The sequence below is a fragment of the Miniopterus schreibersii genome (genome assembly GCF_964146895.1).
Source record: "Miniopterus schreibersii genome assembly, chromosome: 15".
In the NCBI taxonomy this organism is placed as follows: Eukaryota; Metazoa; Chordata; class Mammalia; order Chiroptera; family Miniopteridae; genus Miniopterus; species Miniopterus schreibersii.
The window spans coordinates 44,919,120-45,022,646 of NC_138115.1; the positions used below are offsets into that span (position 1 = coordinate 44,919,120).

At 39.4% G+C, this 103,527-nt stretch overlaps 1 protein-coding gene across 8 annotated transcripts; it reads left to right on the forward strand.

Moving 5' to 3' along the window:
• Positions 1-5,477: 5,477 nt before the first annotated feature.
• GOLGA4 (golgin A4) lies at positions 5,478-84,253 on the forward strand. 8 transcript variants are annotated; one of them, XM_081160156.1, is made up of 27 exons: positions 5,643-5,860; positions 13,168-13,257; positions 19,475-19,573; positions 22,292-22,357; positions 26,182-26,496; positions 28,931-28,978; positions 31,879-31,935; positions 37,196-37,294; positions 37,645-37,777; positions 38,703-38,890; positions 39,181-39,264; positions 40,130-40,168; positions 41,327-41,474; positions 52,527-52,705; positions 54,881-55,009; positions 57,847-58,002; positions 59,248-63,485; positions 63,944-64,065; positions 64,450-64,580; positions 67,020-67,121; positions 68,487-68,507; positions 68,683-68,751; positions 70,861-70,936; positions 73,959-74,062; positions 79,201-79,287; positions 81,142-81,203; positions 83,584-84,252. In XM_081160156.1, the coding sequence occupies exons 1-26, from the start codon at positions 5,789-5,791 to the stop codon at positions 81,169-81,171; spliced, it is 6,882 nt and encodes a 2,293-aa protein (XP_081016282.1). In that variant the 5' UTR covers positions 5,643-5,788; the 3' UTR covers positions 81,172-81,203; positions 83,584-84,252. The 8 variants fall into 8 exon arrangements, with proteins under 8 accessions (XP_081016279.1, XP_081016276.1, XP_081016277.1 ...); XM_081160150.1 differs by lacking the exon at positions 40,130-40,168 and having other exon boundaries at positions 5,480-5,860; XM_081160151.1 differs by lacking the exon at positions 19,475-19,573 and having other exon boundaries at positions 5,504-5,860.
• Positions 84,254-103,527: the final 19,274 nt, after the last annotated feature.

Sequence of the window (103,527 nt, forward strand, 5' to 3'; positions counted from 1 at the left end):
GAGGCATCTAACAGTGCTTTCCTTTGAAAGCTAATGTCCTCCACCCTGAGGGGGCTGGGGGAATGGGAAAGTTTTATAAATAGAGAAAAGGGCAGGTTACAGAGGACAATCCAGCTCCCTGCACAGGAAGGATTCTCTCTGGTTGTTGTCAGTGAGTCACAAATAAATCAGTGCTGTGTAGTTGCCTAGGGTAGGGGTCAGAGGAGTTGTCCCGCCACAGAAACCTCTTCTTTTGGGAACAGTTGGTTTTTTTCAAATATATCTTTATTGATTTCAGAGAGAGGAAGGGAGAGAGAGAGAGACAGAAAAAGAGAGAGAAAGAGAGACATCAATGATGAGAGTCATTGATTGGTTGCCTCCCGCACACCCCCTACTGGGGATGGAGCCCACTACCCAGGCAAAATGTCCTGACCAGAATCGAACCCTGATATCCCAGATCATAGGTCAATGGTCAACTGCTGAGCCACATCCAGCCAGGCGGGAACCAGTTCTTTTGGCTGCATCCATAGCCTGTCTGGGTTGGGGCAGCTGCTGAACTATCACAGCTGGCGGTTGGGGCCTATTGTCAAATGTCAATATTTTCGAAGTCATCCCACCGCTGAGCTATAGCTCACCCTGGCGTCTGTCCCTTGGCCCTGGGAGGACAGGCAATTCTTTCATACACAGTGGGAAAAGATACAAGAGAGACTGTCTTTTTCCCTCAAAGACTGTTCAAGTAGAAGGCCAATGTACTCTGAATAATGCCCTTTCAAATGGAGAAAGAACAGAATTCTAGAATCACACTTCTGGGACAGTTTACCAAGTATGATTTTTGCATGTTGATTCTGCAGTGAAATGTAAGCCTCAACATCCAAAATAAACAATATGTATTCATTCAGAATATCTCATGAGTGTTTGTTAAAATCCATCACCCTTCAGCTGTCTGGTGATCAAGAGAGGCGATGAGAATTATACTGTGCCTCCAGTGCAGACAGTCCTGGGACTGAGAGTGCAGGGCAGGCGTCTCTCTGGTTTCTCAAGAGGTTGAATCTGGAACTGGGGTGGAGCTGCTGATCTGGTGTTGGGGGCGTGGTCCCAGGTGAGAGCACTCTCCAGAGAGGAATGTTTCTCCACCTTTCAAAGCTGCTGGAGGTGGGGTGGGTGGGGTTTTTCCGCTGAGACTAGAGGCCCTACTTGTTTGCCCAGTGTGAGGAGAGAGTGACCCAACACTCCTGGCTGCCATGGGAACCGTGGAGGGCAGCTGTGGGTAATTACTCCTGGTACAAGGTGGGCACACAAGCTCATTCTCTGAGGGTCTAAAAGATGCAGCCACGAACATCCCAGACCCTCACAAACGTGGAACACTTGTCCTGTTGTCCCTGGGTTGAGAAGTGAAGTCTGATTCTTTTAATATGCCTTATTGACTTTAATTTTCTTCATCTATTTCTATAGGAACCTGGTGCCTGGAAACTCTTATTTAGATAAAGATCCTTAGCTTATGTGTTGAAACAAATGTCCATGTGGAGTGCAAAGCGAGGATATAGCCTAACTCCCCCTCCCAGTCAGTGGAAAGGTGTCTGCCTGGCCAGTGGCCACAGGGAGCAGAGAAGCCCAGATATGAGTGTTTCCCATGTCCTTGATGGCTAACTAGCTTCACCAGACTCTGTTTGGCCTTGGTATGCAGGCCATTCCCAGCATGGCCCCCTCCCCCTCTCCTCTGCTAGCTGCTAGATAATCCCTTGCTTGACCCTGGCTGGGGGTGGAAACTCACCCGACCTGCCACCATCGGGCCTTCCCCACTATGTAAGTAATAAAGGCTGTCTTTTCCCTCTGGTCCCCTGCGTATTTTTTTTAGAGTAGCAAAGAACAGAATGGTGCTCCTGGGGTTGGAATTCCCACAGTATACCACAGTTAGGAAAATGTCAGGAAAAGGCTTTATTTTCCAGCTCTAATGTTCTTAAATTACAAGTGTGATCCTTTAAATAATGATTGATGCTAGAAGACTTACTGTTTACTTTTCCTTCCCTTCCTCCTAAGGAGGCCGTGCCTAGTAACCAGAGGATCTTTGTTTTGCTGAGTGCAAAAGCAGCTTCTCTGTAACAATTGCCTCTCCTGCCCAGGAGGACAGGAGTTTAAGAGGTAGACATGGGAATGCAAGATTGGAGAGGCCCGCAGAGGAGGCTGTGCTTCAGCAAACGAGAGGCAGAGATGCCAGAGGCTCGGGAGCACCCTGGACCAACTGCAAGAGGCTGAGCCAAACAAGGCTGACACCTGCATGGGAGACTGACAGCGACCCAGGGGTCAGTGAGTAGGGTGGTTTGGGGGAAAAGGTAGGTTAAACCATATGAAACTGCCATTTTTGAACTTTAAAAGAATCAGCATTTTTATTTTTAATCACACTAATGGTAGCATGCCATATACACTGTGCACTTTGATTTCTCACTTAACAAAAAATCTTGAGATTTTTCCTATATCCATGTGTATAGAGTTGCCTATTTATTTGTTTTCATGGCAAACTATTATTTTAATATTTATATACCGTAAAAATGAATCTTCCGATGTACAGTTCTGTGAGTTTTAACACATGTATAGATCTATATATCTACCGTCACAATCAGGAAACAAATATTTCAAACATATCCTTATAATCACCACCAATGACAAAGACAGAATACTACCTACTGGCAGGGACCCCCTCCCTGTTTCTATGCCTTTCCTATACCTCAAGACAATATTTTCCTTGACTTCTAACACCTAGATTAGTTTTGTCTATGTGAAATCACGTGGTGTATATTCTTTTGCTGGCCATCTTTTGCTCCCAGATTTATTCCTTTTGTCATGTGATTACAGTAAAGCAATGAATTGCACAATCTTTCATTATATTATAGCATTTTTGACATGCAGAATTGAAAATCTTTTAGATAGGTTGATAAATTGAATTACGGTCTTTTTTTGGTAATGGTTTCTGGGTTTTGCATTATACTTAGAAAGGCCTTGAGCACTCTAAGATTATAAAGTAAATAAACCCTCCCATGCTTTCTTCTGGTACTTTAATTTTTTGGGTGTGAGGAATGAATCCAACTTCTTTTTTCTTCATGATACCAGTGTGTCATCCAAATACTCGTAATCCTCACAGGAAGTTTAAGATGGATACAACAACATCTCTTCTTTTTTGCAGATAAAGAAACTGACATATACAGAAGTTAAGCAATTTTCCCCATCGTAGAATAAATGGCAAAGCTGGGATCTGAGCCCAGCCAGCTGTGCTTAATGTCTGTGTGCTTACTCATTACACTATCCAGCCTGTCCACGTTGGAGGAACCCACCCACACATCTTGAATATGAGGCATGTGTTCTTTTTCTTCCCAACACAAACACTGTATTAAAATGTTTGTTTCCTTAGGAGTCTGATTATCAATTGGTTACCTAGTAAGGAGGAAGGCATTTCACACCTTTTGCCTCCATTTCATCAACCCTTTTGCTTCCAAGAGGCCTCATTCCTGAAATAAGATTTTTTTCCCCCCTCAGCGCAGTGTTGGGTTTTCCCTTCAAATGATTCTTCTCATTAAATTGTTTTCATGAGCTGTGTAAACAGCCCGATGACACGTCATGTAAACAATCATAAAACTGTTAAAAATTAAATTGATCTACTTAAAAAAAATTGAGCAGGGTGTGTCTCAGAGACCACAGAGCTGTTAAACACATTACAGTTGGAGACCAGGACAAAGGGCAAGAAGGCCTGAGGTCGGCTTCACATTCTGTCACTGAGATCAGATGACTCTGGGAAAGTTTTTTTTTTTTTTTGGCTCTTTTTTGTGCCTATTTGTCAAACATGAGCAATAGCAATAATAATATAGCTCCTCACTGTCCCCTTTTTACTTTCTGCCTACAAGGGGAATTAAAGAGAAAATAAAAATATGAAAAAAATTCTTCAAAGAAAAGGCTTCAGGCTGAAAAGTTGGCTAAATTCCTGGGAGAGTCATAGTCTAAGTTTAGGCACTGATGTGTAGACCTTTCTTTCATGAGATGTTTTCCAACTGTTTTATAACTTTAATTTATATAGCCATAGTGTGTTCTTTTGCAAAAGTAAATATAAAAACATAATATGTTTCAAAGTGTTCTAATGAAGTACATTAAAACAGTGTATGTAGTAATACAAATATTCCTATCTTCTCTGGATCTGTGGCGGCACTTGCTACCACCAAAGTGTGTGTGTGTGTGTGTGTGTGTGTGTGTGTGTATTCTGCCTCACCCCCCAATACAAATGTTGGCAAATCTGGCATGTGAAGAACAACGCAGCTGTAGCACTTTCACATTTGAGGATAATCCTTTGATTATATGTATGAAATAAAATATGTATGTTTTTCAATCAAGAAAAATTATATGCTAGTGAGGACACGAGTATCAATCGGTAGATCATTTGGGAGCAGAGAGTTGAACATAGAGAAAATGTCAATGGGGGCAGCTGAAGGCCTGCTCAAGTTTATAGTCTTGAGAGAGAAAGACTTCTTTAAAGTCTCTTGGTAATTATAGCATAGGTGTTCACTATGAGATAGGACAGGTCTTAGCCCAGCTGTCAACTCAGTGTTCAGCCCAGGCCCTGCTCTGGCTCTAGTACATTTAGGGATCAGGCTATGGAACCTTAGAGAACAACTTGCTCCTATAATTGCTAGTAAATAAAATTTGCTAAAATGTGATCAGCATATACTCTGACAGGTTCTGATACTTGAGCCAATGTGAAGCAATTTGGTATAGCATATGGACGAAGGTGGAGGAGATGGATTTGCGGGTTCCACCCTGGCAGATGCAGGGTGTTGGATGAATCAGGCAGATACACATTAGGCAGAATGATTGCACGGGCCAGGCTTAAATGTGTATCCTTAGGAATCGGTGTCTTCCGCCAGGCTGTGAATTCTTTTAACACCCCCCCCTAGTACCTGGCACTTAGAATGATACAAGTTTTTGAATGAGATGTGTGGTAATATTTTGTTGTACAACAAATAAAGGCAGGGGTCCAAATGATTGAGATCTTACGATATAGTTCTGAAATATCTGGACCCTGGCCTCAGCCTAGTGTCAGGCACCCCTCGGGGGGGGGGGGAATTAGGGGTACTAGGCACTGAAGGTACAAATTCCTAACTGTAAAGACGGAGCAAAAGTACACGGTCCTGCAGAGCCCATGGCAGGTTCTCCGATGGCCGCTTCTCCCACCTCGACGCTCACACACGTGGTTCTTCGCAGCGGGCCCGCCAGCCCTGCGATGCTCAGTAGAAGCAGCACCCCCTTCCTCCCCTTCCCCCTCCCCCCGCCTAACCTCGCAGCGCCGATGCGCGGGTGCGCGCCAGGGCAGGGCAGAGCTCAGGTCCGACTGCAGCGAGTGTGCAATCGCGCTGCTCGCTCAGCGCTCGGGAGCGACCCCGGAGCGCGCCCGGGCCGCCCGACTTCGCGCTTGTCCCCTACGGCGCGCCGTAGAAGCTCCCTCGGCCGGCGAGCTCCACGTAGACCGCGCAGGCGCCTTAGGCACGCAGTTCACCTGCCGCCGCTGTCGCCGCCGCCGCCGCCGCCGCCGCCGGGGCTGGATGGGGGGCCGAGGCCAGCCAGTGGCACCCGGAAGAAAGAGACGCGGCGGCGGCGACGCTGACATCCGCAGGACTAGAGTCCCCAGCCGCCCGCGAGCCCAAGCAGTAGGCGGCGAGGCCCGGCCCCCGCGGCCCCTGGTGTAGAGAAGCCGCCGTCGCCGCTGCGGCTGGGTCTCCTTGGGCTCTCGCCCCTCAGGTCTCATTCACACTCAGGACTCCCGCGCTGCGCCATGTTCAAGAAACTGAAGCAGAAGATCAGCGAGGAGCAGCAGCAGCTCCAGCAGGCGCTGGCCTCTCCTCAGGTACCATGGCTGCCGCGCTCCCCTGGTTCCAACACCCCCTGACGCCGGCTCCCGGGCACAGGGGAGGGGGGAGTGTCCCTGTGATCCTTGACCTCTAACCCGAGGATACTCTCCGAACCCCGGACTGGGAATGAGTCCTGACCCGGGTGCCCCATCCCGGAACTCCGTCCCGGAGAGCGGGCGGGGGTGGCCAGGTCCGTCGTGATAGCCGGTCTCTGTTAGTTTTCCCCTGATGCCCGGCCTGAGAGTAAGCGAGAGGGGCTCTGCTCTTGCGTGACTTTTGACCCTTGTAGAAGGTGTCGTCCCCTCCCTTAGCCGAGAGATGGGCGGCATGGGAGAAACCTGGGTCCCCTGCAGTATCTGACCTCTTGACTCGAGTCCCCGCTCCGAGGGGCCAGGGTCCCGCAGGACTCCTGGCCCGTGACGGAAGCCTACTCCCAAAACCCTGGGCCGGGGGCGAGGGCCAGGGGTGCGCCTTTCCCTCCAGGCCCGGCTGCTGGCGGGAGCGGGCACCCGAGAGCGGCGGCGAGGTGGCGGGCGGGCGTCCAGCGCCCGCGGCTGTCACGAGGGAGTCACTTCGCATAACTCCGCTGATCCCGGGCGGGCGGAGGGGCTGAGGCTGCGAGGCCCCGCCGGGCTCGCGCCCGGCCGCGACCCGGCTTCTCCTTCTTTAAGAGCCTCGTTACGCGTTTATTTTTCACGAATGCTGTGGCGTCAGGAAATGACAGTTTCCAGGAAAAAGGGGGGCGTGTTAATAACGTTAAAGAAACAGCCGCCTAAGCACCCCCTTGAAAGTGTGTTTTGGCCCCGGCTGCACGTGGGCTCTGCCGGGAAGATGGGGCTTCTGCTGAATTTCTTCCCAGCCTTTCCGAATCGCAACACATTGAGCCAACCTCTCACTTGATTTTAGTTTTCACAAGGAAGGCTGAGTTTGGACTACTCTGGCGTTTCTGATACGTTTTAAACAAAACATTTATATAATTAGCAATTATTAAATCTAACAGCGACGGCATCGAGTTTGTTCTAAACTGTTAAATTGAAGGTGTTCTGTTAAATTTGAATCTCGTGTAGAGTAAAACAGTAAACAGTGTTTGAAATACATTGGAAGGTGACAGTGAAGGCTTGTTTATTCTCCCATGCAAAGGGTAAATAGTGACTAAAATTTAAATAGTAAATCTTTTACTTTTCATACCGTTTTCTTCAGGCTTTTCTGACTCTACAAAACATAGTCGTTTAAGAAACAAGAATGTGGGGACGTGATCGTGTGTTAGTGAATGTGAGGCGTTTACATTTGGGGATGTGTGAAATATTGAGCCAAGATTCCATCTCTGGAAATTGAGTCTAAGAAAATTCAGGACGTGCTAAAGATTTAGCCACATGGATTTTCGTTTCAGTGTTTTTTAATTGATAAAAACTGTTCAACAGTAGAAATAGGAAGTTGTATCAGGTAGTCTGTTATTATGCAGCCTTTAAAAATGCCAGAATTTCTTGGGTTCTTCCTGTGTGCCAAGCATTTTGTTTACTGTTTTACATAGTTTATTTTATTTAATTGTGCATAAACCTACATGGTGGATAATCTATAGATGAAGGAATGAGGCTCAAAGAGGTAAGTTGCCTAATATCACATAGCTAGTGTGAGAGCCTACAAAAAAGTATTATTAACATGCAAAGATACTTGTTTTAAGAGACATATTAAAAAGCAGCATGTGATCCCTATTTTGTGGGGGGAAAAATATATATATAAGTATATTTATACACAGTGAAAATAGCTTAAGAAGGATATGCTCTAAGATGCTGGTGAGATGAGTATTCTTTTACTTATTTGTAATGTTTTGTTTTTCTTGATGAGAATTAATTGCTTTTATGCGTTAGCAAAGAGAGGTTGTGTTGAGCAGTAGAAAAGCTAGTTACAAGCTAACACATTAGAGTTCCCAGTTTGGATAGATTAGTGCCTCTGATGAGACAGTGCATCTGGATCAAATAAAATCACTTTGTGGCGGGGCAGGGGTGGCCGGGTGGCTCAGAGGTTGAGCATCGACCTATGATCCTGATCACTGTTGATTCCCCTTCTGGGCACATGTCCGCTGGATCCCCAGTAGGGGGCGTGCAGGAGGCAGCAGATCAATGAATCTCTCTCTTCATTGATGTTTCTCTCTCTCTCTCTCCCTCTCCCTGAAATCAATAAAGTCGTGTTTAAAAAAAAAATCACTTTGTGTACAAAAGATCTAAAACATTCCCATTTGATGATATGTATATTTATCCAGAATGCAAAAGGAAATCGTTAGTAATTAACTACTGATAGAACTCAGAACCTTTCAGGATGAGTACTTCTGGATTATTTTTTTCAGAGTTTAGGATTTATTTCATGCATGAATTAAAAAACAAAAAACTTTTTTGATGGCAATCCTTTTGCAACAGATTACACAAATTCTTGTTTTCTTAAGCAAAGGGTTTTGAATTTGTATATTATCATTTCTTCATTTTTGAGTATAAATTATTTTGTGTTAAAGGCACCATGCCATCAAGAATTTAATGGGGTGTAAAAGGCCTTTTTCCCCACTCAAAGAGGATTTGTTTGTTATTGGTCTAGGTTGAAAATTTCCTCTCAGATGGTTGAATGTATTTCTCCCATCTGTGTTGCAGATGGGAAGTCTGATTCTAAACCTGTTCTTTCTTCATTGTTAGTTAACCTGATCTTTGCATATTCTCTTTTCCCCCTGATTTTAGAAAATTTCTAGTTTTTCTGTTTTTATCCTTTGCTTTAAAAAAAAAAAAAAAATTCTTAATTCGTCTTTTTGGATAAATTTTTTGGTATATCCTAAGTTTTTTTTTAGTTTTTTTAATGGTGAAAGTAGTTCAAGTGGGTTGGTTCAGCTTTTTTCTGTTTTAAGGAAAGACTAAATTAGGTCAGAAAATATGGCATCTTATGTCATGAAGATTAAGGTTCTGTAAAACTTTTGTTTTAGAGGTGTCTGTGTGTGAAATGGGTTCTTTTTAATTTTTCAAAAATTTTAACTGTGAATCCCAGTGGGGGAAAAAATTGAGAAACAGTGATCTAAAGAATATTGGGGAGGTGGACGAGGGTATCAGAAGACTTGTGTGCTAACCCAGATCTTGCAGTATGCAACCTGGACAAGCCACATAAGCATTCCAAGCTTCTTGTTTTCTCATCAGGAAATTCGGGAATGATACTATCTACCCTGCTTACCTTTCAGATTGCTTGTGAGGATCAAAAGAGATAAAGTATTTGGAAGCATTCGTAATTATAGAGCACTTATTTATTTAACAGAGCCTGCTAAGGTGCTATGCTGGGTGTTGCATTTGCCTGGAAGGGTAGATGTAGTCTCTGTATCATGGGGTTGAGAGACAAGTACTTCCTAGCATGGTGGTAGTGTGCACAGGCTGTTGTGGCGGCATATAAGAAGGGTTTCTAGAGAGGGTCAGTCAGAGTGACATCATAGTAGTCTTGATGGATAATGAAAAGTCATGGTATATACGGACAAGGCATTCAAGCCTTATTATTTCTAAAGGTGACTGTATTAGTTTTCTAATGTTGCCTAACAAATTACCACAACCTTAGTGCCTAATAACCCAGTTATTATTTCACAGCCTGTATGTCAAAAGCCTGGCATGGTGTGACCGGGTTCTCTGCTCAGGATCTCACAGGGCTAAGATCAAGGTGTCATCCAGACTATTATCATCTGGAGTTTAGGGTCCTCTTCCATGCTCACATGGTTGTGGTAGAATTTAGTCCTTTGTGGTTGTAGGACTGATGTCCTTATTTCTTTCTGGTTGTTGAAGGGGACCACTTTCAGCTCCTAAGAGGTGCCAAAGTCCCTTGCCACTTGGCCCCCATACACACTGTGCTTTCTTTAGGACAGCATGAGTGCATCTCTCTGCTTTCTGCCTCTGCTCTCTCGACTCATATTTGAAGGGCTTGTGTGATGAGGTTGGACCCATTTAGATAATCTCTTCTTGATTAATTCAAAGTCAACTGATTAATAACCTTAAATATAATTATAAAATCCCTTTTGCTATGTAAGGTGAGATAATCAGAGGAGTGATATCAGATTCACAAGGCAAGGGTCATTGGGGATCATCTTAGAATTCTACATACTGCAGTTACTAAAATGGTTTTTCTTATACTGAAGTTGGGGCCTTTGGTATAATAATAATAAGGGGGCTTTGAAGTAATAATAATAACAACAATAATAACACAACAATCAGTTGGCAATAAAAATATTAATTGTGAGCTTGTATATAACCATCAGGTTTCTTGACAAATCGCTTAGAAATCTGTCTTCAGATTTCTCATGGCTATGAAAACTAATTAGACCAAGTTTATTTTGAAGTAATCTGAATCCTTTTATGTTTTGAAGTGAGGATAGCCCATTAGAGATCCAGGATGTTGGGATAAATGCTCAAGTACAGTTAGTGTTTCATGCATGTTTTATACTTGGTAGTCACATCCATTCCTTCATGTGAACTGTATACTCTTGCAACTCCAGAGGAAGACTTACAAGCTATCAGGCCAAACCTTGCCAGGTGGTACTACTTTTCTGAGGACAGTGTGTTTTAGAACCTAGACTTCAAATTTATAAACCCCAACATTTGATTTTGCTGGTTTATCCAGAGCTGAAGAGGCTCTCAATTACTGATTAGGCTCACATGAGGCCAAGGTAAAAAGACAGTACCAGTTTTTATAATTCACATTGGGGGTATACTTTTCAAGTGATTGGAAGGTCAGTGTCTAGAGTAGCCCTTTCTGGCACCTGGGCAATTGGAAAGCTGAATTATTAACCCAAAGATTACTTGGAGATGATGGAATCACAGCAGAGAGGGTCGGTCAAGAGCTATTCCTTTTAGCCTAGTAGTACTTTTCTAGTTACTTTCCTGTCTTTTTGCCCTTCTCAGTGGGCCTTAAGTTATAGGAGCTATTACATATAACCATTTAAAAGTGGGTAGAAGTGGAGCTCCTCCCTCTCATAGTGGTAGCCTTTGAAGCATCTATAGCCTTTGAAGCTGTCATGGTTTGAAATTTATGGCTCTGGGTATAGGAAAGGTTGATTGACTTTCTCTCAACCTCAGCGAAAGCTGTTTCTGAAGTGCTCTGAACATTTGCATTTTAGTCTCAGTCCTGGATAAACTGTCCAGTGACTGCTTTCCGTTCCCATTTTCTAAGCACAATATTGGCTTCTAGTCATACATTTTCTAGACATTTAAGACACTGATAAGGCTTTAGCTTTATTTCACATTCAACTATTTCCTTGTTCAAAATTTTAAGATCTTACTGTTTCTGTTTTTATCCTGGGAAAGGATATCTTATTCCTTAAGGTGACTTTTGCATGTAACTAATTTCGTATATCACTTGTTGATTTTTTTTGGTTCATCTTTTAGAAGGTGTATGTGTGTGTGTGTGCGTGTTGGAATTCTTAGTTGTGAGCAACAGAACTCAGTCTAGCTAGTTAAGCAGAAAATGAATTTATTGAAGAATATTTGGTAGCTTACAGAATTTCCAGGCCTGAAAGTCCGGGCTGATTGCTTGCCCAGCCATACTGGGGGGACTGCACTAAGAAGATTGTTGCAGCTATCTCAGCTGGGCACCAGCATTGGGTCTTCCACTGCACAGCTCCTGTGCGTGACTGTGGGAAGCCGTCTCCGTGCTCTTCAGCTGATGAACTTTAGTTTTGCATGTTTATTTCCTCACATCACTCACTTATGACTCAGAGTATCCTGTGGGTGTGTTCTTTGGTGGAGCCCAGCCCAGGTCACCTGACCTAGGTGCAAAGAAGACTGGGTCAGTAAGTTTTCTGAGTTTTAACTTAGGGACTTATAAGAGCTGTTTAGGAAAAAAAAGAATATTAAACTTTTGCCATATTTTGTTGATATTTTCCCCCTCCTCCCAATTAAGCTGTTCCTTTTGATTTCTGCTTTTCACATAAAAATATTTGTCCTATTCAGAGATTATAGAAATACTAATTTTTTTATATTTCAATTTTTAAAGATCATTTAAATCTTTAATATAGCTTAATATTTCATAGATGAGGACACATAGCCCTCAAAAATATAGTGAGGGTCTGATTGGTGTTCCTTTCCCCTCATATAGATGGCCATTTGTCCCAACACCATTTATTGAACATCTCTCTTTAAAAAAAATTACTTATTTTTAAAATTTTATTTTTTAATTACAGTTTACATGCAGTGTTATTTTGCATTAGTTTCGGAGAAAGGTCCTGAAGTTTTGGCTCTATACTTTTAGGACTGTTTATAACTGTTTAAACACTATTAAATTTATTGGAGTGACATTGGTTAAAGTGAACATTAGGTTTCAGGTGTGAGTTTCTATGTCACAAGATCTGTATATTGCTCTGTGTGCCCATTACCCAAAGTCATATCTTCTCCCATCACTTATAATTCACCTTAAGTAGGCCTCAAACTCCTAGTTTAAATTTTAGGCCCTTCCTCCTGAAGTTTTTTGTGCTGAGGATTTTAGGAGTCAGGCTGTATGTCCTTTATAGAACTAAATGAACTGGCTTCTCAGTATCTAGCTGTGGGTGTAAGGTAGGCTCAAAGCAAGGCCTTTTACAAGAGAGATGTTTACCTGTGCATTTCATAGTATTGAGTATTAGAGCTGGGAGGCCCTTTAAAGATTGAATTGACAACCATGTTTTTTTAAATGAACTTTTTTTTTTGGTTTAGAAAAAGAATAGTTTTATTCATTTTTAGAGAGAGAGGGAAAAGGAGAGGGAGAGAGAAAGAAACATTGGCTGCCTCCTGCATGCCCCCCATCCCACACTGGGGTTGGAACCTGTAACAACTGGGCGTGTGCTTTGACTGGGAATTGAACTGGCAACTTCCTGGTGCAGGGGATAGATAGGATGACACCCAGCCAGCTGAGCCACATGGACCAAAAAATGAACTTTTTGTTTTGGAATAATTTTGACTGACAGGAAGGTAGCAAAGATAATACAGAGAGTGTTCATATACTCCTCGCCTGGTTTTAGTTTCCCCTAATACTACCATCTTATTTTACCATCACAACCCTATTTTATAGATGAGGATACATAGCCCTCAAAAAGTTAACTTAGCTAAAATCATAATTCTAGTTGGTAGCAGAGTCAGACCAAGGATCTAGTAGGCAGCCTCGGTCCTGGTCAATTACGTTTTATTCATCCTTTTCGGTTTTCATGTGTTAGCTCTTCTCCTTTCTCTGGGTTCGTTGGTCATGGATTGAGAGAATGACTGCCCAGCACATAGTGTACTTGTCAATGTATCTTTCTAATTCGTGCAATCATTTTTAAATCTAGGCTTCCTCCAATTCTTCAACACCAACAGGAACAAGGAGCAGGACATCTTCATTTACAGAGCAATTCGATGAAGGTACACCCAATAAAGAGGTAGGTCTGGAATTTCTTTAATAAATCTTTCACAAGAAGTTTATTGATCTAAAATGTAATGCTGCTGTTGATAACAAAATGGGAAATTCTTTTAACAGGTCAATTATTTAATTCTTAAATATTGTTTTTATTAGTAACATAATTCTTTTTTTTGCAAATAGTTTTATGTTTTTTGTAGATTGTTTCTTTTAGTAAAATGTGAGAGTTTAACTCAAAATATAAATATTTGTCCACCTCTTCAGTAGATACAGTAAAGTCTATGTTATCTAGAATATGTTTATTTTCCAGTGTTAGTAAATATTATATGTAAATCTAAATAAGTCTCTTTGGTTGCAGTGCCTCAGACCTTCTTATAGGGTTATAGAAATCATCTATATGATTGTGTACATTGAAGGCACAGGGGAGTAGACTGAATTTGCACTTACCCTGAGGGCAACAGACATCTGACACTCTCTCATCATGCACAGGTGTCGTATCTGTCCAGTGGATGACAGTATCCTTTCTTGGTGATACTGGGCATAGTCTCATTATCTTCAGTATAGAGCTTCCTTCCTTTCCTGTTGCTTGAAGTGAATCTTTTTTGCTTCTCTAGAGTTGGGTGCTTTGGAGCAATATAGAGTGTAAGGTCATGTAAAGGACTAACTAGGGCAAATGAAACTACCATATCCTCCTGCCCTTTGCCCTATTCTGATTTTTTAAAAAATTGAGATAAAATTCATATTCTGACATAAATTTTACCATTTTAAAGTGAGCAATTAGGTGGTGTTTAGTATATTCACAATGATACGCATTCATTACCCATATGTAGTTCCATGACATTTTCATTACCCCAAAAGGAAGCTCCATACTCATTAAGCAATCATTCCCAGTTCTCAGCCAACCCTTGGAAACCTCTAATTTGCTTACCATCTCTATGGGTTTTTAGTAGATTCCTTTTATCATGTGGAGGAAGTTTCCTTCCATTCCTAGTTTGTTGAGTGTTTTTATCACGAAGAAGCGTTTAATTTTGTCAGACACTTTCTTTGTGTGTATTAAGGGCTTTCACCTTTATCCTATTGATACAGTATATTGTATTAATTAGTTTTTTGGATGTTAAACCAACCTTTCATTCCTGGGATAAATTTCACTTGTTCGTGATGTATAATCTTATATTACTGGATTTGATTTGCTAGTATTTTTTGTTTTGTTTTGTTTTTTGTTAATCCTCACCTGAGGACATTTTTTCCATTGCTTTTCAGAGAGAGTGGAAAGGAGGAAGGGAGGGGGAGAGAGAAAGAGAGAGAAACATTGATGTGAGAGACACATCGATTGGTTGCGTCCTGCAAATGCCCCAACCGGGGAGCGAACCTGCAACCTAGGTATGTGTCCTGACTGGGAATCGAACTTGAGACCTTTTGATATATGGAGCAGTGCTCTAACTAACTGAGCCATCCAGCTAAGACTGATTAGCCAGTCTTCCTTTGAGTATTTTCATGTTTATGTTCATAAGAGATGTTTGTCTGCAGTTTTCTTTTTTTCGTAATGTCTGATTTGGGTACCAGGAAAATATTGGCCTCATAAATAAGTTGTGAAGAGCTCCCTCCACTTACAGTTTTTGGGAAGAGTTTGTGAAGATTAGTATTAATTCCTTAAATGTTCAGTTTAATTTGCCAATGAAGCCATCTGATCCTGGGCTTTTCCTTATGGGAAGTGTTTTAATTCATAATTCATTCTCTTTACTTTTTATAACTCTATTGAGATTTTCTATTTCTTCCTGAGTTCTGGCAATTTGTGTCTTTCTAGGAATTTGTATATGTCATTCAGGTTATCCAATTTGTTGGCAAACAGTTGTTCATAGTATTGCCTTAAAATTATAATAGTAATTTCCCCTCTTTTCATTCCTGATGTTAGTAATATGAGTCTTCTCTCTTTTAATTTCTTTCCCCTGTCAGTTAAGCTAAAGATTTGTACATCATTTTGAGGTACCAACTTTTGGTTCCACTTTTTTGTTGAATGTTCTGAGCATTCTCAGAATTGGAGTGGCAAGTTGATCTTTGATGACTTATTTCTTTCAAGTCTCAGGTGCTCTGGGACTTAGCAAAAACTCCTTGAATCTGTATGGCCACTTTCCTGGTTCTCTGCACTGATACATGTTTTTTCCCATCTTTAATACCCTTGGCCTTTTCAGTGGTGCTTAGGGCTAGAGAAAGTTAGACACCTTGTCCTTTTTTACCAGCTTTGTTTGTTTGTTTAAAGACTCAATATGAAGCCTGACCGGGCATGGCTCAGCAGTTGAGCATCGACCTAGGATCCAGGAGATCGTGGTTTGATTCCTAGTCAGGGCACATGCCTGGGTTGGGGGCTCAATCCCCATAGGGAGTGTGCAGGAGGCAGCCGATCAATGACTCTCTCATCATTGATGTTTCTCTCTCTCTCTGTCCCTCTCCCTTCCTCTCTCTGAAATCAATAAAGATACACTTAAAAAAAAGACTCAATATGAAATAGAAATATCCATATAGACAAAATAGGGGCTTAAGTTGTGGTCTAGAATTTGATCAAAAGTTTACCCACAGTCTGTACTTCATATTTCCTTACCTGCTACTACTGTAGACAATTTTATTCTTGTATCTTCTGCAGAGTGTATTATCACAAGTACTTAAGGTATACGTTGTTGTAAAAGAATGGAATGAGTTTGATTGACTCAGAATAGTAAGTGTTCCTAGTAGCAGCTATATATAACAGTGTCTGGGAAGACAGAAACAGGACCTCCTCTCCTTAGGTCAGAGAGAGATATACTTCCTGAGGTACTACATTTTTTAGGGTCCCTTCCCTCATAGGAGACACATTAATTCATTACATACAGTGGATGTTAGTAGGTGCCTTAAAGTAGGCATTAGGACTTAATTTTCTCTTTGAGCTCTGGTGAAGAAGGACGGGAGGGTTCTGTGCTCTGGAGGTAGATTTAGGACTACATGCTAGCGGCTAAATTGGGGCTCCCAGCACTGGTGAAAGGAGGTTGAAAAAGCTTTTGCTAACTGCTGCCTAGAGCTCTCTGTGGCCCATTATAAGAAGCTTCTGTCCCTAGGGGAGGCCTCACGATCAAGAACTGAACCAAATCTCACATTGGCTTAGTGATTGAGTCTGTGATAACCTGTGTATTGCCATAGGTCAGGAAACCCAAACTGGGGCCCAGGGAATCAGATTGACTGGATAAGGAAGGCTGAGCACAGAAGGAAGGAGAAAGATAATACCTTCTCAAAATGAGCCTGTAAATGAAAATTCTAAAACAAATGCTAGGAGGGCAATGAAGAGAAACAAGAATTAGGATATAAATTTACTCCAGGTGAAGTTAAAATAATAGAGCAATTTGGAAAAGACTTTAAACAAGTATCTTTAGTGAGATAAATGAAATAATACTTTCCATAGAAGAACAGAAAATTGTGGGGATGAAACAGGCCAAAACAAAACTAGACTAGGTAGATATGAAAAAGAACCAAATAGAAATGCTACAAATGAAAGAAAAAATTATACAAAAATGTAAATGAAAAATAAAACTCAGTTCAAGAGAAAATTAGGGAATTCTAAGAGAATACTGAGTAATCCCACTCAAAACACAGAGAGATAGAGATTAAGAAAAATTTTTTTTCCAAGAGTAAGAGACGTGGAGGATAGATTGAAAGCTTTCGACACACATCTAAGGTGAGTTTTAAGGTAGCTGCATGAATGTTGTGATACATACAACTTCAGTCAGTGTTAATTCAACTGATGGCTTCAGTGAGGAACCACACAGAAGAGGTGAGTGAAATTTTTAGCACATTAGATTAGAATTTGAACAGTTTGAAAAAGATCAAATTGAGATTGAATTTATTGGGAGGAATATTGGAGAATTGATGCTGGTGAGACTTTCACATACATAGAAGCAATTGACAAGGACAAGTGGGGGAAAAAGCTCCTTGGGCTTTGAAGTAGGTCTCAGTGGAAACTAATTTTGATATACTTTGCTTTTCTATGGGCCAGAGTGCAAATTGCTTGGCAGCACCTTTTGAAATGTTTGGTCAATATGTTTGTCTATACTGGGTATGAATTAGCTTTTGTGTTTTTCTCTTAAAATTTCAAGTATACTCTTAAGTGGGCAATTTTAAGTTATTTCCTTGTGTGGGCAAGAGTGACTTTATTTTAAAAATTAACTTTGAAAGCCTAGAAAACTGAATTTATATAATCTTTAACTTAAAATAACATTCATTTGAAGCTTGACCTGAGTTCCCAGGAGTAGATTTTCAGCAAGAGTAGAAACTTGATTGGATGATTCCCTAGAGCCAAACAGGCATATAGAATATTTTAGTACTAATACTGAATTTTAGGATTTAGTATGAAGTCAATTCTTGAATCCTACCCAAGGAGTACCAGTTAACATAAAACCAAAAAAACCAAAACATGACTTAAAAACCTTTGCTCTAGCTGTTAGACAGTCTCTATTATAGGACCAGGTGAAGGGTTAGTGAAGGCTCTAGTCAGTTTCCATAACTCTACAGTACTGCGATGAAAAGCGTAAGCTCTTAAACTTTTGCAGATATTTAGTTTTTTCCTTTTGTATATTTTATTTTATTTTTTAAAATTTATTGTTGAAAATATTACAAATGTCCCCTGTTTTTCCCCCATTGGCCCCCCCCACCCTGCTGCAGATACTTATTTTCTGATATAAGTTATTTATTATATATCACATATAATATAATATACATTGGCTGCTAAATTAATGTTTCAAAAGATTTTTTTAATGTATTTAAAAAATATATATCTCTTTTTTGATTTCAGAGAGAGGAAAGGAGAGAGAGAGGGAGAGAGAGAGATAGAAACATCAATGATGAGAGAGTCATTGAGCATGCCCCCCGACTGGGGATCAAGCCCGCAACCTGGGCATGTGCCCTGACCCGGAATCAAATTCTGATCGCCTGGATCCTAGGTCGATGCTCAACCCCTGAGCCACGCCCGGCAGGGCTAAATGTATTTTGAAGTAATCATGGATTCATAGGAGGTTACAAAAATTTTTTTAGGTAGACCCTGTGTACCCTTTACCCAGTTTCTCCCTAAGGTAACACCTTGTAAAATTATGGTACACTGTGAAAACAAGGAAGTCGACATTGGTATATTGTGTAACATCCACAGAGCTTATTCAGATTTCACTAGCTTTATATGTATCATTGTGTGTGTTTGTAGTTCTGTGCAGTTTGATCAAGGGTATATTTGTATAACCTCCACCATCAAGAAGTTTATTTTCATTATAATCTCTTATACATTTAATTTATGATTGTTAGTATTTTGGTGTGTAGTGTAGTTTCTGAAAGAAAAGTGAAGCACAGAAGAGAATCAAAAGAACTAGTATAATAGAATTTATCCTTAAAACTTATAAGTTTCAGTTTCAAAAGTTTCTTCTATACATATTGGAGAATACTTTTTTGATTTTAGAGAGGGAGAGAGGGAGAGGGGTAGAGAGAGGAAGGGGGAGAGAGAGAGACGTCAATTTGTTTCACTTGTTTATGCATTCATTGGTTGACATACAAAACTTTAAATAATCATTTATTTGTACTTCTATACAAAAATAGTTTTCTTCAAGCCCTGGCTGGGTAGGTAAGTTGGTTAGAGCATTGTCTCAGTACACCAAGGTTGTGGGTTCCATCCCCAGTCTGGGGTACATAAAAGAATTAACCAATGAATGCATGGAGGGGTGGAACAACAAATCAGTGTCTCTGCCTGTCTGTCTCTCTCCCCCCTTCCTCTCTCTAAAAAGAAAAATCAATAAAGTTTTATATGTCTTAGCCTCTCATAAATTTCCATGCTATCTTTTTAAATGTATAAAAATGAATGGCTCAGTATTTATTTTATGCTAAAGCTTTGTGTTCTTTATTGTGTATTGTTCCTATTGGTATAGACTCTTATACCAAACTATCAGGCACGTTTTGTGCTGTGGTGCCTGTTCCATATATTATTTATATGCCAATAAGCAAGTTGGTTAAAGTTGAGCTTTGAGATCCTAAACAATTCAACTCATCTCCATTCCTGACCTTTCCCAGCAACTTATTATTTTGGGGGTGGAATGATGGTGGCAGCAGTGGCGGTGCAAGGCCATTATATAGTGTTGTGCATGCTGTGTGGTGAGAACACTTTGCAACATGCCCTTATGATTTGTTTTCCATCATTTGTTTTATTTTTATACGTCTGCTTGTTACACTGAATGAGACAGCTACTAGCCGGGATGATAGCAGAGCCTGCTTTTCTCTCTGAGTATACTATCTTTGCTTTGGATTCCTCCAAACAGCCTAAAACACAGACTGACAGTGTGGTGAGTCCTTCCACCGCTTTCTGCATTCCCTTTGTGGGGAAGCAAAGTAATTTGGTAATTCTAGAAGCAAATCTCATGTTGCTTGTCACTTACCATCTCTCAAAGCATCTTCAGTGCCCTGTTGCTAACCCTGCTCTAAAAAATTAGAGAGTAAATTGCTGAATTCTGATGGCTGGTGTGTTTTTTGGTAGCTTCTTAACTGCTTAATAACACTTTTCATTAATGTAGTGAAGACTACCTTCACTTGGCCTAAACTTTCTTCCTAGGGAATGTTTGCTTATTGACTAAAAAAGGTATGCATTATTAGAAAGTTCTGTTTAGTAGGAGGCCAAGAATATTTTGAGATGGGACTCACATTTTTAGGGAAAAAAATGTATTTTGTGTAAATCTATAATTAAATGACATGGAGTAGGTAGGTTGATTTTACTGTAACAAATAATTGCGCCTCATTTTGGGAGAGTACCAGTTTTCTGTCTATTAAATATCTGAAATAATTATCTCATTATTTTGCAGCTGACTGAATTCATACAATTTTGAATCTTGTATATAATTTTGGGAAAGTGGACTTTTTCCCTAAAGTATCTAAGTTCTTAATTTAGCAAATTAAAATTTAGAGGTGTTTGCTCAGAAACGATAGCTTCTGATGTTAAATTGAACACTGAATTGGGATTGAGGTTTTTTTTTAAAACAATGAGAATTGGGTTTAATTTATTAAGTAGCGGGTGATGAAATTAGAACATTTCTGTATGTAATCCCCACAGTCAGTAAAGACTTGGTCTGTATATAGCCACTAGCAGTCTTAAACTACATTCTAACCTTGGTTTTAGAAAAGAAAGCAGCTCAGAGTTCTGGTGATGCTTGGCTTGGATCTCAGGGAAAGAGGCCTCTCCTTGGTTCTGGCTGCAAGTAACCCCTCACTATTTTCAAAACTGGTTTGAGAGGGACACAGGAATCCCAGTTAAAGATAACTTACCAACTTATTTAAAAAGAAAATGACACTGCTTTACACTTCATGTAGTAATAATAGAGATTTTTTTTTAAAAAAGAGCTTCCATAAGTACATAAAAGTAATCTGTATTGAGCTCTACCCTATTGTGAAAAAAATGCTAATTTTAAATGAAGGCTTTTAAAGTAATTTAAGTAGACTAAAAGTCTTTATAATATTATTTAAATTGAGTTTTGTGCATATAAAAACTTATTTTCCCCCACATAACAAAGGGGAACCATAGCATAACCTATAGTAGAATAAAAATTTAGTGAGGGCCTAATTCACTACATTAGTTTACCAGATGCTGACTTTTCCTTAATTTAGTTTTTTTTGAAAAATGCATATCTTTACCTGTAATTCTAAAAATTGCTGTATCCTTGGACTGATACAATTTGATAACTTTTTTTATATTAGAGAGAGAAAGTATTTAAATTTTTATTAGGAAAAAATTTAAACATATTACAAAAGTGGAAATAGTAGTAGTAATAGTGGTAGTAGTAATAGTAATTCTTCCCCCTCCTACAGTATCCATTTCCAGTGTCAACAATGAACTCATGTCCATCTTATTAGGATCCCTCCCCCACTTTCCTAACCATACCACTACCACCCTCCCCATACATGCAGCTTACCCCCACTCCATCCCCATTCCTGCTGGATTATTTGAAGCAAATTTCAGAAATATTATTGTATCTAAATATTTTGGTATGTATTTCTAAAAGATAGACTAAAAATGTATAACCACAATACATTTATCGTACCTAAAAATTAATAATTTCTTAGTATCAAGTACCTAATGAGAGCTCAAGAATTTGAAAACACTTTTGCAAAGCTGAGTGCCTTCACTTATATTTTAGAATAAGTAAGGTCAGATATTTGACCTTTTCTCGGTCAGTTGTAGAATTGTGGGGGAAATGTGCTATTTAAAGACCAAGTTACTGAAACATAGTGACTAGTATTTGGTCAAATGCTTTTGTTTAAAAAATAGAGGTTTTTTTTTTATCATGAGCTATTTCAAAAAGCTCTAATTTCAGTTACATACTTAGTGTAATATGAATGTAGTATAGAATTTTGAATCTCAAAGAATCTCATCCATTACCATGGAACCTATTCCAGCATGATGTAATCAGCAGAACGTTGCTTAATTTGGAGTGTTTGTCTTACCAACAGGACAAAATAAAAAACCTTCACATGTGGAATAAAATTATTTTTAAGTATAAGGTTTTCTGAAAGTTGTCATAACAATGTCATTTATATTACTGGCTTCAAATGAATGAGGCACTTGTATTTCTTGTTAGCAAGATATTTTTCAAAGCTTAGCCCAAATAACTTTAATTTGAATATTCTTTTATTGTAGGGAACTATTGATTTTACTTCTTTTTCTGGATAGATTTCTATTTGAATGAGTTTTGCTAATTGAAACCTTTAAGTTAATTTTGCTGTGGGGAAAAAACTGGGGACATTATAATGGGAAAGGTATGTGATTAGCTTGAAATAAATTTTGCTACATACTAATCTTTGCTATTTAGTTGCATATATTACAGCAAAATGAATTTTCAAAAATACTTACCATACTAGTTTTGCCTTGCATGAAGACATTCTAATAAATGAACAACTACTAATTTTGTTTGATAAATGTATCTAATAGGTCTTGGTACTTGGCCTTTGTTCTTAACAGTTTTAAAACTTTAGGTTTTTTGTTCCTTTTCTTTACAATGTTTCTTTCTTTTTAGAATATATCTATCCAAGCCACAAAATCTCCCGACAGTGTTAATGGAAGTGAACCAATGATTCCTCAGGTCTGTTATTAATTTTATTTTTAAAAATAGCATTTCACAGTGTTGGTCAATCTGTATTACTAGCATTTGACTTTACATTGGAACAGTGATGTGCAAACATTTGATACAATATGTATGGTAAATCCAGGTTTGTTGATGGTTTCTTGGAAAAAGTTTTAAATGAAAGTGGTTTTTGTATATACACCAGTCATGCAAGATTCCGTTATTACTCATTTAAAAAATTAATGGTGGTTAAGAGAAAACTTTTTGGAAAAAGGAATCTGACTTTATAGTTGTAAAAGAAAATAGAGGAAGTCATATTGAAAGACATGTTAAGTTACATAATTTGAAAGGGGGTTATGAAGGAAAGGTGATTCCTTTTAAAGTTTTCTCTTAAATGTGCTAATGCAGGGTATTTTTCTACTAGAGAATTTAGGTTATCTTTGAGATTCAAAAGTTTTTTGGAGCTTGGGGCTAAGTGACATTCTTTGACTCCTTCCAAAAGTGAAAAAAAATTCATTAAAAATATCATAATGATAGCAGTGTCTGAAATGAACATTTGCTTACTTTGGCTTTCGTGATGATGGTTATCATTAACCTGGCTATTCTCAGCAGTCTCTAATGTAGGGAAATAACATTCTAATTCTGTGAACCTGGAGTGTATGAATGTATACAATTTATGAGCTAAATGATTTATGAACTAAATTATGTAGACTAAACATTCTAAAGTATTGTCTAGCAAATGTATAAATTACAGCTTTCCAAACTCCACAGAAAGTTCACCTGTGAGCTGAGGCCCTCATCCCTTTGGGGAGGCCGATGAGGCTCTGGCCATAATCCGGGTCCTTGGGCCTGTTCACTCTGGCCTTGAGCAGCATCACCAATTAATCCCAAGTCTTCTACAAATACATCATTTTCTGTAAGTGGCATGAGGTAAGGGTAAAATATTGAGAGGCACCAGCCTAAATGGTACTGGACAGATCCAGTGATCTTTGAGGAATATTATTAAAGAATATTACTTAGAATGCTTTTCTCCTTCTCTTATAGAATAATCTAAAATGACCAAATGTAGTTATGAATGCAGAAACTAGAATGAATGATAACCAGCCTTATAACAAACTTGGGAGAGACTTAAGTTTTAATTAAGTTAGATAATGAACATGGGTGATACTCAGGAAGCAAGCTCACTAAAGGCTTTGAAATTTCTTTAAAGAAAGCAACAAATATTTTCCTAAAAAATAATAAGATAACATTTACTGAGTATTTACTCTGTGTTAGGCATTGTTAACCATTTTATATATATGATCTCATTTAAATCTTATGACAGGGAGATGCTTAAACAGATTTCTGACAAGTTGGGTGTTGGTTGTTAGCAAATTAGGAACAGTGTATGTCCATGGAGGGGGTAGAATGCTCACTCTGGCGGGGCATCTTGACAGCAGCAGGAAGTCAGAGTTGATACCAAGCTAGGTGAGGTGGTGAAAGCAAGCCCAGGAATTCATAAGGCACAGCTACCCGTGTGACCCCCTTATTGCTGGGGAGAACATCCTATGTAAGTCAGTGGTTTTGGCACACAGCGTAATGATGGTGGCAGGACGTCGTGATAAAGGGTTACTCATTGTCCTTACTTAAGAGGGCAGAAAAGTGTGCATTTCAGAAAAATTTCTGTTAAATACAGTTAACTTTTAAATTGCTCAGTGCAATTCATAATATTCAGCTAAGGAAAACGATTTTTCATTCACCTCTAAAAGAATGCAGAGAGGTGGCCTTTTTTATTCAGACAGACTTATAAAATTCAGATATTTGAAAATAATTAGTATATGTCACCACATAATAGAAAAAAATACATTTTTCAAAACAGTAGGTAATATTTGAGCATTTATCTGAGAAGCTGTAAAATGGTTTTTTTGAATCCTAGTGTTAGTACTTTAGCAGTTTAAGAGGCATCTTAGGGTTTAGTATTACTCTCTTACTATATAGAGGAGTTATCAGGCATGAAATCTTAAATTCCTTGCCCAAGTACCAGTGGCTGGTTACTGATAGTACTATGGGATTACTATAGATAGACACAAAACATCGCTCTATTTAGCTATAATTTTTTGCCATGTGTTGCCTCATTTGAATTTGTATGCTATTAAAACAAAATGAGAACTGAATTTATTAAATTCAATAGAGCAAAATACAGGGATTTAACTGGCAGTTCTCATATGCTGTTTTTTTAATTGTTGGGAAAATTCTTCTCTTGATAACCATGTGTGAATTTTTAAATATAAGATAAATTATAATATTAAAGTTTCATTTTGAATTTTTTGTTGCTGTTTTTTAAATATGGCTGTTTTAAAATTTTCAACAGTTTATTACAAAAATTTTCAAACATTAATAAGAGTGAAAGAACTTTAAAGTGAATAGCTATGTATACCCACCACCTAGATTTTATCATTGATACTTCAGTGTGCTTTTTGGTGTTTGTCCTTAATGACCTGGTTCTAAAGGTGTTTGTGTAAGCATACATATAAATTAAAAAGTACATGTAATTACTTTAAATCAGAATGGATTCACAGTAACCTGTTTTTTTCCATTTAATAGCGTGTCTCCTTCCATACATTGCAGTTTATGGAATGTATTGTCAAATGGTGAACATTTGGGTTGTTTCCAGTCTTTACTGTTTTAAACAACCTGAGAGAAATCTGTGCATAGAAAGAGAGTGAGGCAGGTTATCCGTCTTACTCCCACCTTGCTGAATACTATTATTAACCTCTAAAATTCATGAGTAAAGTATTTTCAAATCATGAAAATCAAAGAGAGTCTTTTTGTTTTCCTGTAATCTTTGCCTACACATGACCTCAGTCCCCCCTGAGCATTTCATTCCTGGCATTGTTGAGATCTTGTAGGGGACCTTGCTACATGCACTGATGAGAATGAGTTTCTAGGAAACGCTTGTTAAATATTGACTGCTCACCTGAAACTAATATAAAATAATATTGAATGCCACTGTAGTTAAAAAGAAAGAAAATGCATTTGAAAAATAGTCACCTGAACAGAATAATGTAGCTCAGAATGGTTTTTTGAATGGTTATATTGCTTTTCATTGTTAATGTGTTATTATTTAAATTAATTAAGAGAACAGCTCTTGCTTATCACTGCTTCTAACATCAGACTTACTGATCTGCGCAGAGGGACTCTAGCTCACACTTTTCACCTGTCCTTCATGATTTTTTAATGCTTATTTCTATTCCCAGTAGACAAGGTAAATAGAACATAGTTGGTTGTCACTGGTCCGTTCTGCCTGGCATTCTGTTAGAAACAAAATGGGCTCACTATATATAATTATGGTCCCCCTGCCCCCATTCCCTTCTTTGGTTGAGAAGAGTGATCAGGAGTTTGTGCCTCCATAAAGACTTCAGATAAAGTCCACTTGATTTCAGCCACAGCTTCACACTTCACAGTACATACCCGAGTTTTAGGCACTGGGTATATACTGGGGATACTGCCTCCAAGGATCTTACAGTTTAGTGGACGAATCCTCACAGCACACCTGTGAGGGCAGCGGGAAAAGTATGGCTTCCTTCAGTTTGTGAACTGAAAGGAGGTGACTTAGTGTGAAGGTCATTCCACTGCTCGGTGACGGACCTGGGACCTCCACCCCAATCCTCTGATTCCAAGTCCAGCACTTTTTCAGAAATAACCAGGTGTCTCTTATTTTTCAGAAAACAATATATTATGTTAAATGTCAGGAATATTACTGATTATGTTAGAGCTTTTAATAGGTTATTGCTGGTGATAGGGAACATTAGAAGTCTAAATGTGTATTTTAACCCACATATTCTGTTGGATTTTGGTTACAGTCAGGTGACACACAGACTTTCGCACAGAAACTCCAGCTCCGGGTGCCTTCCATGGAGTCTTTGTTTCGAAGCCCAATAAAGGAATCTCTATTCCGATCTTCTTCTAAAGAGTGTTTGGTACGAACATCTTCCAGAGAATCCCTGAATCGACTTGACCTGGACTTTTCTGCTGCCACCCTTGATCCACCCTCTGATATGGAGAGTGAGGCCGAAGACTCACTGGGGAATTTAGATGGCCTCAACAAAGAGCAGTTGGTTCTGAGGCTGCGAAGAATGGAACGGCGGTTGAATAGCTACAAAGGAAAGTGTTCTGAGGTAGGAGCATGACTTCTCTGCCGAAAGGAAAATTTCTTCCCTTTGTTCGCTAATTCATATTACTGTGTGGCTTTTACTCCTGGGTTGGCTGAACTCTCGATTCCTTAGATATGCTGGTTACAAATGATGGATAACCTGTAGCAGTATCTAGTTAAAGACTCTCAGTAGTACAGAGGCTTCGTGGCAAGACTCTTAGTAACATTTTGGAGATTTTCGTCCATAGCCTCCTGGTTCTCATATTCTGTGCCCTTCTGCTTAGACACCCAGGGCAGAGGTCACCATCTTCCCTCCTCACATCCTCTCCCTGATCATCCTCTGAGTGCTGTGGCTCCAACATGACCTCTTCTGCCAACCAGAGTTTCATTATTCTGGACCCCAATTATGTTTTAAGTATCCTGATTTTCTGACACATATGGTTCACTCTTATAGTACCTACATTTGAACTTTGCCTCAAATGAATCTTTTAACTTTTAATCCCCTTGAGGATGACACTGTTGGTCTGAGAGAGGAAGTCGTGCTGCTCCATCTGTCTTTCCTTCAGGAACACAGCACCTTCCCTTCAGGCTGAATTGTATTAGTTGTCCTCCCCATCCTGTGCAGTTGAAGCAATCCTTCCTAAGGAAAATCTTTCTGGAGCAAGTTGCCCATGACTTAATATATTTTTTACAGTGCCTAACAGTTTATTGTCTTAACAGTTTGTAAATCAGCATTGTAGTGAATTTTAAATAATGAATAATGAAGCTCAAGGTTAATATGTACAGTTAGCTATAACTTCTATTTCCAGTATGGCTATAATATGGGCAGTTTTACCCTACAGCCAAAAGAACAAAAAACCCTAAATGAAATACGTGAAGTATTTCTTTAAAACTATAGAATACTGGCAAACTAGGAAGGAATTGTTAGTCTGAAAGCTATTGGCTGGCTGGAACTCAGAGATGTAAACAGGGCGTTAAAGCCATGTATCTCAGGAGGCACTTGTGGAATCAGGCAACTTTTTCCTTTAAAATTTATTTTTATTTTTATTTTTTCTATCAAAGTTAATAATGGTCTTCATTTTTGTTTGTTGAGATTTATGTTATTTTCACTAGCTTATTCATGGCTTTTAGGTTTGAAGCTGGGGCAACAGTATAATTAGCATTCAAGTATGTAAGACACTGTGCATTTTATATTTATGGTGCCATTTAATTTTGCATCATCTCTGTGAAGTAGATATCAATTAAGCTCTTTTGTAGGATAGGGGTTAGAAACATAATCATAGAGATTAAGTAACTTGCTTAAGGTCACATAGGTAGCAGTTGACAGACTCTTTTGATTCTGTGCCTTCCTGGTTGTTTCTACTATTCTGTACTACCTCAGGTAGAATTATGCAGCTCATTAGGGAAAAGAGCCCATAGACTTTGTCTTTACCTTTCCTCGCCTATCTGGTCTTAAGGTAATAAGACAGGGAGGGTCCTGGTCTTAGGCAGAGTTTTGATGTGTGTTTTTTTGTATTCTTATCTCTATTGCTGATGCACCTTTCATTGCTTCCAGCCTCTTCTCTCAAGAATTCAGTAGAGGCATTTAGGGGCACAGAGCAGCCTTCCAAGGAAAATGGCAAGGCTCAGAATAGGGGAGTGCTTCCTCCTGAAGCTGCAGAGCTGCAACCTCTCTCTTCAGAGGCCACGAGCACTTCTAAAGCAAGGTCTAAATAATGAATTGGAGCCATGTGCTTTAGCCTTCAGATGAGTAATACTACATAATTTATGGGTTTAAAAGATTTGTTAATTCATAATTTCATCAAGTTGAGCTAGAATGTTTAAGTAGCCTAGTTAGCTTAAGTGGTTAAACATTTCTTTAGGACACCAGTTTTCATCTGTTGGTTGAATTCTTTTCCTCAGATTTTTATACAGCCATAGTCACAGATCCTGTAACAAGAAGGAACTTTTAGATCAGTTACACGGTCAGGCAAAAAACCACCTGGAGCTTGTTAAAACACACATTCCTATGTCTACCTCTCTTCTTACCCCAATTCTCATTCATTTAGTTTGGGGTGGGGCCCAAAAATTTCTGTTTCCAGCAAGCTCCCAGGTGATGCTGTTGCTGATGGTACTGGTCTATGAATACCCTTTGAGCTGTCTTCTGCCTTTAGGCGAGTTGACCCTAATTCCTACCTATGAATTAGGTACTGAAATTTAAAGAAGCACATGTCTAAGGTGAAGTCAAAAGGAGATTTAATATCTTTATAGAGTTGAGTTCTTTTTATTTTTTAGAAATATATTTCCTATGTTATTTAGTTTGGCCATATATGCCTCTAACTAGGTTGAATTGTCTTATATAAAAGGATTCTTATGATTTATTTTTTGACTTTCATAACAAGATGTTTTAGTGGAGTTTAGAATAATTAATTGCATTGATTTAGGAATGAATGTTATTGATGACTTTTTCTTTATTTTAGCTTGTAACAGCTTATCAGATTCTTCAAAAAGAGAAGAAAAAGCTACAAGTAAGTGATTTGTTGGCTGTGATATTGATTCATACATAATTTTAAAATTAGAAAGGATCTTATAGTTTTATTCTCACTTGTAATAATTCTCCATATGATTGAAGTATTTAACGTGCTTTACCATTACTGGGGTGTGATAAAGAGAAAGAGTGAGGGATCCCAGAGATTTTACATAGTAAGAATGGGCTTCCTTCCGTTTTGGATCCCTGCAAAACTGGTTTTGCTTTAAGGCATGTTTGCCTCTTTCAGGCGTTTCCTAGTATCTCAGTCGGCAGGTTGCATCTTTTTTTAAAAAATATGTTTTTTTTATTTTAGAGAGAGAGGAAAAGGGGGGAGAGAGAGAGAGAGAAGCAGCAAAGAGAGAGGAACATGGATCAGTTGCTTCCTGCATGCCCCCACTGGGGATCAAGCCTGAAACCCAGGCATGTGTCCTGACTGGGAATCAAACCAGTAACCTGTCAGTGAATGGGATGACACTCAACCAACTGAGCCACACTGGCCAGGGCTACAGGTTACATCTTTGTTTTAGTGGTAAAGAGACATACAGCCTTCATAGCTTTCCCTTCTGTTTTTTTAAATATCTGCAGACATACCTGTTTCTTATCATTGTATCAGGGTCTGAACCCAAGCATCCTCTCTTCCATTTCCTGAGGCTGCTGCTTGGAAAGCTCTTGGTTACATGTGGAAAGAGGAAGCTATTTTAGCTCTTCTGGGTGACCCACCCTGTCCCTACTATGTCATTCTGTTCATGGTCAGAAATTTTCCACCAGGTATCACATGTCAGATCTAAAGGGAAATATCCAGTCCACTTTAACCAGTGCTACCATTTTGCTATGTTATTTATAAAATATAGTCTTATTTATTTATTTTTAAGTATGTCTGTATTGATATCAGAGAGGGGAAAGGAGAAGGAGAGAGAGAGATAGAAACAGCTGCCTCCTGCACGTCCCCTACGGAGAATGGAGCCCACAACCCAGGCATGTGTCCTGACTGAGAATCGAACCAGCTTCTCCTGGATCATAGATCGATGCTCAACCTCTGAGCCACGCCAGCCAGGCAAATACAGTCTTTTTTTTTACAGAAGTTATTTAAAACAGTTTAGAATTTTGTGCCATTTAAAGACACTAACCAAAAGTTAGTTACATAACCAAGAGTTATTTGCAAAATGAGTTTTGGTAAAATTAATTTATCTATGTACATTATTTTAAAATATTTAATCTGCCATAAATATTAATCTCCATTAAGTACAACATTAAATTTTCTGGTTTTGGTATGAATATAATCAGAATGGCAGCATTAGTTATTTACTGCTGATTCAGTGTTCTAATTGTCTATAACAAATGTGTGAGTTAGATTATTACAAATAGAGTTTTTAAAAATATTTTCTTAAACATGAGTTATATTGAAGTGGGTGGAGTGGTTCTAATTTAATTTACTGTATTATTAATATACATAAATTTATTCTCAAAAGGTCATCTTATTCCTAAATTCTGTGGGTACCTTGCTTGTGTTTCTATGAATTGTCTATGGATTTTTATTTCTAGGTGTATGTATTTCTACCACTAAGTGGCGGTAGAGAATAGTGGTTGCATAGTCCCAGATATAAAGGGTGTTAGAGATAAAATTCAGTGATTTTTGCTTTTTTCTTTATCTCTGTACATGCCCATATTGGCATGCCTAGAAACCTCTTTATTAAATAGACAAACATGCTTTCAGTAGATCCAGTGAAATTAAAATTGTAAGTGCTGTTATCAGTGCTGTTCATACTACCTAACAGATGCTCAGCTCTTATTGGGTGTCAGGCATTATGGTGTATTTAGTCCTTAAACCTCTCCTGTGAAGGAATAGAGGAAGAGAGCCTTATTTATTGTTGCACAGCTTGTAAGAGGTGGAGGAGAGCTGGGATCCCTTCCTGGCAGTTAGACTGCAGCTCATGTGCTTGTAAATAATGCATTGCAGTTTTTCATCGTTCTCAGCAATGCATCTTCCTGCATTCAAAATTTGTATATTATACCAAGTAAAACCTGTGTTCATGGCTTTTGGGGAAAAAGCCTTTGTTTTTTTTTTTATTCACTTACAAGGGCCTGCAGATACAGCCCAGTCACACTCCCCTGGGCCATAAACAAACCATTTGCTACCCATATCTCTCTTTTTTGTTGTTAGTTTACACAGACCAGTGAAGCTCCAGATTACCCCATTTATTTACCTCTGTGCATTTATATTGTACAATAATATACAGTTACTTTGTGTCCATAGACCATAACTTTTCAGATTTAATTTCCTCACTAGTGAAAAGCACCCATCTTCTGTCCCCTGTCTGTCCATGTGTCCCCCCCTCTTCCCCCTCTTGCAGGAAAGGATGAATAATTTTACCTTTCACTCTTTCAGTATTACTCTTTTAGCTTCCTGATTTTTATATATGATTACTAATTTAGCAATCTATAGTTCTCTTTGCAGTTTTCTCCTGGGCTTTTTTTTTTTTAAATATAGAAAAGGACTTTTGTTTTTAAGTCACAAAAACAACCTTGTGAACAGGCTGGTGATTGACTTGTCCCACACTTATAGAGTACAATGAAATAAATTGCATTTGGAATTTGATATAACTTAAAATTTTTATTTTTAAAATTAATATACAGGAGAATTGACTTTTATGGTTTACATGTGATTTGTGTCACCTCTCCCACAGCTAGGATGCAGGACAGTTCTGTAACATCATGATTTAACTTTTAGCAGACTTTCATCATGGCTATATCCTTAAGATTTTCAGTCCTGTTCTCCATCCTCAGGTTATTTTTGGAAAAACAGTTGTAATATTGTAAAAATAATTCTTTTTGACTGGATTTGTATTACTATGTCATGCAGTTGTTTGACCCAACTTTATTTTTAATTTTTAATTAAAGGGTATATTAAGTCAGAGCCAGGATAAAGCACTTCGGAGAATTGCAGAATTAAGAGAGGTAAGTTGTAGTGATTCATACTTTGAGAATAATAATTAAATCTCTTATTTTTATCAGAACTGTTGTTCGTGCTGGGATAGGCTCTCATGTACTTCAATAGTTATAGCAATAACTAACCAGCCCAGCCTACAAGACCAGGGATCAATTCTTATAGTTTTTATTTGTGTGGTTTTCCGCAGATATATATTGTTGGTGGAATTAGTGAAATAGGAATGTCTTACTTAGCAATAAAATATCATTTGCCTGCATGAATAGTCAGTGGCAACTTCCAAGGCTAAACTGTCCTTTCTATGAGGTATTTCAGGCGTCTTTTTGTTTTTTCTAACCAACAATCTTTTTGGTAAAATAAAATAAAAATTTTGTTCATTGTAATTTTGGAGGATAATTTTTACAGTGAAGTATTAGAATTCAGGCAAATATTTATTATTTGAAATAGCACTCTACTGATCTTTGCTTCTGCCCCACCTTGAGAAGGATGGAGAAAATTGGCTTATGCTGGCTGGAGGACAGCGTTCCGCATTTCTGCCACATCACTTGTAGTGAACATTTTTAAATCCTTTAATTATAAAATAAAACAGATACAGAAAGTCATGCCCAAAAATATATAGCTTACATGTGTATGGTGAACACTATTGTAATCACCACCAAGGTCAAGAAATAGAACATTGCCAGTCACCCCAAAAGCCCCCTTTTGTTTCCCAACCTAATCAGTTTCCTCCCTTTCTCCAAAATTAACTACTCTCCTGACTTTTATTGTACCACCTAGTGTCTCTTTGTTTTATTACCTGAGTGTGCCTTCCAGACACTGCAGTCTTGTCCATGTAAAAATAGTTTTGAGCCCGGCCGGGCGTGGCTCAGCGGTTGAGCTTCGACCTAGAATCCAGGCGATCGGGGTTCAATTCCCGGTCAGGGCACATGCCCGGGTTGCGGGCTCAATCAATGACTCTCTCATCATTGATGTTTCTCTCTCTCTCTCTCCCTTGCCTTTCCTCTCTCTGACATCAATAAAGATATATTTAAAAAAATAATAATAGTTTTGATATATCTATTAAGTCTTTTTAAATCTACACATTCCTGCATCCCTTTGTTTTCTTTATTGTTTGTCTGTTGAAGAATCTGCTGACAGATTAGAACATCCAAAATTACTCATTTGCCTTCTCCTAACATTATTATAAACTAACAGTCTTGGAATAGTAATACTAATACTACCGCCATCAATTATGATTATTGAAATTAGTTAAATATATTTTTATATGCTATTTCCATTCTTCCATCATTTAAAAAATCTTTTTCCATATCTATACTGTTAGATCATAAGCCATTACATATATATTCTTTTCCTGTTAACCCCTGTGGTATATTTAATGTTTACCAAAAAAAAGAGGATGCCCTGTGTTATTCTCTTACTTCCCCCAACCTCTGCACACATGCCCCCAGAACAGGCATATTGAAATTCTTGGAGTGTACATTAGGTGTTAGGCATCAGGTTTTGAAGGTGTTTATAATAGTCTTAGGTCCCAGCTGGAGACAGAGGAATACCTGATTTTTTTTTCTCCTGCTGCTCAGTCCTCCACTAGGGGTCCCTGACTGAGGGAGCTGTTCTCAAACAAATACTGAGTGGGCCACAAACTTCTATTATATTAATAAAATAGATGGATAAGTACCCATTCGATATTCCTCATTGCTGGCTCTTAGCAAGTACAGGCCTCCTATTTGTTCTTTCTCTAATTTAGATTATAGAACCAGTATTCTTAGGCCTGTCAGTGGGAAAAGAGAAAGGGCCTGCTTTTCCAGCAGGCTTATCTAGGCTTATCTACTTGGTTGCTTTCGTTGAGAAACTTAGAAAATGATGAGAGAGACTTGACTAAAAGGCATAAACCCCTGCCAGGGTCTGTGGGAAGAAGTAGATGTGCTGACCCTTCAGAGAAGGTGGCCCTCTTTGAATAACCTGGATGCTGCCAATGAGATTTGCAGCTTTCCCTCCTCTTTCTGGGGTTTGGTGAGGGGTGGAGGGGACATGCAGAGGGAAGGTAATGTAGAACTAAAGGATATAGGGTAGTATAAATCACAGCTTTATTCAGTAACTTTATCTTCCTTTCCTAGGAAGTACTGATCGAGCCACAGGTTGAGTTTTAGTACTTTTTAATTATCTGCCTCCCTGTATTTGTTTTCTGTTGCTACTATAGCAAATTATCACAACTTAATGGCTTAAGACAACATAAATGTATTATATTTAAGTTTGACACAAGTCTCACTGGACTAAAATCAAGGTGTCAAGCTAATAAGAGAAAGGAGAAGAGGGATTCTAGAGCACATATAGTAAATTCTTCCTTGGTACATATCTAAACTATTTTTGTAGTAGCTAAGATATATTTCTGAACTGTAACCCTGCTTCCAGTTACATAAAGAAAAATGTACCCAGTAATTTATGTGTAAATACAAAGTAGGTAAGTGAGAGTTTTAGATACTTTTAATTTTGTTCCATGAAGAGAAAAATTTCCTTCAACAAGATAATATAACCCATAAAAACACGATTACAACTTAATTAAACATTTGGAGTGATATAAATCATAAATGTTTGGTTTCTTAGGGATTAAATTCTATAACTTTCTTTGCTTGATTTTAAATCTTATAACACAGATATTAAAGAGAAATATCATGCCTGCAGGAAGTGATAATTATGCTATGCAAATAATGAGCTCATCTAAGTAGATGGGGTTCTTTGATTCCATTTTAAGGCCGGTTAAATGGGGAATAAATGAAGATGATGTCTTAGATGTTCCCTCCTTTTTCTGTCTTCCTCTATGTGTATGGCATGTACTTTTTGTAGGCTCATCCAGATGGAATTTGTTATAAGCAGTCGCTGTTCTCAAAGCTGACTTCAGGGAGGGAGAGTTCATTTTTTTGTAGCTTGAAATTGCCTTGGAACATAATGGGCAACATAAGACTGAGATAAAAAATAGTGAAACAGTTAAAGGTATTTGATACATTACACTCATCGGAATTTCTCTGTAAGGAGGTAGTCAGGAAGACCTTGCAAAACTTATGCCTAAAAATGTTAATCCCAGAGTATGCGAAAGTTTGGAAACCATCTAAATGGTCAGCAGTAGTAGAGTTATTGAATTAGTTGTCATATTTAGTAGTATTATAGAGCCATTTATTATTTTGTTTAAAAGTTTACATTACACTTCAGTATCTTATTCTTGTGACTTGAACAGGTTAGTTTAAGCAGTTAACTGAAGGGAGCTTTATTGACTATTCATGGCAGATAAACTAAGTTGAAAATATTTTGAAAATCATTACTGATTTAAACTTAAACTGGAAATACAGTTTATTTAGATTTCTGAAAGACTTACTTTTCTTCTGTAGGCTTAGTCTTAACAAAATAGGTGGGGTAATTGAGGATGATATATAGACTGTCAGATGATAGTACATCTTGAATGTATTTTTTCATCTCTAAGTGGCTAACATGCAGATTTCCCCCCCTACTAAGATACTGGGTTTTAAGATTGGACTTTAGAATCAGTACTTGGCACCTTTTTTTTTTTTTTTTTTAAAGGGTTTAGTCAAGTTGTTAGAATGTTTAAAAAACAACAACATTCAAAACCTGAAAACTGTAGTATAAACTGAGGCATTTTTATGGGCTGTTAGGGATGCCGTGTAACAATCTAGTATGGTAGGATATAGAACAGTATTTAGAAGAAATGAATTTTAAAGAAAGTAAAGGACTGCATTGCTGTTGAGGAGATCTGTAGAGACTCCAGACTAAAGAATTGGCCTATGCAAAGTAGTGGAAGACAGTACTTTCCAGATTTGTGGATTTCATGGACTGGAAAATTATCTCCAGTTCCTTCCAGAAATGGGAGACAGGAGAATTGTCATAGGGCTGCTTTTATTTTTTCAAGCGTGGACATCAAGAATAAGGAACCAGGTTGTTCTGCTGTCATTATTTCATAAAAGAAAGGTGTTTTTTTAATAGCAAATAATTAGGAAGGACATATTCTCAGAATATAGTGTAGCTGTTTAAATGAAAGATTTGGATTTAAGAAAAAAACTCTACATTGACCTCTGTTTCATATTTCACATGGACCTATGAAAACTTCATTCTGGACATGTTCTAATCAGAAGACCAGCATTGGAAGACTACTGCTGTGAGGGGAAGTCAAGCCAGGAGTTTCTAGTGAAAAAAAACAAAACAGTAAATAATGTGCTTAGAGATCTTGGGCAGTGTGGGTGTGTTGGGGATTAGAGGACAGTTAGTGCCTCAATGTTTTGAGAATTAGTAAGTTTGAAACAATGTAAGAAGAGGGTGCTGCTTATAAGCCCTTGAAAATATCATTTGAGGAAAATTTTCTAGCAAATGTGTAAGGGATGGATCAAGTCAGAGGAAGACTTGAGGTAAGAAAAGTAGGAATCCCAGAAAAATAGAGGTGCTTTAAATGCAAATCTAGATTGATTATGTTTTTAAATTTTGAAAACTTTAAGTCTAAAATGTTCTAGAAGTTAGTCTTTAGCATGCCAATGGAATAAGTGTAAGGCAGAAGTACTAAAGACACAGGACTGAGCCCAGAGGAAGAGAGCCGATGGAATCAGAGTAGGGCGGAGGGAAACTGTAAGAGACAGGAATTTAGACAGGAGCCCTGAAGCCCTGGAAAGCAGGTACACTGAGGAGATCATTATTGGTGACTGCTGTGTAGCACAGAGGTAAAGACCATTGGAGTTAGTTAGGAAAGCTCATTAATGACCTAAAGAAAGCAGCTTTTTGAATAGTAATTTCAGGAACTTGAAATTTTACTGTTTGGTGATGAGCTAGTTGAACCTTTTATTTTACAGATGAGGAAGCTTCTGATTTTGGCTATCGAACTGTTTCATATATTGAGAGGAGGAAGTCTCTGTTGGCTGTCTGTTTGGTATATAACAATTCAATTTTAGATCAAGTGAATGTCAAGTAGAACAAGTAGTTAGATGTCTTAAAGTAGGATAAGTTTTATTTTTATCTTACGTAATTTTTTAATTCTCAGTTCAGCAGTCATTACAGCTATAAAATATTCTTCAAGGATCTTTATATTCTTTAAGGATCAAGATTATATGCTGGTGTAAATACTAACATTTTACGTGTTGATTGTCTTTTAGTTATTGTTGCGGATGCCTTAAGAAGAATGCAAATCTGGATTGATTATGTTTTTAAATTTTGAAAACTTCAATTCTTTATTTTTTTGTTTTATGCTGAAAACTACCTCTAAAATCCTTTATGTGTTAGGAGCTCCAGATGGACCAGCAAGCAAAGAAACATCTCCAAGAAGAGTTTGATGCATCTTTAGAGGAAAAAGATCAGTACATCAGTGTTCTCCAGACTCAGGTAAAAGATTAAAAATGTGGAATTTTTGGATAAAGCAAAATAAAGGGATTTTGATGAGATATGTAATAGGTTCTAGAAGTTTTAAAAAATGGTGTATATTTTTAAAACTCTGCTTTTCCTCAATTAATTTTAAGGATAATTATTGACTTACTGTCTTTCGGCTAACTATGATGCAATTGAAAATAACAAATACAGAAATAAACTGCATTGGGAGTAAACTTTTTATTTTAATTTTCCCCCTCAATATAGCAAAAAGGATATCATTTGCTCTATCCTGTCTATTTTAAGGAAAGTACTACTGCCATGTTTTCTTTTGAATAATTTTTTTTTAATAAAGCACATTTTTTAAGGTTTCTCTGCTGAAACAACGGTTACGAAATGGCCCGACGCACATTGATTTGACAAAACCATTCCCTCTGATGGAACCACAGGCTGAAGGCGTCACTGAAGAAAAAAACACAGAGAGTGATGTAGGGGCAGTAGGTAAGTTTCATCTTGTCAAAATGTTAATTTAAGAATTAGAGGAAGATGTCGAGAGATTCTAGGGTATGAACTAGTAGACATGGGCTGGGATAGAAGTAAAGTATCCTGATCCTAACATTTCCAGAAAGATGAGAGTTTTTGTTATTTTTTTGTTCTTTGTTGTTGTTCAGGAGAAAGTAAGTAATTGTTTTAAAACTTGACAGTCTGGGAGTGGTAGCACCACACTTTCATTGTAATTGAAGTCAGTTTATTATCTTATACAGTTTTATTGATAGCAGTAGTTTTCATATAACAGGATAGTTCTATCTACTCGAGATTAATGAATATGCCATTTGCAATTGTTTATAAGTTTTTAAGTAATATTACTTACATATTTCTGCATTCGAAGATATCTGTATTCGCCCTCTTATTTGCTACCTAACTGGAAAAGAATAGTTAAATCTTTTCTTAAAATCCATTTATAGTCCTCCCTACTCTTTGAGGCTTTGAGGTACATCTTCAGTGAAATTTCCACTTTTTATTTACCAGTTCTTTGTCTCCAAGAGATTTATGATAAACTTTTGGTCTAGTCAGAGCCAGAGTAAGGTGCTAAGCAGCTGCCTGTCTGAGTAACCAACCCATAAGGGGCCCTGAAATCCCCCTGAAGTGAGAAAACTTCACTAATAAATGTAAGGAGATGGAGAAAGGTGTACTTACCAGAACTCTTTTCAGGACGAGATTAGACTACATTGGAAGGAATATTTTAGTAATTCTTTTGGGGTGGGAGCTAAGACACAGGAAGGGTGCCCCTCTCTTGTTGATCTAGCTGAGTATAGCAGTGTTGCGATAAGAATACAGTCCTGTGCACTAACAGAATTAACTATTCCCAGGGATCCCTCATGTTCCTTACTGACTGCCCCTGCTTGTGCTGCTTTGTTGTTAATAGTTGGAGATGGAGCTTCTGCTGACACACTGGAAATGCTTCAGCAAAGAGTTAAGCGTCAAGAGAACCTACTGCAGCGTTGTAAGGAAACAATTCAGTCACGTAAGGAACAGTGTACACTATTAACCAGTGAAAAAGAAGCACTGCAGGAACAACTAGATGAAAGACTTCAAGAGCTAGAAAAGATGAAGGTAAAAGAGCAAATGAGTTTTGCTTAAGGTAGCCCCATAAAGCTAGATGCACAGGCCCCAGCGTGGCCTGCACCTTCTCTGCAAAGCCTTCTCCCTTCCTCCATAGACAGCATGGAGAGGGCACCCAAGTGCCTTGGGCTTCAAAGCAGTTACCATACTTTTCAGACATCCTGTGTACTTTTCTTCTAGATATGAGAAGTATCCAAATTAGATAAAATGTTTAGAGTTCTCAATGAGGAGCAGCTTTATTAGAGATGGAAATGAATTTTTAAAATTTTTAAAATTTTTAGGAGCTTCAAATGGCTGAGAAGACTAAACTTATCACTCAGTTACGTGATGCAAAGGACTTAATTGAACAGCTTGAACAAGATAAGGTAAAACAATACTTATGATACTAAAATTTGGCAGGGAGCCCCAGAATTCACTTTTGGAAGCAATCAGACCTCTGCTTTCCAAAATTATTGTAGCTGCTTCCATGAAAAATCTTTTTGTTTTAATTTTTAGATTTATATAACTGTTAGTATTAGTTTTGTATTATGGGAAGCTGATTCTCTGATTTCTGGAGCCCAGTCAGTATTTTGATTTATAGATTAGAATAATTGTTGCAAAGGAATCTGTTTATAGTACATAACATGTTTTAGAGAAGTTATTTAGAGTTAAAGCATTGCTACATGTGAATGATAAAAATATTGTCTTTCAAGTAATGGAAATAGAATGATCTTGAGATAAATTGCCTAAAAAAAAAAAGTGGTAATGTATAATTCTCATAAACAGAATGAGATTGGTAGTTTAGGTTTGGAGCTGCAGCTGTAGCTATGGCAGCAAAGACAACTGAAAAGTTCATGGGCAAATAGTTTTGACCTAAACTCTTTCAATCCTAAGTTCTTGGGCCCTTTTTAAAAAGCAGCTTCCAGTTGGTTACATACCATCCACCATTTTCTTTAATATGCTACTTTATAGCTATAGTAGCCATGTAATAAAGAACATGTCAGAGCTGTTCTATTGAAATGTACTGGCAGTCTTTTCATTCTACAATATCATTTTGCTAGATTCTATTCTATGAAATGCATGAAGGCCCACTTTAAAAAAGCCTTTTTATTATGAGAAACTTAAAACATTTACAAAAGTAGAAAGATTAATGATATGAATTCCTATAAACTCATCACCCAGCTTCAGCAGTTAACATGTCATGGCTAATCTTATTTCATTTGTACATTCCTAACCCCTCATCATCCTCAGCTCTTTAGAACAAATCCAAGAAATCTTACCATTTCTTCAGTAAGTATTTTAATGTATCTTTAAAATAAAGGACTCTATTTTTTATAAAAATATAACCACATAATCATGATCACGTCAAAAAATTTAATAATTTCTTAATACAATCAACTGTCTAATTAGCTTCGGATTTCCCCTTTGTCTCATAAATTATTTTTCCATTTTTATGAATCAGGATTCAAATAAAATTCTTTCATTGCAAGTGATTGGTATGACTTAAAACTTCCTTTAATCTATAGGTTTCACTGCCCTCTTTCTCTCTGTCCTGTCTCTGTTGCGATTTGGTTTTTGAAGAAACTGAAGGCCATGCTTTTGTTTTGAAATTTTATATAGTAATATCCCACTTACCTTGTTTTAATCTGTCCACTTAATATTAGCCATCTGGAAGAGTCATACCCTAAAACGGGTTTACAAACCCTGAAAGTAAGGTAATCTTTTTAAGACCATAAAATAATTGTCATAAAATCTTATTTTTCAAAGACAAGTTGAAGCACCTCATTTTTTGTTAGTCACGAATGACTGACTTAGTGACTTTCATTTCTTGTGTAGGTTATCTGAGAGTGGGAAGACAGTTGCAATTAGCAAATTGGAGGAATGGAGGTACCTCACTGACATAATAAGGATTAGTTGTGGGACCACAGACTGTCAAAAGTGGAAAGAGAAAAACCAGGAGGATCTGTACCATGGTCTTGGACCACTCAGTGTGGCAGCAGTAACCTTACACTCTCAGCAGCCTCTGAGTCTTTCTCTATGTTACAGCACAGGTTCACAATTACAGTTCATGATGGCTCTGAGCTACATAGAAAAAGCTGTATTTTGTTCATTATAAACTGTTTACTAAGATAGGAAAAATTATAGCAAACATTCGTAGTAAGATTATAAAATAAGTTTTTAAACTAAAATATATTTTTAATACTTAAAAGATTAAACTTACTATGAAAATAATTTATATATCAAAAATACCCTGATAAGTCAGGTAACCAAGGTTATTATAATAGGTAGGGTAGTGTATAGTGAAAAACACAGATTTCAGTTTGTGAAAAAATTTATGCTGTATTAGTAAGAAATACTTTGTTTCTGCCTCTTAAAGTAAGTTTGATGCGTGCTATTTATGACGCAGTTTTGTTATGCAAACGCTTTAGAGTCTGTGCTTCTGTTTAGGGAATGGTAATAGCAGAGACAAAACGGCAGATGCATGAAACTCTAGAGATGAAAGAAGAGGAAATTGCTCAACTTCGTAGTCGCATCAAACAGATGACTACCCAGGGAGAGGAATTACTGGAACAGAAAGAAAAGTCTGAAAGAGCTGGTAAGAACGCAGGGGTTACTTATTTTATGTTAGAGGTCAAAAGTCATGTAAAGCGCAACTTGACCAACCAGCATTTAGAAATATTAGTTAAATATTGATAGACATGCTTAACTGTGGAGACTGTGTAAGACACTGAATTGTTCCTTAGAGGAGGCTGGGGGTGGTAAACTATGGCCTATTTATGTAGGGCTCTCAGCTAGTAATGATTTTTACATTTTCAAGTAGTTAGACAAAAGAAGAATATGTATGTTTCAGAGACCACACGTGGTCTGCAAAGCCTAAAATATTTACTATCTGGCTCTTCATAGGAAGTGTTTGCTGACCACTGCCTTAGAGCATCAAAATTCAGGTTTATAATTTTGGAACTTCCCAAATAGGCACAACATAGTACATATTAAATAACTGCTACCTTATAGATGCTTTAGGGCAAACAAAGTATAAGACATAGTCTGCTTTTAAAAGAATAATAAATAATTCAGTGTTACACACAATAGCTTTATGTTTTGACATAATAAATGCTAGGCTGTAAAGTATAGAGACCAGCGTAGTAGTCGACAGCTACAATACTGAGTAGTGCTAGGAAAGAAAGGAGAGGTGTTAGAAAGTAGAGATGGCAGAATGAACTGGTGCCTTCAGGTTAGTGAGGATGTGTATTTGAGTTGAGCCTCAAATGAATAGAATGGGCCCAAACAAAGAGATGGGGTAGCACACATTTCAGATGCTACAAGACTATAAACAGGCATAGTGACCATAGTGGGTGTATGAATCAACCGAAAACCATTCTTGCTGAAGAGGGGAATGAAGTTGCATTGTGAAGGAACTGACTGTTAAAATCTTAAAAGGTGAGTAGCTGAGTTTAGATCTGGTGTACAAGGCAAAAGGAAACTTGTAGTGGAGTAGGAAAGTGTAATGTATGGAAGCTTGTGGTTTACGGAGAAAAGAAATGAAGGGGAAGTCAAACTTAGACACAAAGGTGGAAGTCAGGTTTGAGGGACTTAGTGCTGTGGCCGCCTCGACTAGGATTATGGATCTGGGAAGGAGGAAGAGCACAGTCTGCAGAATTTGGTATCATAAACTCAGAGGGGTGGAAGAAAAGGAGGGATCCAAGATGACTCCAAGGTTTTCAGCTTAGGAAACTGAATGAATGTTGTGAAGTCAGAAAATCTAAATGGGGAAATTGAGGAATGGGGTGAAATGATGAGTTTGCTTATTAAATACTTTGAATTTGAGCCAATCATGAGCTTTTCAAATGGAATTGACTTGTAGGAATTTGGAAATAAGAAAATGGAGATCTTTCAGGAGTCAGGAGCCAAAGGTTGAAGCCTATGGTTCAGTCTGTAGGAGAGGCTGATTTCTCAAAGATTAGGTTTTGCAGTTGTAGTAATGAAAGTGGTAGCAGTAGTATGTATGCACTGCTGCTGCTACTCCTACTGACAGCCAACACTTAGTTATTTTATGCAAAGCTCTGTTATAAATGCTTCACTTGTATTTACTTGTGTGTACACTTGTATTTAATCATCATAATCCCTATGAAGTAGGCACTGTTATTATCCTCATTTTACAAATAAGATAACCTAAGAACATAGAAGTTAAGTAACTTGCCTACATTCATGCACAGAGAGTAAGTGTACAGTCAGGATTTGAACCCAGGCATTTTGAGTCCAGAGTCTGCTCTTAACCAAAGAGATCTTGAGTTTGGCAGAGAGATAGCAATGAAAAATGTTACCCAAGAAGTCATAGGATTTGTGGAAAGCTATACTTTTTGGAGGGAATATCAGAGGCATTTCCAGAAGGGGGAAATAAGATGAAATTTTTAAAAAAGTCTTTAAATATGATGAGGATTTGATTCCCAGGGTGTGGTTTCAGAAACGTAGAAACCAGATTGTAAGGTCTAAAGAGGGGAATGAGCCTGGATGAGAGAGTAGTTGGTTGACACCAAATGTGTTCATAAGTATCTCCCATCTCCTTAAATTTTATTGCTAAGTGGCTGGGGACTTAAGTTAATGAATTTGTTCCCAGTAAACCTAAGAAAATTTCCCTTCAGAGAACATTAATAGACAACATCCCAGAATATAATCTCTGAAGATTTACTTGAAGCAGTTTGAGAGTTGTGAGACATTGTTAAACAGGTTTGCTCTCCATGAAAAGCAATTAGTGAGACTAAGGCGAAGGCTCATCTTCTCATATCAAGCCTTTCCATATTTAGAACTGCTTTTGTTTACTAATGTAGCCAGTCAAGAGAAAATAATGCTGGTTAAGGGATTAAATTTCCTTTAAAATTAGGGTGTATCTTGTCAGGAGCTAGAAACTCATGAATAAATACTAAGTTGAAAGGGATAAATGGTGAAAAGGTAGACAAAATATACAGTTAATTCATATGTCAGATAAAAATTTCCCAGCTAACTATTCTAGTCAGCTCTTTGATAATACAGCCTTCCTTCTCTCCTCCAAAATACAGATATACTTTTGTCTTTAAATATGATTTTCATAAAACTATATTTTTGTAAATAATTGAGAAACTTTTCTGTTAATAGTACTGTCAGAATATTAAAAATTAATAAATACTTAAAGAGAATTGTGACTTAAAGTTATTTAATATACATTCCCTTTGGAAAGTCTTTGGATCACAGTTATGAGTGCCTTTAAAGATATTTAAAATTTTATTTTAGGTCATAATTATTGAGAGCTGTGATAGAAGGTTGTAACAGACTGATTCCACATTGAAGATACTGCCTTTTAAGTCTATTGTGGAAACTAGTTTTGCACACCAACTGTGTTTCATCTAATCGTCTTAGTTGAGTCAAATATAAGGTGGATATGCCAGTTGACCGAAAAATTCCATCTTAGTACTAAAAGTAAGAAAAGGCCTTTGAAAGGAAGTAGAGTTTCCATAAATAGTTTGTGAACATTCTCTGGTTCTTGGAGAATTCAGTTGCTCTGTTAAATACTTGTTTCTTAGAGTTAAAATTCAAAGGCTAAATACATAAGAGCTGGCCATGTGAAGGAAACATGAACATCATTAAAGTTTGTAGTTCAGATTTTTAGAAGTAAATTGTGTCTACATAAAATAACTACCAAAGAATACAAACTCTCCTAATGTATTTTCAACTGTAAAATGTTTAACCGGGATATATTTAGTAAATTCTGACATGTAGATATTAGTAGACAGCCGATTTCTTTGGCTGGCTTATTCTGGAGGTCAAAATTGGTTCAATTGCATTCTCTACTACTTTTCATGGAAAGCGCTCTGTTGTACTGCTCTTAGTTTTTCTAGATGAACTGTGATGCCTCCCAGATGTTGGAGGACAAAGGAAATTTGAATGTTTATTATTTTTAAAGGAACAGTTTTATCATAAAATACTGAGACTATGTGAGCATGGTGACACGCTTACTTTAGGAAGCTAGATCAACCTGCGGTACTTCATTCTACTTTCTAGTGGAATTGTTAGGCATTTTTTTTTTTGTTAAAATTTTTTTAAAGTATGGTTTCATTGATGTTAGAGAAGGAGGAAGGGAGAGAGAGAAACATCAATGCATCAACATCAATCTGCTGCCTCCTGCATGCCCCCTGCTGGGGACTGAGCCCACAACTCAGGCATGTACCCTGACCTGGAATTGAACTGTGACCTCCTGGTGCATAGGTCAATGCTCCACCACGTAGCCACACTGGCCTGGCTGTTAGGCATATTTTTGAAGTATGATACTATATCACTCTTTTTTGTTTTTATTATTGGGGCGACAGTGGTTAATATGAACATACAGGTTTCAGGTATGGTTTTCTATATCACAAGATCTGTATATTGCTCTGTGTGCCCACCACTCAAGGTCATATCTTCTCCTGTCACTCTTGTCTTGTTAAAATTATTTATTTTATTGGATTAAAAAACATCAAAATAAGTATGTTTGTTACAAGCATTTTACTACAACTGTTGATAATATTCCTTTCTAGATGTTACGAACAGATAGTCATATCTTTAAGTAACTGGATTTTTAAATTTGAAGAAGTCTGGTCATTTAGCTTAAGTGTATAATGCTGTATTTTATAGGTGCTAGGTATTACTACTAATTGTTTAGAATAGTACCTCTTCAGTGCAGTACTAGTGCAGAATGTTAATGCTACTAATATTTGCACTAGGTCTTGGTTGGTGTGTGTGTGTGTGTGTGTTAGAGAGAGAGAGAGAAACCAGGGTAGGAGGTGGGCGCACCTGGCTAGTTACTAATACAGTATATTGCAAAAGAATTGGAAAAAATAAAAGTACATCACTGTTTCAATATATTTCCATTTAGTCTTTTTTCTAATCCTTATTTTTATATTATTTTAAATACCATATTGTATATACAGTATGCTCTTTTTTTCTCCATTTAGTATTACATTTGGAGTACTTTAACATGTTGCTGAAGTACTAACATATTTTAATGGCTGCGTCAGAATGCTTGCGCATCATTTACTTAACCATTTCCCCACTGATCAATGTCTGATTATTTTATGTTTCTGTTATTATGAATAATACTGTAACAACTCTGTGATATAGCCTATTTCATATTTGATTTTTTTCTCAGGGTAAATTCTTACCTACAGACTTTTAGTCTTTTTTGTTAGTTACCTTTAAGTGATTTAAATGAAGCCAGTATAAAAAGAGAACTCATGCAACAGTTTTAAGTCCTACCCCTCCTTTAGAATGTCCTTGCCTACAATTATGCAAGATGAATAAAATATTCTGCTTGGATTAGGAAAGTTTCCAGAGTGCACTGTCTTTTGTAAGCTCTGTTTCCCTTTCATGCACCCTGTCTTGCTAAAGTTGTGTGTTTTATATGATTGGCTGCATTTAAAAACAGATTAGTTTATAACATTCTTTGCTTTTGTATTGCCATGTTGTGTTTGTGCAGGAAATAAGTTTTTTAATTTTTATTCATTTGTATAGTGTAGGTTTGACACGCTATAAAGACATTTAGTGCAATGTATTTGTATGATGTTTGAAGTACCCTTTAAAATAGTTTATATATTTAAATAATGTGTAAGGTTTATGTGTATTTATATGATAAACAAAAATCATGTGTATATTTTAAGTGCGTTGTTAGTTGTTGATAATTTATGTAACAAAGTTTTCTTGGAGTCTTAAGTCTCACAAAACATCTTATTTTTGTGCATCCACACATGCCAATAAGTGAATCATGGTGCCTTTCCCAAGCCTTGTATGAACAGGACTGGGGTAAGGGCTATTTATTTTCTTATCATGGTGCTTAGGATAAGCTTTACAAAGAAAATTCCATGTTTCTCAGGCAAAAAAAGTATGATTTAAAGTAGAATATAAGTCTGCCATGTTAGATAAGTATGCATATTTTGGCACTAAATGAATATCTGATGGAAAAATTTAGTATTTTAAATTGAATTAGATTTTCATTTATTATAGGTTATTTATTTAATAGTCATGTATTTGTAGGTGCTTGACACATTTCTGCAGTAGTAGCTGTGCATCCATATATGTAGATAGTCATTGTCACCTTGCACTTGTTTATGTCCCTGGCACTGTCACTGTTCTGGGAAGCATCAGCAAGCAGAACACATTTCTTTGCTACAGAATCATATTTTCAATTTAATTGAATTTTCCAAGATCTGTCTGGTGTTTTTAAGGTATTTAATATATAAATTTATATGGTTAATATAAAGTGCATGAAATTTTGGATAGATTTATACTTAAAAAAAAAAATCTTTATTGATTTCAGAGAGAGGAAGGGAAAGGGCGAGAGAGAGATAGAAACATCAATGATGAGAGAGTCATTGATCAGCTGCCTCCTGCACGGCCCCCACTGGGGATCAAGCCCACCCTGACCAGGAATTGAATCGCGACCTTCTGGATCACAGGTCAATGCTCAACCGCTGAGCCACGCTGGCCTGGCTAGATCTATACATTTTAAAATGTCAAAGTATAATTGATCTACAGAATGAATCTTGTTATGCATTTTGGAAAGTGGCTTAAACGGTAGATCTCCATTATAAATGTGATGTTCATTAAATATCTGAAGGCCCCAATTTATATATAAATATTGTACTGGCTGGTTGTGCCACTGGGTGGTAGTATTATTTTATTTTTATTTAAACTCTAGAGGAGTAGTTTTCAAAATTTTTACTCTTAGGGACCTCTTTAGACTCTTAAAACTTACTGAGGATTTCAAAGAACTTTTTTTATGTGGGTTATGTGTAGTGATATTTACTGTATTAGAGATTTAAAAATGTTTGTTTAGTTCATTTCAAAATAACAATGATAAGCCTATTATATATTAGTTAAATACTTTTATGAAAATTACCTATATTTTCCAAAACAAAATTTAGTGTGAAGAGTGGCCTTGTTTTACATTTTTGCTGATCTCATTGTTGGGCTTAATAGGAGATAGATGGATTTTATATCTTTTTTTTTAAAAAAAAATATCTTTATTGATTTCAGAGAGAGGAAAGGAGAGGGAGAGAGAGAGAGAAATGTCAATGATGAGAGAGTCATTGATTGGCTGCTTAGCCCGCAACCCGGGCATGTGCCCTGACCAGGAATCGAACCCTGATCTCCTGGATCCTAGGTCGACTCTCAACTGCTGAGCCACGCCCGGCCGGGTTTATATCTGTTTTTGCATTTAATCTGTTGTAATATGTTATTTTGGTTGAAATGTATCAAGAAAGTCTCCCCTCATACAGATATGTATTTGGAAAAGGGAGGACCTGATAGGCCCTCTGAAAGGGTCTCAAGACCCAAAGATCTTTGGACCACACTTTGAAAACTGCCACTGGACTTCTGCTTTTATTCACAAGAGTCTTGGTGATGGGATGGAAGTTCTGATCAAAATTCCTTTTGTTGCTTTTCTGTTAGTTTGCATTTTATTCCTTTTGTAGTGTTGCCTTTGTTTTTTAGTTTAGTATCGCGTGCATTTTATCTTAGTGCCTTTTTTGCTGGGGTGAAGACAGGCACCAGCTTCCTTATTCATTTCTTGATGTTCGCAGTCAGCTCCTTGGGGCCAACGGCTCATTGAGAGACAGGCGGCCTTTCCACGCTTCTGCACGTTTGTGTATTCCCTGTAGTGGGAGCAGACGTGGGCCTTGCTATTCTTACGGTAACGCCCCCTGGAACCGTGCAGCGAAACCTCAGTAATGCTACCTGGAGTCTCAGAATTCTGGCATTTGTCAGGGTCATTAAGGGCACTGAGGATGAATGAGGGCAGGAGAGGTGATGAGGTGGCAGAAGCAAATGCCACATTCTTCCTGCCTTTACCGAGGGATTCATTCTTTCCTTTCTCTTCCTCTCCTACTACTTCAGCTGTGTGTTTTGAGTGTGTGAAAATGTTCTTTATGTCACCCGGTGCCTAGCCTATGGTTGGCAGGTGGCAAACACCCAGTAAATGCATGAGGAATGAGTGGTTGGATTATTGAGCTGTTGCCGACATTTCTCACTTAACTCTCGCAGTGAGCATCTGTCCCTTTTATAATTCCCGTAGACGTGAACAAACCGCACCTGCAATGGAAAGGGAGGAGATAGCAATAAAACGCCTCTTCCACAATTTACTTTTGGCAGAGGACTATTCTTAAGGTTCAATAAATTTTTGCCTAGTAATATTTTCAAAGTTCTTTTTGTTTTGTTTTGTTTTGTTTTCTAAATAAAAATTGCCTGAGATACATTGAATTTTGCTTTGGAAGAACACAGCGTGTTCTTGCAACATTCGATGGCAGTTCGTGCTTAGCCTCCTGTTGGTGTGTGTGCCGTGACCATGGCTTCCCCGCGCGCTCTTGCATGTTGGCAGAGACTCATCAGCTGTGGCTGATGCTCCCGTTTGTTCTCCCCACTCACTTGTCCTTCCTTGGTAATTGCAAGATAAATAATGTAGATGTTCAGAACATGCTTCTTTAGTACTCACATGAAAATCCTAGCATAGTTTCATTCTGGACACCACTTTACTGTATCTGGTTTTTGCAGCATCAGAAGGTGAGACGTTTCTGGTTAGTAAGTAAACTCTCAATGTGTCCTCCAGCACTGAAATGGGACTCATTGGAGACAGACTTCCTGTAAGGAAGTGGCTTCATTTGTGTTCCAGTGTAGAATCCAGAATGTTTGAAATAGGTTTTCTGTATGTGGATATATGCAATGCGTTGTAATGCTTTTATTTATTTATTTTTTTGTACTTAAAATTTTGTAAAGCAGGATGGAAGTGGCAAGCAGTTGAGTTTTTGTGTACCAGAGGTATAACATGCTGCATTTTGTTGAGTCAGAAGCCATCAGTAATTGAATGGTTCAGAAATTCTGGTTTAGTAAGATATATTATTGCTTACCTGAACACGATCAATGTCAGCATTGTTAGTTTTAAAAAATAATGCAAGGTAAGGGTTGTTCCTTAAATACAATTTTAAAGTTTTACCATCAAGCCTACATATTCAGGTTGATTTATCATCTGAGGAAAAAAGTTGGGTGCCTCAGTTCTTGCATTTGAATGAGGACATTGAATTAAAAGATCTCTGGTTCTCTGACATGGTAGCAGAAGGTGGGAGAAAATATTAAATTTAGACGAAAGGAACTGCAGAACCAGATTTATCCTTATTTAATTATTATGATGGATAATCAAATTACTTAGGAAAACTTTTTCAGTGGATTAAACTGATTGTGGTTAGAAAACTTAATTATTGGAAAAGTATATCTAAATCGGAGCTTTGTGGCATGGATTTTTTTGTTTGAAAGAGTGGGAACACTACATCTATTTTTATACTGTACTGGATTCTGGAATTTTAAAAATGAAAACAAGGAAAATTCCCTTGGTATCACTGTATACAGTTTTGTTTTATTTTGCTTAAGTGACAAAAGCTTTTCATTTAAAACTGTTTTGCTGGAAGAATATCAAAAGTATCTTCAGATTCTCCAGAGCCTGATTTAAAATATTTTTGTGAAGTGCTTAGAAATGCTAAGTTACAATTTTACATGCTGAATAATAACCATAATGCAAAGATGCTGATGACATCCAAGCATTGAAAAACAGTCATTCCTTTTTCCATTTTTTCCTTTCCCACATTTAAACCTTCAGCACAAACTAAGCAGTAAGCACTCTTACAGAATCTCTTTCCCATAATTGATCACTTTACTTGATTTTTAAGAAATTAGGAAACTAAATTTCTTGTCAGTAGTAAGAGATATTTCTTTATGCTTGACACTAGAAGTTTTAAAAATTTAATCCTTGCCCAAGGATATGTTTATTGATTTTTAGAGAGTGGAAGTGGGGGAGAGAAGAGAGAGAGAGAGAGAATGAGAAACAGTGATGTGAGAGAGAAACATCGATCCGTTGCCTCTCGTATACGCCCTGCACACTGACCAGGGATTGAACCTGCAACCTACTTTAGTGCCCTGACCGGAATCAAACCCACAACCTTTTGGTGCACAGGACGATGCTCCAACCATCTGAGCAACACCAGCCAGGGCGACACTAGAATTTATAGTAAAGGAATATCTAAATAAAACAAAAACAACATGTCTTTTAAATACTTTATTTTCCAACATATTTATATCTAAGGATTATCATCATCTTGCTGTTTGCAGGCAAATACCAGTAAAACTAGCATAGGAATCTTTAAAAAAATCATTTCAGCTAACTAATGTTTCTTTGAAATTTAGACTATATTTGAGCATTAGTTTTATGCTTTGGGCATATAAAATGAATAAATGAGATAAGTTTCTTATTATATCAAAGATACATGGTTGCACAGAGAAGTTTTTGTTTAATAAGTGTCAAGCAAATTAAGTTATGTTTCCCAGTTAGTAGAATTCAGCCTTTCTCTTGCCTTTTTCTGTACTAATGCAATTTGCCATTAAGAGAATTCTTTAGAACAGTTCTTGTGTTCAGGTATGAAATTCCTGTGCTTAAACTACTCTCCGTTAAGCCACGGTGTGGTTAATAAAAGGGCTCTTTTCCCCCAGATGCCGTAGGTTGAAGTTCTACATTTCTTATACCATTGGGAGTGAAAATGCCACACAGATGTCAGTGAACTGACCCCCCTGCATATATTTCTTGATAGGATTAAAGCCCATCTTGATAATTGATGTTTTATTTATAGTCCATCTCTATGGTAAAGAAAAGTCTGACTTCTGTGAGGACTAGAGGAAATAAGCTAGAATATAATAGCAGTATGGCTTTTATAGGGATCATTATGCCAGTAGATGCACACACATACATATACAGTGCACACATACATGCACATACACAGACATATATACACAAATATACATAAACATACACGCATACATATTTTTGGTGCCAAGTTACCCATCTGTTGCACCCAACCCATCTAACTTTGATGCTGGGTGAGTTGTTTGGCCTCCTTAAAGATAGTAATACTCTAGGCTAGATGTGTGTTTTTACAGGCCCTGAATTCTTACTTATTTCACCTAAGAACTCCCTGCTGATAGTACTTTTCTATATACTGTTGAATCAGGTAAAGTTTTCCAGTTAATAGCCCTAGTTCAAAACTTATACAGGCAGTAGGTTTCATTTCGAAGTACATTGTTTAATATGTGATTCAGCCAGTAAGATGTTGAAAAAAAACTGTTCTTTTATTATATGGTTAACAGGTTTTAAAAAATAAGATTAGTCAAAGAATAATCTTTCCATTAAAAATGTCCTAGTGAATACATAATAATATTAATTGATTATTGATAATAGATAAGAACTACATAGCAAACAAAAAAACCCACACAGTTAAAATTGCATAGTGCAGAGGTAGGTACAAGTCTTTATTTCTTTGAGTTTGCTATCCATAAGGGCATTTTTGGGTAGAGTGGGGAACCGTTAGTAATTTAATATTTGTTTCAAACTTCTGAGTTTAAGTTCATACAAGCAATTGTAAGATCCTAATCCAGAACTTAATGTGGCTTTGTTGAACCACTCAGAAATATCTCCTGGCTTAAACACTGATGAGTTTTTTTTAACCTGTCCTGCTACTGCTGCTCTTAGTTTCCATAAATTGAATATAAAACACTTTAGCTCAATGATAGTATTTCTTGAGATACTTGTTTTCTTCTGTTTTCATTATAGCTTTTGAGGAACTTGAAAAAGCCTTGAGTACAGCCCAAAAAACAGAAGAATCACGGAGAAAATTGAAGGCAGAAATGGATGAACAAATAAAAGCTATTAAAAAAACAAGTGAGGAGGAACGCATCAGTCTTCAACAAGAATTAAGTCAGGCGAAGCAGGAGGTTGTTGATATAATGAAAGTAAGAACCATCCTACATTGAAATGGGCTACAGTAATTTGAAAACTTGAGCCTTATGCTCTTCCCACAATCTATGAGTATAAGGAAGAGTTATTTTGTATTTCAGACCTTGACCATTACATGATCAGGATACAGGACAAAAAACACTTTGATAGAGAAATGAACTTAATATCTTTTTGGATATACTTTCCAGAGATAGTCTCTGCATGTAATTTCTCTCTTATGTTTTAAAATCTTCTCTTTAATTTTTTTAATAAAAAAAAAAGAATGTTAAATATACTGTTCTATATGTTGCTTTTTCCACTTAATAATCTGTTTTGGAGATTGTTCCTTGTCATTAGTAATTGATAATGATGCCCATTTGTTTTAAAGACTTCTTGGGATTTCATTATATGAATGCTTCATAATTTAATCAGGCTTTTAATGGATATTTAGGTTATTTTTTACTATTACAGATGATGAATATCCTTATCATATTTGCTCACATGTATATTTCTTCAGGATAGATTCCCAGAAGTGGAATATTACTCAGGCAAAGATTTATGTGTATTTTTAAGTTATTCGTAGTTGCTACAAACTCTATGGAGAACACTTTATATTCTCACAAGCAATACCTTTGCAAAGAAGGTATTGCCTAACTTTGTTATCTTTCCAAGCTTATCAGTTAAAAGAAAGATGTCATTGTAATGTTAATGTTCATATCTCTTACCAGTATGGTAAACATATTTTTATATGTTTAAAAAGAATTTATAGTTTTTCTTTCAGCATTACCTGGTCAAATCATGACTCATTTTTCTGTTGGGCTCTTGGTCTTTTTCTTACTGATTTATAGAGGCTTTTTATTTATGGTAGGAATTATCTATTCAGATATAAGATGCTTTTATCAAAATAACTTTTCCTGTTTTTTACTTGTTGACTTTGTTTATGTTGTTTGTTTGTTTTTGGCCATGCGGAAAATTTTCTTTTTTAAAAATGATGTCTGGATTTTTGTTGTTCTTTGAAAATACATTCTCACTTGAGATCATTTTTTAAAATTCTATGTTTTCTTCTGGCACTTACAGGCTTTTATTTTTTATGGTTAAGTCTTTGATTCAACTGGAATTTATTTAGTATAAGGATGAGGGGGAGCCAACTTTAATTTTTTCCAGATGACTACTAAGTAGTCTCCAAATCATTTTTTAAAATAATCCATGTTTTTCCCTCTGACATGACATGCTATCTTTATTACACACTGAATTATTATATGCTATATGGGTTTTTTTTTCTTCTGGATTCTCTGTACTATTCAACTGCTTTTTCTGACCATGTGCTGGTATTACACAGTTTTAATTATTCTAGTTTTATAATATGTTCTGTTTAATAACCTCTTCTTATTACTCTTATTTTCCAGAAGAATATTGGCTATTCTTACATGTTTATTTTGTCTAGTGGACCCCACCCCATTTGTTGGTAGTTTTATATGATTATATTATATTTTTACATTTATTTAGGAAGGTTTGACATTTTTTTGTAAGATTAAGTCTTTCTATCAGAGAAAGAATAAGGTCAGTATTTTAAACTTTTTAAAAAAATTGATTTCAGAGAGAGGAAGGGAGAGAAAGAAGAACATTGATGTGAGAGAGAAACATTGATCAGTTGCCCCCAACCAGTGATCAAACCTGAAACCTGGGTGTGTGCCTTGACCGGGAATTGAACCCACCACCTCTTGGTGTATGGGACGATGCTCCAACCAACTGAGCCACAACAGCCAGGGCAAGGTCGATAGTTTTTAATAAATAGTACGTGCCTGGAAAGCTAGGCATAATTAGATTGGTGCAGCCTGGGCAACTTGACCATAGTGGAGCACCCTCTCTGCGGGCATCCTTATTTCCTCTGCGTGATTCCCGATCTTGATTGGTGAAGGAATCCCTGCAAGATGTGGAAGAGGAGCTTCAACCCCACAGGACTGACTACTGCAGCAGCAGCTCTCCTTGTCTTAAATGTGGAACAATACTTTACTGGTTTTTCTTTTAACTATTGAGACTTGGGTGACTTTTGATTTATGTAGGAAATATGTTCTGATTTTTTCTCTTAAAAAGCTCTAGCTTGATAATAAACTGTAACAAAGTGTTATTTGGTGGTAGAGTTACATATTTTATTCTGGGTGTTTCACTTTAACTATCTGGCTGATTTTCAGAAATCCTCAGAACAAATTGCTAAACTACAGAAGCTTCATGAAGAAGAACTGGCTAACAAAGAGCAGGAGATGACCAAGAAGTTTCAGACCCAGGAAAGAGAATTTCAGGAGCAAATGAAAGTAGCCCTTGTAAGTATTTTTTTTCCCCGTAGGTAAACTTCACAGCATTATAAAGTTGTCATCTCCTCACCCCTGGCTTCTAGCTTGAGGTCAGACTACTGGCAGCGTTGACCTCTGAGTTAAGCAGGGACAGAATGTAGGCAGGAAAGGGGCTGTCAGAGCTGGTAACTTAGTATTGTGTGGAAATTAAATTCACTGATGTAACAAGCTTTCATTGATCAGTTGTTTATCATCTCTCACTCTCACCCTGGCAGTAGGCTGTGATTAGGGAGAAGTAAAGGAGTAGAGAGGTTAACTGAAGCTGTGAGCCAGCGACTGTGTAGTTCCGGGAGAAGTGTAAAAATTCACCAGACATAATGGAGCCGAGCTCACGGCCCAGGAAGTTTTGTCTGAAATGCATTTTAAAGAAGAAAACCAAGCACTTCTCATTTTAAGTGGAATAACTTCACTAGTAATTTTTAATCCATATGATGTTGAAAAAATAAAAGTAAAATAAAAAACAACTGATTGAACTGACCAAATCAACAACCAGAAAATCAAAAACAAGATTTTTGGAGTAGTATAATTTGAAAGTTTAAAATGAAAAAACATTTTTTTCTTGAATTGTGAAAGCCTTTAATATAAGTTATTGTAAGAAGTGTTAATGCCAAAAATTTAGTTTGTTTTTATATGAAGTTATTATCCATACGGTAATATGTATAATTTAAAAAAGCTTTCAATGCAGCCCTGGCTGGGTGGCTCAGTTGGTTGGAGCACTGTCCCGTGCACCAAAAAAAAAAAGGTTATGGTTCTTTTCCCAGTCAGGGGCACATACCTAGGTTGCAGGCTCAGTCCTCAGTGAGGGGTGTACAGGAGGCAGCCAATCCATATTTCACTCTCACAATGTTTCCCTCTCTCCCTCTCCCTTCCTCTCTGTCTCAAAATCAGTTTTTAAAAATCTTTAAAAAAAGTGGTGGTACATACATACCATGCAATATTAGCCATAAAAAAAGAATGAAATCTTACCATTTGCCAGAGCTTGGGTGGACCTAGAAGATACTATGCTCAGTGAAATAAGTCAGACACAGAAAGGCAAATACCATATGAGTTCACTTATATGTGGAATCTAAAGAGCAAAATAAATGAACAAACAAAATAGAAACAGATTCATAGACACAGAAATCAAACTGATGGTTGCCAGAAGGGAGGGAATTGGGAAGTTGGGTGAACAAGGTGAAGGGATTAAGAAGTATAAATTGGTAGTGACAAAATAGTCACAGAGATGTAAAGTATAGCATAGGGAATATAGTCAATAATAATGTAATGACTATGTACCATATCAGATGGGAACTTGAAATATTGGGAGACCACTTTTGTAAAGTATATTATTATTTAACCACTATGCTGTGCACCTGAAACTAACACAAAATAATACTGAATGTAAACTATACTTGGAAAAAATAAGTAAATAAAATAGTGGCATGGAAATGAAGGAACACAGTGGGATGTAAATGAAGCTGGGAATGGCACTAAAAATTCTTTTCATAAGACTGACTGTGGGTTTTTGTGCTGGAGTAATTGGCTTTTTGGGGTATTAGCCTTGAACACTCACCTTGTTAAAACTTTGTTCTAGGAATTGATATATTCAGATATATTCTGAATAGAGAGAGCAGGACATAGACACCATAAAAAGCACACACATGTACACATGCACCTGTGCCCTTTGACTCCCCTGTTCTATCTAGTTTCTTCAAGAAGTTAGCTTTGAGTTGAGAGTCAGAATTCAACAGACTTGTGAAATTTCCTCTCTTATTTTTATGTGCACATAAGACATGCATTTAAAATATAGTGTACATTAGCCCTGGCCGGATAGCTCAGTTGGTTAGAGCGTCATCCTGATAAGCCAAGGTTGCAGGCTCCTATCTCTGGTCAGGGCGCATACAAGAAGCAAACAGTGTATGCATGGATTAGTGGAACAAGTCGATATTTTTCTCTCTCATTTTCTCTCTCTCTCTCAAGTCAATAAAAAAAAATGTAGTTCACATTTAAGAATATAGTATATTTAAAATTGATTAGAAACTAATATTTTCTTATCAATCTATAATATGCTACAAAATCTTTGCTTAAAGCAATATGCTTCACCAGAGTGTAGTGAACTGAAAATAGTGCAGCTAGCTGGCAATACAAACCTTAAGCAGTAGGTATAGATAGGTATACTTAATTGGAGCCCAAAGCCACTAAATGTTAAAAGTGCTCTCTGGAGCTTCTCTTTTCAAATGGTGGATGTTGATATATAATAAGGGCAATCGAAGAAGCTTTTCAGGATTCATGGTACAGTAAAGGAGCCCAGATCATCTGAAAAGAGTTATGTAGGCTTTTATAGATATTTTATGGACCTAATTCATGTATTCATATGTCATCCTCTGATTTTGACTGGTTTTCCATGTAAGGCTCTCTATTATAATGAGGTGTTTCTCACAAATTATATAAATTTATAATCTAGTTTCTCTGCCTAGAGTTTAAAAAGGAAAGTGGAGTGCAGTGAGGAGGTAGCGACAATTGTGTGACCTTTCACATGCAGTAGTGTTTTCCACAACATTTTAAGTAGTGGAAAAATAGCAGATGTAGTGGGGTTACTGGAAGGAGATTTTTCATATCAATAGTAGTTGTGGCAAAGACTGGCCTGACCACACTAAAACCCTTAGTGCCTTGTTTCTTTAGACTAGAGCATGGGAAGAGAGAGGTGATGATACTGCCTACCTCACAGGGCTGCTGTGCAGATCAAGTGAAATGTATGATTCCTATAGAAGTGCTTTGGGAATGCTGAAGATTTATGTGCGTCTAAGGTGGTATTGCTTTTGGCACAGGAAAAATGTCAATCAGAATATTTGAAGATCACCAAGGAAAAAGAACACCAAGAATCTCTGGCCCTGGAAGAGTTAGAGTTGCAGAAAAAAGCAATCCTCACAGAGAGTGAAAATAAACTTCAGGACATTCAGCAAGAAGCAGAGACTTATAGAACTGTAAGTTTATATGATATTCAGGTTCCAGAGCTGTGAAATTGTTTGAACATGAGAACTAAATTCTCTCTCCAGTTATAGAGAAGCTTTTGTTTTACTGGGTTAGATTTACATTTACATGCACTTCATTTTTGGTAGTAATAGCTATTCATGGGAGAGGTTCGGTGTTTGCTACAGGGTGCTCCTGGCTCTGCCTTTAGCTGGCTCTATTACTGTCTGCCGCTCACCCTGATTCCTTGCTCTTACACTGTGTAGAATCTCCACTCCATTGCTTACTCACCCTGATCCTTAGGAAGTGGCCTCACTTTGTAGGCAGCCCTTGCCCTGGTACCTTCCTGCCTGTCCGGCTTTACCTCATGTCATGTCCTGGATGTACTTTATTCTCTGTATCATAGTTTCGTTTTCCCAATGCCCTGCTTTTACATTTAAGTTTTTCCCAATTTTCCCATATTAAACATACCCCTATAATAAACATTTGTATGTATGTCTCAGTGTGCACATTTTTAAGGCCCTCTGGTCCTTCTCTCTGTATGCCCTGTTTTGAATAAACTGATGTCATTTATTTAGATTTTTTGTTCTGATTTAGACAGCGAAACAGTCACACTTCTTACCCATAGTTCTAAACTGCTTTATTTTCCCATTTTCAACATTTTTGTAAGATCGCATGATGGAGGGGAATGGTTACTCAGGCTAGATCTTCCAATTACTAGCTTTGTAAATTAATTTTACCTTAATTTTCTCACCTGTTACATGAAGAGATTGGATTTGGTAATTCCTAAAGATCTGCTCTGACATTCAATAGCTTTTGGGGTAGAAAAATCAGATACATTATTTTTCTTCCAAAATTAAATTATGAAAGTAGTAGAATACTATTATAGGTCTTAAAAAACACAGAAAAAATACCCTTCTTTCCACCAACAGTTATCTACTTTATAATTTATTTCTTATTGAATTTCTTATTGACTATTCTGTGAAAATATTCTTGAAATATAGGTAGTGGAAATAGTTACCAATGTAGGTAGAAAGAATCTGGAATTATGAGTTGTGTTAAAAATAGAATCTTTTCTTTGTTATGTTATTCTTTTAGGAATTGAGCATAGATTCTTGGTCCTTTCTAGTGTTTGGTGTGATGTGTAGAGTTATTTATCTAAATTTTAATCTTTAAATAGGTGTAGACATCATGTCATGTGTAGCATTGCTAATAAACAAATCTGTACTTAATAAAAATGCATCTGTTTTTATTAACAGAGAATTCTTGAATTAGAAAGTTCTTTGGAAAAAAGCTTACAAGAAAGCAAAATTCATTCAAAAGATTTGGCTATTCATTTGGAAGCTGAAAAGAATAAGCACAATAAAGAAGTTACAATCATGGTTGAAAAACACAAGACAGAACTGGAAAACCTGCAGCATCAGCAGGATAACCTTTGGACTGAAAAACTCCAAGTCTTAAAGCAGCAGCATCAGACTGAAATGGAAAAGCTTAGGGAAAAGTATGAACAAGAGAAAGAAACATTGTTGAAAGACAAAGAGAGTCTCTTTCAGGCCCACATAGAGGAGATGAACGAAAGGACGTTGGAAAAGCTGGACGTGAAGCAAACAGAGCTGGAATCTTTGTCTTCTGAGCTGGCGGAAGCATTAAAGGCCCGTGACAGGCTCGAAGGAGAACTTTCTGTATTAAAGAGTCAAGCAGATACAGTGAAGCAGGAGTTAGAGGCCAAGCTGGATGAACAGAAAAATCACCACCAGCAACAAGTGGACAATATTATTAAAGAGCAAGAGCTGTCTATCCAGCGAACTGAGAAGGCACTGAAAGATGAGATCAACCAACTCGGGCTTCTCCTGGAGGAGAAGGATAAGCGTCTGAAAGAGCACCAGGCTCGTGTGGAGGGCTTGGAGGAAGATATTAAAAGGTCTGGAAGGGAGCTCCAGCAGGCATCTGCTAAACTGGACCTTTTTCAGTCACACCAGAGTACCACGCATGAGCAGGCAAAAGCATACGAGGAGCAGCTGGCCCAGCTGCAGCAGAAGTTGTTGGATTTGGAAGCAGAAAGAATTCTTCTTACAAAGCAGGTAGCTGAAGTTGAAACACAAAAGAAAGATGTTTGTATTGAGTTAGACACTTACAAAACCCAGGTGCAGGATTTAAGGCAGCAACTGGAAAAACAGAACAGTGAAATGGAGGAAAAAGTGAAATCTTTAACCGAGCTGTGTGAGTCCCAGCTTAAAGACAGTAACACTGAGCAGGAGCAGACAAAGCAAATCTTGATGGAAAAGGAAAATGTAATTTTACAGATGAGAGAAGGTCAGAGCAAAGAAATTGAAGCGCTCCAGCAGAAACTGTTGGCCAAGGAGGACAGTATTAGTGTTTTGCATGAGGAATATGAAACCAAATTTAAAAGTCAAGAGAAAAAGATGGAAAAAATTAAGCAGAAAGCAAAGGAGATGCAAGAAACGCTAAAGAAGAAATTGTTGGATCAGGAAGCCAAGCTTAAAAAAGAGCTTGACAATACCGTTCTAGAGCTTAGTCAGAAAGAAAAACAGTTCAACGCTAAGCTTTTGGAAATGGCACAGGCTAACTCAGCGGGAATCCATGATGCCGTGTCAAGACTGGAAGCAAACCAAAAGGAGCAAATAGAGAGTCTCACTGAGGTGCATAGGCGGGAACTTGATGATGTGAGATCAGCCTCGGAGAAGAAACTTACTCAGCAAGCTGAGGAACTTCAGGAAAAACATGAAACCCAGTTACAGGAGAAAGAACAAGAGGTAGTAGAACTGAAGCAAAAGATCCTCGTACTTGGGTGTGAGAAAGAAGAGATGAACAAGGAGATGGCGTGGTTGAAGGAGGAGGGCGGTAAGCAGGGTGCGGTAATAAAGGACTTACAGGAACAAGTCACCCAGAAGTCTGCCCAGATGAATTCTCTCTCACAAAATGAAGTGAAACTGAAAGCGCAGCTGGAAGAGCTGGCAGTTGGCTTGCAGCATTCTCTGAAGGAAAATGCATGTCTCCAGGAGCGTGTAGTTGAGCTGCAGACGCTGTCGGAGAAAGATAAGCTTGAAGTTTCCGAGTTGACTGACAAGTTGAAAGCCACAGATGAAGAATTTCAGAGGTTGAAATCTTCACATGAAAGAAGTAAGAAAAGCCTGGAAGACAAAATCTTGGAATTCCAAAAACTGCCTGAGGAGCTAGCAGTTCAGCTGGATATATGTGCTAAGAAAACTGAAGCCTTACTGCAGGCTAAAGCGGATGAACTGGTCAACCTTAGTAATAGTAAAATTCATGCTGTTCTCACTAGAATTTCCCATTGTCAGCACCACACAACTAAAGTTAAGGAGGCACTACAAATTAAAACTTGCAAAGTTTCTGAATTAGAAGCACAACTTAGACAGCTAACAGAAGAGCAAAGTACACTAAATAGTTCTTTCCAGCAGGCTGTGTACCAGTTAGAAGAAAAAGAAAATGAGATTAAGAACATGAAGGCTGATATTGAAGGTCTTGTAACAGAAAAGGAAGCCTTGCGGAAGGAGGGCGGCAGTCAGCAGCAGGCCGCCTCTGACAAGGAGTCTTGTATCACACAGCTGAAGAAAGAGTTATCGGAAAACATCAATGCTGTCACATTGATGAAAGAAGAGCTTAAAGAAAAAAAATCCGAAGTCAGCAGTCTCAGTAAACAACTAACTGATCTGAACGCTCAACTTCAGAATAGTATCAGCCTAACTGAAAAAGACGCCGCCATTTCATCACTGAGTAAGCGGCACGATGAGGAAAAACATGAATTGCTGGATCGGGTGCAAGATTTATCTTTGAAAGTTGAAACTCTGAGTCAAGAGAAAATTTCTGCTCTTGAACAGGTAGATCACTCATCTAACAAATTCTCAGAATGGAAGAAGAAAGCACAGTCAAAATTTACACAGTATCAAAATACTATTAAAGAACTGCAAGTGCAGCTTGAGTTAAAAACAAAGGAAGCCGGTGAAAAGGATGAGCAGATGGCTTTGTTGAAGGAGGACCTCGACCAGCAACATAAAAGGTTTGAGTGTTTAGAGGGCGAAATGGAAGATAAGAAGAGCAAGCTGGAGAAAAAGGAGTGTCATTTAGAGGCTGAGTTAAAAATTCAGACGGCGAGAGTTGTGGAATTAGAGGAGCATGTTGCTCAGAAAACAAGTGAAATCGAGTCCTTGAACGAAGTTCTTAAAAATTACAATCAGCAAAAGAATATGGAGCAGAATGAAATGGTTCAGAAACTTCAGCACTTTCAGGAGCTGGGAGAAGAAAAGGCCAACAAGGTGAAAGAGGCCGAAGAAAAGGCCTTAAGACTGGAAGAGCAAGTGGCTTCTGTGAAATCGGAACTTGAAGCTAAGAAGAAAGAATTGGACCGTGTGAATTCAAGTGTGAAGAGCAAAGAAGAGGCATTAAAGGCCCTGGAAGGTAGACTGGAGCTAGAGAGCGCTGCAAAATTAGCGGAACTGAAGAAGAAAGCTGAACAAAAAATTGCTGCCATCAAGAAGCAGTTGCTGTCTCAAATGGAAGAGAAGGAACAGCAGTATAAAAAAGAGATGGAAAGCCGCCTGAGTGAGCTAAATACAAAATTGCAGGAAAGAGAGAGAGAAAGTCACGTCGTGGAAGCAAAACTTAAGTCAGTGGAAAGTTCACCACAATCAGAAACATCAGTTGTACCCAGATCAGCAAAAAATGTGGCAGCATGTAGTGAGCAAGAAGCAGCAGATTTCCATGGCTGTGTGCAGAAGGCATGTGAGGAAAAAATCAGTGTTTTACAAAGAAATGTAATTGAAAAAGAAAAGCTATTGCAGAGGCTAGAGCAGGACAAAGAAGAGACAATTTCTTCTCATTCTGAAATGCAGTGCAAATACCAGGAGCTCTTAATAAAGCTGGAGCATGCCGAGGCAAAGCAGCACGAGGATCAGGTTATGATTAATCGCCTTCGAGAAGAACTTGAAAAAAACAAATATTCCTTGATAGTATCCCAGTGCATGGAAGGAGGAGGAGGGAAAAATAACACGGGGACAAAGCAAAACTTGGAAAATGTGCTTGACGATGTCCAGAAAACCCTCCAGGAGAGGGAACTAACCTGTCAGACTTTGGAGCAAAAGATAAAAGAGCTGGATTCCTGCTTAGTAAGAGAGAAGGAAGAACATAGAGTTGAAATGGAAGCGTTGACCTCAAAATATGAAAAATTACAGGCTTTGCAACAACAGAGGGATGGAAAAAGTAAAGCCACAGAAATTTTGGAAGAAAGTGGGGAAGAAAAGTCCAAATCACATGTGGTCGAACCCAAATTGCTTAGTAACATGGAGGCTGAGCACAATGACCTGGAGTTTAAATTAGCAGCAGCAGAACAGGAGAAGCAGAAGCTGGGCAAGGAGATTGTGAAGTTGCAGAAAGATCTTCGAATGTTGCGGAAGGAACATCAGCAAGAATTGGACATAACAAGGAAAGAATATGAACAAGAAATGGAAGAGAAAATCAAGTAAGTTTTTTTTTCAGCATGACTATTTTTTAAGACAGTCCTCCTTAATTAAGTCCCTTTTTTGTACAGTTAAGTTTCACCTACCTGAAGTATTATACATAAATCTAATAAGTTAAATACTGAGGAGAAATAAAAACAATTTCAGGCAGGGGAAGTGTTTCTCCGTGTCTATTTAGGACAGCCCTCCCCCCCTTTTTTTCATGTAAAATCATGGTTATTAGGTATGTATCTAAGGAATTATAAGTGGAACAGAAAAGTTTTCAAATCCCCAGGACCATTCCCTAGAGATAATCATACTTTACGTATCCTTCCACAGTTTACTCTGCCTACACATGCACACGCACGCACACACACGCCCTACTGAGATCACATTGTATGCACTGTTGTGAAGACCAAGTCACTCTTTACAGCTTGTTTTTTTGTATGGCATTGGTTAACTTTATATTTTTGCTAACCAGGCAGGAGCAGGAAGATCTTGAGTTGAAGCACAATTCCACATTAAAACAGCTGATGAGGGAGTTCCATACACAGCTGGCACAAAAGGAGCAGGAGCTGGAAACAACCCTGAAAGAAACCATCGGTAAGGAAAATTTTAAATTCAATAAAGAACAAGTCAGTATCAGCAGAGACTATTTATAATTTAAGCCTAGTCTTTTCACACTATGTTAAGTGCTTTAAGTTTTTAAATTGGAGAAAAATGATTCTTGCCCAAGAAAGTTCTCTAATGGAACCTTCGCTGCCTGTCCATGGCTTGCCTTACTAAGAAGAGGAGCGGGTAAACCTGAAAGCATTTGCGAATTAATTACCTTATAGAGACACTCCTGCTCTGTGTAAAGGGCACATTTTGGTCAGTTGATTTTTCATAAAATTTGATTTGGAACATGGATTCTTACTGAAATTGGGATAGAGATACTAATTCTTACCTAATGTGTTTTCTTGTGTGTGTCCATTTTTTATTTATTAGATAAAGCCCAGGAAGTGGAGGCTGAACTTTTGGAAAGCCATCAAGAAGAGACAAATCAGTTATATAAAAAAATTGCAGAGAAAGAAGATGATCTAAAAAGAACAGCCAAAAGATACGAAGAAATCCTTGATGTACCTTATTTTCTCTATTTTGAAATTTAGCTGTAAGAGATTTCATGGTAGTGCTAAAGAAGACTGGGCTTGGGCTGTCAGATTTCCTGTTTTGTGTGTGTGTTTAATGTAGAGGTTTTTGTTTGTTTGTTTGTTTTTGGTTCAGTATTACCCAAATTAGCATTTCTAAACTGTATGCAGATTTATAAGGAGTCTGATTGATTTCTGCCAAGATTGTAGTTCCTAATCAGATTCTGCTAACCAGGCAATGCATGTTTCAGTGTGGCTACTTAGCTTGGTTGAGATCTTTCCGGGGGAGTGGGGGACGGCAGTTAACTTTATTTCATCCCTATCCAATTTATATGGTTTTGGTTGGTCTCAAGGGATGAAAAAGATGGGGAGGAAAAAGGAGTGCATCAAGCCAGATCTTTTATATTTAGTGGAAGAATGTTTCAATGTACTTATTCCACTAATGGTGGATTATCATTGTTATTTTTTGTTTGTGAAGATAAGCCACAAGTGCTAGTGACTATTTTGAACTCGAGAACATTTTCAAATGTAAAACAATGTAAATTATTATTTTTTGGGTTCCAGATTCTTTAGTTACTCCAAGCCTTATTTCACTGTGTGGTAAGAACCATTTGATGATTAAAAATGCATAAATCAGAGAATCATGTCTCAGCTGACTATGGCAGCAGTAGAAGTCTCAGCCAGGAATAGATTCTAATAATTTTAAATGTAATTGAAAAGGCTGGAATTCCAGGGTATGAAACATGCATACAAATGCTACCTTTTTATACTTTTTGAGCTTTAGATCTCCTTATGAAAAGATTTGAATAATTTCACTTTTTCTTATACTTCCATAGAGCACATATGTGTTAAGTTTTAAAAAATACCATTGTTTCTTGACTGCTTAACTATAATTAATTGCATCTGTTTTCTTTGGTACTCATCCATATCACTTCACTTATAGTGTGCTTTTTGTCATACATACATACATACATATATGTGTAGAGGTGTTAATGTATCTGTACTCTCCCTAGATTATAAGCATCTTGTGGACAGGGATTTTGTTATTCATCTCTAGTCTTGAGGACCTAGCCAAATGCTTGGCTCATACTAGACAGTTGGTAAATTTGAAGGAGGTGACACATGGCAGGGCAGGGAAGAATTTATTTGGGAAGAGAGGTAGTGACCCCTCAAAGGAGGAATTGAGTATGCACAAGTAAAGGAGTTTACCTAATTGCTTAGTCCCAACCTCAGAGTAATTTCCCTGGGAAAAAGTAGCTCCTAAAGCTGTATTGGCTACAAAACTAGTTTCTTTTTGACAGTGATTGTATTTTAGTGCTTTGGCTTTGGCATAGTAACTAGTCTTTAAAACATAATTTCCATTTATGTGCATAAATATTCAATCTAGCTAGTTTTTCTTGTTTTTACTTCAGAGCAAGCAGTACTGTTTTTCCTCCCTTCAAAAAGACTAGAAAGTTTTTACAAAGGAAATTACAGAACTGTTTCTTAAATTAGAAATAACACATTAAGGATTCTTTTTTAATTCTTAGGGGGCTTGCTTTAGATCGATATCCCACAACTGTCAAATGAAAGGTTTTACATAACTAATTGTCATATTAAAATCTGGGCCTAACTGAATAAGTAGCTAAGAGATAATCCTTTCAAACAAGGCTAAGCTACATTGACAAAGGCATCCACACAGGATATGTGATGGTAAAATAAAAAGAGAAAACTGCCTGGCCAGTACGGGCAATCTTGGTTCGACTCCCACTCAGGGCACATGCCCCGTTTGCAGGCTTGATCTCCAGTAGGAGGCGTGCAGGAGGTAGCCAATCAATGACTCTCTCATCATTGATGTTTCTCTCTTTCCCTCTCCCTTCCTCTCTCTGAAATCAATGAAGACATATTAAAAAAGAAAACCAAGACTGCGGGCAGTTGTGTATTTACAATTTCTGGTTAATGGCGTTGTAGGGGTGGTGGCTAGGTTAAATTGTGCCTTAGTGGAGATTGCAAAGGAGATCCTTGCTTTGCTTATGTTGAGAGAAGGGGTTCATTCTTTTTCAGGTGGTCTAAATTCATGACAAGTGATATTTAAAATTAGATTTTCCATGTGTCCTGAGGTGGTTTGTTGCCTTATTTTATGCCATGGGGCCTATCTGATTTTGTTTGCTTTTGGGACTGTTCCTTGGTTCTGGCAAAGTCAACACCTGTTAAGTCAGATACCTGTTTACGGTGGTTTTTCCTGTTTCGATCCTGACTCAGCAGACACTTGTCCTGTCTTTATTACTTGGAAATTTGATGAATATTCCAATTCCAAATTTTTTTTAGCACAGATGCTGACTCAGACAGGTTTAGGTGTTTGTTTGTCCTACAGAGGTAGTTTTCTCTATACTGTGCTGTCTCTCTAGGCTCTTTTTGATATGTTTATTAACTTTTTTTTTAATTCTAAAGGCTCGTGAAGAGGAAATGACTGCAAAAGTAATGGACCTGCAGACTCAACTTGAGGAGCTGCAGAAGAAATATCAGCAGGAAGAAAACTCTGGCAGTGATAAAGTGAGAGAAACTGGACTTCGCATCACACGTTTCTTGAAAACATTGTCATTTCCATTCTTTGACTTGCTTACTAACACATACCTACCTCATTCCATCCTAACAAAAACCTTGCCTTTATTTTATAGACAGTGAAACTAAGGTTCAAAGAGGTTAAATAAAATGTTCAGACTCACACAATCAATGTTGTATTGGGTATTTAAACCCAATCTGGAGACTTCAAAGCCTAGACATTTCTGTTATACTGTGTCTCAACCTTTTCTGTGGAGAGAACAGCAGAGGAAAGTGAACTGCACAGCCCTGAGGCATAGCCAAAAGGGTCCATGGAAAGTATGATAATTTTAGATTTTTATATTTTTGTGTTAAAAATTCATGTGAATTTTATATGCTACTCTATAACATAGCCTTATTTGTAGTCACATAGAAATGTCTTTAATTATATGTCATTAAGAAAAACAGTCCCTGCCCTGGCTGGTGGCACAGTTGGGTGGAGCGTCATCCCGTACACCAGAAAGATGGCAGGTTCCACTTCTGGTCAGGGCACATACCTAGGTTGTGGGTTCGATCCCCTGTCGAGGCATGTACGGGAGGCAACAGATTGATGTGTGTTTTTCACATTGATGTTTCTCTTTTTAAAAATTAATAAAAACATATCCTTGGGTGAGGATTAAAACAAAACAACTCCTATTTTTCTCTTTAGTTAATGGGTCAGATGCAAATGTAATAGGATTATTTTGAAAAATGACTGAATTCAGAGCGATCTGGCACTGTATATCAAGGCATTTTTATAATCTCAATTTTTTCTTCTTCTTTTTAATCTTCACCTGAGGAAATGCTTAGAGAGAGAGAAAGAAAGAGAGAGAAAGAAACATCAGTCTGCTGCCTCACACATGTGAATTGGGCCGGAAACCTAGACATGCACCCTGACCGAGAATCGAATCAGCAGTCTTTCAGTGCTCAGAAAAATGCTCAACCAACTCAGCCACTGTGGCTGAGCAATCCTAGCCTTTAAGTAAAATTGATGCTATGAAAGATAGGCCATGTTTACCCTGTGGCTTCCTGCCCCACTGTGCACCTCAACAAGTACACACAGGCCATGTGGGACCCAGTTTGAGAATCTGTTTGTGCAGCTTTCATTTTTATTTCTTGTGTTTACCAATGTTTGTGTATATTTACACTATAATAGTTTGTATAGCAAAATAGACCAGGTTTAAAAACAAATATTTTAAATTGTCTCATTTCAAATCTGACCACTCTCTTAAGACTGTATCACTGAATTCTTATTTTCTTATAATTTCTTATTACTCCATTTTAATGCTTCTTAAAAATTTTATAATATGCACTCATTTTTTTCTTTTCCACTTTCAGGTAACAATTATGGAGCTACAGGTAAGACTAAATCTTCATTGAATTTGACTAGAGGTAGTGCATTTTCAGGAGCATTCTGTGTTTTAAGTTAAAACATAAAGAGACCGTTTTAAGTTTTAAAAATTCCCGAGTAGTAAAGTATCCAGACAGTGATGAAACCCATATGCATTTCAGATCTGACTTTTTGTTCTTTCAGACACAACTAGCACAGAAGACCAGTCTGATCAGTGATTCAAAGTTGAAAGAGCAGGAGTTCAGAGAACAGGTACAGGTCTAATTGGTGCCTTTTATTTTAACTACCTTCCTTAATTTATATTAGTATGTACTTGGATCTCTTTTAACTAGTTAAAAAAGAACTGATTTAATAGTTGGCTTTGCAATTTTGTTTTACATTTATAGAGGGCATCTCTCTGAATTTGTGATTACATATATTTAAACAAGAACATTTGCATCTTATTTCTAATGCTTAACATTTTGGATAACAGTTTATGTTTGTTTAATTTATAATAACTTAAGTTCTAAAAATTATTTTTGCTTTTATCAGAGGGAAAACACATTGGCATCAGTCTTTACTATTTTTTTCTAGTGGTTAAATTATCTTGACTTAATATGATTTGTCCACTTGTTATCCAGTAATTTGAGTTAAATAGGACCATGTGTGTATACCTAGAAGGATGCACAGGCATAAAAACACTAGTATATGTGTATCTGTGGTGCATGATTTTTAGTAGTCTTTTTCCAAATTGGAGGAATGGTGAGTCAGGTCAGCAGGCCAAGTGTGAAGGCTAAATATCCAGGGATATTCCAGTTTTCTTAAAATTCAAACATAGAAAAATTAACCATTTGAAACATTTTTAAAAGCACATGATTCATTGACAGTTTATTCACGATGCATTATCTAGTTCCAGAACATTTCATCACCCCAAAAGGAAACCCTATATTCATTGAGCAGTCACTCTTCATACCTTTTCCCCTAGCCCCTGGCAGCAACTAATGTGCTTTTTGGGTCTGTGGGTTTGTTCTCAGTATTTAATATAAATGGAATCGTATAATACATGGACTTTTGTTTTTGGGCTTCTTTCATTTAGTATGATGTTTTTAAGGTTCATCCATGTTGTAGCACATATCAGTATTGCATTCCTTTTTATGGCTGAGTAATATTCTGTTGTATGGATATACCACATTTTCTTTATCCATTCATCAGTTGATGGACATTTGGGTTATTTCCACCTTTGGGCTATTGTGAATAGTGCTGCAAGGAACATTATATACCATTTTTGTTTGAATGCCTGTTTCCAATTCTTTGGGATACATTCCCAGGCATGAAATTGCCAGATCATATGGTAATTATATGGTTAACTTTTTGAGAAACCATCAAACTATTTTACATAGTGTCACCATTTTATATTCCCACCAACAAACTATAAGGATTCTAGTTTCTCCACATTGTCACCAATAAGCTTTTTTATTATAGCCCTCCTATTATGAAGTGGTATCTTGTTATGGTTTTCATTGGCATTTTTCTAATAGTAATGATACTGAGCATCTTTTCAACTGCTTGTATATTTTCTTTCAAGCAATGTCTATTCAAGTCCTTAGCTCATTTTTCAGTTGGGTTATTTGTTTTGTTGTTGAGGTTTAAGTATTCTTAATATATTCTGGATACAATCCCTAATCAGATACTGATCTGCAAATATTTTCTCCCATTTTGTAGATTGTCTTTTCACTTAATTGATGAGGTCTATAGAAGCACAGAAGTTTTACTTTTATCAAAGTCCAATTTATATATTTTTTCTTTTGTGCTTTTGGTGTCACATCTAAGAAGCCATTTGTATTCTATTTGCCTATATGCTGTTTTCAGCATTAAAAAATCTAGTGGCTATATTAGTTCTTTTTTTTTTTTTTTTTTTTTTTTTTTTACATATAGTCTCCATGTGAATTCTATGATATGATTTAAATATGCAGATGTAAAGAAGGACCTTGTACCTTTTGGGACAGCATGTATGGACCTGGAGAATATTATGCTAAATGAAATAAGCCAGACAGAGAAAGACAAATATCACACGATCTCACTTATATGTGGAATCTAAAGAACATAATAAACTGATGAACAAAATAGATTCAGTGACACAGAAACAAGGAACAGACTGACGAATCTCAGAGGGAAGGCGGGGTGGGTGGATATGTGGGGAGAGATTAACCAAAGAATTTATATGCATATATGCATAACCCAGGGACACAGACAATAGTGTGGTGAAGGCCTGGGGTGGGGAGTGAGTGGGGATTGGAAGAGGTTAATGGAGAAAAAGGGGGACCTCTGTAATATTTTCAACAATAAAGATAAATTAAAAAATAAATATTTATTATTTTCTAGATTCACAATTTAGAAGACCGTTTGAAGAAATATGAAAAGAGCGTATATGCAACAACTGTGGGGACACCTTACAAAGGTAGGAATGATCCCTCTTATGATGTTATCCATGGTTATCTCTTGGTTGATTTATGGGTGATTTTTATTTTTGTCTTTGCTAATCTAGTTTTCACAACGAACTAGATTATATTTACCTTTGTGATTCACCAATAACAGCTTGTTCTAAGGAAAGAATAATAGTAATCTAAAACAAAGTTAATGCATATTTGTTGTTTAAAAATTCAAACAGTGCTACAGTGTATAAGTGAAACTACAAGTTCCCACTTTATTTCCATTCTCCAAATGGACCTACCTGACAATTTATGTATATTTTTCTAGACTCTTCTGTATGTATGCAAACATTTATCTAATCCACTACACACACTCCTACACAGTTATATATTTTACGTGCTTCTGTTTTTTCCTGTTACAATAGTGATACAATTACAAAATTTTAGGAGGCTTTAAGGAGAAAATAATTTCATAAGCATTCTTATATTCAAGTTGGGGAAGGATAATTTGGACAGATTATTCTCAATTTAAATAATGTATGCTACTTACAAAGGATTTTAAAGCTGAGCTTGGGTCTTTATGTAGTTGTTCCCTTGAGATGACCATCATTGAATGATCTCATAACAATTTTCCATTCTCAGTTTTACTACCTCACTGCATTAAGAATAGTTTTATTTTGCTAAATGTTTTATAAACCTTTCTGCTTTTTCATGGAAGGAACTAGGGCATGAAGCTAAGCCATTTTGCATTCTTTTATATTATATTTTTGAAAGCGCTTATTGCTATGAAATAACATAAGATACTACACAATTTTTAATTAAATTAGATAAGGACTTGCTTTGGATTCTTCCCAAAATGCATTTCAAAAAGAAGGGAAAACCAATTTGTAAGTTTCTTATGGCTCATTGCAGAGAAGACTGCTACAAAGATTGTTTGCCACAGCCGTCAACATGCAGCATAGAATTGTTAAATCAGTGCTCAGCAGTGCATAGAAACAGGATTGACTCTTTTTGGTAGTTTCAACTTAAGGATTTCATACATGACATTTTTTCTCAGTTTAAATTGTAAAATGATCATACATAGTTTATTTAATAACCAACACATATATAACATTAAGCACTATTATAAAATATATTATGTGTATCAGCTCATTTAATCCTCTCAACAACCCAAGTTGTCTGGTTGAATATGCACATTAATCTCTTTACCATTCTGTGTCTTTAGAGAATAAGAGTAAAATGAGCACCCACCATACAGGAAAAAGTATTAATTGTTTCTCCAGGAAAATAGCTATAAATAAGTAATTTAATGTTTAAAACAAATCAATTATTTTCTGAAAAGTGAAAAACATTGTAAACTCTTGTATTTGGTTGATCTAGAGCAGCAGTTTGCAACCTGTGTACTGTAAGAATTTTTCAAAACATGCAATACCTGACTAGTTAGTCAGGGGCACTGACCTATTTTCCCTTAGATTGTCACATAAAAAATGACTGTAGCCAACACAACAATAGCTGTCCGGTGTGAGTGAATCAAAAGTGTACCTATTTTTTTTTGTTAGATATACTTTTTGCCATGCTGCAGAATGTTAGTAATTGGTTTGTGTGTGTCCTGAGATGAAAAAGGTTGAGAATCACTGATCTAGAGGGATGAAACTCATGTATTTTTTAAGAGAAAATAGTGTTTTATCACTATTTAGTTCTTGGTACTCTATATTTGCAAAGTGTGGTTTGAGTGAATTGGGTCTTCTAAAAATACATACTTTTAAAAAATGAAGGGGGTTATGGAGGGTGGACGGGGCCTAATATATGGTGATAGAAGATAGTTTGACTTTGGGTGGTGGGCACACAGTGCAATGTACAGATCTTGTATCATAGAAATGCACACTTGAAATCTATATGATCCTATTATCCAATGTCACCCCAATAAATTTAATTAAAAATGAAGTATTCCAAACATACACATACATGAGATGTAAATATCAAGTATGAAGATTAGTTACCACCTGTGAATCTGCTGTCTAGAACATTGTAGTACCTCTGAGGCTCCTTGTGCTGCTCTTTAATCTCCTATCTCTGTTTTTTCCCAAGGGTAACCACTGGTATTATATTATAGCATAAGTACATTCCCCTAGTCTCTGGCTTCTTTACAAAACTCAATATGGGCTTTTACTGTCTAGGTATCCCCAGATCCCATTTGCCTTCCCATTAATTTTATGGTTTTATTTTCCTGTGTTCCTCTATCCCTTTAGGGATTTCCTATGATCTGAGAATGTTTTTATGCAGCATTTAGATGTTTCTTGGTAGCAGAGGGCTTTTCAGATTACCTGGTGTGCCATACTACTGGAAGTGGATGCAAGTATAGATTTCACATAATGCATAATTATGAACTTACTCAGATTAAAGTTTGTCATAGTGTGACTTCACATATCTGAACTGTATTTATTCTTTACTCTTAGATTGAAATAGAGCTTAACAGATATACTATAACTTATTATGGCAGTCTTTTTAAGATGCTGAATCAAAATATTTGAAAATTGCTATAGTGACATTAATATTTCATGCATTTTCAAGTTACTTGATTTATCTTGTGTTTCAAAAACTATTCTGAAAACTTGATTTCAACTCAGTGCTTTTTGGTTTGGAATACTAGAAAAACTAGAATACTATTCTGAGATACTAAACTCTTAATAAAAGAAAAATGATTGTTAATTTTAATTGTTGTGGAATATCTGAAGCCAACACATAATTTTTAAGATTTAAGGAATCTTTGTATTCCCTAAGTATAGTCTTTTAAAATTGTCATATCAGAAGAGGAGGAAGAGGAAAAGTGTGAGAAATAAAGCTGCTGTAATAATCCTTGTTTTCTCTTACAAGGGAGGGTACCAGTTGTAATGCTTCATGTATATACAGTACAGCACCATGCAATACAGTATAATTAATACAAGAATGATGTGTCTCTTTGTCAGTTGTTTTTTAGTTTGTCTATTTTCTAAGTAATAAGTAGCTTATCTAGTTTTGTCTTTACAGTTTTACCTGTTTTTTATTTGACAGGTGGCAATTTGTACCGTACTGATGTCTCACTCTTTGGAGAACCTACTGAGTTTGAGTATTTGCGAAAAGTGCTCTTTGAGTATATGATGGGTCGAGAGACTAAGGTATAAATCATATCTGGTGATTTTGCATGTGGCTTAATTTAAAAGGAAATGGGTCCCATTTTTAACATACATATTGATTCCGTATGCTTACTATTAACAGACCATACATGCTAATAGTAGGTGTAGGACCTGTGTCATTGCTCTTAATTCACAGAAGTTAATTGACAGATTTTGCTTATATTTATTACATTTATAAAATATTAATTTAAAAAATACTGTTGGATGATGCTAAATACTAAAACTTAAAATTTCATTAACTTAATACTTTGTGAAGCATGTGGCTATTTTTATTTTTAACTTCAGATCTTAAAGTTAGGATAACATTTCATTTTCATGGTGACTTAAGGATAGTATGGAAGTATTGGAAATGATCAAATTAAGAATGACTACTTAGGGATATTTAGAAATATTTTACATTAGGCACTGTAAGAAAATCATTCCTTCATATAAGAAATATTGATCATTTAAAATTACCACATCATATGAGTAATAATGCCTGGCTTATTTGTTTTTTAGGATGTTAAATTTATTGTAAGATCCTTGAGTGTAGAGTCTTATATTTATGTATATTCTTATTTACAGTGTTTTTAAAGAACCTTATATTGGACTTTTGGTAACTATATCTTGAATTGAATTGAATGCTTTTAGGGAAATTCATGAGTTTTCCAAACAGAACTTTCCATTTAAAGCAATTTCTTTTTCTGATATTGTTTCAAGTTTTTACCTACATGAACTTTTACATGATCTGTATACCTTGGCCAAGAATGGAATAATGAGTTTTCTAGTTTTAGAAGCAATCGGTGTTTTAATATATAGGTCGGGGGGGGGGGGGGGGTTACTGAGTCATAGGTTGCTAAGCCAGTTCAGGGATTGTTTTTTTGTTGTTGTTTTTTTAAATACATCTTTATTGATTTCAGAGAGAGGAAAGGAGAGGGAGAGAGAGATAGAAACATCAATGATGAGAGAGTCATTGATTGGCTGCGAGCCCGCAACCCGGGCATGTGCCCTGACTGGGAATCGAACCCCAATTGCCTGGATCCTAGGTCGACGCTCAACAGCTGAGCCACACCTGGCCGGGCAGGGATTGTTTTGAAATATATTTAAAAACCTAAAAAGTAAGGGCATAAGAAAATCTCTTAAAAGAATATTATGAATTTATGGATTGTAGATTCAGCTAAACACTAGGAGTTATAGGACTAGAAGTCCTTTGAGTCCTTGATATCTATAGAAATCTCATTTCATTGTATCAAATAGTTTAAAAATTAAAGTAATAACTAGTGTGATTTTGAACATGTATCACAGGAGGGATATATTAATTCACTGACTCAGTGTCTAGTTTTCTAAGAACTTTTTTTATTCAAAGAATAGCTGAAACTAATTTTCTCCTTAACTTTTTAAAACAAAGCTAATGAAATACAACTTTCTCTTATGTCTTTATTAGATAGCAGCCTATGTTTGAGGTGAGGTAGACAGTTTGTGTTGCCTTGTTATTATTTCAGGGAATGGGGAACAGGCATATCTTTAAAAAAAAAAATAGCCTCTCAGAACTTTAGTTACTTTGGTTCATATGTGAATTTAAAACTATGATCCCAGTGTTGTTGCTAAATACACTATTTAACCTTTTCTTGGTCTGTGAAATGAAGAGACTGACTGCCTCAGCCTTTTCTTTTGGAGGTTGTGACTATATGTGGGATGAAATCTCTACAGAGTCCTTCTGAAGAAAGATCCAGCACTAACATAAGGTGTATTCTGGGGCAGGCCCAGTTCAGCCAGTTCAGCTAGGTCTAAGCTTATGTTTTCAGGGCTTTTCAAGTAGTTGCAGATGTGACTTGGGAGACAGCTGAAATCCTGGGATGTCCTCAAGGCCTAGGCAGCCCCATTGAATACCTGGCTGGAGTCCACATTGAGGAGTGGTCTGTGCTGTTCATCTTCATCATACAGGGTATTTTTCTAGTTGCTAAATATGAGAAGTATATTATTCTGCATTCACATTTTAGAGGTAAATATTGAAAATTGGTAGCAGATTTTCTGTTAAATTTACTGCATATTTATTGAGCACTTACTACCTGTGGCCCTTTGTTTGTCACCAGGTGGATAGGGAGGTGAAATTTGACACCATCCCTAATTTTAAGATTACTATTTACAGATGCTACTTGACTTATGGTGGGGTTACTTCCTGATAAACCCATTGCAAGTTGAAAATATCATTGTCTAATATGCATTTAAGACACCTAACCTACTGAACATCATAGCAACGCGCTCAGAGCATTTACATTAGCCTACAGTTGGGCAAAATCATTTAACACAAAGTCTATTTTATAACAAAGTGTCGACTATTTCATGTTATTTATTATGCATATTGCTTTTGCACCGTCATAAAGTTGAAAAATTTAAGTCAAAATTTATAAGTCAGGGACTGTCTCTAGTAGGGAAGGGGAGCTGTTCTCAGTTAAGCACAATGTGATGTTGTTAAGAGAGGCATGGAGTCTTCATGTTTATTGCTAGAAGGTCAGGAAAGACGACATGGAGAAACAGGTGTGTCTACTGGTTTTAAAGGGGGGCTTAGGTTTAGATAGATGAGCTCAGATAGGAGGGAAAGCCTAGACAGAGGGTCTAAGGCAGGAAATTGAGTGTGGGTTTTGGAAGACATGTAGCCTAATCCAATTAAAACACTGGGTCTTTGAGGTGGAAGCAACTTAGCTTAGGGCTGCACAGTGTGGAGGGCCTGGAATGTTTCCAGAGTTTTACCTGGAGGTATTGGGTGGGGGTGGCCCTGGAAATTTTTGAGTAGGGGTTTGTCAAGATCAGAACTGTTTTAGACATATGTTTTGCTGATTTTCCCAATTTTTACACAATCAAGAATTTGAAATGGAGACCAGATTATGGCTTTACAATGAGCCAGATTTCTGTTGTGGCCTCTGCAATTTGACCCCATCTAGTTGTTTCTTGTCTAGCAGGATCTGTCTGTCACCCCACCTGCGTTTCTTCACCTGCCTTTGCACGGAGGGTCTCTGATTTTATGAGGCAGATGATTGTTTTAAGACCACATGTAGGACACATTCTTATAGTATGAAGTTAAATAAGCTCCCCTCTATCTTCTGTTCTTGCACTTTCTTTTTCTTGGGTTTTGATCCTTTGTGCTGTTATTGATACTAATGTTCTCCTTTCAGTAGAAATCGTTTCTCATCCTAACTTTTAATGAAGCCTCTCCCTAAAGAAAACCTTGCAACACAGGCTACTTCTAACCCAGATGGCTCATTTGAACTACCCCTTACTCCCTGGGCCTGAGGATATTGTTTGGAGAGTGGACAGTCTGATTTCTTTCCCAAGGTGTGGCAGAGAGCTGGGCTTCACATTAGAGTGTTTTCTAGCATGCCAAGGAAGACCTTGAAGTCTTTATTAGGTGATCAGCTGCAAATTCTGATGAAATTGTTGATGAATTTAGAGGTAGATTTCCCATTTCCCACTGTCTAGAAATGTGAAGACACTAGCCAAAGTTTTCTTTTGTTTTTGGTTTTTTGGGTTTTTTTGACAGACATGCTTGTGTATCCTTGTATATGTGGTTTCATAGTGAATATAAATGGACTTTTGGGCACTTTGAACTTCATAAGCTATTGAAATTAAAGAAATTCTTATAATTGTAAATTCCTGAATTTTAGATTTTTGTTATTTTCTAAAAACAGCCTTCATAGATAGTATTCCAGAAAACATTTAAAATTGCTTCAGAGTGTTAATAAAAAGAATACTGAAGTGGGTACTTCATGTTTCTCTTGCCATCTCATGCCATACTTACACTTTATTCTAGACTTCAAGTTTAGCAATACAATTTTAAAGGGTGAGGGTTTTTGTAGAATTCCTGTGGAATTCTCCAAGAACTAAGTTGTTTTAAATGGTATTTTTTTGATCATCAAAATGTCAGAGGCAGAAAATAAAAAGGAGGAGCTGAAACTAAGATCTCGCTGTGTTGGAGTTTGTGTTATTAGTTGATATCTTAGTTGATATAAGTATTAGAAGTATGTAAAGTGCCTTGCCTAGGCTCAATAGGAATTAATATAATAGGAATTTTAACAAAATTAACATAATATAATAGGAAATTAACATAATATGAATTTTTAAAATGTTAGTTTCTTTCCTTCCTGGAAATAATTATACTTTTTTTTCTAATGATGTGAGTTTCCAAAATTTTTGGTTAACTCTATTATGTCATCTTCTCCTCAGTGACCTTCTCTAGTCTGTCTCCTCCACTCCCCCCCCCCCACACACACAGTCTGTGTAGCAACAAGGAATGTTAGAGTCAGTTCTCTGGGTGATCCTCCCCTTCTCTGTAGGAATCCTCAGGAGAGCACTAGCGCCTGAATGTGTATGTAAGCTCTAAACGTGTTGTCCTACTTATTTCATAAGTGGTATCTTCTTTCCTCTCTGTCTCCCTCAAAACATCTCATCTTGATACAAAATAGGGAATTTCAGCCTTTGAGGAGAATTTTCCACGAGCTTATGGGTGACAGTCTGACTTACGGTATATTTATTTAGATCTGCACAATTTATTATCTTGTTTTGCAAGCCACCATGTGTAATTGTTTGATCCGTCATGTTTTCTACCAAACAAAACATCTTGTGTTTATTTAAAATGTAATTTGTATTTCTATTAGGTTGATGTGCTGCATGTCTTAAAAATACCAACTGAGCATGTTCATGTTCATGCAGTAGCCCATGTTTATGAGATATATGATGTGATTTAGTTAAAGCTGAACTTGGGAGTATCTAATTCTGATTATTTAGAGCATATGTTTTGGCAATTCATCACTTACTAGATAGATTTATACAAATAAAAAGCCTTATAAAATGAATAATAAAGTTTCATCTTAAGATAAAGGGCCAAGAGCATTAGAACTTTATATAGCTTCATGCTATTGTAAATGCATTTTCTTAAAGTAAAATCAACCAGACATTATGAGGAGTCCTTTTAAATGAAGTTCTAGTGTTGGCTGTGATTTCCTTGAGTGATACCTTCACATCATACTTCTTTGGTTGTGGCTTCCATTGAGCGCACTAAAGAATCTCACCAGCAGAACATGTCAGAATGGGTCAAGACTTCTGCTCTAATGTCCATTAGTCATCGTCTCTTGTTTTTCTTATAGACCATGGCAAAAGTTATAACCACTGTACTGAAGTTCCCTGATGATCAGACTCAGAAAATTTTGGAAAGAGAAGATGCTCGACTAATGGTAAGCTTGCAAAGTAGGTTACTGATAGAAGATGACTTTGTCTTATCTATTTACATTCTGTCTCATTTACAAAGCCTTTGAGTTGGTAAAAGAAATTTAAAATTTTTATTTTTATTATACTGTAGCCTGATAAATGAGAGTAAAGCCACAGTAAGAAAGTTTAATATAGGGCAGATATGAATTTTTAGTAATTGATCTTCTATTGACTTTGTTTTGGCTTTGCTTTCACACTGATCCTTTGTTCTGCGTCAAGTTCTTGATTAGTCCTTGCCCTGGACCAGCCTTGTATTTCAGTTAATGTTTCTCATGTCTCTCCCTTTGGTTGGAATTTTTAAAATCTCCTCTGAATTAATAAAATCATCAGAACCTTTCAGCATTGTTAGGTACAAATGGTTTCTATTCCAGCGGAGGCTTATTTTTCCCTTTGTATAGTCTCAGTACAGCATGCAAGGTGGATTCAGGAAACAACTGCATATAAAACCGATGCACAGTGAAAGATACTGCACCTGTAAAATATGGATTTGTTGTTTTGAAAGTAGTTTTGACTCTTGATTTTTTTTTAGAATTATATAATAAGTGATCATTGTCAAAACACATTGTAAATAATTCAGAAACATTACGCAGAAAGGGAGGTCTTCATGATCTCCAGCCTCCCAGGTATTTCCACCATGCCAAGGTCATCTTTGTTAGTAGTGTGGTGACTGTCCCAGGGTTGTCTAAGCTTTATTAATATATTGATAATTATTCCTTCATCACTTAATTATTTTATAAAAATGAGAGTAGGCAACAGCTTGCTTTTTTTCACCTATATTTTTATATTATGCCTCCTCATTATGAATAGATCTACCTCAGACTTTTTAATGGCTAACTGTATGATTATATGGATGTCCTACAGTTTAGTTCACCAATTTCCTATTCATGGACACTCAGGTGGTTTCCAGTTTCTCAGTACTTACAAGCCTAGACACCGGGGAACGTCCATATACATATATTTTGCAGGTTTTCCAATAGGATGTTAACCTCATTGTGTTGTGTGTGTTGCAAATATTATTTTCTAGTTTGCCTTTTGATTTTACTGCTTTTTACTAACTTTATATTAAATATAAAAAAATAAAGTGATACTTCTGAGGTTGGTCACATTATCCAAGAATAGACTCAGATTTTATAAACTTGCACCTATTTTTGCTGATGCTGTTTTAAAGCAAACCAGGGAGCTAATTAATAATCTTGGGTTATGACCATCTTAAAACAGGACATAGAATTTATTTAAAAAGGTTGCTGTATCAAAACTGTGTTTGAAGTTGGGTCCCTTTGACTGGAAATGTTGGGTGTGTCCTCATTCCTGATGTACCATTGAATTACAGGAGAACCACTCAGTGATAAACTTGACATGTATTAGGAGTGACAGTTTGACACAGGTAGACTGTGGTCATGTTCATCAGCATTTTCCTGTTTCGATGGTCAACTGAGATTATGTAAATCTAATTTGAATGTGTTCATTAATGGAATTATGAAAGAAATCTTTTTATAAAGCAAATAATCATATATACTAATTAATCTAGCATATAAGTATGTACTTAAAATGGGAAGTACATCTTTAATTATGTTGTTTAAATTTTTAAATTAAAGTTACAAGTAAAAATCTCAGCTACCTAGTGTTATATTTACTCAGGATAGGAGGGAGGTATTACAGATTTCTTATACTTTGCTTATACCTCCTTGATTTGGGGAGATTAGAGAAAAATTTAAGTACAATCTGTTCAATCCTTTGAAGTACATATACACATATAATCTTTGTGTTATACTAAGTCTTAAAACTAACCCAATAAGCTTTTTTTCTTCCTGGCTTTGTAGTACACTTCACCTCGCAGTGGTATCTTCTGAGTAACCATCAGTCTGTGCTTAGTTAGCATGTGGTGAGTGAAGAATCATGTCTGTGTCTTCTGTGCAAAAATCATGTGTGTTGCATGATATTAACCATTTCGCTGGAATTCTTTTGCTTTTTTGTTTAATGAACATATGATTTTGCTATGGGTTAATATAAGTATTTTCCATTAATTGTTTTATAGATTAATAATATATAGATTAATAATCACCACTACCAATGAGATGATATAATTTTAGGAAATTTTAGTCCTTTAAATAGTACTTGGAAGTTTCAGAATTGCTCTTTGAAATTTTGTTTAAAAATCAAAAAAAAAATTATGTATTTTATATTCCTTTCAATTTTTTGCTTCCTAAGAATGTGCTTTGAAGTCAATAAAGATTGTGAGAGAGAGATGAAAAATCATTTTCTAGGTAAAAGTGAAGTGATATGTTTCACAAATCCAGAATTTAAAATATTGTAAAAGCCTACTTGGAGTCAAGGCTAGTCTGAAATATTGAAAACTAGTAAAGCTGATTTAAAAATAAATGCAGTTTTTATTATTTCCTAAGATCATACAGTTTAACCAAATAACACATTTGTCCTGTGGAGACCCTTAGGCAGCCAGCTTTAATTGAAGGTGGCTGTTTCTAATTACCGTGTTACTACAGTGAAGTGGAGGCATCTAAAATACTTCGAAGCAGTTGACTGTCTTTACTACTTAAACACCCCTCCAATCACCTCCATGTATTATTAATGCTATTAGCTTGATTTAGCACCCCCTAAAAATTTAGGGTATATTTTTACCTGTTACTGCTAGAATTTTCAGAAATCACAAATAACCTGGATCACAATTAATAGAGCTTAATTATAATTAAAGATTTTCTGTGATTGTTAATTTGGCTGGTATTCAGCTAACAGTATCAAGGTTTAAAATGCCAATATACAGCATTTTTATTATTTATTATTATTTTTTTTATTTTTAAACATATATCTTTATTGATTTCAGAGAGAGGAAAGGAGAGGGAGAGAGAGAGATAGAAACATCAATGATGAGAGAGTCATTGATTGAGCCCGCAGCCCGGGCATGTGTCCTGACCGGGAATCGAACCCTGATCGCCTGGATCTTAGGTCAACGCTCAACCCCTGAGCCACACCCGGCTGGGCTATACAGCATTTTTAAAAACCATTTAACTTTAAAAATCCTTTATGCCTACATTTGTCTCATTTTGATTTTAATATATATCAATTAACTTGTCTAGAATTGTCTTTAGTCATGTAAATCCCATATCAAACTCAGTAAATCTTAAATTTTCCTTTTAATAATATATAGCATTATACTTGCTATATTATTGCATTTAAATACTGTCATTAATCACTGGAAATGATTACTGTGTCACATTTCTATTGATTGATTGATTGTCTCCTCAACTTTTAGTTTGAAAAATTTCAAACATAAGATTTGCAAAAATAGTACAATAAACACTTATATACCCTCACCTATATTCACCAATTATTAGCATTTTGCCAAATTTTTTCACTTGCTCTCACACTCTCTCCATGTGTATTTTCCTTCTGTAACATTTGACAGTTGTTAGCAAACATAAACGACATACTTTAGCAAATATTTTTAAGAACAAGGGCTTTTTCTATATATTGATAATACAATAATCACTCTCAGGAAATTTGATGGTAACATAATACTGTTGTCTTGTATATAGTAAATACTTATGTTTTCCCAGTTTTCCAAATAATGTCTTTCATATTTTAAATTCCAGGATCCATTCAAAGATTGCACATTGCAGTTTGTTGTCATGGTTTTCTAGTCTCTCCCTTAAACAGAAAACTTCTCCCAGCCTTTTTGTCTTTCATGACATTGACATTTGTTATCGGTCGTGCATGAATTTCTTCCCCTGACAGCTCAAGCTAAGGTTTTGAAATAATAGCTGACATGGGAATGTAAATGTAAGAGAAGGTTTTTTTCTTATCTTGTCTAGCTTTCTAGGGCCAACATGATCATTGAGCTAGTTTCATAAGTCATATGCTATTTGAAGTACATCATAAGTAGTGGATTCTATTGTTCATTTACAAATTGGAAAGACTTAAACTTTCCCTTTCCACTAAAGGTATATGAAAGTTTGTTGCTATTACTTAATCTTACTCGGTAATTTATTTTTATGGCATTTTTTTAAACCTCGTGCTTGACCTTATACTTGAGATTTTACAAATCCTGTTTGTCAGGATTGCTGACTCCTGGGCAGATCATTCCAAGGACAGTATTTTTAGAAGATTTCCATAGGATTTAATCCTTAGAACAGTTCTACTTCAGTCCCCAGGCCAAAGAATAAAATTTAATTTTAACTTGAAACAACTGATGTCCCAAAAAGCTGGCTTTAGGGGTGTTTTTCTCTGTCTTCCTTTTTCTTTCCCAGTCATGGCTCCGGCCTTCATCCTGAAGAGACAGGGGAGCCATGTTGGCGGCGTTGGAAGGCTGCACGCTGCTGCTCTTCAAGAAAAGCTGTTCCGGGCTCTTCATGCAGCCAGAAGACCGGGACAAGGCCGGCATCGGCCTGCGTTTATATCGCAGGCGGCCTTAAAATAGGCGGTACCCGTGGGGAATGGTGATAGTTGCTGCTTCTCTTTGTTGTTGGGAAGAGTTTTATGTTGTTTAAAATTTTTAAATAACTTAATCTGATTTATGGGCTCACTTAATGTTCCTTTCTTCCATTCTGTTTGTCCCTTTTAAAAGAATGGCTTACCTTTTCTATTTATTTTTAGAGTGATTTTTAAAAAAGACTTGTGCAATACATTTTGAGGTGAAACTTAGTGGATTTTTTCTGATCAATTAGAGCATTGCATTGACTATTTTATCCAGATTGATTTGTTGAATATTTACTAAAGACTAGTTCTTTAAGTTATGACACATGAGAAATCCAAACTGCAGTACCTCATTGTTTACTTAGCTTTTGTACTTATATTTTTCAGAGGAAAAAATACTACTGTAAATTGTAAATAGTCAATACATAACTATTGTATGCACACCTGTGACTGTTGGCAATGTCATCTCGAAAGAGCAGATAAATAAAGTTTATTTACTGTATAAAAACTGCTGATTGTGTTTTCTTTTTAAAAATATATATTTTATTGATTTTAGAGAGAGGAAGAGAGGGGGAGAGAGAGAGAAACATTAGAGATGAGATTCATTCATCGGCTGCCTCCTGCATAACCCCTGCTAGGGATCGAGCCCACAACCCAGGCATGTGCCCTGACCAGGAATCGAACTGAGATCTTCTGGATCACAGGTCGATGCGCAGCTGCTGAGCCATGCCAACTGGGCTGATTGTGCTTTTTTTCTATGTTGAAATCTATTTCAGTATAGTTAAGAATTTATTTTCTGTCTGGGTGAATATAATGAATTATTTGTCAAGATGAGTATTTGGAAAGATTTTTTTATGTTCACAATTAACATGACCACGTTAGAAGTATGGAAAGAAGACCTACCTCGTGGTATGCTCTAGGGTTCCGCCAGCGTGGAGGCACCTTCTCTACCTGGAGTAGACCATACTTTGATTCTTTTTAACCTTGGCAAGAGAGAAATTTCTGGTCACCAAGAGATGGGAACTGTTCAGAGGGTTTCACACACTATATTTTAGCAAATACAGTGTTCAGTATCTAGGTATTATCTAACCTCTGCCTCAGGGTGGAATCTCAGTTCCCAGCCAGCCTGGCCCTTAGCATTGCTGATGCATCATATTGTGATAAAGAGTGGGGGGCTCTGGGAGGAGAATCACCAAGGGTCTTCCTCTAGCCCACAGCTGACTGCTCTGAGGGCTACTCGCCCAGCAAGGGAAGGGGGTCTTCTTTCCCGTTTCTTCCCCTTCCTCCCTCCTTTTTAAATCAAGGTTTTTTTAAAAGTAGCAAAATTTTGTCCCACTGAAGAATTCCTGACAACAGACATATGACTTCCTACCCTTTTTATATCTTTTCCTAGGGTAGATTGTAAACTCTTAGTGAAATCCATATACAGCTTCCAACAGCTTCTCCCTAACTCATTTCTTGAGACAAGTGTATCAAAGAGTAGGGGGGTCAGCAGACTTTTTCTAAAGGGCCAGATAGTAAACATTTTCGGTTTTATAGGCCATACAGTTTCTGTCACAACCTCTCACCTCTATCACTATAGTACAAAAACAGTTACAGATAATGATACATAAATGAATGAGCATAGCTGTGTTCCAATAAAACTTTATTTATAAAAGCAGGTGGCAGGCTGGATTTGGCCGGGTTGGTTTGACAACCCCCGAGAAAGTACACAAGCTGGATTTTTTTTTTAAGCCTTCACCCGAGGATATTTTTTCCATTGCTTTTCAGAGAGAGAGGGAAACATCGATGTGAGAGACACGTAGGCTGGTTGCCGAGCCTGCAACTGAGGTCAGTGCCCTTGGCCAGAATAGACCTTGGGACAGTTCACGAGCCAATGCTCTAACCACTGAGCCAAACCAGACAGGGCGCACAAGCTGGATTTTAAACACGGAGTGGGGGGAGGAGTGAACAAGAGTTGCTCATTTCCTCCGTGTAGTCATGATTAAGAATAGCGGTGTCATTCTCTCCTCGTTAATTGTTCCAGCAAGAAGGCCAGAGCCTTATATTGTGCTCAGTGTCTGGGGCTTTTTCTTGGTGATCCCCTGTAACTGTTCCTGATTGGTGCCTGGGAAATGACCAAATTATTCCACCAATACTTACAGGACACGCTTGCATCAAAGATTATAGTCTGCTGAATATCTTGCCTTCCTCTCTCTGATTATTACTTGCAGACAGAGAAACTGAGGTTTGTGATGGCCAAGGGTGGGCCCCAGGCCACACAGAGAGCTGTGATCCCTGCGCTTAGATCCGGACCCCGAGTCTCTGAACCAAGGCTCTCTCCAGGACCTCGTGACCGAAGCACACAAAAAGGTTGATGTAGTGTTTGTTGCCAAGAAACAAACCTTTCATTTAAAGATGTTACTTTAGCAAGTTTTTGGTGACCAGAATTAATTTTTTAGTCACTTTGTTCAAGTCAGAGGCATGTGAATTCTGTGTCTTAGTCCATTTGGGCAGCTGTAACAAAAATACCATCAACTGGGTGGCTTATAAACAACAAACATTTAGTTCTCTCTGTTCTGGGGACTGAGGAGTCCAAGATCAAGGTGCCAGCCGATTCGGTGTCTGGTGAGGGCCCTCTTCCTGGTTCAAAGACAGCTGTCTTTTCGACGTTACTTCACATGGTCGAAGGGGCGAAGGAGCTTTCACGGTCCTTTTTATAAGGACCTGATCCCATTCATGAGGGCTCCAGCCACATGACCTAATCACCTCCCGAAACGCCCCACCTCCTAATACCATCACCTCGGGGGGTAGGTTCTAACATTAATTTTTGGAGGAATGAAAATTAAGCATTCCTAAATTAAAGGACTGGAACCTCACAATATTTTCTGATGTATAAGTGTGTGCTTTTATTGCAAAAATTCATTGGCTACAAAAACTGCCGGTAGAGTGAGGCACACAGGTTATACGGGTGGTCATGCCTTTTCCTTGCAGCAGGGCCCAGAGGCAGGGATGGCTCAGTCACAGCTGCTTCACCCTTCACAGCGAACAGGAGCCAGAAGGCTGTAGGCTAAAGGGCTGTGTTTAGACTGAACTTTCTTCTTTACCTCTAACAAACAAGCAGAAAAGACCTTTGTTTTTGTTTTCTTTCTGATTCTGAAAGAAATGTGTTCTCATTGTAGGTGATTTGCAGGATATATATTTAAAAAAAATCCTCCAGAATCCTCCACCAAGAAATTACCACTGTCTATAGAACTGTACACTTGAAACCTATATCATCTTAACCAATGTCACCCCAATAAATTCAATAAAAATTTTTAAAGATTAAAAAAAATTACCACTGTTACTTTGGTGCATTTAATCATGGAATATTTTTCTAATGTGTGAATGGATGTGTGTGTGTGTGTGTGTGTGTGTGTGTGTGTGTGGTGTGCATGCCTACTGCCTACATTTATATGTCTGTATTGCGGGCCATCAAAATTCCCTTGAAACTTTTTAATTGCTGCATAATATTTTATCCTGTGGATATGCCATCATTTATCCCCTCTCTCTACTGTTGAACATTTAGGTCATGTGTAATTAGTCCCTTTCATTCAGGACCCCATGATGATTTTACTGTCCACATTGTCCACACTCCTGAAAATGCAATCCGGGACCAACCTGCCTTTCTCTCAGCTGCCGTTGGGGCCAAACAAGTGGACACATTTTAGATTGCTGTGTGCCCGGTTTGCCTGGCACCACTGCCCCTAACATTCCAAAGATGTGATGCGTGGGTGAACATTCCGAGCCAGTACACTCCTGGAACACTACATTTCAAAACTGGGCTTCACCCAAATTTGAAAGTGTCAAAGACAAATTGAAATAGCTGTGCCCAAAGCATACTTTCCACGGACAGGGCGGGCGGGTGCAGCAGCAACCGCATTCCTTCCGTCCCCCTTGTAATAACAGTTTCCTCCTGCCTTTATTTGGGGTCCTCTTGAGTTGGGTTTTGTTGATGTTACATTCTTCAAAAATGTTCAAACACCACATATATGTGAACATCACCTCAATGACAGTAAATAATGCAGCCACTTAAAAATGGACTCTAAAGACCTCTTGAAATCAGCCAGATATGCAGCTATGGGTACATCGCTTCTACTTTTCCAATTGCTCGCTCCCCTGCAGCAGGAAGACCTCTTGGTTGCCCCACACCCGGGTAAAGCTGCCCCCCCTTTTTAAATTCTCACCGGAGGATGTTTTTTTATTGATTTTTTTTTTTAGAGAGAGAGGAAAGGAGAGAGTGAGAGAAACATCAAGCAGTTGCCTCTTGTATGCACCCCGACTGGGGATTGAACCTGCAACCTAGGTATGTGCCATGACCTGGAATCGAACCCACAACCCTTTGGTGTGTGGGATGATGCTCCAATCAACTGAGCCACCCGGTCAGGGCTGCCTTCCCCTCTTAGTTATTTATTTTTTATAGTAACATTTTCTTCTTTTTTAAATATGTTTTTATTGATTTCAGAGAGCGAAAGGGACAGGAAGAGAGAGAGAAACATCAATGATCGCCTGCCCCTGCACGCCCCCTACTGGGGAATCGAGCCCGCGACCCGGGCATGTGCCCTGACTGAGCATTGAACCCTGGCCTCCTGGTTCACGGGTCGATGCTCAACCACTGTAGCCACGCTGGGCGGGCCTGCCTACCCCTTTTAAATGGGGAACATTCAGTGTGTTTCCCTGTCCATTCCGTGGGAGTGGGTAGGACAGATAATTGGTCTTTTGAATTCGCAGCACTCCCAGAGAAGGAGTCGATGTGGTGTGGATCTTGAGATCCTGGCCGTGATCCTGGCTGTAACCAGGAGCCTCACAGAAAACCGCCTGAGCCAACACAGGTGCCCAACTGCTGCCGGAAGTAGGCAAAGAGGTAGACTCACAGGACAGACAGGCAGAGTGTGAGGACGGGCATTGCCGATCAGGGTGGCCTCACCTTGGGGCGGCCTCACCAGTCTGCCCTCCTGCCCACTCGCTGCCTTGCCTTGAGAGTGGGGTTCCCTTTTCCTCTCTGGCTCTCAGAGGCACCCACCTGGGTGGTGGGGCCATCCTGCAGGTTCCATGAGGATCTCGGGCAGGCTAAGCTCTAGCTCTGCAGGCCAGAGCTAACCGTTCTCTGGGTGCTGGCCTGAAGGGGAGCTCAGGAGAGAGCCCCTCCTTCAACCTTGGCTCCATGTCTGTTGGAGAAGCCTCAGGATGTTCTGGGCCTGAAACCTGCATTGCCATCAGGTGTTCTGTTTGACCTGGAAGTCACCACCGTCCTGCATTTCCCTGGGACAATCAGGGCCTGTCCAGCTCTGCCCTGGGTCTTCAAGGTCACCGGCTGTGTGTATACCCAGGAGTCCTCCTGCCAGCATTCAATGAGAAGGGACAGCCTCACCTCGGTCCTGTCTGTGTTGACCTGAATTGGATTTGCAGCCCTAACCACTGGGTCTGACCTTCTTGGCCCTTTCCTTTTGCCAGGCTCTGCTCAGTCTCACACTGCTCCTCTGTCCTGACCCTTGATAATATCTCTCCGGGCTGCTAACCCCAATTCTGGCTTCCAGGGCTCCTGACCATCACCCCCAGCTGTCCCAGGGGATTATCCTGCGTGGTCAGAACCTGGCCTCTGGATCCTGCCCCATGGCAGGCTGCTAAGCGAGGCTCCTGGGGAGGGAATGAATGAATGGGCTCTGGGAGCCTGGCCTGTGCGCTTAGGTATAAAACTGGGAACTTAGGCCCGCACTTCCTGCATCAACCCAGGAGCCACTGAAGACTGTCCACACGTTAACCAGAAGCAGAAACTCTCCACCCTCTGCCTGGGAAAGCAGGAGCTGGCTCTCTGAGGAGCGCAGATAGCAGGGGAAGGAACCTAAGCACCACTCTGGAGCCCATCGAACCCCAGCATTAGCAAACGAGAAGCTGCCCCGCAGGGATGCCTGCTGGGGCTCCCATAGGAAATCACCCCGTCTTAAGCTAGAGGAAGGGTTCCAAGAGGAAACGAACCCCTGAGAGAGCAGCAGAAGACACACATGCCACTGTATCCTGAGAGAGGGATGGGAAATCACCTGGAAGAGACTCATGCGGGTGCTCGGAGGAGGCACAGGGGTCCTGGAAACGAGGAGGAGGGGCACCTCGCTGAGCCTTGCAAGCTGACACCTGCCCGAGGCCCAAGAAGAGCAGGAGGGAGCTGCTGGAGTCTGGGGAGGCGTCCAAGGCAGAGGGACAGCAAAGCTCGGAGGTAAGGAGCGGCCAGGGTTGTGTGTGAAACCACAGCAAGTGGGAGCTGCTGGCAGAGAAGGTGTGAGGCAGGTGCGGGAGGTGAGGCTAGAGGCAAACGGGGCCGGTGAGGAAGGCCACACGCTCCTCGCTGATTTCCGAGACGTCATCCTGAACGGCAACAAGAGAAGTTCAACATAAGCCTTGGATGCTTTCAGCTCAAAGCCGTTTATCTCCTTCCTTGAAAGTCGAGGGTCAGTTTAGCTGCCAGGAATCTTGTAACAGCAGCTCTTGCCAGTGTGGACTCTGAAAAATGAAATGCACAAGGGATGTTCCATTGCTCAAGCCAAATGCGACGCGCAGGGTAACCCAGGCCTCTCGGGGGGCGAGGGGGGAGAGGAGCCCTCTGAAGTCGTTTGTTTTCTGGAGCTATGTGCACCCCATCGCTTGCTCCCTGGGCCCAGGAGAATGAGGTTGCAGCCAGCTGGCCTTTGTCACCAAGGCCCACAGTCTAAACAGCTTCAAAGGCAAGGACACAGACCAGATCCCAGACTCCCTGGCCCATTGCTCAGCTCTCACTGGGATCCATTTGTGGGTCCCACTCTCGAGATGGGAGGTCTGTCCAAGGTCCAGCTGGAGGTGGGGATGACTGTAACTGAGACAACTGATGACTGCAGAATGATCAGAGGGAAGGAGGGTGTCGTTTGTGCCGTTCAAGAGCATATATACAGGGCGTCCCCTGGGTATACACGCTTTGAACAGTTATTAATGCCAATGGGTTAAATCTGAAAAGAAGAAGCACCAATTGCGCTCTCAGCTGTTAAAGTGTGTATACATTTTTGGGGGGACACCCTATACTCTTTCTCCCTTTCCCCACTTTGGATTGTGGGACGATGGTTGAGGTGCCACTCCCTGCCTCACTTCCACCCCGGCTTCCCCAGCATCTCCCAGGTGGACTCAGCCTCTGCCCCTGGAGGGTGATGTGAGGCCAGTCCCTGAAATGGGGCTTCTGTGTGGGAGGCCCAGGGACGGTGGGATGCGGAGAATGGCTGGAAGCCCATGTGGCCTGTGATTCTCCTAGAATGCTGGAAGGGATGCCGCTGTCCCTTTCTGCACCATGGCAGACTAACTATCAGCGCTTGTCTCAGTTATCTATTGCGACAATCATGCTGCGTAACAAACCACCCAGAACCCAGTGGCTTCAAACAAGCATCTCTTCAGCTCAAGAGCGAGCGCCTGTGGGTCAGTGATGGAGGCTGGACCATCCTGGTCCTTGGTGAGGCTCCCTCGCATGACCTGGGGGTTGGCGGGCTGTCGGCGTGGGGCTCAGCTGCAGAAACTTGGCTCTGTCCCGTGTCTCTGTCATCTTCCAGCAGGCTGGCCAGTCACGTGCTCGTGGTGAAGGTGCAGATGCCAGGGCAGAAATGGCAACCTGCAAGCACTTTCTGAAGCTTCTGCTCCTGTCAGAACCTGGGCCAAAGTCAGCACTCAGGGCCAGGGAAATTCACACCATCTCTTGATAGGAGCATCAGTAAGTCACCCGAGAAGGGTGTGAATTCACCGAGGTAGAGAAGATTTGGGGCCCTTTGTGTAAACAATTTACCGTGACAGTTCTCAACTCGGTACTCCACAGCCACTGCCAATCAGTCGAGTGCACACATGACATCAAACCTGTTTGCTGTGACAACTATAAATGTCTCTGGCCCTGGCCGGTGTGGCTCAGTGGTTCAAGAGTTGGCTGGAGCACTGAAGGGTTGCAAGTTCGATTCCTGGTTAAGGGCACGTATCTGAGTTGCAGGTTCAATCCCTGGCCCATGTCAGGGTGCGTGCAGGAGGCAACCAATTGATGTGTCTCTCACATGGATGTTCCTCCCTCTCTCTCTCTCTCTCCCCCTCCTTCTCTTAATACCCTTATAAGAATATTTGCCATCTTCCCTTTCTCACATACTAATGGTGCTAGATTAGCTTCAGGGCGCCCGCAGAGGACACTGCTCTCTTTTGGGAGGGAAGCTGAGGGGGAGGTGGAAGGATTTGGAGCATCTTCTTCCAGGCGCAGGGAGGGACTCAGGACCCAGTGGCCCACGGAAGCCCTCCTAGGGAGGCAGGCAGTGTTGTCCCCACTTTAATCACTAGGATTCGCCTTTAGCCATATTTAATAGCTGTCTTAAAATTGACACTAGGTTTTATTGGGCTGTGACAAAGATCGAAGCTTAAATAAGGAAATACTCAAAGGTCAGAAAATGTCAGGTGCCTTGTGGTCTCAGGATAATATGTACTTGGGGTTCCTTCCTTGGGAGGAATGGAATAGGTTGGGATTGTTTAACTGGAGGAGGGATGGGGGAGAGGGGTCTGAGAGGGAGAGGGCAGTCAGGAGACAGAAACAGCAGTTGCTTTGAGCACAGCTGATGAGACGGTCATTGAAATGCGTTTGATCGTCAGAAGCTGTAGCTGAAACTTCAGGCGTCAGAAACACAGGACGGAAGAGAATTGGCCCTGGCTGTCACTGTCTGCCAGGAACTTTGTGCGCCGTTTCCTTTAACTTTCATAACAGCCATGGGTGAGGAAACTGGGTCACCATGGAGGTCAAGAAGAGCGTTAAAAGCGACACAGTCAATAACCTGGAAGGCAGGATTCGAACCCTGGACTTAGTGATTCCAATAACAGGGCCCTCTCAAACTCACACTGAATCATTAGCAAAATCTCCAGCATCCCCCAGCTCTGCTCTGAACTCTTCTTTTGCTTGATTTGAGTGAAACCCTTACAGTGCTCTGGGGTTGAGTTCGTGGATGTGGGTGGGTGGGTGGATGCTCCTTGGATCGCTGGGCCCGAAGGTGGAGTCAGTGTCCACCCTGCTCCTCGCTGCAGCTTCCAGGCTTCTGTCCCGCCCCCCTCACGTCTCGGAGCTGTGCCCCTCCATAACGTAGTCTTCATGCCTCCCATTTCCCAGCCAACCGCCTCCTGCTGGCACAACCCCAGAGTTCTTCAGCGCTGAAGATGCGAAGATCTAAGGTCTATCAGCTCCGCTAGGACCCTTTCACAGCCTCACGCCTGCCATGTATTTCCTCGCGCTTCCCCTTAGCCAGCCTAGACCCCGCCGTCCAGCGTAATTGTCACAGTTGTGGACGCTCACGCCTGTCTCTCCATCAGGCTCATGTGACCCGACTCCTGCCTCGGTCCCACCCACCTTCCATCTCCCTGAAGTCATGACCGCAGCTTCCCGCGGGCCGGTGGTGCGGTTCCCGGTCCCAGCACATCCCCTGGCCCGTCGGCCCTCACAGCCCTCACGCGACAACCTCTCTCCTGGGCCTCCGGCGCCCCATCCCCGCCTCGCTGCTGAGCCCGGTGCTTCCTTCGTGGCCGAGGCGATGGGCACAGTGGGACCTGCCTCCCTGCCGTCGCTTCTGCAGCCTCCTCAAACCCGTCCCGTGGGGTCACTGTGCTTGAGCCGATTCTCTCGCGGAGCCGACACCTCTGCTTTTCCTCGGAGCCGCCCCGTCGCCTCCTCGGGGACAGAGCTCTGGACAGTGCCTCCTCTCCTCAAGCAGCCTGTCCCTCTCCCCTGGCCCGCGCCGTCAGCGGGAACGAGACACTCGCCACTTGCCGAAGCAGCTCCCATCTCAGAAAACAAACCCAAGTGAGCATCGGCGAATTGCCACCGTGTCCCCGCGTCCCTTTGCAGCGTCTGGCCCGTTTTTCTCCTCCGTATGCAAAGGCCCTTGAGAGCCGCCTGCACCCACTGTCTCCAGGCTCTTCCAGCTTCCTCCTTTCTGAGCCACTTAAATCAGGGGTCCTCCCCACAGTGGCTTTAAAGTGACTCTTTTCAAGGTCACTAGTCGCCTCCAAGGAGTCAAATCCAATGGCTGCCTCTCGGTGCTTCTCTTGCTCAAACTATCAACAGCCTGTCACTTAGTTGGCCACTCTCTCCTTTCGGCTGCTGGGGCATCCCTCTCTTGTTTCTCACCTTTGGGAAACTGAGTCATTTTCCAGACCCTGTACCACAGCGGGCCACAGGACACACCCCACGATGGAGACAAGGATGGGGAGTGTTGTTTCCGTCCCAGGGCAGCATGTTTTCTGGTTTCTATAGGTCCTTCGTCTGCCGCTCTGGTTCTGGGCAGGGGTGGGTCTGAGGCTTCCTCTGTCCTCTGACCTTGGCCTTGGCGGCCGAGTGTGTGAGCTATGCGCCCAGCCTCGCAGATAGGCTTCGTGGACGCTCTCAGAGGCATGTCTGTGCTTAAGGGCCTCCCGATGTCCCCCGTCAGCTGTCAGGGCCGGAGTTGCTGGCAAGGCCTCGGCCATTCATATCTAATCCGGTGGCCTGATTAATGGAGGCGGTTTCGCTTTTACTGTCCCTCTGAGGCAGCCGGTCTCCACAGCGGCTGGGCTGGAAGCCGCTCTCAGGCTGTAGCCATTTATGGGCACAGCCAGCGCCCTCCTGTCTCCTCCGCAGAACACGGTGGGGTTGGAGGTGCGGGTCACATCCTGCCGGGTGACCTTGGCGAGTCCTGTTCCAGCCTCCCGAAGTGTCATGTCCCTCATCCTATAAATTATGTAATAACTCTTCTCGCTCTTGCCCTCACCAGTTTTTTCTTTCATCTTTTGTAGTTTGTGGAGCCATATGACTAGTTCTGAACATGAGTTATGAGTAGAACCAAAGAGTTCAGGGCTGACCTCGCACATGATGGTGGGAGACCTTCCAGAATTCGTTTTCTGTCTTCCATGACAACCCGCAATGTTTCCTCTGCGGGCTACTAAATGAACACACGTGGAGCACAGCCCTCTGCTGGCCTGCAAGGGACACATTGTTTCAGGGGGAAATGAACCTTTAAGCCCCTATGACCCGGGGTTACTTGTTAACAAAGCATAACGCAGCTTGACCTGACTGATACACCTTCTTCAGGTCTTGACTCATACGCCACTTTTCCCTCAAGGACTTCCTGGACCCCTGTATAAAAAGCCCCACATCCACCCTGATGTCCTATCCCCTTCCCCACTTTCTATTTTGCCATAACATCTGTCTCCATCCACATTATAGGCTTTGCTCATTTATTTTGTTTATTGTCGGTCGGTCTCCCGCTGCCATCAGAACGGAAGCCCACGAAGGCAGGGATGCCCCGAGTTTGGGCTCCGCTGAGAGCACATCCTGAGGAAGGGGCTTTGGTGCCGGTTCTTCATTCGGGAGGCAGTCCCGAGGAGCATAAGAGAGGGAGTTAGGGAAAAGAGAGAAGAAAGGGCGTAAAGCCAATGAAAGGTGCACCAGTCAGCGCATTGCTGCTGTGGGCAACTGGGGCTCAGCCCTTTGGAGACCCTTGAAGAAGTCCTGCCAAACCAGGCTCAGAAATTACTCACCTAGAGACAGGAAAGCTGGAGTTTTTCCTATTTGTCCCCAACTCCTGGCCCTTACTGGCTGCAGGTTGAGGGCATTAAACCCTGTGAGATTTAAATAAAATAGCAAAACATGGCTCATAAATAATACTCAATGAAGGGTAACGAATATTGTTATTATGATATATTTCGTTTTGCAGAGTTATATGTGCTTTTTAGTCTATACCCTAACATCGACAATGTTTCTGTTGATCTCTTTGATATTATTTAATTCCTACCCCCGCAGAAGAGAGGCTGAGGGAGGGGGCCAACCAGCCCAGGCTCCCGACCACCAGCCTGAGCCTTGGGGCCCACAGGGCATGACCCAGGGCCCACGCAGTGGGCTTCCAATTCCTCCTTCTTTCTTTGATGATATTTGTGTGCATCCAGCTTACACATAAATGTTTTCAGTGAAGTGCTCCAAGTGCCTTTTTCAGAAACCCGAATCCGCATGAAAACAATGGCAACGAGACAGAGGTGTAAACGTTCCCCAGCAGGCCCAGATTTGGAACATGTGATAAAGAGGTTATTGTGCGTCCGAACTTTTCACACAAGAATCGGAGGAGCTTTAACACCAGGAATAATAAACAGAGGAAGGCCGGCTAATGCAGAGCAGATGGGCCCGCAGGGTAGAGCTGAGCATTTCACCGCCTTTCCCCTTGGACCCTGGGACTCGAAATCACCTAATGCTCATTTCCTTTAGTTAAAAATAAAGCGAATGCAGTGGGGGAAACAATATATATGGCTGGTTTGTTTTCTGGGGTGGTGAGTGGACTAAAGATTTTAAGAACCTTCTAGGTGGCAGGCATTCATTACTTTAATCCTGACCACAGCTCCATTTTACAGATGAGAAAACTGAGGCTCTGAAAGTGTAAGTCACTCACTGAAGGGCAAACAGCCAGCATGACAGTGGATCAGTCATAGGTCTCTCTCCTTGCATGTGTCATGGTTCTGCAAGCTCGGGCAACAGGCGAGCAGGGAACAAGAGTCATGGTCAAAGAAACTTGAGAAACACTGACATATATTAACACAATAACAGTCTTATTGAGGTATCATTGATATACAATAAACTATATGTGTTTAAATTGTGCAACTTGATAAGTTTCGGCATATGTCTCTATATGTGAAACCATCACCACAATTAGGATGGTGAACATATTCCTTACTCCCAAACGTTTTCTCCTGCCCCTTTATAATTCCTCCCCTGTCCCTCTTACCCTTGATCTCAGGCAACCATTGACACTGTGTCTGACTCTCATTCTCGAAATGAGACAAAATAATGTTGGAAAACTGGAAGGGGTTCCTTACGCTTTCTGTCACTACAGATTAGTTGCATTTCGAGACTTTTCTGTAAAGGGAATCATATGTACTCTTTTTTTTTTGCCTGTCTCCTTTTACTCAGCATAATAATTTTGAGATTTATTCTTGTTATTGTATGTTTGTTGCTTTCTGTTACTGAGTAGTATTCACCTATGATGGACAGTTAGGTTGTTTCCAGTTTGGGGCTGTTACAAATAGTTGCTATGAATGTCCATGGCCAAGTGTTTGTATGACATAAGCTTTCTTTCCCCTTAGATAAATACCTAAGAGGGGAATGGCTAGATCGTGTGGTAGGTATATGTTTAGCTTTTAAGAAACTCTGAAACTGTTTTCCGAAGGGGTTGCACCATTTTGCATTCCCACCCAGTGAGTGTTGAATAAGTTCCAGGCCCCCCCCCCCGCCCTCCAGTAGCACTTGGAATGGTCAGGCTTTTCCATTTTTGCCATCTTAACAGGTATGTAGTGCTATCAAATTGTCTTATGGCCTTAACTTGTGTTTCTCTCACAACCAATAATATTCACTATTTTTATGTGTGCTTGTTTACCATCTATGCATCTTCTTCTTTTCTTTTTTTTTTAAATTTATCTTTATTATTGAGAGTATTACAGGTGTCCCATTTTTTCCCTCCAATTGACCCCCCTCCACTTCACTCCCACCCCCTCCCCAGGCCTTCACCCCATTATTGACTGTGTCCATGGGTTATGCATATGTGCATATAACTTCTTTGGTTAATCTCTTCCCACCCTCCACTCCCCTTCCCTCTTTCCTCTGAAATATGATCGTCTGTTGCCTGCATCAATGTCTCTGGCTCTATTTAGTTCGCCAGATTATTTTGTTCATTAGCTTCTTCTTAAAGAAGACCCTTCAACATTTCCTGTAGTGCTGGTCTGGTGCTGATGAACTTTAGCTTTTTCTTATCTGTGAAACTCTTTATCTGACCTTCAATTCTAAATGATAGCTTTGCTGGGTGGAGCAATCTTGGTTGTAGTTCCATGTTTTTCATCACTTTGAATATTTCTTGCCACTCCCTTTGGCCTGCAAGGTTTCTGTTGAGAAATCAGCTGACAGTGGTTTGGGTGCTCCTTTGTAGGTAACTAACTGCTTTTAAGACTCTCTCTTTGCCTTTAACCTTTGGCATTTTAATTATGATGTGTCTTGCTGTGGGCCTCTTTGCGTTCCTCTTGTTTGGGACCCTCTGTGCTTCCTGGACTTGTAAGTCTATTTCTTTCTCCAGGTAGGGGAAGTTTTCTGTAATTATTTTTTCAAATAGGTTTTCAATTTCTTTATTTCTTCCCCTTCTGGCACCCCAATAATACGAATGTTGGGCCTCTTGAAGTTGTCTTAGAGGCTCCTTATACTATCTTCATATTTCTGGATTCTTTTTTCTTTTTGCTCTTCTGTTTGGGTGTTTTTTGTTTCCTCATGTTCCAAATTGCTGATTTGATTCTCAGCGTCCTCTACTCTACTGTTGATCACCTGTAAATTATTCTTCATTTCAGTTTGTGTAGCCTTCATTTCAAATTGGTACTTTATTATGTTATCGATTTTCTCAGTTATTTCCCTAATAGTATGCTTAAACATCCTTATAAACAAAATCCTGAACTCTGTATCTGTTAGCTTGCTTGGATCTATTTCACTTAGTTCCTCCTCTAGAGATTTCTTCTGTCCTTTCCTTTGTGACATGTTTCTTTGCCTCCACGTTTTGGCTGCTTCCCGGTGTTTGTTTCTATGTATTAGGTAGAGCTGCTATGCCTCCTGGAATTAGAGTGGCTTTGTGTAGTAGGTGTCCTGTACGGTCCAGTGGCTCAGCCTCCCCAGTCACCTGAGCTGGGCCTTCTAGGTGCTCCCCTGTGTGGGTTGTGTGCACTGTCCTGTTGTAGTTGAGCCTTGGTTGCTGTTGGTGTCACTGGGAGGAATTGACCCCCAGGCCAATCGGCTGTGAGAACCAGCTGCAACTACAGCCAAAGAGCTGCTGTGCTGGAGACACCCCTATGGATCAGGATTTACTTCAAGGGAGCTTTGGTATTCACCAATTGTGCCCCTTGAGTGTGTCACTCGTGGATGTGGTAGGGTTGTAATCCAGCGTGGTCGAGTCTGACCACCAGGTGCCCTGTCTCTGGGACCTCCCGGGAGGTGCAAAGTCAGCCTGTGCCAGTGCCTTGCCCAGGGCCCCCAGCATGAGCTACACACCAAACCGTAGTTGGCTGCTACTTGTGCTGGGCTTGGAGGTGCCCAGGAGAGGCCAAGCTATGAGCCAATGCAGGTGCCGCTAGAGCCAGGCCTGGGGCCGCTTATCAAGCCGTATGGGGCCGGCTGCTGCTTGTTTGTGAGATTTTAGGAAAGTCCTAAGCATGAGGCTGGAGCGGCCACTTGCACAGAAAAGCCCCTGGAAATGGCCCGGATGAGCCTGCAGGTGGGGAGGGGCGGGGCCTCCGGGAGTCACGGGGCGGGGCCAAAGGTGTGAGTCAGGTGCTGGCGACTCAAACATGGCGCCTGCCTGCCGGCTGTGTGCGGGGAGGACTCGCCACAGGAGCCATGGCCTCCGCCAGCCCTTCTGCCTGGGAGGAAGCCGCCCTCCACCTCTCGCCCGGATCCCAGGCAGGTTAGTTCCCCCCCGAGTGTCCCGGGTCCTTTCAGGCCGCTGCCCGGCGCTGGGCTCAGAGGGAGCGTCCGGGTGAGTCCGTGCGCGGGCCCTTTGAGAGGAGCTGCTGGGGCTCCCGCAGCCTCCGCGACCCTCAGGGACAGTCCCCGCTGGTTTCACAGCCCGAAGCTGTGGGGACGTCTCTTTCCGGCCTTGGAGCCCTGGGCGCCCGCTGTGGGGCTGGGACCCTCACTCCTCCGGGAAACCCCTACCACTGAGAGTCTCTCCCGGGCTTAACCCGCGGCACCGGGTGTGGGCCCGCGGCCGCGTCTCCGGGATTCAGCCCCGATCCGCCCGCGTCTCCGCCCCTCCTGCAGTCTTGGTGCTTCCTCAGCTCCCTGGCTGTGGGGCTTCTGTTCAGCCGGATCTCAGGAGGCTCTGAGTGACGGCGGTTCTGGATTTTAGCTGTGATTTTGATGTGGTTGCGGGAGGCGGCGGGCGCAGCTGTTCCCTACGCTGCCATCCTGTTTCTCCTTTCTAGTTCCTGTCTTCCTACGTATCTTCTTTAGTTAAGTGTTCATTCAAATGTTTGGCATATTTTTAATTTTCCCTCATTTCTCCCGTCCCCCCCCCCCCAAACTGGTCAAGTCTTAACCCTTCATGTCTCAACTGAGATGCTGCTTTCGGGAAGCCATTAGCTATTCCCTCTCCCCCCCCAAAAAAACCCCAAAACAAAAACAAGTACCCTTCCTCTGTCCTCCTGTCACCCTTTACCAACCTCTCCCCCCGTTTCAGTGTTTTTCATGTTGTAGTGAACTGGCTTCTCGTCAGCTTCCTTCGCTAGACTGCTCCCTGGCTGGACACCCATGTTCACAGCTACAGGTCAAGCACCCAGCAGTCTTGGGTATTGGGACATAGATGTCTGAAGCTCTCCTTCCACTTTGGCCGACGACAATGACAACACCTTCTTCTGCTGCTGCGAATACTGGCTGAGGCTTTGCGTGTGCCGGGGATTGCTTTATTCCCACTGTGCCAATCTTGCCCATAAGCCCAGGAGCAGGGACTATTATCAACCCCATTTTGCAGATGGGGAAATAGAACCTCAGAGAGGTCAAGTAACTTGTTTCGTTTGTTTGTCTGTTTTGCTGCTACTGGGAAATGTTGGAGCTGAGATGCGAACCCAGGAAGCTGACTCCTGGGTCGGTGAAGCTCGGTTGGGAAAGGCTTTGCCTTTGGGCTCCGACTTCTAGATTGTCTTTCATTTTTAACAAGAAATGAGCCTGTATGTGCAGTTGGCCCTTCCTCCCTGAGCTCCATCTCCTGAATGTGACTGCTGGTGCCTGGGTGGCCTAGAGGGGCCTCCACTCCCCACATGGGTGTCCTGGGTTCAAAGTGCATCTTCTTTGTGTACCAAACACACCCTGCCTATCACCTTCCCTCGCCAACGGCACCCGCGGCACCTCCAGGGAAAACGGCCCCCGGGTGGGAGAGGTGTGCTCGGCACTAGCTGCGGCGGGCAGCAGACTGTGCATTCCTGAAGTTTTGGCTCTGGACGCTTGTGGATGGCAAGCCAAGGCTTCTGATGTGACTCACCCCTGTGTGAACCAGTGACCACGATAGAAAACGACAAGAAGAAACATTCCATTAAAAAAACAAATTCAAACCAAGTTAAACAACCACAACCAAAGGAGGGGTGGAATGTAAAAAAAAAGACAGAGAAACAACAACGCTCAGAAGGATGGTGAGTTAGTTCCTGGAAGACAGAGAGCAGCTCTGCGTCTTAAAGTATTGGAACCGAGATGTGACCAACTTTCTCCAGTCTTTGGGAGACCTTTAGACCAGTGTTTCCCAAGCGCTCAGCACCCACGGGCAGCTGAGTGGGGGTTAGACAAGCAAGCCGACCACTGACTTTTCTTACCTGCATACACACACACACACACACACACACACACACACACACTCTGAAGGACACCTTAAACCACCCCTGCATTTCTCCCATGAAGACACCGGGTGGAACCTTGAAGAAATCGCTAAGGAAGACATTTCGGGAGAGTCCACAGATGGCTCACTTCTGGGAAGCTGGTGACATGAGATTTGGCAGTTTACTGAAGCGACTGCAGAGAGCCCTGTGGAGCCTGCTGGTGCGGCCAGCGATGAGGGCGATGTCCTGGCCCCTGGCCCGCGGGTTCACCCTTAGCCCTCCCCAGGCCACCTGTGGCGCGGGAAGGCGAGGCCTTGACCGTTTAAGCCAGAGGAGGCTCTGAAATGTCCACTAAAAAATGAAGCCACCTTAAGGACAGTGCTATGACTTTTCTCTCTTTTTCTCCAAATAACAGTAGCTATTATAATAAGAGCAAAGTAAATGGCACAGTAATAATGGCATTCAATGCTCGCATTTATCAGTTGCATCCCACGTGCGTTCACCCGGCTTTACAAGGCTCATCCCATTCAATCCTCGCAGCAGCCCTCTGCCTGCTAGTTCTTCTTTATAAATAAGGAAACTGAGGTCTGGAGAGGTTAAAGGACTTCTCAAGGTCACATACCTGGACTGAATAGATGTGTGCCCCCCACCAAACTCATATGTTGAAGTCCTATCCCCAGTGTGGCTGTATTTAGAGTAAGGAAGTTATTAAGGTTAAATGAGGTCATAAGAGTGGGGCTCTGACCTGATATGACTAGTATCCTAATAAGAAGAGACACCTGAGCCCTGGCTGGAGTGGCACAGTTGGCTGAGCCACTGAAAGGTTGCCAGTTCAGTTCTGTGCACTGAAGTGTTGCCAGTTCAGTTCTCAGTAGGGCACATACCTGGGTTGTGGGTTCGATTCCCGGTTGGGGCATGTACAGAAGGCAACCGATCGACATTTCTCTCTCACATCAATGTTTCTCTTTCTCTTTCTCTCCCTTCCTCTCTGTAAAGCATGCCTTTAGGTGAGGGTTCAAAAAAATGAGAGAGAAGAGGCACCTGTGCACTAGGAAGAGGCCAGGTGAGCAAGAAGGCGGCTGTCTGCTTCGCAAGGGGAGGGCTTTCATCAGACACCAACACTGACGGCACCTTGATCTTGGACCTCCAATCTCCAGAACTGTGAGGAAATCCATTTCTGTTGTTTAAGCATGTCTGTGTTTTGTTACGGCAGCCCCAGCAAACTAATACAGCCGGTAGCCCACTGCACTGGGATTATAAGCACCAGAGCCTGCATTCATCACCCATTTAAAAATGTCCATGTTTCAACAAGTGGCATGCTAGGTTCAGTATTTAAATTGAGGCGGGAAGTGTTTTTAAACTTGGCATTGTGATGCACAGGTCTAGGCTAACATTGATGGTTATGACTTAAAGCCATTTCACTAAATCTTGGAAGAAACTTTTTTTTTTTTTGAGCATGGAAGCAGGTTGGAAACATTGCACCCAGTAATAACAGTTGGACTTGGCTTATGAAATACTTCAGTGGGAAGGTATTTGCTGAAATCTCTGCCTGCTATTATAGTTGAAGCTTTGGTGATAGGATTCGCCCTTCCCCTGAACTTTCTGGGTTTCAAAACCATGTGGAAATGTAGTTTGTCTCATACGAAAAATAAGGTCAGGTGACTTTTGAAGAAGTGACGTCAGGAAGTGCATTTAGCTGAGTATCTAACATTTAGAGGGTGACAATCCGTTGTGAATGCTCTTGACCTTTCTTCTCTCCCTCGTTTGGAAATCATGTGAGGAGCTGTCTGGCTGTCGGCCACTTTCTTCCACATGTTGGCTGGTCTCCTCCTTACCTCTGCTGGCAGAGCCCCTTCACGGGAAGTGGGTGTTGGCCCCTCAACAGGAGACAGAGCTGTAGGCAGGGACTTGCCAATAGGTGGATACTGTGGGCTGCCTTTGGCTCCACTTTCTTTTTTTAAAATATATTTAATCTTTACCTGAAGATATGTTTTTGTTGATTTTAGAGAGAGGAAGGTTGATAGAAACACCAATGTGAGCAAGAAACATCAATTGGTTGTCTCCCCTACTTGCCCCAACCGGGGATCTAACCCACAACCTAGGTATGTGTCCTGACCTGGAATTGAACCCACAAACTTATTGGTGTACAGGATGACACTCCAACCAGCTGAGCCACCTGGCCAGGGCCTTTGGCTCCACTTTCTTCCCCTGTCACATGAAGGTCAAGTTTCTGTCTTACTTGGGAGGTGGGCAGACAGCTTTGTGTGCACTGCTCTTAAGCCATGTCCCTGTTTCTAACTGGCTTTCACTTTGATGAGTGTTTGGCCTTATGGACATAGCATCTTCTACATCTCCTGCTGGCTCTCTGTAGACAACTCAGACTG

Excerpts from the sequence above, each read along its gene's own strand:
- GOLGA4 (XM_081160156.1), top strand. The coding sequence starts at position 5,789 with ATGTTCAAGAAACTGAAGCAGAAGATCAGCGAGGAGCAGCAGCAGCTC. Across the intron at positions 13,258-19,474 it reads AAGGTACACCCAATAAAGAG|CTACTAGCCGGGATGATAGC; the intron begins GTAGGTCTGGAA and ends TGAATGAGACAG. Across the intron at positions 79,288-81,141 it reads GAGAAGATGCTCGACTAATG|TACACTTCACCTCGCAGTGG; the intron begins GTAAGCTTGCAA and ends CTGGCTTTGTAG.